This window comes from Sinohyriopsis cumingii, chromosome 18, assembly GCF_028554795.1.
Source record: "Sinohyriopsis cumingii isolate HCF-2022 chromosome 18, ASM2855479v2, whole genome shotgun sequence".
Taxonomy (NCBI): Eukaryota; Metazoa; Mollusca; class Bivalvia; order Unionida; family Unionidae; genus Sinohyriopsis; species Sinohyriopsis cumingii.
Window position 1 is genome coordinate 40,419,628 of NC_142978.1, and position 104,433 is coordinate 40,524,060.

General features: G+C 34.9%; 1 protein-coding gene across 1 annotated transcript; it reads left to right on the forward strand.

Moving 5' to 3' along the window:
- The first annotated feature begins 2,110 nt into the window (after positions 1-2,110).
- On the forward strand, positions 2,111-102,696 carry LOC149776464 (uncharacterized). Its single transcript, XM_089940886.1, has 8 exons — positions 2,111-2,189; positions 19,794-19,988; positions 63,272-63,484; positions 70,287-70,425; positions 75,497-75,623; positions 78,888-78,936; positions 81,474-81,653; positions 85,723-102,696. Exons 2-8 carry the CDS (start codon positions 19,861-19,863, stop codon positions 87,326-87,328), a joined length of 2,442 nt encoding a protein of 813 aa, XP_089797012.1. The 5' UTR covers positions 2,111-2,189; positions 19,794-19,860; the 3' UTR covers positions 87,329-102,696.
- The last annotated feature ends 1,737 nt before the right edge of the window (positions 102,697-104,433 follow it).

Sequence of the window (104,433 nt, forward strand, 5' to 3'; positions counted from 1 at the left end):
TCAAGAATGGATTACTTCTTTTAGAGTTCATGTTGCCATAGCAAGTGGCGGCATATATTGCTGTATATGTTCGTCCAACTGCACCGCCGTCCGTTCGTTTATTCCTCAAGACAACTTTACCGATGCATTTCTGTGCGATTATAAATAGTACAAGTACATTAAACGATTGGAGGTGTATAAGAAATATCTAAATGGAATATACTTTTATCAGAGGTTATCATTTCTTTGTGTGTGTGTGTGTGTGTGTGTGTGATTTGGGTTTATAACGTAGTTTCGAAAATGTTTCAGCAATATCGCTACGATATATGCAGTGTGTCAGTTTGTAGCGATGTCTAGCACTGGCGCAGACACGTAGCACGATGTCCCATCCAGTCATATTATTCTGACACCAGGCCGACCAGTCCTAACACTAAGCCATTGATGCCAAGCGCCCAGCGAAGCAGCTGTCAGTACCATTTTTATTAGTCTTTGGTATGACTCGTCCTGGGTTCGAACCCTCGACCTTCTGAGGCGGACGCTCTAACCACTAGGCCAACGGACCGGTAATTTAGGCAAAATTATACCTCTTAAAAGGTAAACAAAATTAACAAATGCCAGATAGAAAAACACAAGCAATATTATTTCGTATGTTAGTTCTTTATATAGGAAAGGCCTACTTATAGATTTTCTCACTTTGTAAGCATTTTGTTAAAAGCTAAACTCACTCAAGATGGGCCTCAGTGATAACTCTTGACTTCTGTTATACTTCTGTTATGCTAGTTTTAATCTGTTGTCACAATGTTATGTTTTAGTAAAACGGTATTTATACCTTTGACGCACGGTATTTTCGTTTCTTTCTTCGTACTTTCTTCGTATTTTCTCGTGAAATCATAAATAAACGAAGCATGCACACAAATTGAACGTTCGGTATACACATTTTTAGATGTATATGTCTGTATTTCATTTACATACCATATCCCAGATTTTGTCATGGTGGGAGTGCGGGTGAGGTAAACCTTCACGCATGAGCGCAAGATGTGATGTAGTGGGTGGGTATTTTTTGTTGTTGTTGATCAACACTAGTAAATTATGATAAATCTAAATGAGCTTTTAAAAACATGTTATTGGCATTGACTTACTTATATAATATTAAGACACGTCATAAAGTGAAACTTGCGCCTGACTTGGTCGCCTTTCTCCGGGTGTGGGGGGCATTTCGCGGAGCTGCGATATGTTTTCCGATAAAGGGGCGCCGAAAGCGACGCTCGCTTGTTTTGTCCAACGCAAATTTGTGCCTGTACTGCTCTGATATATAAAACATAATTTCTGATCCAAACCGATCAAAAAAGTTCAAATTTCCGAACGTTTACAACAACAAAACTTTCTCGTTCAAATGTTACACAGATTGAACCAGTTTACACAAAGACTTTTATTATGACAGATTGAAAATCTGTTTTGATCTTAATTTTTGTTTGTTTGTTTTCCCCATGAAAAATGTGAATGGTTTTAAACTGGGCTACAGTACAAACAACACAATATTATGCACACCAATAGGCAATCCCTTGCTGATCCAGTGCACTTGAAACGATTGTTATTCGCCATGATTTGTATTTTATATAAGTATCCCATCCCATTCAAGAGTGCTCTTAAAACTCACTTATTTTGCCTGCAAGAACAAAGTTAAAGACCTAATAATGTTCCCTAGCTTAACTATTTTCTGCATGTTTTTTATGTTTTCTAATTTCATATTTTTTGTAATAATATCATTATTTGTTTTTTTATGTTATAGGTGTTGTCTAATGTTGTAAAGCGCTTAGATCATCTTACGATTAGGTGCTATACAAAGTCCTCATTGTTATTATTATTATTATTGTGTGAGTGTATATATATATATATATATATATATATATATATATATATATATATATATATATATATATATATATAATGTCAACTAGGTTGTATAAATCTTATTACGCAATTCGATGTCCTAAATTCGCTTTAAACGAACATTTACGGTCCCTGGTCAAAATTCGGAAACATGCTTTACATTCCATAGTTCATTGATTAGACTGGATCACATTAGCCTTAACTCTCGAGGTTGTGGAAATAAATGTTTAGTGATCCAGTCCACAGTTTTTGTAATGGGTCTCGTTCTGGAAAACACAGTTTGACAGGGAAGTCAGCATGCTACAAAAGGACACACCTAGGTAACCTCTGAAAATTTAGTGGGTATAATTTGTTAGATTTTCATTTGTATATTGTTTTGAAGAATTGTACCAATTTTCAATGTTTTCTTTTTCGTGTTTCTAGCGCTTTAAACCAACGCTCAATGTTGCAGTGCAATGCAGGGGGGGGGGGAGGCATCATTCAGGAGTGATCACTCAACATGGCCTTAGGGCATTCTGATAACTAGGAGACAGTGTTCTCCCCAAAGAATTTTCGCAAGTATTATGGTTAGCACGCGTTAGTGTCAAAAATGATTCCATAAATATATGCTTTAATCATAAGTGTGTGAAAAACAACCTCGATGAAATACAAATGAAAGTACATAATATTGACAGAGTCGTATATATTTGTAAGTTATATTATGTTTTCATGCAAGAACTAATTAGTCTTTTAATTTCAATTACTGTTTTGTTTTCTTCACTTCCTCATATCTCTTTACCGCCACATTTAAGTTAAATTCCCTATAGCCAAGCCTTGTGCTGTTGATAATAAGATACTCAAGTACCCCTGTGACAGTCTGTACCTTGACACACTCTTGATCTAGTTCATGATTGAAAAAGACCAGTGTTTCCCTTTACTCTCATTTGTGCTTCAGAGACCCCCAAATTATTATTTTGATCCCCAGTTATGATACCAAAGTTTGTTTTTTAGTCAGTCTGACCCCAATTTTGGCACCAAGGAGAGTTTTGACTCTAAGTCTTGCACCCCTAGGGGATACACTGGATATAAGACCCTTTCACAATCTTCAAATATGGCACAAAAAGTTTATTAATTAATGTAAAAAAAGATACGAAACTACTTTTAAAAAAACTCATTAGAGCTTATATTTTGTTTTAAATTATTCAGACTACTAATATTTCTTTCTTATCATATTGGTATGAATTCTTCAGGAAACAGGACAGTCATTATGGAGCAACTAATATAGCACATATTCCATTCTATTAAGAATAATATCTGTTATGGTTTATTCTGTCATTGTTAGAGAGCTAAATGGTTCAAAGATTTTGTATTTATTACCTTAGCACATATTGTTGAAAAATGTCAGTATAAAAGAATGAATAATCACATACTTTTCTTAATATGTTTTTAAAAACAGTAAAATCTAAATATGAAAATTGTTTCTCATCTTACTTGGCTATCTTGGAGTGATTGATAGATTAGAGAAATTCCTATTGAGGCTTTATTTTTTATTATTAATATTTTATTCAGATTATATTATGTAATACAATATATATAGAGAGAGACAGAGAGAGGTCGATTTCATAAACGCTTAATTACGCATATTTGGACACCACTTTTTGATCTGGGATGCAGAAAATCACTGAGGCGGGAGTTCTCCGCATGCATGTAATAGGTGTGCGGCAAAAATCAAAGACTTGCCCATCTTGCTTCAGTCACCTGCTTTATGGGAAAATGTGTTGATCAATTAATTAGCTGTACTGATATTTACAATGACAGAATTCAGTGACTGAAAGACCCCCTGATGTACATGTTGCCATTTTATAAGAGTGCATAAAAAAGAACATGGTGCAATAGCTGGGCGCAAGTTCAAAGGCTTTGACTGGCTGCGGGTGGGAAAATGTACTGATATTTACAGAGATTGATATCGGAGGCAGAAAGACCCAGATATGTACACGTGGTCATTTATAAAAGTACATCAAATAAACAACTTGAGCTTTCATTGTTGTATTCATTTCCGATGTAGCGGAATAAGCAGTGCATGTGACCTCAGAATCAAGACATGTTGAGACTTAGACAAAATGCCATTAGCAAGTGGGTGACAAGTCGCCTAAAAATGTAAACTTCGCCTTCTTCTATTAGGAAAGAGAAAACGACTTCTCCCTGTGATTATTTAAGAGGTACAGTGACTGACCATACCATATTTTTTTTTAAATGACCCTTGCTGTAGCGAAATGTATTCATCAAGGCATCAGTAGATAGACCTAGTTTTTATATCAGTTACATTGACAAACTCTTGCCCGTTCACAAGCATTATGTTTTGATAGCTGATTGACCATTAACCCTTTTCTAAGTAAGGTAGCAACTATTAATTTCTTGCATGTTATCCTTTGATGATAAAGCATATAAACATGTGTTTTAAGATCAGAATCGGTGATCTGGATATATATTAACTGCCTCTTATATACTATTTCGTCATAAAATAAGTTTGAAACTGTAAGTGAACTAGTTGGTCTAACGGGAAATAATGGTGGACTTCGCTAAGTCTGGGATGTGCCAGTTTATTGGATTGTCTGTTTTCTTAAATCATCGGGCAGATATATTCAGAAAAAATAAACAAATCATTGAAACCAAAGTCTGAGTATTATTTTATTAAAGATTTAACTTTAAAATGCAAATTATGTAGGTCAGAAACATATGGGACAGTGCTTGTTGTGGAATTTGTGAGATGCTCTTTAAGGTCTGACTTGACATGTATTTGCAACAAAATACAGGAAAAAACAGCAAATATGATACTATTTATTTGCCTAAAATTACTACAAATACGTATACAAATAAATAAACCAAAATTTTTTGATCCTGTCAATGGACTGTTTGTAATGAAGCTATATTATACGAGTGATTACATTACGAAAACCTCCATCTAAAAATAGACGCACTCACGTTTGTGTTGATTTTATAGGAAAGAAAGGACTGCAACTTTTGATGGTGGGACTCCTATTTATACCAAAATGGGAGTCCTGGACTCCTAGTTTTAAAATCCTAGCGAGATCTCTGTATATGTATGTGTGTGTGTGTATATATATATAGAGAGAGAGAGAGAGAGAGAGCATATATATTGAGACAAAATAAATTATTTTTTTCCTGTCCCATAATGTAGATTATATGTCCCAAAACCTTCAGGCACAGAACCAGTTGTGTTGAATTTGCCTACCCCTGCATATTACATTAAAGTAGGTATCTATAATGCTTAATAATACACTGAAAGACACTGACATGGTACTGTTCTTATTTATTTATTTTTGTTCTTCACAAGTAATTTATGTGCAAATGAAATTTACATATCCTTATGGAACTGTGATGTATCATACACATCAGCATGTATTGCTTTTGTTGAGTAAAATCATTGACATTGTATCTGTGAATTCTGTTTGGTTGCCCTCCACGGTTTCAGCATGTTATTACAATGAAGATTAGACCCAAGAAAATCACAAACAGGAGAGAGAGATAGAGAGAGAAATAATAATTGATTGCCTCAAGTTACCAGCAATTTACGCATGACTGTATGGTATAAAATGTTCTAGAGTATTATATATATCCAGGTTTATAAAATAAAAATATTTTGCAAATTAAAATCATTGTTAAATACATTCACTCAGTGTAGTTGATCACATTTTTGCTAGCATAGATTATAAAAGTAGTATTGAAGACAATTAGTGCTCTGTATACTATTGTACAACGCCTGTCTGCATTAATTAAGATAAGTTCTAATGATCGGTTACCTGGTGTACCCGATTAAAGTGAAATTGTATTAAATGTGAGTTATAATGTTTTGTTATAAGTTCATACATACCAACCCCATGAGAGATGTAAGTGTAATGATTGCTAATATGAGTGGCAAAAAAATGCAATCTGAGCATACAAAGAGTAATCTGTATACAGTGTATTAGATGCCATAATTACAGAAAACCATATGAAATATGTACATTTATTTTTGTTACTTACCTGTATCTGGAGTTTGTTAAAATTCTTGTCACAAATCAGTTTAATCCTTGTGGATTAGTATGAGGATGCAGACACTAAAGAAATTGATACAATTATTTATACACAGTATTCACTTTAATTAGTCTACATGTTTAACTGTCACTAAAAGGAGGACATAAAGTCAAGTCCACAAATTCTGGATGCTGTATTACATCATTGTTGAATTCTTCCTTCAAAATGTATAAAGAGCTGTTGATTTGTCCTTTTTCTGAAGCAACAGGTGCTTCAGTTTAACATCCCTCTCCCCGAACAAGTCTTTTTGATAAAAATCGTTTCACTTAATATTTGGTGCCATGATTTTAATATAGATTGGTCTGCTACTTTAGTGTGCATCAAGTTATAATGTATATGTAACACATAGTTTCAAATTCAAGGAACCTGTCTGCTTTCTTTGAAATGTGTCACACACATTGAAAATGTAAGATAAGTAGATTGAGGTCTACGAGGAATGAAATGCGCAGCAGCCAATATTCACACAAAATGACCCTCAAACTGTAAATAACTAAAGAAATGTTTCTTGAGAATTAGGCATGGCTTCTGAAAAGCAAATATAAATCAGATGAGAATTTTGATTGTATCAAACACAATGTACTACAAAATACAAAATATAATACAAATACAACTTGTTTCGACTTGCACAAAAATGGAAGCAATATACTTAATAGTAAACACCTGAGGGTAAATAACATTTATGGACATTTCAATCTGCGGCATGTATTATGTAATTTATTATTTTAAATGCTCAAAATCCAAACGTGTATACTAGTAATGTGTAGTGAATGCTGTAATTGTAACAAGATTGTAACCGAATGGGTATGGATGAAGTGAAAATGGATGAATACAAATGTGAATGAAATGTTTATGATAATAAATTATGAGCGTCTCTACAAACTCTCACAATAAATATTAATGCAACATTGAAATGGCATAAAAATAGAAATGTGATAGTAAAATAAAAAGAAACAAACACAAGTACAGACAGGTTCCTTTGCACAGGTTTATGATGATTATAATGATAAAATTTGCCTCTGCACTGGAGAAAGATTAGGTTGGTTGTTTTCATGTACTGACAAGCTTTAAAACCATGTTTTAGGTCTTAAAGTTCACTGTCTCGAGATCAAAGTCTGTAAGAAGCCAACTTATCCTTGCCAACTTCAGTCAGGGTTTGTCTGCAACAACACAGCACCAGGAGAAGAGTCAGCTTATCTCTTTGATTGATTGCTAAGTTTTCATGTTTGAAGATGAAAGAATAGTAATTAAAGCATTCTTCTTGCTGTTTCATAGACGTTAATCAAAGCAGTCACTTTCTTCTTCATTCCATTTGCACTGAAGAATCTGTAATCATGGCATAGCTATCAATAAGTTCTTGTTTTAAAAGAAAAATTCTGGTCATTATGGAGTTTATATCTTTGATATACCATTGGTGCTTTTATGTACTTTAGTTCAGAAAAAATTAATAACCATTTGTTTGTTGCTGGGGGACTGACTTGGTTTGGATTTTGCATTTCTATTTATAGATGACTGTAAGTCATGTGATCTATCCATGCTGAAGTTGAAGGCTTTCACTTGAATGAAGCCACTAAAACTAAACATTTTATGAGGTGCATGGAAACACTTTAATGTTAACTTTATAAGTGCACTCTGAACCAAAGTTGTTAATTGTGAGTTGATTAATTTGGTGACTGACATTGATGATATTGGAATGGGACTGGAGTATTGGAATGGTATTACACTATACTGTAGTTTGTTTCACACAGCATTGCAATTTTAATCACGTCTGTAGTTCTGTAAATTTTCAGGTCAGCATCATTAAATGTAGCTAAAAGTACCCAATTCATTTTAAATAATGCATTTGAAATGAATTAGGTTCTTTTAGGCTACATTTAATGATGTTGACCTGATAATTTACTGAGATAGGATAAAATTCGCAATGCTTTGTAGAATGAACTAGTGTTGTGTTGATTTGTGATGCTACCTGTTATGAATGCAGCTCCTATAAAAACAGAAACATTAATTTCATTTTTGTACTCTAAGGTATTGTTTGCAAAATAACTCTCTTCACTCTGTGCATTGATGAGATCAGTTGATCGAAATTTGTATTGGTAAAAGTTTATCTTGGACTGACATTTTCTGTCCTTGATAGTACGAGGTATCGTTAGCAATGCACTGTTATTCTAATAAGACTTAACTAGGACATGTTATGCATTGCCTTACATGCCATGACATTAGCACAAATGATGAATCTAGACCTTCCATGAATATATGCAAAAGTTCACCAAATGATATGATATTGATTGATTTAACGAGCTTTGTATTCATCTTACAGTGAACATGTTTTAAATTAAGGATTTGTCTGGTTCATGTAACCATATGCATTGTCCATATTCCAGTATTCACAGTTCGTGATTCAAAATTCACATCCTTTAAATGAAATTTCTTTTGAATCCTCCACCCTCTTTCCAGTAATGCCACTATGTTGCTCTATTTCCAATTATGTTGCTTTGATGCTGAATTTGTTGCCAACTAGGATGGTATGCTGCCACTCATGTTGGCCTTTTCCTACTCCGTAGCCATACTGCCAGCTACAAATAAACCAAACTGGTTAGTGTACTATTGAAAATAAACATCATTACTAAAAATAATACAAATATATGCCTGATCAATCACACCCAGTCATTCCCAAAATATAAAAGAAATACAGGGTTATAATTTTTGCAAACAAAGCCATTTAAATACACACTACATTAAACTTCCTATTTCAAGATAAATGTTAAACAGTAAACAGACTATTCTTCACATCCCAAACTTGGAATAATTTACAGAATATCTAAATATCATAAAATAAAAGCTGAAATAGTACATCAAGATGAGACTTTCAAAGTATGAATTATAAAAAGAACCTAACAATACTATATTGTAAACTAGTAGTCACCCCTATTGTTGTAGTTAGCATCATGCAAAGAATTCACTTCCTGATAAGATCTTGGAATCACTGTGTCCACATAGCATTTGTGTCCTATAAATACTAAAGAACAAGTGCAAGACCCAGTGGTAGAGTTCCAGGTCATGTCATGTAATATAGATTTGCTTTAAATGATCTACAGTGAGATGCATCACTCAGTTACTTTAAGTCAAGGTTAAAAAAATTTAAACTGCTCTTGATATCACTGTACATGTCAACAAAATCCATTACATGTAATCATACTAATGCATCACCAAGTTATTTTCTTGCCCTATTCTGTGACAATAATGAACAGATAAATGCATTGCATACTATAGTCTATGTGCATTTCTTGATGGGAATAGTGGCATGAAAATTTAACAATGTTTGAATTTAAAGTACATTTTTGTATGCAGTTATCCAAAGTTTTCACTTGTACCTTGATTTATAAAATTTTGTTTGTCAGAAGCTAACAGTTGGCATGACATTTTGTAATTTTTTAAAATTATTTTTAATAAAATTGAAATTAGAGTGCATTATTGGACCTGCAAGTTTTGAATGATTTAATTTTTAAGCCTAAAGTTGATACCCTTATTAATGATTTTACCATCTAAGCTTCAGTATTATGATTGATTTGTTGTTGTTCTTGTTGTAGGGTTTAACACCATTTTTCAGCACAAGATATGCTATACATGGCAGCCAGTATAAATGATGGAGGAAGAACCCGGGAAAACCCGGGAAAGTACCACCGACCCATGAGAAATAGTATGATTGAAATGGTTTCCCAAAACTTACATCTCATAAACAAAGATGTGTCCTAAAACACAGTGCACAAAAAAATTACTTTAGAATTAATTTATAGCGTCCAGCATATATAGTAACTACTGTAACTCATAAATTACATCAAATTTTGATTCATGCTATTTACATGTCACACATATTCTAACAAAAAGAATCATCAGCTATTACAATAATAGGAACTATTGCTACTACTACAATCGCTAAAGAAACAAAAATACCAGATTGTTATAGTGGAAAGAGTTATTAATCCCATCCCCATCCTGCTCATTGCTAAGTAGAACTAAACCAAATGATAGCAGGAAGAGTTGTTATCTAATCCAACGATTTAAATCCAGGTTTAGGAAATCTTGAATTCAATCCTGATCATTCAGTAACTTTTATTTCTTATGTTCTTTTTCTCTTCCTTCATAGCAGAAAACATTTTAAATCAGAATCCACAACAATTTTGCAGCTCACTTGTTTCTCCACATGTTGCACTGGGACATTTAGTCTTCTATGCACTTGCTCATAGACGAAGTTCCATGGTAAGGGTATATATCACCACCATGATTCAGCAGGCATCTTGTGTGCTTCTTAAATACAGAGGGAGCTGGTTAACGTTGGTTAGTTAGTTCTCTTTGTCATGTCGGGGACATATGGCTGCAGCTATCTTTTGCCACCTAGGTTGATCTTGAGCAACGGCTTGTGTCTCACCCCAGGAAAGCCCCAGCTCAGTAATCATTGTCCTTCGGCCTGTTATATCTTTGGCCATCTGCACATGGGCTTTCCAGCTGGTGTTCACCTGAGGGCTACCTTATGTATCCATTCTTGTGGAATCCTTGTTGTTTCATTACATTAGAATAGTCAGTGCACGATGACCACTCGTGGAAAGACTGAGTTGTGAGAGTGGTTTATTTGCAAGTATTGCTGATACCAGAAATTTAAATGCATTCCCAGTTTAATTGAAAAAATATAGCCTAAGAAGTTTACATCATGATCCATTGAAAAAGATCACGGACACATCTAGAAATTTTAAGTTGATACTATTCAAAGAAATCAGAACAAACTTGTGCACTAACTTGACAAGAGGCACAACCGCCTGCTTCCCTTGAACAATAAATTGATCCTACTGTTGCAAAGGAATCATACTCCTCCAAGATATTGACAGTTAAATTCCAAATGACAATCTCTGCTATTAAAATAAAGAGAACAGAAAACACAGAATTTATGCTGAAATGCAACCATGTGCTTAGCCCGTAAGCAGTAATGGTGATAACACGCCATCTTGACAGCAGCATGTGTTCATGAGGTTGAATATGTACACGTTGAACCAGGTAGAGTCTACTTTTTGTGTATGGTAAGGGACTGAACATAAAATTATTAATAGATGTTTTTTTTTCTGATAATTGGATTTTGTTTCTGGCAGGAATATTTTTTATTCTTTCATCACAAGATAATTTATCTCTCATTGAGGAAGTATAGAATAAGCTTATTTTCCACACAGATCAGAGAAAGACAGTTGTTTTCAGTCGTTTAGAAAGTGAGACTCGATTTGAGCTTATGTTCTAGATTAAAGCAATAGCCATCGGCAAAGAGTATTGACAAAAATTAGCATCACATGAATTTGTCAATTTTGGCTTGGGACAGTGACATTTATATTATACAGAGCCATCTGACTTGTAGCATCGTATTTTAACCAGCACTTTAACAGAGGAAGTGTGCTAATTGCTGAAATGAAAAATTGTGATTAAGAGACTAATCCTTCTCTGTGATAGTTAATTTCCAGTCTGAGTTCACATTTCATTGAAGGAATTCTTTGTGCCATTAATTATAATTAGCTTGCTTGCAGTTTCTTGTTTTGGCATAAATTTTATATGATGTTAAGGCTGCAGATCTTAGTATGCAAAATCTCTCATTTTTAATTCAGTAAATCTGGTTTATTTAGTTTACTTCTGTATAGCTCTACTTTGGATTATTGTTGATATTAGGATTTGATTTGTTCATGTTTGGACCGCTATGCTGGATGTCGTGGGTTCGATCCCTGGCTGAGTAATACCAAAGACTTACAAAAATGGTACTAACAGCTGCCTCGCTTGGCGCTCAGCATTAGAGGTTAGTGTTAGGACTGGTTAGCTTGGTGTCAGGATAATGTGACTGGGTGGGACATCATGCTACATGTCTGTGGCATGATGCCCCAGTCCTAGACATCACTATAAACTGCCACATTGCAAACATCATAGTGATATGACTGAAAAATTGTTAAAGCTACGTTAAAAATCCAAATCACAACAACAACTGTTCATGTTGTGCAAAACATATGTGAAGTGCCATAGAAATCTAACCATCTCTGCATTGACATCTGAAATTGTCAGTAATTTTGGGGTGAAGGCTGTACCTCCAGTCCAAACCTGCCTTGAAGTTATGTGCTGTTATAAGTAGCAACCCCATACCAAATCAGTTGTACATCCAATCATGTATACTTCTGTGTCACTTTATATTATTTTTATCCTTGTGAAAATAAATGCAGTCAGTCTTTTGGAAAGTCTGCATACAGCTCTCTTTCTCTTTCACAGAAATATGAGGATTCAGTAAATGGTATTTTCAGTGGATGTTTTAGCTAATAATGAAATTGAGTTTCTCATACTAGTATTCTATTTTCATGATGTTGAGACAACATACATCCAATCCTTTCACGCTTCTCTTATTTTCAGAGCTTAATTTTAAATCTTTACCCAGTCATGGTTGACTTAAAAATAATGACATTCTCTTTTAAAATTAAATTGTTGTCCAAGTTATTGTGCTATCCCCACAGAGCCAGTTTTTGTTTTTAATAAAAGATCTCCATATAAGTATGTTAATTTATATGTAGTTAATAACATCTTCACCAATAATTGGACCGAAATGTGTCAGCTTCTGATAGATATGGTGGCTGTAAATAGAACAATGTTTTATTATCTTGATCCACTATCCAGTTACCAAACTTTATAGATATCTTTCATATGGGGTAAGAAAACCCCAATCAATTTCATTCTTTAAAGGTCAAGGTCACCATGACTGAAAGAAGAGACAATGCACACAATGAATAGTTCTTCACTATGTACAGTTGGTAAACATTTTCAATGGATTTCACATGGGGATAAGAAAAAAAACTCAGTTTTGGAGGTCGTGGTGTCGGAACAAAAGACGAATTATTATTTCCACAATGTAGCTTGAGTCTTTCATTATTAAACTTGGTGCATGGGTTGCACTTGAGGTTAAAAAAAAAAGAACCATATTGATTTTGAGGTCAAAAGGTCAAATGCCAATGTCTCTGAGTGATGGAGCAAAATAGTTTCCATACAATAAAATTAGTTATTCATCATATATATGGACCAAATGATGTGGGTGACTCGCAGATCTGCATAGAGCACTCTACCATTTACAGAACTCTTACTGCATCGTTGATTTGTAATTTTTATGGGAATGAATGCCCCCAGGCTCTCTTTCAGGCATGCTGACTTCAGTGTGTACCTGTAAAGCTGCCAGTTTTTCATGACAGAAATGAAGGAAAGCACTGAGTACATCTAGTGTACACAGGTTCTGCTATGACTTCACACTGTTAAATACTGCATATATCATGTATGAAAACCTCACCAATTAAGCAAAAAGTATGTCAGCTTCCTAAGGTTCTGATTCCCATTGTTGAGAAAGTGACAGAGTTACAGAGACTGATGAAATTGAACCGACCTTTTAAAGTCATCCGGAAACAAGTATAAATCTTCATAATAATTAATGATATATGTAACAACATTATTAAAGGCCAGATTAATAAGGAACTTTATTTGCTATCTTGTTTATAGTTTTGAATTGGCTCAATTGTATAAAGCAAGTCTTTATGAAGTACATTGTCTCCATTTATATTCAGTCATTGTTTATCAGTAAGTTGCTGTTCTAAATAGTCCTACATCAAAAGCAAAAAGATGCAGTTTTAAATGCTATACATTTAAGTTATTGATTTGGTGTTCTGCTAAGAATAAGATTTTTGTTTAAAACGGGGATTCCACTAATAGACATGCTGTCATACTATATAGGCTTAAATTACTCATTGGGATACCCAAGCCTAAATTTATGAGAGACTACAGGATCACAAAGATTTAAAATAGGGAGATGGTAATTGTCGTACACAGATTGCACATTGAATAGCAAAATATTCACATAAAATGTGTATCTTAGAATTAAAAGGATGCCATTTTGCATCCTAAATTACTGTTATTTTTCTTTGGAAATCAGGAAATTATGGGAGGTGTTGACTTGTAAAGTTCTGAAATAAAATCCCATGTTTCATACGTATTCAACCCCAAATCCTTTTCCACCTTATATTTTTTTCCTTCAAATAGCAAAAGATAAAAATGTGTCATTAATACTTTTGAAAGAAAAAATTACCATAATGCATGGATATTTAATTTACATGCACACATTCAAAATTATGCAAATATTAATGAACGATTACAGTGAATATAGGTGATTTGTAATAATATTCCCCATTTTACCAGGATTTATATTCTTTTTTTTTCTTTCTTTCTCCATGTGTCCTTTAAATTCTGTTTATTAACTTTGATTTAATTTCCTGAGGGGCAGAATTTGTGTGTTTATTTAAGCATTTGATTACCTTCTATAAAGAATGTTACAACCAGTCAGCAGCTTTTATTGTACCCATTGATTTTGCCTTTTCGAGGATGGAATAATATTGCCTAAATGTTTGAGATTTCCTGTTTGATTTTCAGCTTTAAGTTGATGTACTAAAAGTACATGAATGTTATTAAGTTAGCTGTCAAACCCTGTCAAAAGCTATTTCAAAACAGTCTTGCTGATAGGCTCTGATTCATTGCTATCCCATGCTAATTATTGTAAGGTATCGGACAAGTAGAGAATGATCAGCACATCATTTAGTAAAAACTAAAATTGTCCATTATTGGATATTGGCTGAAAAGACAGCTTATGTTGTTGGAACATATTCTGATCCATGCAACAGAGAAATCTAGCTGACTTTGCTAACCTTAATTTTGTTCTCTCAGTCCGGTTCTTTCAGTATATTTTTTATCAGCACAGTTGTCTCAGTCATAGTGTCCACTCACTAGCCCTAGCATTTGTAGAAACTACTTTCTGAAAATTTTTGATTATTTGTTGTTTATTTTATATGACATTCATTGATTAAATGTGATAATATTCTATTACCATTAAATGCTTTAGTTATTTTCTCATGTGTAAAACTTGCGTACTTTGGATCAACCAGTCACACCTCCTTGGTCATCAACATATTTGTATTATTGTGCTGCAAAACAAAACAGTGTAGCACATGATTGCAACACTCTTGGTGCAGTGCAGATAGCATGTAAAAATGATACTGTTATTCTGTAAATTTTTTGGCAAGAGTTGCAGATTCTTTATGATCCTATTGTTATATAATTATTTAAAGTTGCACACAAAATTGTTTTAGAACTGAATGACCTATAGAAAATGTTGCAGATTTTACCTGATCACTGTTTATGTTGAATGTGATAAACTGTGTTGCAAAATTGAAGGTTTATTTAATATGAAAAGAAGAAATTGGGGAAAAATAACCTGTCTCATGTGAGACAAATAATGTAACCTTGGGATTTCCTTTTCTCTGTGCAGTTTATTACATAGGTTTGATTAATTCTGTTGATAATATTGACTTAATTACGTTTTGTAACATTGTCCAATGAATGCTCATACTGCCTCAATGTCAGAGTTCAGAGGCCAATTTTTTGCAATACTGTGTTGTGGTAGTCAGCAGTAACCTGCTACACTGTAAACAGCCATACTTAGCTTTGGGAGCAGGTGTGTTGTGAGAAACGAAAAGGGGCATTTTGCAAGTGAAAAAGTTGATAGGAAGAAGAGTGACACTGTAAAAATGACCTACAGTAAACACTAATCATACTTGTGACTTGAATAAATTCACCTGTATGCCCAAATGAACATTGGACATCCTTTAACTATGTAACTAGTGTAAAAGTTTTCCTCCAGTTAGTAAGGTTTAATAAAAGGATAAATCACTCATCATTAGCTTGTAACAGTTAATTACTATGAAACAGTCCTTGATCACTAGCATGTATATACCATTAAGGCCATGTGCAAGTATGATTACTTGAGTGCAGCTACTAATGTTGTCAGAGTTTTGTTGATTGTTAAATGCATCAAGTTTAAACATTAACTGCGGTAATCATCTTTTAAGTTTCAAACTTGAGCTGATAGTTCCAGCCTGGCTTGTGAGTATGTATCGTGTTCTGTCAGTCAGTCTCCTCAGTCATAGGGCTTAATATCATTATCAACCACTTCAGTGGCCTAGTTGTTAGAGCGTCCGTCTTGGATGCGGGATGTCGTGGGTTCAAACCTCGGCCGTGTCATACAAAATGGTACTAACAGCTGCCTCGTTTGGCGCTCAGCATTAAGAGGTTAGTGTTAGGACTGGTTGGCCTGGTGTCAGGATAATGTGACTGGGTGGGACATCATGCTACATGTCTGCAGCATGATGCCTGAGTGCTAGACATCACTGTAAACTGCCACATTGCAGACATCATAGCAGTATGACTGAAAAGTTGTTAAAAGTTACGTTAAAAGTCCAAATCACAACAACACATAATATCATTATCAGCAGCATGGCAAATTTCCTGCCCCCCTCCCCCCCAGCTCAAACAGCGGCTAAAACAGACTGCAAATTTCAAACACAATCTCTTAATCATCTTAGAAGAGTTTTCAGATTTGAAGATTTTCTTGTCTGGCATTGGAGGAAGCAAAATGTCAACAAAACTTTCCTGTTTTGAAATATAGTAATTTTGCTGTTTATGTTTTGGCTGGTGCATGCCTGAGGTGATTATATGGCACACTTGAAAATTGCTTAGGCCCACCCATTCCACCTTTCTCCTATGCAAGCACTGTCATTCAGTGGAGAAAAGAGAAAGCAATATGCCAGCAAATCTGTATCAGCAAAGTACATACAGAATAAGAACGGGTTGTTGCACTGCGCCAGCCTTGCAGTAAAAAAAAATTGCTCCTTGAAGATGTATGGCTACTTGATAATTACTTGCCAGTTATTAGAAATTTTGCTTCTGCATTTGGCATAAAGGATATATAATGTAATGTACATGACGTTCTTTTTAAAGTTAACTAAAAAACTCTCTTTAACCCCACAGCCAACCCCCACCACACACATGATCATCCCAAGATAAGTTTCTGGACTTGCTTCAATCTTTACTTATCCTCTTTCACTTTACAAAACAGAAAATCTAAGATCTTTACTTGTCCATGGCTAGCCTTCACAACAAAAACAACAAAAATGGTCATTATACTAATATGTGTGCACTAAAGAAGTTTAAAATGATACTACCGCCAAACATTTTGGTACTTCCTATATTTCATGCAGTGCCTTAAGCAAATGATGCCACTGTATGAAATTAGTGGAATCCCTATTGAAAGCTTTATAAATATTGTTAAAATATCAAATATAATAAAATTTATAATGTAATTTTTGATATTTTTAAAGTATTTTTTGTTTGTTGTGGTAGCAGTATATTTCTGAGTTCTGGTAATTACAGCAACGAGACTTCATACTTGATGTATGAGATTTAAAATTTCTTACAAATCAAGTTCAGGACTAATATAGAATTTAAAATATATGGAACGCCTTTTAGTATAGTGACTTGGATTTTATTTGCTACATCGAACTCAGCAATCCTGACACCTTGTAATAGAGATAATAAACAAGTGCTAATATTAATTATGTCTTGAAAAACTTGAATGTAGATTTTGTTCAAAAACAGTTAGTTTAAGAACTTAAAAGGCGGTACCTTAGCACAAATGAGACTGTTAGAACCTCAGTAAGAAAGGGGTCACATGCATGCTTTGCACATCTGCAGTCCTAGGTTTGATCTCTTATTTTTGTATGTGATGTAGATAACCATCTTTGTACTCTGTTGACTAGCCTCTGTCACAGAAACAATTGAGATTCCCTTCCTTGAACCATGGGCTTGCGCAGCTGGGCCAAGTGGAGAAACACTTTACTTTGGACCATCTGACTTTGCCTTGTTTTTCCTGGGGCGATATACATATTCTAATTTCTCTGCCAATCAGGGGAGTGAATTCTTCATGTATCAGCAGTGCTATGATGTGTGACTCATTCCACCACCTGTTTCAGAGACTATATGTTGGCACAACTTACCATTAAGCATTGCTTATACAACAAAAAGTGAATGTGAATACTGATACCAATGTTAACATTGGTTAACCATGCCTTGTTTCTGGAAGTTGGGTTCAAGTTACAATACACTGTAGGCCCTATCATGTTGGAACTGAAATTGTGTATTGCACAACCACATCATACTGTTGACAGTATGTACCACCATTACAGCTAATGAACTAAATATTGGTTCACATTTTAGAGTACATTTTTGTGTATTTCAAAAAGCATTTTGGTTGTCACTTGGAATTAGATTGTGTATATTGGATTATTTTTTCTTTGTAACAGTGGGATAAGTTTATGCCACCCCTAGAGATGCTGAAAGTTGTCATTCATGTCATGTCATTGTACAAGTGGAGATTTTTTAAATTGAAAGGCACTGTTCTTTAAATTGAATGAGAAAAGCATACAATTTTTTGCATTGCTGTAAAGGCAAACAGAAGTTGTCTGATTGAAGCAGACCAACCTTTCCTAAAGACATACTGGGTACATGTGTGTGTGTGTTGTTTCAATTTTTAACGTAGCTTTAACAGTGAGTTATATTATTATGATGTCTGCAGTATGGCAGTTTATTGTAATGTCTAGCACTGGAGCATAATGACTCAGACATTTGGCATCATGTCCTACCCAGTTAGATTATCCTGACACCAAGCTGACCAATCCTAACACAACCTTGTAGTGCTGAGCACGAAGTGAGGCAGCTGCTAGTACCATTTTAAAAAGTCTTTGGTATGACTCGGCTACGGTTCAGACTCATAACCTCCCTCATCTGAGTCAGATGCTCTAACCATTTAAGTTACAGGAGCGTGCATGTGGTGAACTGTGCTAACTTGCTAGTTACTTGACCCTCCACAAGGTCTCTTCAATATGGAGCGAATGTGGAGTGTATTAACTGCTTCACTGCAATTGGTGGATAAATGGTTGTTGTTGTGGGGTTTAATGCCATTTTTTAGCACGCGATAGGCTATACATAGCGGCCAGTATTAATGGTGGAGGAAGAACCCGGGAAAACCCCAGAAAGAACCACCGACTCACAAGAAGCTACTGGCAAGCTTTCTCACATACCAGCGTTGGCCGAATCCAAGACTGGAACTCACAGTCTGAGGTGAGATGGCAGTGATCCGTAACAGAGAGCGCTTTAGACCACTCGGCCAAGGTGGATAAATGAAATATTACACGAACTGTGTGTGTGTGTGTTATTTAGCAGCACATTACCACAGACCTGGTTATATAGTGCTAAGCAAAATGTAATTAGCAAAGGTGTTAAAAGTTTTAAAAATTTGCCAAAATTCAAAGGAAGTCTCTCAAGACCAAAAGTAGTCATATACCATAAGACAGTAGACAAATGACAAAATGTTAAGAAACTCACAGTAATGGCAGAAATAGGTAAAGTAATTTAAATACAAGGTAAACAGTTTGCTATGTAAACCACACTCTTGTTAAAAAAATATCCAATACTTTCTCAGTTGAAACCTTATCATAGGTTGCATCCTTTGACAAATTGGGTTGTCTTCATTAGTTGCCTCTAGTAAGTTGCAGGAGGGCTCATAGGGACTTTCTACATTCATGGGCCCAAGTGGTTTTTGGTTTGTGTAAAATGTTAAAAAGCATTCTAGTGTACATTTTGTTTTACATACATCTTTCCTTTTTATAATGTCCATTCCTCATGTCTCAAGTAGCCCATTATGTGACCCTCTTTACAAGGCCAATTACTGTTACTTCCTAGAACCAAGGTTGATCACAATACACAGGTTTGACTATATATTTAAGTCTTAGGTATTTGTAGTAGTGAGCCATGGGAGTTGGTCTGTTTCTGTATGACCTTTAAACAGGGTGGAGTTCTCTATTTGTGATCAATATTTCATGATGTAGCTTTTTATTATATGTGTTACATTTCGATTTTAGACCTTATTTCTGCTGTAATGAGAGATGAGCTGCAGAGAAACTACATGTTTGCAACATTGTACACAGCATGATGAATGGGATTCACTATCACAACAGTCCACAAGTGGCCAAGGATGGACAGCAGTATGTGCCTAGTACTGACATCAAGTTTGAGCCTTTAGATGTGAAGTACAGAATAGAGGAGGATATTGGAAGGTGAGCATTTCTGTAGCAGCTTGCATTAATTGAATATGTATTAATTGAGTCATCAAGGCTGGGAAATTATTTTGTTTTCCCTTTTGTTGTGGGTAGAAGATGTGCAAGTTTTCTTGTTGTTTCCAATCGTATCCAGGTACATCTTATGTTTGATTCAGGAAGACTTCTGTATTTATTTGCAGTTTCTTAGTTATGTAGAAGTTGTTTTAAATTGTTTATTTCACCTGTATTTGAGCCAAACAGGCATAATTTTGACTTTTTGTTTTTTGTTTTGCATATTAAACCCATGGTTTTTTTTGCCTACTTGTCCCCATTTCCCCAATAAAAAGGTTGCCCACAGCTTTGTAAAGGTTTGTTTGTCCAAGTGAAGTTTGATCATGTCTGCTTTAGATCTAATGAGAGGAAGTTTACAATCCACATAAAAACTGATTTTTGAATGTTGATTATTTGCCTGAAGAAAATCTGGCCAAAAAAAGTTGGATTTTTTAAAGATATGTCTTCTAATGTGTATAGAATGTATATATATCATTTGGCATTAGTGTAAAGTTGTATAACATCCCTGTTATTTTCTCTTAATACCACCCCCTTGAGTCTATCATGACTTGTGATGATGTCACAGTTTAAAGTTATATCCTTGTTCTGTTCTCTAATATCATCCCCTTAGGTCTATTATGAGCTGTGATGATGTCACAGAACCAGGAAGGAGAATACTTCCTTGTGATGCAAAATTACATCTTTCAGACTTTGTGAGTTATGGAATGTAAGAAGCATGGTTTACTCAGTGTTCAGTTGGCAGTGGTTGGATTTGAGTGAACTGACAAGTGCCAATATGCATTCTTGGTTCTAAATCCAGATCAGATTAATTCCTTTGTTTCAAGTAGATTGCAGTCAATATTTAATTTTTATTTGAAAGACTCAAGTACCACAGAGAACATAAGGCGTGGTGCTGACTTTTAAAAAGTTGTCACCAAAATGCTAACCTCAATATTTTTGTCACCAATTTTCAAAAAATGTCGCCAGAACAAGTAGTGAATATTTTTCCGAGTCTGTTGATGTAATAGGCTATGAAAACTGAAAATGATGAGATACTTATTGCTTTATTGACAACAAGCAATACAGCCATAATATTACAAAATAAATCATTACATGACTATTTTGCACTACTTCCATTGTCTTTGCATCCTGCATCACCGTTAGTGCATTAGTATGACTTGTCACCTGAAATAAATGCATTATCAAATGTAAAATATCTACTTTCATGACATCTACTGTCTCTGTCTCTTTTTTTAATAGAAACATCAGGTATTCGGCAAATCTATATTATGTACATGTAAATTATTTTCCAAATTAATCGCTTTGTAAGGAATATTTTCATGCATTCAGGAATTAAATGCCCCTCCCCCCATGGCTAGCTTCACAAAGTACATCATCATCAACCAGGAGTTCAGAAGTTTATTTTTGCCCCACTTTACATGCTCTGCTTGTAGTGAATTGCTCCTAAATCCCAAGAGTGATCGCCATTCCCACCAATGAAAGTTACATGAGTCAACACCTAGCATTAATATACCATGTATATAAGTATTAATTACCATCATTAAACTAAAAGAAGGCATGAATAAACAACAAATCACAGAACATATGTCCCCCCCCCAAAAAAAAAAAATAGAAAAAAGAAATATCAGATAAAATATGTTATTTAGTAAGCAGTGTTATATGCATATATGAGTTAACAATAAGGAAATAAGGTGGGATATAAAATGTGGGAAATGGTTATTGCATGTAAGGTAGCTTGAGACCACTTTTTAATTGTTAACATAAATTCACACCCATTTTACGCATTGTTAGTTATAACAATAAAGGGCACTGTTTATTTGTCAATCAATTGCTAGTGTGTCGAAGAGGCTTGAGTCTAAGCTTTTGCTATTGTGCAGTTTGGGCACGGCTGACCAGAATATGAAATGGGGTCACGTTGGGGGATGGGGAATAATGCACTCCACAGGGAGAAACGATGTGTCTCTTGAGATTTTCATGTGTATTAGACCAAAACAAAAAGTGAATATTTAGTGAAAACAATGCTTAAATATGCCGCAAAAACTTCCCAATGGTAGGTCCCAATCTGCATTTTTTTTTGGATTCAATCTCCCAACTTGGTTTTTGGAAAGAATTTTTTCATGACATGCTAGAATAACTGATCAGTATTGAATTCTTTGGAGATCTTTCTGTACATTTGAAATTTCAACAAAGAAGGGTTTTTTTTTTGTTGAAACATATTCAAATTTCTTGGAATTATTGGAAGTGAAAGGACTTTTGAAAATATGAATTCATTTTGTACCTATGTTCATTGTAACTAAAAGGCATAAATTGTGAATACCAGTCAGATGCAGATCTGGCACAGAATTTGCATGTCAAAGTCAGTTCCATTTTGGAATCATGAGTGTAGGACAAAATTGCCCCCAGAAAAGTGCAGATGGGAAATAATCCCCTCCCCTAGTCTAAATTTAGACCCTGTTTAAACTTTTTAAACCATCACAAATCCTTATCTTTTTGTGACAGCATGGGCCCTTTAAAATAGTTTGTAGGCTTTATTTTAGTAGATAAAATAAGACGTTTAGTGTTCATGTTAGATCTTAGTAGACAAGGAGATTAAGATTTCTAATGATCCTTTAGATCAAAAGATTAATTGCCTGTGTATATGCTTTGTTACCTCACTTTCATAAGAAATGAGTTTACTTTATTTTTACCATTATTGTTTTATTTTTGGGAGTGCTTACAAGTTAAGCCATAATTTTACTGGATAAACATGAAAGTCACATAATTCAATTAAATATGTGGTATATTGATGACTTGTTACATTTCTTCTTTTTTTTCCCTTAAAAGTTAAGCCATAATTTTACAGGATAAACATGAAATTCCATAATTGAATTAAATCTAAGGTATATTGATGATATGCATGTTTCTTCTCTTTGTTTTCTCTGTCCCATTTCAAATTGGCCAGTATATTTGTGACGGATTGAAAACTTGATGGGAGGGGGGATTATGTGCTATCTTTCATTTTGTTGGGGAGTTTTTATCTGTACCCCAGGAAGCATAGACAAGAAAAGAAATCTTATTTCTATGTGAGGGTCATGATTATAAGAAGGTAAATGAATATTCTTTTATGACTCTATTACACAAGGTAGTTTACATCAAAATTTCAAATAGTAAAACCTATCTCAAGTCATCTCTGATATGAGTGACCACCTGTCATATACAACCACAACTGTAATGCATGGATCAATTGTATTATATAAATGAACTGTCACAAGCAACCAGCTGCTTAATGCAACCAGGGACCACAGTGTCCAGACAAAATATTCATTATGACACTGCTGTGAACGAGCACTTTGCAAAAACAAACTCCACTGACCTTTATTAATACTTTGTAACTACGACTGCTTTGGCTGTTAGAAAGTGAAAAGAAATAGTCTGGCTACCAATTTCTGAAATTTTGTAGGTCATGCATGTAGTGTCATATATTTTACTATTTTCAGCGTGTTTTTATGTGAGTGTATATATATATAGAGAGAGAGAGAGAGAGAGAGAATTTAAATCAGTCTTCAGTTTATCGTCTGTGTGAATGATGACGATCGTTGTTATTAATAATCTTATTTCTTATTATCAGACAAAAGTATTGGCATATTTCCTATACCTCCATGCCAGAGACATATTTGCTGGACATATCCTGCTGATTAAAGAATTTGACCAGTATATACTCTGAGCAACTGGACAGTGCCATATGAGTTCTCAAATATCATATCAGCTTGCTTTTGGTTTGTTTATCAATTAACACATTAACTCCTGGTGATGAATTTACGTGGCAGGAGGTAGTAGCCTACTGCCAAGCTCTGTAGCATCAAGGTCATGTATGATACACTAAAGTGGGTGGTATTATAGAAAGGTAGACAGATGTAGCTCTACAGTGATACCAAATAATCTGGAATTTCTAGTTGCACTACAAAATACAGATGGAAAAACCTGATTTTTTTTCCACCCAAAATTCGCATGTGGTCGGAAACCGATTTTGGTAAGGATTTTAGACTTTTTGGTCTCAGATCTAAGGCAGACCGGTATGAAAAACAATGTTTCTAACACAACTAGGCATTGTGTTATTGGAAAATCAACTTGAAGTTGCTTTCTTAGGATTATTTCAGAAGTGGCTTTCAAATGTGTTTTCTACTCGAATTTCAGGCGAAAACTACAAAAACCTCCAGGGTTAATGTGTTAACTGCAGAGATAAACACCTTAACAAAGTACAATTCACTGTTGACTACATTGTTTCTTGGACAATCAATAAGTACATGGGGGATTAAGCTAAAGTGTTTGGTCTTGATCATTATTTTTTTCCAATTACATTGTATAACCTATAAACACAATACCAATGAGGTGTGAAAGCTTATCTCCCAAGACTTATCAAAAAGCACTAGAGTTGAATGCTTTACCTTGGGTCTGATCTACAGACGTTACATCAGTGTCTTGGACCTCTGAGTTTTGTTGTAGTGCTCACACATGACATGTGTTGAAGAAAAAAATGTGAAGCTTGTGCCTGAATTAAGAAAAGGAGATAATAGCAACAAGAACTTTTATCTTCCTTAAAGACATGTTTTGGAACCTGATCAAAACAACTAACCATTAGGCTACCAGAAATGCCCATCAATTACTTGTTATGTATATTTGAGGTATATACCCACATCAGCTTGTTGTCAATTACACATTTGTTACAAACTCTAGAGTGGAATATAATACTGTTGTTGTGTGAAATTATATAGCATCAATTTCTGCAAAAGAAACAAAAATAGTTTGTGTATAATTAGTTGAAAGGAAATCAGTTAACCATGGAAGGATACTAATAATACTAAAGCAGCAGCAAATCTGGAAGCAAAAAAAATGATATTTTATGGTGCATTTAGTTATATCAAAATTGAATTTTTTGTAACAACTTGCTATATCTCTTTTGAATTCTTTTTGTCTTAAATTTCACATTTATATGAAGTTAATTTTTGGGGAAAATGGCTGTCAAAAGCCATTGAAATTTCAGGATTACGTCTACGTACATAGCTTTACTAGGATATAAATGTTTGAGTACATTTGGTAGATGTTGGTTTTAATTGTGCATGGTTTTCATCATTTGTCCTCAGCCTGGAATTAGAACATTATGGTTCTTAATGTGGTTGACATGATCAGCTTATCTTTGGTTTTTGTTATGCAGCTATGTGGGTCTGAATTGGCAGTGCAGAATATACATGTAGTTTGCCTGTTTTGAGACCATTTTTCATTTTTTTAATAGTTTTTTTAATATTATTTAACTCTGTAGATTCCTCCTGTCATTTTGACCTGTAGGAGTACAGATTTTCTCTCTGCTTTTATGTTTGGTATTTGTTTGTGGATGTATGTTTCTTGCCTTAATAAAGAGTTTTTGCTCAAAACAATGAGAAACTGTTCTCTGTCTGCACTGAGGCACTGAAATATGAGCACAAGGAAAGCTGACTGTTGCACAATATTTTCCAGCATCATATGTTGAGATGTTATAATTTTGACAGATTTTAATTTTTCGTCACCCACTGCATGCCAGGTCATTTACATTTGTTTTACTGTTGTGTTTTGTTTACATTGTGATCTTTACACCTTGGACACCTTTGATGGGAAATCAAACATCATTATTTCACTTAGTCTTGTCTTTGTTTGGTGACCAGGCTTTGAACTGAATCCTACTAAAATATTGAAAGTGAAATGAAGAGGGATTCTATCAGTATTCATATTGCACAAAGTATTCTGTTTCAATGACCTCTTTTTTTTCTTCATTGGACATTATATTTTAATCGGTAGTAATGATTTTGGGACTTGTACAGAAATTATTGCAATAATTGTTTTTAGCATACCTGGCAACAAATCCCAGTGGGCTTATAGTATTTTCTGTCAAGTATTTCCATCTGTCAACAGTTGCTATTTTTGGCTATTTCTCTTGCAACAGATCATCAGGGCTTAACAACCTCTCAGTTTTTAAAACAATTCAAATACACCATTAAAATTTAGCGAAATTAATAAATATGGAAAACAAAATTTGATTGCCTCATTTCAAACAGGCCTCACATAAGCTTTTCTGGTCTATATTTCAGTAGGGCTAAAAATTACAAGAATTTTCAGAGTAAACATGATCCAAAAACTTCTGAATATTTTTTATCAGAATTTATTCCCATGGATTGCTTAAACATTTTGCAACAAATGTCAGTCTTTTTGGCGACATTAATAGGGCCAGCCTGAACATCATTAGGTGGCTATTTTTTCCACTACAACTCACTACATTGCTGGTTCTGAATGTAAATGGTGCTCATCTCACTCAACTTGGTACCATAGTGCCATCTCAAAAATCATATCACTACTTTTCTTCTAAGATGAATGGTGGCATTTACATGGGGCTTTTAATAAAATAATTCTTGCAGTATTTAAATGGTTAGGAATGAAAATGGTGCAGATCTGACCAATAATATTCTGTCCATTTGTGAAGGAGTTGTGGAGATCAGGTCTAATTGACATTGGTTTGAAGTCCAAGATCATGTTTGCATTTTTATTTGTCAGTGAGTTTTGTGTTGTGCCTATATACAAATGAAATTTTGAGTAGACTTTGTATTTAGTTGCATTCAGATAAGCATGTCAGTATTCTGACATTGATTGTATTGTCAAATGTCTTAGGTTCTTTACCAGTACATGTACTTGTTTGTGTGTAGGATAACACAAAACAAGTATGAATGGATATTTTATCAAATAATATTGACAAGTTTTAACCAAACTTAGCATGTGGGTATGTCTTGATAATGTCTGAGACAGATATGTTGATTTTTTTCACATGTCATGGTTCAAGGTCAAAGACTATGACAAAGAATTTTGTATTTCGCTGTATTCTGTAAAACTCAAGACATGTAAGAATATATTTGTGTTACCATTATTGGCCATCTTATGTCTAGAGAATGGCAACAGAGGAAATGGTGAATGCATTATTCATTCTTTGCTGTTATGGAAATGCTGAATGCATTATTGGCAATCATGTTGAGGGAATGGTGAATGCACTATCCCTTTACCTCATAGAGCATAGTTACAAAGTACAGCGCACTATAAATAGAACACCTGTTACCTAGTCGACTCCATATGCATACGGTTGCCTGTGGACTGTTAAGCAATGTAGTGCATGTTATGTTTAACAGCCATTTTAACCATTTTACATTTTTGGTACACATCTATTATATATGGAAAAATGTAAGTGTAAAGTCTGATTGTTATAGCTGTGTAATTATTTATCACGGAAGAATTTTTTATGTGCTTTAAAATCTTGAGAGAACTTATTCACCGTCATGTCAGTGAGGCCGTGTGACCAACTGTAGCTGCCATGTCTCATACTCAAAATGTACAAGTTTTTAATCTGCATCTACACCACTAAGTCATCTGAATTTGGTAATTTATAAAAACTAATCGCTGCCTACATCAATATCAGAGCCTTTACCTAGGTTATTGAATCTTTCATAGTTGTGATTCTAATTGTGAAAACTTCGTAAGTACTGAATGAAATCCACGACCGCCATTTTGGAGAGTGGAGATTATGACCCAGTTACTTTAAATAGCAGATATCGACCATTGCATAAACAGTGACCACGTGATCTGACATAATTGTCATTCGCAGAAATGAATATAGTATCTAATAGGGGTTTTTCCCCGAAGGTGATGCTACAAAAACCAGCTTAAAATGACTGATGTTTACAGCCGATGTCAAAAGGCGCTTCCATGTGACTTGAGTAGAGGCATAAAAAGGTGCTTCTATGTGAATGGTGTAGAGGCGTCCAAAGACGCTTGCATGAGTAAAGGGCTATTGGCCATAATGTCAAGGGAATGGTGAATGCATTATTGGCTATTTTGTGTTGAGGAATCAGGAGTTGCATGGTTTATCAGGTGATTAGTCAAAGATTAGTTGGAGAAATGATGTAACTAACTACAGTTTTACTGAAAATAAATAATTGAAGGCAGCAAAGATTATAATTAGTGGAGATTGATAAAGTAAAAAATTTTGCAAGATAAAAATCTAATTTTTCTGAAACCATGCACCTCAGTGTGTTTTTTCTTTTGTTTTCAAGTTCACGTTTATTTCTTTCAGCCATAGCAACATTTTTTGGGGATGAATGATTTATTCATTTGATTGTTCATTTGTTCACTCTCGGATGTGATGTGAAAATGTCACTTTGAAACCATGCATTATTGCAGAAGGGGTGAGTTAGAGTAGTGGACAATAGAGGTGTGAAAGGAGAATATACTGCATCCATTCAGAGCATCCTCTTCCTTTTCTGTCAAAATCTACAGGATGTGTCACAGATGCAGTGAATTTTAATTTCATTCATGAAAACAACCTATCATGTGACTGGGTCATGTGATAAAATGTTAGATTCATGTGTACATGAAAACTACAGTTTTGACTCATTTTAAAACAATGTTCAGAAGCTGGTTTCATTACATTTCTTTGCTTGAATTGTTTAATTTACCTGTTACTTAAAACACATGCCCCCCCCCATCCATATATATATATATATATATATATATATATATATATATATATATATATATATATATATATATATATATATATATTCAGGAAACATATTGTATGCAGCCTACTCCTTTGTTGTGCAAGTTTTTTTGCCCCAGATTGTGTACCAGTAATTACATTCTCAGAAAAGGTAGAGATTGTTTCAGTTGATTTTGTATCAGCACCAACCATTACTTAATGAATAATTGAACAGCTTGGGTTAAAGAATTTCCCAATATAGTGGACTGATTATTGTCTTTTAACATGCAAAGAGATTTGTAGCAATTTGGCAGTTTCAGTTTGAACTAGTATTTGTTTATCTTTCTAGCATAGAATTTTTTTTATGAATTTCTTTTTCTTCCCGCTGTCCTTTCTTTTTTTCTTTCTTCTGTCTCTTTACTTTGTCTTTCTCTTTGTTAACCAGCTGTTTTTGTTTCTCTTAGCGGGTCAGTTATGTGTCAGAGAAAGAGCACCAGTTCTGAAAAAGAAGTTTGTGATATTGAATCATTGTTGTTGTTGTTGTTGTTGTGGGGTTTAACGCCATTTTTCAGCACGATATTGAATCATTATTAGCTCTGCAGGTAATAGACCAACAGAGCTTATGTCCAACATCTGTCTGTCCATCCATTAGCACAAGTACATGTATGCTATTTCTATATCCCCCCCCACTACTTAGAATTGAATGCAACTGTACACACATTCATCTTAGTGTCTAATTGTCCTCAGTAAAAATGGTATTGCTTAGACATCCAATATAACTGTCACTGCAGTCGTCTTGAAAATCTTGCTGTTGCTACCACCATGAATTAATAGTTATATTATTTGTTTTGTTTTTTTTCAAAAAACTTTTTGTGATGAATTCTCCGAAGAGTTCTTACAAAACTTTATTTCTTCTCCTCTTGAATGGAAAGTCATTTTGACATGGGATATCCATAAGAAGAGTTCATATAATGTCTAGTTGGTCCTAAATGAAAATGATGCAAACTGATCCTCAATGTGGCCACCATGGTAGCCATCTTGAAACTTATGTTTTCTCCACTCCTCCCAAATGTGTGACTATATAAACATAGATTTTTCCACCAACTGACTACTTATAATGCCTAGTTAGTCCTAAATCTAATGGTACCAATCTTAAATATGACTGCCACGACAGCTGTCTGGAAAGCTTGCTGTCACTACACCCACACCCACACCCCCCGAATGGATGGTCATGTTGACATGGGGTTTTCACTAAAAGACTTCTTAAACTGTCCACTTTGTCCAGAATGAAAATGGTGCCATTCTGATATGCACGGTGTCCACCACCGCAGCTAATTTGAAAATGTTATTGCTGAAGAATATCAGAAATGGCTTCAACACTAAGCAGTTAAAAGGAAGAAATATGTTATCTTGAATTCATGGAAACTCTTTTTGTTCCTTAGAGTTTCAGTCCCTTTGAGGGACTTTTGTCCAAACCATGTGTTCCTGCCTATAATAGAGCTGAAACAAATAACTGAACATTCAAATTGAAATAACCAAAAAATTCAAACATTAAAATGGAAATCTTTTTATATGTGTGTCTGTGTTTGATTTGGATTTTAAACACAGCTTTAACAATTTTGGTCACATCGCAACAGTGTTTGCAGTGTGGCAGTTTATATTGATGTTTAGCATGGGGTATCATGCTGCAGACATGTAGCATCATGTCCCACCCAGTCACATTTTCCAGACACCAGGCCAACCGGCCCTAACAACAACCTCTTAATGTTGAGTGGGGCAGCTGCAGTACCATTTTTATAACTATTTGGTGGAGACTCTAATCACGCAGACCACTGGATTGGTGTTGAACATATGTAATCATATATTCGTATATTTAGCTAACAGTTGGACACCATTTAAAAAAAACAACAAAGAAACAAGGCAAAATGTAAACTATGCAACATTGAAGTGGTTTTCAAGGAAACAACTTCGAACCTGCTAAAAACCTGAAACTTGAATACTGACTCGTATTGTAATCATAATGTCAAACTTCTAAGTAGTCACATTGCTCATGATATTTTTCTTTACTGTGATTCGGGCCCTCTTTAAAAGATTAATGTAATAAGGCAGGTTGATGAAGAGCATGGCGACGGAATAGAAGTCATATCAAAGAGAGAAAAGTCTTTATGCATCAGTCAACCAGAGCTTTTACAAAGTTGTGAACTTTTGTCGGTTATCACTCATTGAGGACCAATTATAGTCAATCCCACATGACCACCGCCTCACATCCTTAGTCATCTTACTTCTGAAAATTTACTCAGTATATTTCCACTTTTAATTCAAGTTTTGAAATTATTATACAGCAGCTACAGGTGACACTCGCTATATACTAGTTTGATTTATGCTCAGTGCTGTCGTGGTTGTCATTGTGCTAACATCGTTCTTGTCATTGTAGTGGTTTTAAAAACTTAAGATTTATGCCATAACATCGAGACTGCATCTGTGGCATAAATCAAGCATCAGCTGTATTGAATTGCACATATGCATAAAAATCTCTTGAAATTTTCTTAAAAGTAAGTAATGCAGATGTCATCTTCATGTCACAAAAATACATATGGGCCAGTTGTTATGACTTTGGAAGAAAACCGTTTAAGTTTGTTGTTACAATAAAACTTGCTGCTCTCTGGCTTAACTGTGCATTAGTACAATGCCTTAGTTTGTGGCATATGTTTTAATATTTGCAGGGATTATTTTTTTCTTTCCTATTTCTTGGAGAATCTCCATTATTAATGAAACTACAATGTCTATTCCCAAACTTGATTTAGACAGGAAACTAGTTTCCTGGCATGCTCAGAAGTTCAAGTGTTTTCCAAAAAAAACAAGTCTCTTCAATTTAGGCATAATTGGATCGCATACTACTTGTAAGAAAAGTACTTTACTCTGATGAGTTTGACAATTTAGAAGAACTGAAACTGAAGAGTTCAGCAATTATGAGAAGTACCCCAATGAGTATGGGCAGCATTGTATGTTCTGCAAAAACACAATTTTACAAAGAATTTTACATACAAAGTTGTTTACATTACAAACACATAACATTAGATTGACTTTAGACAGTCATGTGGTCATGTGCTTGGAACTATTTTGTTTGGCTTCTAAAATACATGTGTCTGTTGAGCTGGCCATTACAGGGATAATATACATTATTGTGATCTGAATCACCAGATAGCAAAGGCACTTGTTCTAAGTGGCATTGGTACCTTGTCCTGGTAATTGTTGTTGTAGGGTTTTTCAGCACACGATAGGCTATACATGGCGGCCAGTATTAATGGTGGAAGAAGAACCTGGGAAATCCCCGGAAAGAACCACCGACCCTCAAGAAGCTACTGGCCAGCTTTCTCACATACCTACATAGGTCGAATCCTAGACTCGAACCCACACAGACATAGGTGAGATGGCAGTGATCCATAACGGAGAGTGCGTTAGATCACTTGGCCACTCGGGGCCCCTGTCCTGGTAATGGTTACATTATAGCATTTACAGAAGCCATGAGGCCATTTCACACTTATTAGAGTCAGTATCAAATGTATAAGATGAGGTCAGTACTTGTATATAGGTTTTATTTACAGCAGAGTATTTAGCAATTTTTATGGTTTAGCAGAAACTCTAAATGTCCAATTTGGGCATTTTATAAAAAGTGCAAAAAAATCAGTCCAGCTAAATGACAAATTCCAGAGACCTGCAGTTAGTTTATTGAAATTTGATTAAATTTGCCACATTTATGATTTTGACTGAACAAAATGCTTTCCCAGAGAATTTTATTTAGATAATCCTTGCATTTAATTGAATAGGTAATCGAGTCTCTACCCATCTTTACCTCTAGTCTATCTTCAGTGCTAAAGGAGAATTTATGGTCATACTGAGTAACATGTGTCAATCCTCAAAAAATATAATCACTACCCCAAAAACTTCATTTAATATGGTTTAGAAGACTGAGTTCACTATGTATTCAGTGTAGATTAGTTGAGTGACTGTCAGTAAATACATGTAGCAAACTTGAAAGTGTACAAAAAAGACAGATTTTATACCATTATTAACATCAGTGATGATTGTATACCATTATTAACATCTGAATATTTAGATCTGTTCAAAACAGAAAATTTGGTGCTTGTTTTTCAGTTTATTATCAGTTCATTTATTTCTCAGTTGTTGGGCATCATGGAATCAATAGCAGCTATCTGTTATAGTGATGTTCAAGTACGTTAGAGTTACTTAGGACAGTCATTGAAATTTATGTATGTACAGAAAGTATTCTTTTGATCTCTCACACTATCATAAAGTAAACCTCATTGTCCCCAGAAGTACCTTCATGTACCTTAGAGCTTGGAGATCTTTGATGTGAAGTGGAGTCCCCGTTTTTAATAACACACTGTACCTGGATGTATAATCTAATGAGATATGGATTAACAACAGCACCAGAATATAAATGTATTAGGAGATAGGTTCATAGCCAAACCAGTGCTCCAGTTAGAGATTGTTGGGGGGAGGGGTGAGATAATGGGCACTTTGCTAGTATGGGGACATTAGTGACAGGTATGAAGTGCCTTCATCATGATATACTTCTTTATTTTTTTGTTTCTCGTGTATATAAGGGATAAAGATACACAAAACAGTAACACACTGTGAAATAGATAAGAACAGTGTAGGAAAATACATATGTAACTGAGATGTCTATTTTAATGATGTACAGTAGTTCACCCACTATAATGCCACCTTTTTTCTGCTGAAAGGTTGTATCATCAGAAAGGTGGCTTTTTGTGCTGGTGGTTAGATGTGTGTGTTTTGGATATTAATGTAGCTTTATAAATGTTAAATCATATTGCTATGATGTCTGCAGTGTGACAGTTTATGGTGATGTCTAGCACTGGGTCATCTTGCAATAGATATGTAGCATCATGTCCCACCCAGTTACATTATCCAGACACCAGGCCAACGAGTCCTAACATTAACCTCTTAATGCTAAGCTGCAGTTGAGGCAGCTGTTTGTACCATTTTTATAAGTCTTCTGTATCACTTGGCCACGGTTTGAACTCACAACTACCTGCATTCAAGGTGGATGCTCTAACCACTTGGCCACTGGAGCGGGGGTGGGGTGGGGTGGGGCAAAAGGAGCAACTTTCAGGGGTACATTGTCAGAGTGGATTACCATCTCTCACAATTTTGAAGTTTTGGAGAGAGAAAAAACATGATTTGATATTTTATTTACCTCACCTTCACCGATGTGCTGCCCTTATTATTAATAAAGCTCTGTCCTCATTGAGGTAAATATATGACAATTTTTTTCCCTCCAAAATACTTTGTTTCTGAATTATCCATCAACAGATGTAGGTCTTTATTAATGGACCTGTCTAATAAAATAATGTTGTACATGGTAACAACATGGATATTTGCCAGATGACTAACCTGAACAGGAACTGGAACAATACATAACCATGTCATTGCTAACTGATGTAAAATGCACTACTCAGCACTGCCTCTTGCCAAGTCCCCATTGTATTGGTGATGAATATACACAGCAGAACAATATCTGGATGTGTGTGGTCAATCTCAGAAAAGTTATGCTTCATAGATGTATCATAAGATCAAATGAATATAGACACTTGGAGGTGTGTTAAATTTTAACTGAATGAGAATGGATTATACAGGAGTCTATTGCTCCTGCTGATGGTAACAATCCACTGTTTGCATATCACCATTCCAATAGGAGCGAAGGCTGTATGGTGAATGGAGTTTGACCATATCTGATGGCATTGAGGTGTACAATACTTTCTGATGTATACAAATAAGTCCAATCTAGCATCCAATATAGCATCTTTGGCCTTTGTATTATTTGTAACTGTCCATCCACCCTGACTTGTCAGCAGTGTGTAAGTTTAATGTGACCCAGATTAGACAAGACATGGTTATGATTATATTTGTGTAGTTTATACATCAATGTTTTTATTGAACTTGCGTGTTAAACTCAGTTCTTCACATTCTTTAAAACCATATAATAGTGTAACAGTAGCATTTATCTGCCACTGTAAATGACTATCATCACACTATTAAGACAAGACTTTGTGGCTGTGACCTTTATTTCAAGTCCATTAATAGAGGAAGTGTTCTACCACATTATGCTACCACCAATGTCACTTTACTTTATGCACAGTATTATTAGGTACCAGGTAATGTTGACCTACAGTTGTTCTAGCTAAAAATAGATGCACAACCATGTGGTTATCACTTAGTCTTTGGGGTTATCGAGCATATCTTGGTTATCGAGCATATCTTGGTTAACGGAATCTGTGCTTTCAGTAATCATAGGTAGAATGTTTTCAAACATGCACTAACTCTATTTATTTGTATTGTTTGTAGTACTGCTGTTTTCTGCACTCTGACACATAGTAGAGAGGCTGATGTGCCAGATATGTTAGTTGGCAAAGGAGTACAGTGCTGCCATAAGCCATAAGGGTTATTGGAAGGAGTGGCACTCTTCCTCTTGTTACCGACTTCTGTTAACACTCAGCTCACATTATTTTGGGGGACAGTATTCATCTGTAAATTGATGTATAATTTAACCATTTTGACAGACTGCCTTTCAGTCTGACATACCTCTGTTGGCCACTTGACATTGAGAATTAAATTTACCCATCATTTTTTGGGGATCTTTTAATTCCATGTTTAGAATGCTACAGAGAGCTCTGATGTCTTGTATTTTTGAGACTTTATTTGCATTTTGGAAGCATTTGTGTAACCAGGATATTGTGATTCCAGTTAGCCCACTTTTTGCTCAGTAATCCTTGTGGTAGTTCGGCTGGTAGAGTGGCAGACTCATAATCCATAGGTCACAGGTTCAGTACCCATCCAGGCCAGCACCAACACCAGTCAGTTACCTTGTTGTCTTGGGGAAAGTCAGTTTTGTTCCAATTTCCTTATCATAGTATAGCCAATAATGTTATATGTGACATTAAAACCAACAAAAACAAAACTGCAGTAACTATTGAGTTTGATAAGCTAGAATTGGCCATTGCTTTCCCCATGTACTGTTTGGTGCAAGTTGAATCCAGGTCTTATCATACCTGCTGATCAATCTAGTATTTACATGTGAGAAAGTGACAGGTGATTGCTGTGTGAATTAGCCTGTATATGTTTGACAAGGAGAAATTTTTTATACCAACAGTCCCGTGCAAGAAACAGGCTTAGGTTTAATTTAGCTGAGCTACCTAAATGAAATTGAGTATAGCATTACAGTACAGTACTGGCTCCATATGTTGTATTCTGTTTTACCAACAGATTAAAGGAAGGCAATGAGTTTTGTTTTTACTACAGTTTTGATAGACTTTTCTTGCCCCACTATGGTATCAAAAGGAGCATAATATAATGTTAACTTTGGTCATCTATCCATTACACCTTGGATAATTTATCCATTTAGGTCCATTTCTCAGACCGTATGCCCCCATTGTAATGTAGCCTTGCTTATAGATATTCTCACTGGGAGGGGAACATAATCCATCAACATTAGGTCACTGTAACCTCAATTTCATGGATTAAAGGACTTCAGTAATGTGCTTTTAGGATAGTGTCTCAGACACTGGACAAATGTCAAACAACTTTGTATGTAGATTTGTCTTGGTGAGTACAACACTATTTTATCAGATATTGGTCACTGTGACCAAAATTTCATGTTTGAATGACTATGGTTATGCTTTGCAATTAAGTCATTTTCTCAAATACTATGAGGCCCAGTGATACAGCTTTGCGTGCAGAAGCTTCTAATGAGTACAATACAATATTGTACAAAAAATATGTCTGATTTACCTAAATTTCATGTTTTAGCAAGAATTTGTGTACTGTTTTTCCAATACACTGAGTCCATGAATCATTCAATCTTTTATGTAGATGCTTCTTGGTGAGTCCGATACAAGCCTTCCAAAAGATTGTGTCCAAATTGTGCTTCAGCAGCACAGTATAGTTGGCTACAGAGGAATGCCATCCTTCCAGAATAAGGTCACTGTGCCCTTTATTTCACACTCCAGTGACTACTGTTAAACTTTCTAAGTCATTTGCTGAGGCATTGTACGTTAGCCACAAAGTCAACTTTGTTTGAGTCTATATCTTGGCGAGTACAGCACCATACTTGCAATGTTCACTTCTACTCAGTAACTTTTGAAGGATTTCATGAATTCAAATTAAATTCGGTATGAGGTTTTATTTCGAGATGATCTTGATCAGGCCAGTTTACATCATTTTCCAGCAAAATTTTAGACTAATTGCCCGTGTTTGACTTAGAACTCGCATCAGAGATAGTTTCCACTTAGTGACTTTTGAGTAACATTGATTCAAACCAAGTTTAAGATGTTTTGCACTGAGGTTCATGTCAAGTTCTGTTGTCACCATTTTCTAACAAAATTATGCAGAATTAGAGCCCCTATTGTCTTCGAACAGGCTTCAAAAAGTAGTTTCTTTTCAGTAATTTTTGAATAACTTCATAGCATCAAACTTAGTTTTTTATGAGGTTTTACACTGTAGATCTGTTTCAAGTTTGGTTTTGATTACTGTCCACAAAATATGAAAATGTTATCTCTTGTTTAGTCTTGAACTTGCATCAGAATTGTATTTTCACCCAGTAACCTTTGATGGACTCTATGGATTCAAACTAAATTTGGTAAGAGGAGAAGATCTAGGTCTTGTTTGGCTTTCACCCTTTTCCAACAAAATGGGATGGATTAATGGTTCTAGCTTGACTTTGGAACTATGCTCTTCATTTTCAGTTTATTATCAGTATGACAGTTAGTTATAAACACTTTGTATATTGTACCAACATAGGAAATAAATAAATATAATTACCATCTGTGTGGTGTTGGTACAATAGCTTGCTTAAATGGAGCGCTGGAGGATACATGCAAGTATTAGTTAAGCACTTATCTTAGCCTGCATTTGTGTACAAGTAAGTTATTACAATGACCATTCAGTCATTTTTGTAACTGTGCCTATTAGGTCATGGAATTAGGTATCCCTCAATACATTTACTTGGTATGTTAGTGGGCTGTTTATGAACCATGGAATTTGGTCTCCTCAATACACATAATAATAATAATAATGATAATAATAATAATAATAATAATAATGAGGACTTTGTATAGCACATAATCTTTAGAAGCTCTAAGCGCTTTACATCATTAGACAACACCTATAAGATAAAGAACATATAATGATATGATTACAAAAACAAACACCATGAAATTAGAAAACATTAAAAAAACATGCTGAGAATATTTAAGGTAGGAAACATTATTAGGTCTTTAAGTTTGTTCTTGCAGTTGAAATAAGTGAGTTTTGAGAGCACTCTTGAATGTGATCACTGTGTCTTTGTGTCTGAGTTCAGTGGGCAATTCATTCCACATTGCTGGGCCCTGGTATGAAAAAGAACGCTGTCCATATGACTTTGTTTTCATAGTGGGAATAATGAGTATACGATTGTCAGAAGAGGAGCGTAAGTATCTTGCTGGTGTGTACACATGGATGAGGTCGGATCGGTATGTTGGACTAGAGTCCGACAGTGAAACGTAGTACAGAGAACAAATTTTGTGTTGATTTTGGATTGAATGGATAGCCAGTGTAGGGTACAGAGCAGAGGGGAGGTGTGCTCTGATCATGGTACTCTAAATCAGAGCAGCTGTGTTTTAAACTTTTTGAAGTTTCTGGAGCAGATATTGAGATGAACCAGACAGAATTGAGTTACAATAGTCCAGTCTTGAAAGTACTAATGAACACACAAGTGTTTAACTTTTAGTTGCATCAACTGAAAGATATTTGCGAATGGAGCTGATGCGTCTCAGCTCAAGATATGCAGCCATGCATATGTTCATGACATGTTGGCGCAGTGTGAGAGTACTGTCCAGAGTAACACTTAGGTTTCGTACTGATTGTGTGAATTTAATGTTGGTGTTGCCGATATTTATTGTTTGAGGTAAATGATGTGAATGAGAAAGTCTTTGTGTTGTGATCAGAATGGCCTCAGTTTTATCATCATTCATCTGCAGCTTGTTACATGTCATCCATATACTGGGTATGTTAGTGGGCTGTTTACTGACCATGGAATTCAGTCTCCCTGTATATACAAATATACTATGGGTGAAACGATACACCTGTGCCATATATCGATACGATTCACGATTCACAGCCTGTGAAACAATGCATTTCGTTACGCATAATGAACTTGATGGTAGTACCCCTTTGTATATGTTGATATACTAGTTGTAGTTAAAGTAGGTAGATTACAGATACAAATATTTTGTGTTTTCTAGGTAACTCATATTTGTAAAACTCCATCATGGAAGGTTCAAACTACACCATAATGCTTATTCCAGGGGAAAATATGCCGGTCAAATTTAGTTCAACATCCATTCATGTCATGTTTGAAGAACCCAGATGTATACCTACCCGAAAAACGGGTGTTGCAACAAGAAGGATTAAATAAAAAATGTATACTTCACCAACCACATTTTCATATGTGGAACTTTCAATTATTTTGTGGGAGTTCAGGCGCATCACTGTTCTCCAAGTTTGCGAATTCATACAAGTTTTGCATGATTCTTGTAATTGCACACCCAGACAGCATTTCATTTTAAGTACTTTACATATCAGTGACTTTTGTGTGAAGTTTCTCTGTTGCTTTTCTTTAACTTCCTGTTTGTTACATGGAATAAGCTACACTGATTCCTGATCGGTACTTATTATTTATCCTCAACTGGAACAAGCAATAACCATCAGTGAGATTACAATGTAGCATATTTCAGTGGTTATTAAATGATGAGCAAAGTACTTCATTATACACCTGAAACGTGTTTGGAGTGAATTCTATATGTTGAACATGCTGCTGGGTTAAGATAGCGTGGAATGGGGGGGTCAGATTACGAATCATGTCAGTTTGTTTTGATTTGCAGATGGCGAACGAGTATTCTCAATTGACTTTCATTTTTACTAATAAAAATGAGTGCTTAGGAATGCAGATGCTGTTTGAGATGAATTCTAAATTTAAAGAATAACAAGACAAACTAATAATAATTATTCATAACTGCTGAAGACTAAAATAACTTGCATAGGGTAAGTTGTTTTGTATCGATTCGCCATCTCTTGTATTGATATGTGTATCATTACAGCAAAAATATTGATGCATCATTATATCCATGAATCGTTTTTTGTAACCCCAATATATACCTGGGATGTTAATGGATCATGGAGTGCTACCTCAATATATAGTACATATATACTGGATATGTTAATGCACTGTGAAGTTAGGTCTTCCTCTGTACACACATACTGGGTATGTTGTTTAGCCATGGAGTTAGGTCAACCTATGTACACATATATACACAGGTTATGTTAATGGGTCATGGAGGTAGGTCACCCTTTGTACACCTATACTGGATATGTTAATGGGCTATGGAGTTAGGTCAATTTGTACACTTATATACCAGATACATTAATGGGCCATGGAGTTTGTTCCCTCAATATACATATAATACTGTGTATGTTAAATGCCATGGAGTTAGGAGTCCCAGTATACACAGTGTATACAGAGTTTCTAATATGACATGAAACAAGGACTTCCTTTGTGTGTATATGTATGTATGTTAGTGTTTGTGTGTGTGTGTGTATGTGTGTATATATATATATATATATATATATATATATATATATATATATATATATATATATATATAGACACACTAGATATATTAATAAGTGTCTTAAAACCCTTCAAACCAGGAAAAGGAAATATTTAGGTTACATGCTGTGATAACATCCATTATTGAAAATTCAGTTCCATGTTTAGATATTCAGTAGGGCAGCTAATATCTACAGTCTAATACACAGAATGGCCCAGTTTGCTAAGGTTAGGAAATTAAATTGTTGTATTATACCTACATGCTTTTTTGGGGCCATATTGTCTTTCAGTCATGGATTTTAATATCCTGACCATACCAGTGTGCTGGTGTGTAATGTCAGTGTTTCTTCCACAATACTTTGGAGAAACAGACTTGTAATAGATTTACATTACAATGTAAAGGGGCCTGATTGAGGACCCTTCCCTAACCCCCAAAATACACTGGCTCAGTCCTTAGCATGTCAGACTCGGACTCAATAGAGTGAAGGTTCAGTCCCTTCACAGACCATCCCATGTTGAATGCTATTATGTATTTCTGGGCAGAACACTCTAAGGCCTTGGTACTAAATATTGTTGCATGTGGTAATGTGTTGTTAAATATAAGTGATCATTATTCAGTCAACCAAATTTCTATCTTTAAAAGGACTTAATTACCATTTTATTTCTAATTGATTATATTTCCCTGCTGAAAATGATGAGTCATTTATATGATTTTGTTCATGTACACAATTTCTGGTGAAAAAAATTAATGTTACCAGTATACACATTATTATCACATGTTCATACAGAAAGTTTAACCATGGTATGTTTGTTACAAAACATGGATGAACTGCATTTTATTTCGGAATCAAGAGGTGTGTGTGTGTGTGATTTAGATTTTTAACGTAGCTTTAACAACTTTGCAATCATATCGATATGATGTCTTACACTATGGCAGTTGATAATGAAGTCTAACATTGGGGCATCATGCCACAGATGTGTAGTGTGATGTCCCACCCAGTCACATTATTCTGACACCAGGTCGACTAGTCCTAACATTAACCTCTTAATGCAGAGGGCCTAGCAAGGCAGCTGTTAGTACCATTTTTATAAGTTTTTGGTATGACTCATCCGGGGTTTGAACCCATGACATCCAGCATCCGAGGTGGACACTCTAATCACTAGGTCACCAGAGTGGTCAAATCAAAAGGTTAAATCCCCCTTATAACATGATTTATATAGACGTGTATTCAGCTAACACTATTCAGCCAATGTGGGTATGTGAGAAAGCTTGCCAGCAGCTTCTCGTGGGTCGGTGGTTCTTTCCGGGGTTTTCCTGGGTTCTTCCTCCACCATTAATACTGGCCGCCATGTATAGCCTATTGTGTGCTGAAAAATGGCGTTAAACCCCAAAACAACAACAACAAAAAATCAGCTAACACTATGTTAAATAGGTTTTGAAAGATAACTGGTGGGTCTGATTTGATAAGCATACCTGCATCAGTAGATTTATATAAAAAAATTATTGAAGACACAATGGACTGGTAGTTATCAAAGCATGTGGTATATTTACCAACCACCTGAAGATTTATAATTTAATATGAAAACTCAATGATGACTCATCATGTTGAAGTGTCACAACTGGTGATATGGATAGCTATATAGAATCTTGTACAGACTTGATGTGTCAGCCAAGTTGCCAACTGAGAGGTACTCAAACCCACCGAAAGAGAACAATTGAAAGAATTTAGTAAGCATTTATTGAATCTAACCGGATTTAAGTACACAGTAAAATTGTCATTCAGAAATTATGCAACCAAGTGTAGGGTATCTATTCTCCTGTATTGTTAAAAATGCATTTCTTTGTGAATACACTGGTGGTCCTTAGCATAATTTTATAGTTGTGGGTTCTTTTTACCACTTTATTTTCCATCAGTGCTAGTGTTATTAGTTTTATTCACTGTTTTGCATTTGTAAATGATGTTATATACAGTTTTGTACAAAAGGAACAGGAGAAAAATTTTTATTGTTTGGTTTGGTGTTTAACTTGTAGGTCATTTAGTGTCATGACAGTAGGGGTCAAATGCTGTGCCAAAGGAAACACCATCTTAGCTGATCTGGGCTGGTCCAGTGGTAAAATTAGAACATTCCAAGCCGACAGGGTTTTCCTGGGTTCTTTTTCCACTTTATTTATACACTGGCCGCCACATGCTGAAATACACATACAGAATGGAAAGTCAAATCAGCATGGAGTTTTCACCAGAAGACTTTTTATGGTGTCAGAATTGTTGCTCATTAAATAAACATTGTGCTGATCTAATATCCTGTATGGTCTTTATAGTGGTCAGCTTGAAATCTTGTCACAACTTCTACATGCAAAGGCATATTTCAACTGAAGACTTGTTATTATATCTAGTTGGCACTAGATGAAAATGGTGTCCATCTGAATTCCAGCTATCTTAGAAATCTCGATTTTGCTATCCCTTGTCAAAAGAAAGCCATTTTGACATGGGGGTTTTTCACTGTAAGACTATGATGTCTAGCTTTGATTGAAAAAGGTACAAATTTCACCTCAAATAAAGCTGCCATAGTGAACATATTGAAAAGCTTGTTACTGATTCACCTAAATGGATGTTTGTATCAATAGGTTTTTGCCAAATCTTATAAATAGTGACCAATTTGTCCTAAATGAAAATGATGCTGATCTTACATCCATTAGAGCTGCCACAATGAATAATTTGAAAGTCTTACATTGCTCAAGAATATAAGAAGTGATTTTAACATGCAACATTTAAAAAGAAGATATGGTCTTGTCATGAATTCGATCTAAACATTCCTTTCAACAGTAGATTGTCTGAGTCCCTTCATGAACTCCTGTTTTTCTGAAGCTTTAGAGGGAAAGATAGTTTTTGCATATGTAGCTCTAGAGCAAGGGCTCCAATTTGAAGTATTTTTTGTTTAGTCAGCAAATCATGGTGGAGATGAAGGATCAGATTTCCAATGACATTGTTAACATTGTCATTGTTATTTTTTGGTATGCCAATGCATCCATTGTGCTTTGTCCATTGTTTATGTGTCAGCAAAAGCCATTTCAAACTTTCTTCTTAAATATACAGTATACTGGTACCAGGGAACTATTTCTGTTACTAATTTTGGCCTTGACATGATGAGCTTTCAAAATGATGCAAGTCTACCTTCAAGTATTAGCTAAAAATAGAAGGAAATAAAAACCCACTTGTATTAATAATAATAATGATAATAATAATGATAATAATAATAATAATGCTTTATTTATAGAGGGTGACTCGTTGGTCAAAGACTATTATCCCTTGATGCCCCTCTTTAGGAGATTATAACAATGCACATTATGTAAAGATAGCAATAATTACTGTTTATTTTCACATGTTTTTTAGTATTAAAATATGCAATTCCATTATCTGTAGAAACATACATGCTCATGATATCTCTTCTAAATTATCTATGGACACATCTACAAGCTTTTCATGCTTGACATTTTCTAAGGGATGATTATTTATTGCAAGAGATAGTTATTGCAGGGCTAAATTTAGTTATTTCAGGTCAATGCATGGTGTCAAGTTACAGTGCTGAGAAATTGAAACAAAGTAGTCAGTATAACAGCTGGATTATGTGTTTGTAAAGCTAATTAAAATCAATTATAGCAACTTTGCTTTAATACTTAAACATTGAAATTAGTGACCAGTTGAAGGGAAATTTGAATCTCTTTTAGTCGGTATAAAGTGCTTAAAAAAGAGTTGGGTAGTTACAGTTTAGTTTTGAATTAATTTGCTCATAAGGATAAAGTTTACAAGTAATTTCCTATTCAATATTTAAAAAAATTTAAATTCTAACATACAATATCAGTGGGGAAAAGAGTTTATGAAGAGTAGATATAGGGCTTTATTTTGGATTACATAGTTTAGATTGTGGGCATTTTGATATGTAGATCAGAGTTAGGTAAAGGGTCTGCACCTAACACAATCAGACCAGAAGTTTAGTTCTGGAAAAGGTCTTCAGGAAATGAGCTCTGTGTGACTGAAGTCTCCTAGGATTGTTTATAAGCCAGGTCAAACCTAATGCAGGAGTCTGCATGAAGAACTAGAGGTATCAGCTTCCATTAAATGTAGAAAAGAAATACCCTCTTGCTTGTGACTAATTCTCCATACTGCAGTTACATCAATTAGGCGCTACTACATAGTTTTGGGTTCCCTGATTTGTGTAGCTTTTGTGATGTCCCCAAAATCATACATTTTGTTTTACCTTCATTAATTACCATCCTATTTTGTTGTGCCCAGTTTTGGACTCTAATAAAGTCTGCTACAAACAACTGCTTTAAACATGTTTTTGCCAACTGCAGACTCAATTGGGCCTCTTGCTTTTAACAACCTCACAACTTTAATTAGTATTTATTGATGTTAATCAGAAGATGGGTTGTGAAGTTGTTAATAAGCATTTGAAACAGAAAGGTCCCTAGTTTTATTTGGATGTTCCCCTTCGTTGTAAGCTGTAGCATTATATGCTCTGTATTTTTGTTGGGGTTTTTTAAATACAAAAAGCAGGAAAGCCAGCAGAATTTTTATCTTTGGTTGGTTTGGGGGGACACTTTTGCCTTTATAATTTTAAATGCTGCAATGGTACTGTACATCGTTTATGTTTAGGGGTTTTCTGATACAGTAACTTGCAGTCATACAACTTTGTATATGATTAATTCTTAAAGCATACTAGATGTCAGTACTCTCTGAAATGGTTCCCATGACCTATTTTTCAGGCTTCAGTAATTGAGATATTTGAAAACTGTTATTTGTACATTCGTGAGACTTGATATGCACATGCATTCATGGGAATACTGCACAAAGATAAACACAGTTGGTCACTGTAACTTCTTTTTTATATAAAAGTTCATGATTATATGTTTTTTCACCCTTTATGATTAGGGTAATTTCTTGGACCTTGTTGCAAGTAGAATTGACAAACTGATGCAAGCAGCTTTTCAGATAATACTAAAGAAGAAAAGCATCATCACATCATACAAATATTTGGTGTGTAAACAAATATATATTAATTGATTGATTGTTCTTTTTATGGCACACCAGCACTATTAGGCTATTTAGTGCCATACAAAAGGTCATATGTATGATCATTTACAAATGATAAAAGGTTTTCCATCGACCAGCAATATCAAAACCAAACAGTTGAAAGTGAAATGATAAGCTGGTTAAGGATAATATATAAAGCTTCCCGATCAACAGATAAGACAGATGAAAAGTTGTTGAAAAATAGAGACAGTATATACATTACATAAAAATGCTCAAGCTGATGGCATATATGTTATAGCTTAGAGTAAATATTTGCTTCTTTCAGGAATTCTATAGTGCAAGTCATATCCACTGTATCAAAAAGTTCCTTCATATCATGTACATTGTAAGACTAATCGCGCGTTAGTTGCAGGTCGGAACACTCTATCATAAAGTGCTTAACAGTGAATGGTTGATTGCAAGAAACGCACTCTGGTGGGTCTTCGCCTTTTAGTATGTGGGAGTGGGTTATATATGTATGACCAATTCAAATTCTTGCAATGGCTACCTCCTCCTGATAGATGGTCTGTGGGGAGGAGTCCATTCTCCTGTGGTTGGCTTGATGGCGTGAAGTTTATTATTCACCACATCATTCCATGATGCCTGCCACTTCTGACATAAAGACTCTTTGATATTAGGTTTAAAATCAGTATATGGTGTTTTAAAATCAGATGGTTCTTGGGAAAGGGCCATTTTAGCAGCACAGTCAGCTTTTTTCATTAACTTTAATACCAATATGGCTAGGTAACCAACAGTATACTATTTTGTGGGAGTCACTCAGTTCAGAATTTTTGACGAGAATATTTAAAGTTAATAATGGGTTCTACGGTTTTCTATTTTGTAGTGACCTAAGTACTGATAGTGAGTCAGAGAAGATAATGCAGTTTAAAATGTGCTTGTTTTCGATATATTTCATAGCAAAGGCTATTGCCCTGATTTTGGCAGAAAAAATTGATGTACCATTTGGTAAGCAAACTTGTGTGTTTTCCACTAACAAAAGCTGTGCAGCCTTTTCGTCATCCTTTGATCCATTGGTATAAATCCTTTTGTATAGTTTTTTAATTTGGTGAGGAGTTTATGATAAGAGTTGTGAAGGATGAAAGGGTTTGTCTCAGATTTTTTTCGATCGTGAAGTGTAGAAGCTACTTTTGGTTGTTTTAGTAGCCAGGGAGGTGTTTCAGAGACAAACGTTTTCTGAATATTAGAAAGATCAATTTTGTTACTGTTAAGGCTTGATGATATTCTAATGCCAAAGGAAGGCATGGCATTTGGTTTATTTTTGTATATGGTTTGTATTTGGGTTGAGAAACAGTTGAAAAAGCATGGTTCAGAGGGTTTGATTTTAATTTGAAAGCATACTGTGCGGAAAGCAATTCTCTATGATGTGATAAAGGTTGTTCATTCGCTTCAGCGAGAAGGCTTTCACACAAGGATGTCTTAAATGCTCCTAGAGCTAGTCTTAGTCCTTGATGATGAATTGGGTCAAGCATCTTCACGTAGGACTTCCTAGCAGAACTATAAACAACACAATCATAGTCCAGTTTGGAGCAGATAAACGTTCTACATAAACTGAGAATGACTTTTCTATCAGCACCCCAATCAGTGTGTGCTACTATTTTCAGTAGATCTAGAGATTTCAAGCATTTAGCTTTCAAGTTCTTTAGGTGTGGAATAAAAAGTCAGTTTTCCGTCGAAATAATACCTAAAAACTTTGTTTCATCAACAACTGGTATAGGTGTTCCAATTTAGGTTCATCATGATGTCTTCGTAACTGACAGAAATGCATACATACCATTTTAGATTTTGAGAATTTGAAACCGTTAGTACTGGCCCAAATTTGAATCTTTTTGATATTTCGTTGTAGTTGTCTCTCAGTTGTATGCATGTGCTTTGATCAATAACGTATTAGAAAATCATCAATGTATAAGAAGCAATCCACACCATGAGCTAAACACTTGGTGATGCTATTCATTTTATGTTGAAAAGCATCACAGAAAAAATACTGCCCTGGGGAACATCCATCTCTTGCTCATGCATATTGGAGACTGGGTGGAGCCCATTCGTACCTTAAATTCTCTGTCTGAGAGAAAGTTTGATATCAAAGAGAGCAGATGGTCTTTTAGACCCAGATCGTGCAGGTCATTTAGTATCCAGTACTTCCATAGGCCTTTTCTAAATCAAAGAAAACTGCTACTAAATGTTCCTTCTTGATAAATGTGTCGTGAATAAATGTTTCCAGTCTAACCAGATGATCACTGGTGCTCTGGCCATATCGAACGCCACTTTGGAAAGGAGATATTAAATCGTTAGTTTCCATGTACCATACTAGCCGAGAATTGATCATTCATTCCATTGTTTTGCACACACAGCTTGTCAGAGCAATGGGTGATAGCTGTTAGGATCTGTGCTATCTTTACTTGGTTTGGGAACTGGTATTACTGTTGATTCTTTCCATTGGCAAATGTTTGGTATATTACCAGTAATCCATAAATCAGTGAAGATTTCCAGAAGAACTGTTAATGATGGTTCTGGGAGGTGTTTCAAAATCAGGTAATATATTTTGTCAGGCCCAGCAGATGTATCATGGGCCTTATTCATAGATTCTGTCAGCTCAAACAGTGAAATAAGTTGAGTATAACTTACTGAGTTATCTGATGTGAATTTCAACTGTGTCTTTTCTTTTTGAGTTTTTAATCTTCAGAAGGCTTCTTTAAATTTCATTGTGGAATTGCTTCGTCATTTGTAACATTGGTGTTCTTAAGAGAGATTGGAAAGTGGTCACCTCTGTGAAGGTCATGAGTGACCTTCCAATTATAATCCAAAAGTAGCGAAGGAAAACAAATTGTCAAATTGATACATGTTTATGTACCCGTTCGTGGGTGTAAATATGTTGGTGATTTGGTGTTATTTAGACAAAAGTCCTGTCTAGAAATTAAATCTTCAACCTTTTTGCCCCTGTCGCTTATGTAGTTTGATCCCCATAAAATGTTATGGGCATTAAATTCCCCAGGTGGAACAAATATATATAAAGGCATTGGCTGGCATGATTTATCAGATAATTGACTTAAATCAGTCAATAAATGAATAAAATTGGTTATCAATACTGATGTTGGCACATGTAATTATGTTTTATGCAGTCATATTACTGCCGTTAGTATTTGTTTAATGTCGGTGGTTCCCAACCATTTTTGGCGGTCCATAAAGAATATTTTTTCCTAAGTCTCATTACCATGTTTCCACATTTGTATCAGTTTTGCCACCATGGAAAATAAATCCTGGCAGCCTTAAATTTAGCGATGTTTCATAATGTCCAGATAACCCTGATTTGGATCTCGACCCGTAGATCAGGAACACTGTTTTTTGTGGTAATTTTCCTGCCATTGACATGACTTTTTTATGTTGAATTTATATACTTGAGTTCTACATGAGATAGTCAGCAGTTTTTTATATAGACTAAAATTGTCACATTAGCCAGACATGTCTGATAAATAACTTAAAACTGTCAAGTAAGGTCCATTTACTAATTTTGACATGTCAGACATTGGACACAAGGTGCCCATAATTTTCGCATGCATTTGATAAGTGATCATGTTTTACTAACTATTTGAACACTCCATAGCTACAAAACACAAGACAAAAGAGGTGTAAAAGCTTATGTCCTGGACTTGTAAAATTAAATCTGTAATTGAACAATAAATCCATGTTGTGTACAATAGACCTTGCATTAGTTCTCACATATTTTTTCCATCTGTATTGTGTGGTGGTGTGTCGGTACATCAGACCTTTAGAACAAAGCATGAAACGTACCCAAGAATTTAAAAAAAAAAGAATAATAGCAACAACAGATAGCTGTTAGTATCATCCTTCAGGACTTGTTTGAGGACCTGATCAAATAAAACTTAACCAACAAACCTTACTGGAATACTACGATACAGTTAAGTAATATGTATTATAGAGGTGGCAAGTCTGCTTCTTGTCATTTAATAGCTAAATGTTTAAAACAGTCATCCACAATTGGAATAAATTACTGGTGTAGCATGAAATTTGACTGTATAGTTGCTTTGAAGACAAGAAAAAAATCTTTATAAATAATTAATTTGAGAGGAAACCAGTCAAGCATGGAAGGATTTTATGGGTTCTAAAGCAGTAGCAAATAGGGGAACCAGAATTGACACATTCACAAATTAATGTGACTACATTCATTTTGTGGAAAACTTTCAGCAAAAGCGATTACAATTTAAGGATACCTGACCCAATACAGTAGTAATTTATTACTGGGTGCATTACCCATCAGGAAGAAAAGAGGGAAGTACATCATAATGATTAGATGTGATCAATATTAGCAGTAATAATGGTTTACCTCAATAATATTTTCCAGTGTTACTTACCATGGTACTTTTCTCTGTACCAGTATGTCAGTAGTTTCCATCAGTAAGGTATTAAAGAAATTCCAGAGTAATCTTGGTACAAATTTAATGATATTAACAGCATGGTCTTCATTTTTTTCGTGATAAAATAATTGAAAAACATATTTTCATTTACAAAACAGTTGTATTCCTCACAAATTAATTTTAAATGTTAGAAATATAATTGTATTTATGTTCTTTTAATCACATGTTTGATGTGTGTCATATATGGCAATGTGGAGGCCACATTATCCAAGATAATTGGGGTCAAGTTATCGTTTAGAAAAATTTCGAGATTAGAAAAAATGTCATTTTTTAGTTATTTACTAGCATGTTAATATGTTAGGTACATGCATTCCTTTGTAGGATTGCAGATCATCACAAGATATTCAAAAGAGAACTTCTTTTCTGTTTGAATTTTATGCAATTACTGATGTCCACCAGATATTTTCTCATTTGTTGAGTGTTTTTATGTCTACTGAATGTTTACTGGCTCTCTGAGAAATACCTAGTCCAGGTGTTGGCATCTGAAAGTTTTCTGTCTATTATATCAATAGTGTCGCTTGTAAATTGTTGGTTTCAGTGTCAATCTGTTTTTATGAACAAGCTCTCTAATATCAGCACAATGCATTTCACAGAGTGACAGCTGTTATTGTTGTTTTGGGTTTAATGCCATTTTAAGCACATGATAGGCTGCTATACGTTGTGGCAGTGCCAGCTGTAGTGTATCTCACTTAACATTACAGTTTTAAGATCAGAACTTATATCACTGTTAATAAACACATAGCAGATTCATTTGCTATTATAGTTTGTTCTGTACAGCCTTGCAAATGATATCCGCATCAGTAGCTCAGTGAATTTTCAGGTTATCATCATTAAATGTAGCTAAAAGTAACTGATTTGTTTCCTCACACAAAGTATTTAAATGCTGTTTGAATCAACGTAGAGCATGATGCATCTCATTAATTACATGCTAAAAACAGGGGTGGTCTGTTTGCTTCAGATTTTTCATTGTTGTCATTAAATGTGGAAAAGTCGATTTGTTCATTAAGGATTGATCAGCTTTCCTGTTTGGCTCTAATTAGCCATACTGTATTTGCCTCACTTTTGATTTATTTGCAGCATCAGAACTTAAAATGAACATAACAGATTACATGTACACTGTGACTTAGACCAGTCTTTTTCAGCATGTATCAGATGAATGGTATTCTGCTCTTTATAGGAATTATGTTTAAATCATTTGCGCATGAAAAAGTAATTCAGTAATTTTAGCTACATTTCAAGACAATGGCATGAAAATTGAATGAGAAACAGATGCAGATACCATTCACAATGCTGTGCAGAACAAACTATTTGTAATAGGGAATGAGCTATTTTCTTTTATCTCAAGATATAAAAAATCTTCAAATGAATGGATATAATATGGTATAAAGTAGCACAATAGTTTTGTTCCAGCTATCAACACACATAATTTTTTTATTTAAAAATGTTTTAAGTTCCTACCCTGTTTCATGCAGTGTGTTCTGAGCGATACCGCAGTATACTGTGCTACAAATTTTTTAATGGAACCCAGCACTAATATTGATGAACAAACTGAATTGGCAACAAGTAATTGTGCATTTGAGAAGAGTGAATTCTTTTAAGTTCTGAATTGACATGTACCACTGTAATTTTCTGTTCCACTGTACTCGCTCCAATAGCAGACTTGTCACGTTCATGATGACATCCTAAAATTAATAGTTGGATTCCATTCAGAATAATATGAGGGAAACTTTTGTGTAGTTAAGATTTTTTAGTTTGATTCAACCATGGAGCAGTACAAATGTGGACTCGTTTTAGTCTTTCATGGCAGAATAACAAATCACCAAAAATATTTAATATTAAAATAATGTTAACACTATCAGAATCCAAACTTTTATGGTGTAATTACATCAATTGTGGTATGCAGGTTAGTATGGTTTGATGTACATGTACTTTTGTAAGCTCATAATTATAAATTAAAGTCACCATTCCACCTCAGAACAGTTCTTTTTTTATAGTAATATCCTGTAAAACAATTAAATATCAGTTACAGGTATGTATTGACTAGGATAGACATAATTGATTTCTTTGCTAGACCTGATTAGAAAGCCCTAGTGCAGGTAAACTTTATTGCCTTGCGACAATTTATCTTGTAAACCTTCATCATATAAATGTTAATGGAACATTGAGTGCTTTGCTTATGGAATCCAAGTTCAAGTGTATATCTATGTATGTGCTAGATAAGAGGAGTCCTGGTTACCTTGGATACTCTGTCTTTTCCATCAATAAGCAGACTGTGCTGATTTATTTAACTTTTATGGCAGTTCTGGTTACCTTGGATACTCTGTCTTTTCCATCAATAAGCAGACTGTGCAGATTTATTTTACTTTTATGGCAGTTTTGGGTCTTTAGACTTAACATAGACAAGATATTTCATTTTGACCATCAGGAAGACATTTGACATGCAGAATAATCATCAAGGAAAATCTATATACTGCAATAGGTGGAGCATACAGCATCATTGCTATACATGTGGGGGACCAGGGAGCCAAATTATTGCAGCAGATCTGGAGATAACACAGCAGTCACACTTCATGTTCAGTGGAGCTGAAGGAGGATAACGTTTGTTTTTTGTACCTGTGAAGATAAACTTCATGCCATATGCACCCATTCATTGGTGAACCTTGCCTTATGCATCCATCACTACTATGCATGGTGTATGCTGCAGTTTCTTGGTGGATATTTTGATTTCATCAAGATTGCAGGCTCACAGTATTGAACCTTGCGTGCCTTCATCATTTTTTCGCAGTAATCTGTGCACCTACTGGTAATCTGTATGACTCAGATTTTGTCTAGTTTTCTACACTGGGTGCCTTATTTCGCTTGTTGGCATTCATTTTGTTTGTCATTTATGTCATTTCTTTTCCTACAGATTGTTATTAACACTGGTTAAAAAAAGGTCGAATCTTCTGGATGTAGGAAAATCCAGGCATGCAAGTTTGAAAGAGGATATATTGAAATTTATATTCATGATTGTATGCATTAGTAATCAGGTCCAATATCAATTATATCTTTTTATATTATGAATTTATTGGATACCCCATATACAATTACATCTTTTTATATTAAGAATTTATAGGATACCCCATATACAATTATATCTTTTTATATTAAGAATTTGTAGGATAACCCATATACAATTATATCTTTTATATTAAGAATTTATAGGATACCCCATATACAATTATATCTTTTTATATTAAGAATTTATAAGATACCCTATATACAATTTCTCCAAGGGGTAGGATTTTGATGTAATGGCTCAGAATTTGGATTTTTTTCACTGATCCTGCCAAAATCAAACAGAAGCCACTTCAGTTTCTAATTCAGAATGTATTATTTATGGATTCAAAACAGTAGCGATATTTTGCCAAGATGACTTGTGAATGCAGTACCCAGTTCACTTTTGTATATCTCCAAATACTCTGTGCAGAAAGTGCACAACATCGATGCCACTCCTGCCTCGCTTGATGCTTAGCCGTAAGAGGTTAGTGTTAGGACTGCTTGGCCTTGTGTCAGGATAATGTGACTGTGTGGGACCTGATTCTACATGTCTCTGGCATGATGCCCCAGTGCCAGACATCACTAAAAAAAACTGCCACACTGCAGACACTGTAGCAGTATGACAGAAAAATTGTTAAAGCTACATTAAAAATCCAAATCACGCACATACTCTTCTGTTGCCATTATCTAATTCTGCCATTTTGGTGATGGCTGTGTACCTTGAAGATACTTAAGTATGTTTAGCTATATCATTGCACAATGCATTGAATGTTTATTAAGAATGCCCCTATGAAATGATCATGAATAATGCATGAACTGGCATGAACTGTTCTTGAAAGGTTCATGAACCTGTTTCATGAACAATTCATGAAAGTTCATCAAAAGGTTCATGAACTATTTATGAATGTGCATGATCTGAAAATGCTCAGTTCATGAAATTATGAATTCATAACAAACTGTTCAGTTCATGAAATATTCATGAACTGTATTCATGAAAAAGTTCATAAAGTTCACAAATTAGGTCATCATCATTCATGAACAAGTGCATGAATATATTCATGAACTATGATGAACAAGGTTTCTCATGAATGATTCATGACTTCATAAACAGTTCCCGTAAAAAAATTGATTATCTGACAAACTCACAAATACCTATTTCATCTTGAATCATAAAATAACCTTAGATGTAGGTTTTTTAAACAGTATAATACTATAAAATGCAACATATTATCATAAAAATGGTATCTAATTTCAGATAAATTTCTAATATGCAACAAAGAACATGTAAACTAACAAGCAATATTCTTTTTTTTTTACTCTAGCAACACTTTTTGTATGTTTTGTAATTTTTCTTTGAATTTTTTTCAAGAGATATTGGGGAAGTTGTGTTCAGTCAACTGTTGGAAGCATATTTCATCATCAAGGGGCTGTCTAAATTCCGCTGGGGTGTCTCCTGACTTGACCAATATTTTTCCCGTGACCTGTCAGATACTCTTTTGTGAAGATGTTCAGGGCCTATAATTTAATAAAATCCCGCCCATTGTCACTACTGAATGTCTCCATCTGCAACTTAAGCTGTTCCATCTGATTACTGTTTGGATCTTTAACATTGCTGCAGCAGTCACTATTTAATGTCTGTTCTGTCTTGGCCATAGGATCCGCCAGTTTTCAAATTTTCCACCTTAATCTACAAATTTCATCCTCTAATAATTTTACTTTTCTGCTGTCTGATCTGAAAGAAAGATAAAGTTAGTTAATGACAGATAACCTCTGATCAACAGTGTCTTCAGCTTTTAGCACATTATTATTGTACCCTACTTTATTTACTGGAATAATTAGGATCCAACTTGCTATGTGAAAGTCACGTTCTAATCCTTTAATTCCGTTTCAGTGTAAACATTATCACCACAACATATTCTGTTCAATGAAAACATGAAAAGAGTTTAATCGACCGTCACATCAAAACCCGTGAGCAGTTCTGTGAGAACCTAATTACATGCCGGCTTTGTTTTGATCAACAACTTGGGGAAGTGTTTGTTGCATTAAAAAATCAGTTAACCCTTTAGCTACGACTGTCGCATCTAAGCCTCTACTGTAAATAGCTCCTGAACCCCACTGACGCATATATGCAGTGCCAATAAGCCTAGTTTACTACCCTAGTGTCGCTTATGTGTGTAAAATTCAGCAGTATTCAAAACCCCAGTGTCGCATCTGTGCGGACATGACCTCTATGTTAACTAAACGTTGATTGGTTGAAAGTACAGAAGTTTACATATTTTTGATAATCATAACCAATGAGAGGACTGGTTACTCAACATTTTGATACAAGTTTGAAAGCTGAGAGGTTAAATTTAGACACACTGTAAGCGGTTTTCTGCACTTTACGAAACATGTGTAGTTGATATAAACAAAAATGGGTTCCGATTCAGATATGAGCGACTTTGAAGGGTTCAGTGTGAGTTGTATTGAAGAATTTAATGGAGCATTCGTAGAAAATGGATCTGATATTGATATTTAACTTCAAACAGTTCAAAACACAGCTGTTCGGATCATACTTAGAGTACCACGATCAGAGCACACCTCCCCGCTGCTCTGTACCCTACACTGGCTATCCATTCGATCCAGAATCAAACACAAAATTTGTTCTCTGTGCTACATTTCACTGTCGGACTCTAGTCCAACATACCTATCTGACGTCAACCATGTGTACACACCAGCAAGATACTTACACTCCTCTTCTGACAATCGTATACTCATTATTCCCACTATGAAAACAAAGTCATATGGACAACGTTCTTTTGCATACCAGGGCCCAGCAACGTGGAATGAATTGCCCACTGAACTTAGATACAAAGACACAGGTGATCACATTCAAGAGTGCTCTCAAAACTCACTTATTTCGACTGCAAGAACAAACTTAAAGACCTAATAATGTTTCCTACCTGAAATATTTTCAGGATGTTTTTTATTTTTTAATGTTTATCTAATTTCATGTTTTTGTTTTTGTAATAATATTATTATGTTTCTTATCTTATAGGTGTTGTCTAATGTTGTAAAGCGCTTGGAGCTTCTAAAGATTAGGTGCTATACAAAGTCCTCATTATTATTATTATTATTATATTAGTCTGGTTTCAGCACCCGATGTAAGTGATTTTGAATCGAATGACGAGGAAGACATAGTCCCACTTGCACAATGGAGTGATGACCTCGCCATGTTCAAGATCAATGATTTCGATTCTCGTGTTGGTCCAACAATCGAGCTTGGACCACTAAGCAGTGTGAAAGATTTTTTCCTCAGGTTTTTCCCTGAAAGTCTGGTGGAGAAACTTATGAAAGAAACAAACAATTATGCCAAGAAAATGTTGGGCCAAAAACAAGACCGGAAGTGGTATGAAACCAGCATCACGGAGATGAGGGCATATCTTGGAATATACATTGTCGTGAGTATTATGCAAATACCTAAATATTCCATTGCCTGTATGACATCTGTGTATTTTGGGATCCCAGGAATACCCAAAATCATGACAAGAGAAAGGTTTAAAAAAATAGGGAAATATTTCCATGCCAATGACACAAGCATCAACCCACCCAGAGGTCAACCAGCACATGACAAGATTTTCCATATAAGACCTTTCTATGACACAGTTTTGCATAAATGCCTGGAAAGTTATGACTCTCCCAAAAACCAGTCAATTGATGAAGGCATGATTGCTTATAAAGGAAGACTATCATTTAAACAATATCTGCCAGCCAAACCCACAAAATTTGGCATTAAAGTCTGTGAAAGAGCCCATCCTCAAACCGGCTACGTCCATGAATTTCAAGTATATGTTGGAAAGCCTGATGGACAGAGAGGGAGAGTGAGAGAAGAAGGGTTAGGATCTAGAGTGGTGAAAGACCTTACCAGAAAAATAATAAACAAAAACCACCACATCTATATGGACAGTTTCTTTTCAAATACACAATTATTTGAAGATTTATGTTGAAATGGACTCTTCTGTTTTGGTACTGTCCGAGGAAATAGGAAAGGAATGCCAGAACCTTTTAAAAAAAAGTGTGGTTTAAAAAGCCAGGGGGATATGAAAATTATGCAAAAAGAGACTCTGGTCTGTGTTGCCTAGAAAGACAAGAAAATTGTCCATATTTTATATAACAACATGGATCCCACACAGCTGTCCAGTGTAACTCGAAGAGAAAAAACCGGCAGACAAATAGAAGTAACTTGCCCAAAAGTTGCAGATGAGTATTCCAAAAACAAAGGGGGAGTGGATATTGCAGACAAAAACAGAATGCAATACAGTTCTTGTCGTAAAGCAAAGAAATGGTGGAAATATCTTTTTTGGTTTCTCATTGATACAGCGATATGTAATGCCCTGATATGTATGAAAGAGTCACCAAACCACCAGATCAAAACCATGTCAGGAAAAGAAAAGAAAAGAACACAGCTTGAATTTAGAATGAACTTGGCCAAATGTATGGTTGCTGGCTTTCAGGGAAGTAGGAAAAGAAAAGCTCTGTCCAGTGTTGATGCTGAAGGTTTAAGGCACTGGCCAGGGCTGTTCCCAAAATGTGGGAGATGCAAGATGTGTTAGGGAAGGGAGGAGACATGAAGTTTTCATGGGATGCAAACAATGCCAAGTACATTTATGTGTGGATAATGACTGTTTTGAGAGGTACCACTCTCATCTTTTTAATTAGAGTGTGGATATCATTCATGTTTTTATATGTACATATGTAAATACTGGATTTATTTTGTGTGATTCAGTACAGTTTATATGACTGGGATTTCTTGTATGATGGGATGTAGGAGTATATATAGTGAAAATATATGAGTAACAGACACTATACAACGTAAGCTGTTTTTTATTTCACTGAAATCCTCCAAAAAATACAATCAACTCCACTTAACTGCACATCGGTTAGCTGCACACTCTGGATAACTGCACGAAGTCACGCCGGTCCCGTTTTTTCCCAATGCTTTTCAGTGGGAACAAACTTAGGATAACTGCACTTCGCTTAAATGCACACTCCGGATAATAGCACGATAAATGTTCTGCCCATGGCACATTATTCGTTACAATTTTACTCCGGTTAACTGCACAATGTATAGTCAGGATTAGTTATTGCCAGTCCACTGCTGTAGCGCTTCAAATAAGCCAACAATTAAGCCTGTAAATGCGACTTTGTAAATGATTGACATGTAAAGGACGCCATAGGTGGTAGATACATGTATATTCCCGCCCACCAGGGAGCAATAGCGTGGGAACAATCATATGTTGCAACAGATGACTGTCTTCAGACAGAAGGTGAAATCGACGACTCAGCCATCGTTTCAGCTCTTACAGAGACAAAACAAGAAGAAAACGACGAAAGAAGTGATGACGACGACGCAGTAGATGACCAGGTTTCATCTAAAGTCGCTATTCAGTCACTCCAGAATTTACACAGATTCATGGAGCAGAGAGAATGTGAGCTGTTTGAACCGTTTTACAAAATAGAGTCAGCAATTCACCAACTTATTAGTAAAACTTGTGTGCAGACATCAATTGCCGATTTCTTTTGGAAATCGTCAATTTCATTGTGTTTGATTTAACAATATGACGTTAGTGCTGTTCATTGTAGACTCTTGTTTCATTTAAGTAAACGTTGAAAGAGTGGATTCTAATCATCTTTATACGTTATTCTTCACCTATATTCGTGCCGTGCTGATTTAAAGCTCTACTGTACCGTACTTCGGTTAACTGCACACTCCGTTTAACTGCACAGTCTCGTGACGGGCCCGAGGCTGTGCAGTTAACCGGAGTCGACTGTAATGAAATAATGAATATAAATGTAAACATGTTTTTATTGTCAGTTTCTGTAGTCAGCCATGATGATGCTCTAGTATTCAGCCTAGCAACCAGCATCAGTAGTCTCAGTAACTGATATGATAGCACTCAGCAGTAGTGAGACTGCACAACAGCTGTAGTAGCTAAAGGGTTAAAAGAAACTGTGTTGTTTTATCACTTTGAATATGTCTTTTGTATCAAATCAAGCAAGGGGTACAAAGAAAAAATTCAAAGGCATGCAAATCTGAGCATAAGTTCTTGTGGTCACTACCGTTATCAAAATTCATTTTATTTGACCAATCAAAAATGGTTTCACATTTTTATACGGTGGCTGGAGGCACAAATAGTTGACTATGTAAAGATCATACAGTTGAGATATCTGCAGAATTTTTCTCGACGGCAGAGAAATCAAGTAGTAACACACAAAAAAATTAACTGATTTTTTAAAAAATGTGAAGTTAACATCATGTCGGCTAATTCTGTGCGTCAGGTAATTCTGTGCAATGATACATCAGTTCTGTAAACATTGAATCACGTGTTATTTTTGTTCAAAAATACATTTTGTATACAAATAAATACATTATATACAAGAGGAAAATGTATACCTTAAAACAATACTGCATTTTAATGCAAGTTTCCAATTTTGCAAGAAGTTGTCCGCCACATACAAAATCGTCTGCTACGATCGTCAACTTACCGCTAGAACATAAATTCTTAAGAAATTCCCCAGCATATAGTTGGTTTCTAAATTCTTTAGTAATTTTTTCACCACCAATAAGACGTAAACACATTACATCCTATTCATTGTTGTTTCTCTTCCACATAATAGCTTCTTTGTTTTATAAAACGTTGAACTTTACTAACTTCTTAACAAGATCTGTTTAGTTTGCTTAATATCTCTTGCCATTTATTGGCATTTTTACCTTTAATTTTGTTTAAAAAAATTTTAGCTGTAAACCTGACCTAATTACTAGACTGAACTGCAGACAGAAACAGTTTCTGTCAGCAGTTCAGTCTAGTAATTAGGTCAGGTTCCAAATTAACACTAATCTGCTATTCCAGTTTGTGATTTTGTTGTTGTTGTTGTAGGGTTTAACACCATTTTTCAGCACATGATAGGCTATACATGACAGCCAGTATAAATGGTGGAGAAAAACCCCAGGAAAACCCAGGAAAGGTCAGGCATTTCTAAACACTTAAGGTTTCCGTCTCCTATACTGAAGCAAAACGCATACCGAATTCGACCGATTGATAAAAATAAAATACAGCAATGCTTACCATTTGAAAAGAGGCAATTGTCACCAGAATATTCTGTTCAAAATAATATTAATTTTGGACACAGGGGATACCACCCCCGCGTTTTCCTGACTAGCAATATGGTGGCCTAGTCTGCGCACAGAATTGAAAAGATGTAAAGTTTATCCATCAGGCTATAGAAATGAAATATATTACATTGTATTTCATTTCTGTAGCCTGATGGATAAACTTTACTTCTTTTCAATGCTGTGCGCAGACTAGGCCACCGTATTGCTAGTCAGGAAAACATGGGGGTGGTATTCCCTGTGTCCAAAATTAATATTATTTTGAACAGAATATTCTGGTGACAATTGCCTCTTTTCAAATGGTAAGCATTGCTGTATTTTATTTTTATCAATCGGTCGAATTCGGTATGCGTTTTGCTTCAGTATAGGAGACGGAAACCTTAAGTGTTTAGAAATGCCTGACCTTTCCTGGGTTTTCCTGGGGTTTTTCTCCACCATTTATACTGGCCGTCATGTATAGCCTATCATGTGCTGAAAAATGGTGTTAAACCCTACAACAACAACAACAAAATCACAAACTGGAATAGCAGATTAGTGTTAATTTGGAAGCCCTGGATATACAATGGACTTGATAGATAATGAATGCAGGTGTAGGGAGATATTGTTTAGTACACTCTGAGCATGTTATTCCTCTGGAAAGTAAAACTTTTTTCACATATTTAGATAAAACTGAACCAGCCCTGCTGTTATCCATTTCTAAGGGGAAAATCCTTTGTAGGAACTTCATTTATCGTATTAATATGTTTTGTATACATGGAGTATGTAGAATAAAACTCCAGAACGGAGCATTGAAATATCCAAACCACCACTGGTGAATTTCATCATTGAAATAGAACAGATCCCATAGATGAGGTGGCATTCTATCATTCACATAAAGGACAGCATACCTATCCCATGCATACCTCCTGAGGGGTGAACCTTGACCAGAGTGTGTACTATGACAGTATCCACTCATAGTGGAGCACATTCTTGTCCAGTGTATTTATTGACTTCCAAACTGTGAGACAGAAATTTTAAGATTTCAGCTCAGTGAAGCGGCTTTTCTAGCATGTTCCTCCAGCAAAAATCTTTGACTTTTCAATTGAAGGCAGTTGAATTAACAAATTTTGATGCTATATTTTATCCTACATACCTTTTAAAAGACTTTAGCATCTTTAACCTTTTATCTTTCAACTTTGTAAGAAAACATATTTTTTTGTTTGAATAGGTTTGTCTTTCTGAAAATCACAGAAATGTTTAACCTTTATGTTTATGTAGCAATTTCATATATTTGCTTTTTATATTGAACGACCATATATTTGCTAGAATTTGCCTTCCTAATGTTGTTCTCAGTTTATCCCATGAAAATTTATTAATTAATCATTTAATCAACACTGTCTAGCCAGGATTGTGCTGGACAGTTGAAACCTATATATGCATATTCACATTGCTTACATTTATCTAACAAGATCATTATATAATGAGCTAGTTGTTCTTCTTCCCTGGAATTCATTATATATAAAGTCTGCTGTGTTTCTACCCAAAATAAAGATTAATAAAGTAAAGTTAATGATGTTGTGTTGGGGTTTAACAATATTTCTCAGCTTATGATAGATAGGCTATACATGGTGGCTAGCGTATCTAGTGGAGGAAGACCCTGGAAAAATCCAGGAAGAACCACCAATGCATAGAAAGCTAGTGTCAAGCTTTCTCACATACCCATGCTTGTTGAACCAGAGACTCGAATACACATGAACAGAGATGAGATGTCATTGGTCAATAAAATCAAGTGGCTTAGACAGCTCAACCACCAGGGACCCCATAAATCCAGCATCACATTGCAAGGGAGACAATATGTTGCTTTGTTTCATCAGCTATGGCTGCCCATGTTGTGATTGCCATGTTTCACCTGTTTAACCAATCACTGCATGTAAAATCTCACCATTGTGTCCCAATATGACCTTTTGCACTGATTGAATTAGCCAATCCAAGCTTCTCTTTCAGAAACAGTAATTAAACTGGTACTTCAGTATATGTGTTCGAGACAGTTGCATTGTTTTGTTGATCTATTTTTGTTTATGGGAACTCGTGAAAAAAAGAGAAAATCCCTGCATGGGCTGCCAGGGGTGATAAAGGAGAATAGCAGATTATCTCCCATGGCTTGTGACAATTAGATTCCATCATTATAAATATTCACCCTCTCAGAGCCTTATTTAGGTAAAATGAATGTAAACTATCTGTTGGTTAACCAGGACTATTAAAAATTTAAAATGAATTGCAAATGTTTGCTAACACACAGTATAGTGTACTACTTTGTCCAAAGATTCTTCTTAGATAAGTTTTACATTGACACCCTTTGAATGGTGATTGTAAGTAACGATCAGTATAACTGATTATAAACCTATTCATTGATTTTACCAGATACATTGATTATCGCTGCATGTAAACTGATCAGATAATTATCCAAGATAGCTCACTGAGTTATGATTATAATAATTATGTTGTTAGAATGAGTGTAATCTAAGTAGTTCATGAGAAACTTGAAGACCTTGCATGTGACCTCTTGTTGGTATTTGAGAATTCCTTCTGTTGATTTACGCATACCTTTAGATAAAAGACGTGGGAGTAGTGGTAATTTAATACTCAAAGGAAATTTGAATTCCTCATGATTTTTGTACTTTACACCAAATTTAGCAAATAGAAATTACAAAGGGATATAATTGAGTGAAGAAAGAGTATAGTTGTACTTTACTGCATGTACATGATATGTCACTTGATCATCTGAGTTACAAGAGATTTATTTTACTTTCATCATGAAATAGCAAATAATACAGTCTTATGATTACTTAAAATAATTCCTTTGTTATGGTCATTACATCAGCTTTTACTATTTTGAAATTAAAAAACAGTGGATGCAGAGATCAGAGTTATTAATATCCTTGCTAACATAGGGATCATCGTTTTGCAAGCTGGGTAGAAAAAATATGCATTTAATACAATACTTATAATTTTGTCAGCCATTTGTTATCTCTGGCACAGTCCTATCACCCAAATGACAGAGGTAATAAACAAAGATCTCATCACTTAAATGAGATAGGGGTCATAAACAAAGATCTCATCACTTAAATGAGATAGGGGTCATAAACAAAGATTTCATCACCCAAATGAAATAGGGGTCATAAACAAAGATCTTGTACATATATATTGCCTTATTTTTGGACTGCACCTTTAAAGTATTATTTATTTTTAAGTTCAAAATTGAAGTCTTTTATGACATTATGGCAGTTAAATTGGTGTGTTCTGAGTTTCTTTCTTCATTTTTTAGGGGGAAATTTGCAGTTGTCAAAAGATGTGTCAACAAAGAGACTGGAGAGGAGGTTGCTGCCAAAATTATACGCAAGAGAAGGCGGGGCAAAACATGCCGAGAGGAAATTTTACGAGAAGTTGTCATGCTTGAAATGGCCCTGGATCATCCACGCCTGGTGCAGCTTAAGGAAGTTTATGAGACACAAAATGAACTTACGCTTATTACAGAATAGTAAGGTTACAATTTTATCTTGTCTCTAATGGGAAGGCAAAGGTATCGCTTTTCTAATGTTTGTCGCAATATAAAAATTAAGACTCTATGTTTGGGTTTACTCTTAAACATTTTTAAAGATACTGTAAGAACACATTTTAGCACATGTATGGTGTTCAGGTGAGATAATGCATTCTGTAGTAACACATTATAGTGATATTCAGGTGAAACAATACATTCTGTAATAATATATAGTAAGATGTGCAGGTGAGACACTACATTCTACAGTACCACATAGTATGATGTAGAGCGTCGGCCTCAGATTCAGGAGGTCATGGGTTCGAACCCTGGCAGAGTCATACCAAAGACTTACAACAATGGTACTAACAGCTGCCTCGCTAGGTGTTTAACATTAAGAAGTTAGTGTTAGGATTTTTAACATAGCTTTAACAATTTTTCAGCCATGTTGCTACAATGTCTGCAGTGTGACAGTTTTTAATGATGTCTAGCACTGAGGCTTCATGTCCCACCCAGTTAAATTATCCTGACACCAGGCCAACCAATCCTAACACTAAGCTTAATGCTGAGCACCAAGCAAGGCAGCTGTTAGTACCATTTGTATAATTTTTTGGTATGACATGGCGGGGGTTTGAACCTGTGACCTCCATCATTCAAGCTGTATGCTCAAACAACATAATTATAGATAGGGGATATTGTACTCTCTACATTTTTAGATTACAATGAAATCTGCGTACAACAGACTCCAGTTGCATAAATGTCTGGATTAAATGAAGTACTTCTTCAGCTAAAGTAAATATATTTTGCAAACTTGAAAATCTTGTTATTGCTATTCTTCCTAAATGCAAAGTCACATTAGCATGGGGATTTTACCAGCAGATTTCGTATAGTGTCTAGTTTGTGTTGAATTTAACTGAAGCTGATTTCACCCAACACGGCCACCGTAGCATCCATCATGAAATTCTTTTTATTTGAATTGATGTTCATATGGACATTTAGTTTTCACCAAAAGACCCCTTGTGATATCTGGTTGTTCGTAATGAAAATGGTGCTGATCTTACTTAGAGCAGAGTATCAGTCTCTCTGAGGGACTCTCCTTTAAAGAAAATAACTTTTAATTGACAATTTTCAGTGATCCATTCATTTTTATTATAAGCTCAGTATAGTGTGGAGCATACTATGTTATGATAATGTCCAACTGTCTGTCCACCTGTTACCAATTTTATTTCTGCACAGTGACTCAAATTCTGCATTATCTACAGTTAAGGAAGTATGTGAATGGCTTGCACTTCAGGTAATGGAGGAGGTTTTTGATTTTCGGGTCAAAAGGTTCAAGGTCAAAATCACTGGAATTGAAAGAAGAAAAATGTTTTCCATATATTAACGTTAGTTAAAATGGTACACCCAGAACAGAGTTTGTAGAAATATGTGCATTTGGAGTAAGTAAAAACCTTCAAATTTTGCAGTCAGAAGTCACAGACCTAGCTCACCTACTCATTATATTTGTATCGAAAGCTGCAGAATTTGTGTTCAAAGCGAAGTGATGATGATGATGATGTTCGTTCATTGGTGTCGATGAGGACCATTTATTTAATGTCATCGATTCACGGGGGGTGGGTCCAGAGATGGCTGATCAGTCCGATCTGGGCTCGGAAGAGTCTGTTGCAGTGGGGACATGGATGTACAGGTTGCTGACAGGGAGTTGCAGAACTGCTATTCCTGGATTTGCACAGATCACTTTTTTCAGCTGAGTCCACCAGTCTTTTCTGCTCAAAGGCTGCTGCACCAGCGTTGACTTGACTGCGCCAAGCAGATCAGTTAGCAGCGACACTCTCCCAGCTTTCAGGATCAATGCCTAGGTTCTTCAGCAAAGCCTTGAGGGTGTCCGTGTACCTCTTTTTTTGACCACTGCGATTTTTTGCCTTGGTGTAGCTCTCCATAGAAGACCTTCTTAGGTAGGCGTTCTACTGGCATGCGGACAACATGGCCAGCCCATCGGAGTTGTGGTGTGGATGCTTGTCATGCTGGCCTCAGTGAGCACCTCTGTGTTTGGTACCTTGTCCTGCCATCTGATTTTCAGTAGTTTCCTCAGGGAGCTCATATGGAAGTGGTTCAGTTTTTTAACCTGTCTACATTTTTGAGCTTTTGGCCATTGACAGTGATGAATGGTTCCAGGTAATCTTCTCCAGGAGCTGGCTGATGCAGAACCTCGGTATTGCTGGTAGAGATGGTGAGTCTGAAGTTGGAGCACGCTGTGGAAAAAAGGTCCATGGTCTGTTGCATACCTGCCTCTGTGCTGGAGTTGAGGGTACAATCATTTGCAAACAGCAGGTTTCGAATGTTCTCAACTTCGACTTTGGTTTTGGCTTGAAGCCTCCTCAGGTTGAACAACTTCTCATCCAGACTTTATTGGAGACCTACTCCAGCATCGCTGTCCTTGAAAGCATCCATCAACATTGTGGAGAACATGATGCTGAAGAGAGTGGGGGCTAAGATGCATCCTTGTTTTACACCATTCGTAACTGCAAAGGGTTTGGAGTAGTTACCCTGGTCCTGGACTTTGGCAAGCATACCATCATGAAACTGTCTCACCATTTCAATGAAGACTTCTGGACATCCAAATTTGGTCATGATCTTCCAAAGGCCTTCCTGGCTGACAGTGTTGAATGCCTTAGTCAGCTCCATGAAGGTGGTGTATAGCTGGACATTTTTTCAATACATTTTTCTTGCAACTGCCTGGCAGCAAAGATCATGTCGATGGTGTGTCTATCCTTTCTGAAGCCACACTGGCTTTCAGGCAGTAGGCCATGATCAAGGTGTTCTGTGAGTCTGTTCAGCAGTAACCTGGCGAGGACCTTGCCAGAGATGCAGAGTAGAGAGATTCCTCTATGGTTGTCACAGGATTGGTGATTGCCTTTGCTTTTGTAAAGGTGGATGATGGATGCATCTTTCAATTCCTGGGGTATGCATTTCATCTTCCACATCTCAAAGAACATCTCTGTTAGTCTTCCCACTAACTTAGGCCCATTAGACTTGTAGATCTCAGCTGAGATGGAGTCTGCTTCTGGAGCTTTCCCACTAGACAGGAGCTTAATGGTCTTATGAGTTTCCAGCACTGTTGGAGGGTCAACCATCCTATCGTTGATCCCCACCTGGGGTAGACAGTTGATCGCTTCATCATTGATGGAAGAGGGTCTGTTGAGGATACCATCAAAGTGTTCCGCTCAGCGATCTAGTATCTTCTCCTTCTTGGTTATGAGAGTGCTGCCATCAGAACTCAAGAGTGGGGCTGTGCCTGATGTTACTGGGCCATAAACATCACAAAGAGCACTATAGAAATAATAACACATTTAATTAGAACAAATTAAAGATGGCAATTCCACTTCAAGTTAGATTATGTCAATAGAATTTAACAGATGTGTCTAATTTGGATTTACTTTATCATCATAACGAGAGGTGAAAAGAGTGCAATGTCCACAGTTGATGTGCATCACCTTTCTTTCTTTTGACTGTATATCAACGTCTCCTAGTTCATCCTTCCTAAGCTCTATGTTTTGCCCCCTTCATTGACTTCCCGGTCCTTTTATTCTGACCTCGTCCTTCTTTTCTCAATTATGTCTTCAGACTGTCCTGTCTCTTTCTCTCTCAGAAAGCTGTTCCTTAAAGGACAAAATTACCCCATAATTCTGTATACCCCACCCTCTAGAGGTATATAAAATTCACTTACATTATTCAGAGCATGTTGACAATCCACACACTGCATAAATTCTGACTTAGTGTGGTACAACAATCACCTCGCTTTCAGCGGCAGGTCTTAAATTATGATGTGAGCATCTATTGAATATTACCATATTCTTTTACATGTTACTACATGTTCGATTAATATTGCATGAAATTCACAAACTGCAACTCACAGCAATCCTTAACCTACAAGATTATTCAATCAGTACAAAATCAGATATAATTAGGTAAGTATCGTTAACTCACAATGATCTGTATTGTCCTAACAAACAAAGGAAGTTATTTCATATAACCCTATGAAATCCTACACATATGAACATTTGGGTCACATGCAATCAATTCTATCAATGAACTAATAACTGTAAAATTAAAAAGGTATATTGCATAACAATTCTAGCATCAATACTTTCCATGAAATTGAATAAAATAAATTGCATAATAACTCTAGCATCAACACTTCCATGAAATTGAATAAAATAAATTGCATAATAACTCTAGCATCAACACTTTCCATGAAAATGAATTAAATAAATTGCATAACAACTCTAGCATCAACACATTTCCATGAAATTGAATAAACGGTACATAATATGGAAACTTAGCCATAGCAAATACATTTGCATAGAACAAACAATCAAATAATAAAATATTACGTGAAACTAAAATTGTGTACCTTATTGCTGTTCTCTTTCAGAACTTGTGTATCCTGGCACTGAACCCTGTCTTTCTTTTTACAAGACGGCCACCTGGTCCCTTTCTTGTTTAACGAGGAAAGCACTAATCTCTTCAGGCTTTCCATGAAGTCAAGACTCTTTCCTCTTTCAGGAGATTTTCAGAATTAAGAATTTTGACTAAGGTTGTCACTTTAAAGTCTGATTGCTCTAAAGTGTATGCCTTAATTTATTCTGCCCAATCATAGGCAGCAGTCCTTAATTTTTCCCAAAGAAATAATTCTTTTCATCAGGTTTAGACAGCTCAGAATCTGTTAACGACTGTGCGTAAAAATTTCATTTTGAAAAAATGATAAGTGGACATAGTTTCCTACCAAGCGGTTAGGGTTGGTAGCTCAAACGTTAACTTTCGAAGGACCGTGTTAAGATCGCCTGGTCAATTTCACTGAGTCAGAATGCTGCCTCTTTGAAATTTACACTGACATGGGGGGAGATAAACGAAGAAAGGTCGAAGTGACCCTTCACAAAGACTTTTCTGGCTCAAATGCATAAAATTTTAATGCTCAGTGCATTCAACTTTAAAGTTCACTGCAATTCAAAATTCGACACTTCACAGATTGTTTGTCCCTGTTTTATTATTTTACCAAGAAAGATAGCAGTAAGAAATCTTCTGGTGTAAACAGTAGATGGATAGTTAGAAATGATAAAATAGGAATGATACAATGGGCAGTTCATAAAGATGGGAATGTGGTTGCAAAATACCTTATCATTGTCATATTTATTATGTTAAAGTAGGAAAACCTGCTTACAGCTGATAGAACTCAGGTTCCTTTGTATATGTCACAGACTATTGATCCCAATGGGGACAGTCATTTTGAAATTAAGGAGACAAAGGAGGAAGTACTCAAATTATTGAAGTAGCTCCAGTCCCATTAATTTTCTCAATTTATCTTGGATTGCAGATACATTCACTTCCTTACTGGAACTCATCTTTGTGTATAAACACTAATAAAATTTCCTTCTTCCTCTTAATTGAAGTGTTTGCCTTATTACAGTTCAACATTTGTTGAAGAAAAGTTACAGTTATAAATTGATCGGTTGAATTTTTGGCAATGCAGAGTTATTGCTATACCAGTATTTGTTTTGTTTTTCTTTGGAATGTAGGAATGCAAAATAATATTTTATAAAGTTTACTAGTTTGCAGTTAGTTTTATGATTTTATCTCCTACCTTTAGAATTTCTGAACTGGATGCTCTGCAAGTTCTTTTCCATAAATGCTTTGAGTGACTTCCAGACATGTTTGTGGATTTATTTTTTTAATGAAAAATACACTGATTGTTCCTTATAAATTACTCCAGTATAGTATGGATTTCAGTGTAACATTGGCTTGGTGATGGATTTCTTTGTTGGGATGAATCTACTTCAGTATAAGGAGACCTCTTGCATAAGGCATTACACTTGAGGGACCACTGAAGAATCTTATGTATTCCTGTCTATATATTATTATCTTTTCTTTAAGGTCACATGTCTATTGGTTCTTTAAAAAGATAGCGATGCTAGGATATTCAACATGGCCACCACAGTGACCATCTTGAAAATCTTGTTATACCTGCCGGTACTCCTTCTGAATGGATGGTTATATTAACATGGGGTTTTTATTAAAAAAACGTATGTCAAGTTGGTTCTGAATGAAAATGGTGCCAGTCTGACAGTGTGTGCTTTGTCATCAATGAAAAATGGCACCCATTTTTTATCTGCTAAGGCTGAAACAGTTCCTAATTTCAAAATCTTAACATTTAAGAATATCAGATGGATTCAACACTAAGCGGTTAAAATAAGAAATCATTTTATCTTGACTTCCTGGAAATAGTACAGCATCAGTATCGTCAAGGGACTCTTGTTTTTTTATATATTTTTCAATTTTTAATTATTTTTTTTGATTAAGTAAACACCACTTGATATAGACAAAGAAAATTTCATAAGTATGCATGAATGCATATTTAGGTGATATGATTAAATTTTCATGGCTTTACAACAAGTTTTCCAATTTTAAACGTTTCTTGAACTTCTTGGACTGTGGCTCCTTTTGGTTTGTAAGGGGGGAGTATGTATTCTGCAAACACAGATTAATCTAGTATAAAATAACTGATATGGTTCATCATTTTATAAATAAAAACTTCTTTGATGTTAGGGATGCCAGCCTAAGGGAAATTGGTTACCCTTAGAAGAACAAGATTTCTGGATAAAACTGAGTTTATTTAAGTGAAAGGAAGAACAAATTTTGATCATGACATTTTTTTTATATCTGATTTTTCTTCATAATATTGCATTGCATATCTCTTTGTTTTCATCTCTCTTTTACTGTATTAAAAATTGACATATTTTCTTTTTAGCTGCTCAGGGGGAGAGTTGTTCACAGAGTGTGTGATAGAGGAATCATTCCAAGAAGATGATGTAAGACGCTTGATGATCCAGATTTTAGAGGGACTTAACTACCTCCATGAGAAAAACATAGTACACCTGGATCTCAAGGTAATTAATATATCCTTGTTATTTGCATGTTAAGGATCCTCGATGACTGGAAGAGGCACAGTCTGCTTTATTGATTTTGTCCACCTGACAGGAGTCCAGTTAAGCAAGTCCTCTTTTGTAAACTCCACATTTAATGTGTTGTTCAAAATGACATGATCACAACATTTTCATTTTCTGTGTATTTATGGTTTGGACTATGCCATACATTATATGTAAAATAACATGTTCACAACCTCTGTCTGTTATTAAATAATGAAATTTTATAAAAATCTGGTGTAGATTTTTAATAATTGCAATAACAGTTCTGTTAAAAGTCAGCAAAAGGTATACAGGACTTCCAGAAATCTGTCATGATTTCTTACCTGCCATACATCATCAGCCTAGTCATTTTTGACATACAAAACGAAATTAACTTGTCAACATACATTTTTCTTTGTGCATTTGATAAGTGGAGTCTGTGATCTTCAATCTTTATTTTATGAATTTCCCAGTACAACTTCAGCTCTTACTTTGTGGCCACTTTGTGACCAGGTACTTTTTCCTGTTCATTTCTATGTGATTACCCACACTTGGAGATAGATTTTCAACCAAGATTAGTTCAGTGTACACCAAGCTATACATCTGTCAGTGAAGTGGGATTTAATGGACCTTAGCAACATAAAATTAAAGTTTTTTTTAAAAGTTGAATTATGCGACATATTTAGAAGTGATCATCCGAATGTTTGGGTTTAGGTCAGTGTGAAGTATGGACCACATTTTTTTGTCATGACATGCATTTGATAACAATATTTCCTTGACCTGAAAACACCCCACCCCTGATTGCTGTCAATAAACTTAAAAGATGGGTTTACCGAATGACTCCTTTTCACATTTGTTAAGAGGCACATGTGGACACCATTGTACCAGCATCAGTGTTGATGTCATTTTCTTTTGGTTCAGGATGCCAGTCAGGTCAATCTGATTTACCCTGGGGCAGAAGACCCTTTTCCCCCACTTACTTTATTAGAATATTCATTTTTATATTTGTTAATAATTTGAAGTATGATATTGCTTTGAACATTGAGTTGAACTGTTTCATTTTATGCAATTCAGGTCTTAATTTTTGTTACTGATGTTCAAATTTAGCATATAATTTTGAAATCCAATAATTTGCCCAAGTGTTTGAGGTGTGTGCAGTTAATTGGCTCTTATCAGCAATCACCAATGACATGTGATTGGTCAGATCTTTATTGTGACAGACAGGTAGTTTGAGTGACAGTTGTGTTAATTACTGTTTCTTTTAATTTTCATTGGAGGGTGGTAATTTCTACACAATTTAAATTTATTTATTTCATCTTTGTTTAGCAACCTTATTGGGAAGGTCTGTTAAAGTAAAACTTATTTGGGACCAAGTGAAGGCACTGTCAGTGTGGAAAACTTCACCTATAGATGCCATTAATATTATTTTCATATAAACTCTTCTAGTAATCAGAGTAGCCTGATATTTATATTTTTAAATTCCTGAATACCATGTATGTTTAAATGGAATATCCCTAATTCTGTTAAGTAAAGACTTTTAAGTCAAACATACTGTTATGGCATTTAAAAATTCCATCATGATGAACTTCTTTTGGTAAGTTATTATGAGATTATATTGATCAAACATTTCAAATTTCTGTTCATAGCAGTCATAGTTTGTGGACAGTGGGATTGCTTTACAAAAATTACCCTATGATCTGCCCCTAAATTATGTCACTTTCAGCTAATTTAAATAAAATTATGATCTGAATTTAAACTTGTTTCACACTTTACTTACTGGTGAAGCCAGCATTATAGTTTTTGATCATTGTAGAGTAGTAAAAGTTTTACAGACATGAAGTGTAATAACTAATTTTGATTTAGAAAGTCACTTGTACATGTTTTTAATATCTTGCTCATTTTTCATTTGATATTAAAGTCATGAAATTCTGTTAAAGAATGTGTTTAGTACTCTAGATAGGATTATAATAATTGTTGAATTCCCAGGCTTCAAACCAGTTTGGTTTTTGTAAATTTCTATCTTGTTTTTATGAGCACTGAATATTGCAACATATGAAACTAGACCGAGTCTTATTGGTCATGATGCATATCTTGACTTTAAGAGTCTGTCAGATGGCTCATTGACAAAGATTAATTCAGAGTGCACTGGATTATAAGGCTCTGTAATAGGAGAGTGTTCTCACTCTTTGATCAAATACTGTTATTTCTTATGTCCATGGAACATTAGGAATTGGATCCAGTTTTGTAGTGTATGGTGATCAAATGTACCGTAATAAAGTATAAATTGTGCTCACAGCAGGAGAAATATGTTGACATCTTTAGAGTAACAGCATAAGATGAAACATCTGCAAACTTATTTCTTGGGTATGTAATACATTTATAGTGTAATATATCTGAATACAGTTCTTATGCATCGCTGTGAGTACTGTTCCTTATACCAGTGATTTGCATCTCGTTTTATTGTTCAACCTGGATTGCTGAAGCTTGACATGATGATCACGTTGGGGTCGGCATGCATGTCCATTCATATATCTGTCCACATCCTAAATGAAGCTCAGTTTTAAAGTTTCTCCTTTGAAAACATTTCACAATCATATTACCTAATATTAGGGATATAAGCCTGCTACCTACCATTTGAATACAGTCTACTAAGAGACAGAAATTTAACTGCTGTGTCTATATCATTGGCAAATGGCAATAACTCTTGCTTGATACATTCCCTTGCCACCACATGGTCTAACTTGATTTTAAACTTTACTTACATAAGCAACATCTTATGAGACACCTCCTCTCAGTCCAATCAAAATTTGTGTTAAATTACAACTGCCTATTTAGGATTTTACATTGATTTATGTTAATATTTATTTCTAAAAAAGTTGTACTCAAGTTCTGTACAACAACAGCATTGTATCTGGATGATCTCCTCCATAAACATTGGTAAATTCTATTCTCCTCAAGGGCAGAAACAATCTCCTATCCCTTCTGAATCATGTCAGATTTCTTGTGAATTGGTAAAATTCTGACCTTCACCACCATAGTGTTAAGTTGATATGAACATGAAGTTCATAACCAATCTCAGGCTTGTATGACTCTCACATATCTACATCATACAACTTTTCGAGTTATTCATTGCAACAGTGGATTTGATCTCACTGGGCTGCCTTTACATGCATCAATTAAATATGACTTTCTGGCTCAATGGCACCCTTACAGTCCACTCGCATAAAAAGTCAATATCATGGAGTAGCCCCAACCAGAAGTGACAGTATGTACAGATACCAGTACAGGTGATTGGGGAGCCTGCTCACTGCCAGACTTTGATATGGTTAGTAGCAAACAGGGACCAGCAGAATTGTCTTTTCACATCAGTCTCAGAATGAAAGCTGGCATAAATGATTTTCAATTCTAGAAAATTCAGTCCTGATTCTTTCGAACTAATCTTTAGTGATGACTTGCCTCCTTATTGGAGGGGGATGCACCAGATTGCCTGAGCTAAGTGTACAAGTTTGACAATTTTTTCATTGGTGCTGCAAATTCAGATCAACATACAAATCAGATACATTTCAGGCAGGTTTAATGTCCTGGCTAATGATTTCCCCAGAAAATGTCATGTTAACCTTATGGAATGTTCCCATCACCCAATGGTGCTTCATTGGATTTGTGTGCTTTGGTGGTATCTGATGATTGACCTTTTTACAAGGCGGAACCACACATGGCCTCACTTTTGACTCACCAGTTCCGTACCCAGAAGCTGGAACCATGGATGAACTGTCGTCAATCATTTGGAAGTAGTTACGGACATTTGCCACCCACCCTCATACCCCAACAGACTTAGTACCGAAAATAATCCAGTAAATTAGGGGTCAAAATTGCAAGATAATTCTGATAGTCCTTCTATGGAGTAACAAGTCCTGGGTCAGTGATCCACTCAGTCTAGCAATAGACCAACCCAAGAAGATTAGGGCCAAACCAATTCTCACCAGACAACCATGGTTGCAGATGTGTCGTTCTAATACCTGTTCTACTAATGTTAATGCGATCAGGAAATGTATTCAAAGAAAATTAGTTTTTCTAGTAAATTAAGTTTCTCAGATAATGATTAGCCAATCACATTTCTTAACAACAGTCCAATCCATCCCGCTATGTAAGCATCCACTTTAATAGTTCGCTCAGGGGGCAGGGGCCAGTTTTTATGTACAAATTTAATGCCACGATCAGGGACCTAATATACAAAAAGTCATAAAAAATCAAATCTACAAGTGAGGTCAAAAAGGTTCATATTTTTGGATACATATCTTAAAACAAAGCATAAGAATAGTATCCACTTCACAGTTTATAGCAAAGAAGTTTATGCACCCCAACCCCAAATTTATACTTGCAATTTTCATGTCTGAATGTCTTTTTGGACACCATGTGATGCTCACAGTGCAGACACAAGCCCTTTTCCTTGATGACAGTTCTGCAACACAGTGTGTACTAAACTGGCTGATGCAATTGAAAATAGTTGTCACCCAAGCCTTATTTTGACATATTCTACTTGCCCCAAACCCATGCTATCTGAGGCTGGCTCTAGCTTCCTAGCCGACTTATGGTAATTCACTACCGACATACTGCAAAGTAAATATGGAAGGTGTACATGCCTGACATCAATTTCAAGAACAACACAAGCCCAAAACACTCAGTTCACAAATATATTCATATCTTTAAATAGTAAAAAAACAATAATAGCTAAAAATGTCACACCATCGCCTTAAGTTAAGAAATTTGACAGGGGCCAATTTACGAAACTGGACCCTGCCACCTCAGATGAAATTAATGCAACTACAATGTATAATGCTGATATGGGGAGGTAGTGGGCTTGAGTTATTGCCGGCTTGTATCCCGAATGTGGTCAAGTAAGAATTCATGGAGAAACATAATTTACTGGAAAAAAAATTGCATTTTATATTATGCTTAATATATTCAGGCTTGTTCATCCTAGCTAAACAAAAGTTGGCCTTAAGACAGTGGTCTCTTATAAGTACCAGAACTTTGTTTTCTTTGATACTTTTAGCCCCAGAACATTCTCCTGACCAGACCCTTTCCACATGGAGATATCAAGCTATGTGATCTTGGTTTTGCTTGTCTTGTCAATACAGGGGAGGACATCAGAGATATCATAGGAACACCAGATTATGTGGGTAAGTTGCACTGCTAAAATAAGAAATTTGCTCTCGGAATGCGAACAGATTCCATGGTAACTAAATTTCTTAACATTTCTACTTTTTTTTAAAAAGGCTTGCTGTATGCTTTGCTTCAGTAGATAAGACCACGTGTTATGTGTTTTTTCCGCTATGTTCAATTAGTTTTTTTTTGGTGTTGTTTTTGTTCTGGGTTAAACACCATTTCTCAGCTCAAGATAGGCTATACATGGCAGCCAGTATAATTGGTGGAGGAAGAACTTGGGAAAACTCCATTGAGAACCACCATCCCACTGGAAGCTTCTGGCAAGCTTTCTCATGTATCCATATTATCCAAGTCCGAGCCTTGAGCACATGCAAACTATTTTGTTGTTGTACAATGTTTAATATAAGTATACTATATTAGACTCTGCGTTAAACTGGAAAGATTTTATGTTTAAAAAATAAATTGGTTAAAATTTTATAAATGTTAGCCAAGAAATGGTGATAAACTCTGGAGATTTTAGCACAACAAATTGATACATGTAGAGAAGCTGTTACTATGGAAGATTCATACTGTACAGTTCTGCTGTTGCTGTAGTAGTAAAGTGCCTTATATGAGGGATGGTCTTTTTACAGGATGATTACAGAGGTTTGAATAATAAATTTAATATGAAGTAAGAAACTAACGTTTTAGTGTTTAATATTTTCATTTTAAAAATCACATGAATATTATGGAATTAATATAAAAAAAGCATAATTAAATGATATTTAAAGTAATGATGATCAATCATCAATCACACTGAAAAATTATTTGAAACCCTTCTCAGTAAAATCATCTGGCTGTTATTACCATTTAGTATTCATTCCATTTCCCCAATTCATGTGGAATTAATCACGATCTTTATTTGAATCTTTCTGACATTGATTTCTCAGCAATGATTATGGGACTTCCTTTGTTTATTAATGAAGTTACTTTCACTTTTCCTTCTGAACTGATGATGTCTGACGACATTTTGTACTTTTTTGCAGTAACCTAATCCATCGTTGGCTATGATACCACTGTCAAGCTAATTTGTAGTTTGTTTTTTACACAAAATGCTCTGTGTTTACAAAGGCAGTGAGTTAGACTGGTACCATTTCCAGACTCATTTCGTAAGCTGAGGCAGAGAAGCCACAATGGTTAACATGCCATTATGCTTTATGGCAAACCAATGTCACACTAACTTGTGCTGAACAATATTGTTCTTCTTAGCTTTTGTCATCTCGCTTAATATTGGTGGTAATAATAGCCAGAGACTGTCAGAGTGTCTGATTCTGACATCGAAATGAAACATGGCCATAAGGATAATAGAATCACTTAAGGACCAACTTTAATTGGGGTGAGGGGAAATGAATGGAGAGGGCCAGGGAGTTACTTTCCAGCAAGGGTATTTAGTTGTGTTTCAAACTATGTTTTTTTAAAAACTAATACAGGTAAAAACCTAGTATAACGCAGTGCTCGGGGTCCAAAAGAATAACATCATAATATAGGTGGGATTGTGTTAACAAATTTTTCGAAAAACTTCCTCATAGAAAATGTGCATTGAAATTTCAGTGTCATCAGTTTTAACTAGCCTCTTCAACATATATCATTTGTTTTTTTTTCACCAGGTTTCATCATACATCAATTATACTTCAGTTTTGCATTGTATACATGCCAATATGGCAGAAATGGTGCACATTGAAGTTAAGGCAACTTTAAATGCAGTGCTGGGATTTAAAATCTGCTAGGGGTACGAATAATTAGCTTTTCTGAGAGTATGTATTGAGGATATTAAAAAGAGAGGTCAACTTAAATTGGAGCCATGCTGCTTGCGTTTTAAGCAGAATCGTGTTATAACCAGTCATGTTCATGCAGCTTTTACCTGTGTAATGGATAGAATTAGTTCTTTTCACTAAAATCCAGAGCAAGACTTTTTCAAGCTGTTCGTAGGTGGGAAATTTATTTTCTTCGAAACTATCGAAAGTCACCATCCCCTCCAAAATTAAACAGTTGACCGCAGTCAGAAAATCTGAAGCCTCTTCTGTCAAGTTGAGAAAGAAACCTTCAACATAGTTGTGCAACAGTAAAAACAATAATCAGAACTACTTTGTTTACATGGCATGGAAGGATGCAAAGTTTCAATCAGAACGTTGTGGTGCACTTGGTCACATTATCACCAAACCCATCAGACTGATGTATATTTCTACAGCTACTTCCAAGATTATATTTTCAACTTGAAGGAAATGGCTGAACAGTGTTCTGATCATGGTTGGTCCTTTTCCTCTTTGTATGGATTAAACTTAGGTGCTTTATTGGCATGCTGGAACAGATGTCACTACTTAAAAAATAGAAATCAACAAATATTTGTGAGATTTCCAACTGTAAATCTCCATTCATGAGGTAAATTTACAATTTTTGCACTTATATACTGTTTGCATTTGAGTGGTGGTCTTTCTTGATGGGGTACTTTTGAACAAAAACTCATTGGGACCAAGGAATTCTTAACCGATTTGGCCCCGATCCTGTCTGTAGGCGTGATGAGGCTGTACCCTACTTCCAAGCTCTGCAGCATCGAGGTCATTTAAGATACACCAATGTGGATGGTATTAATAAAAGCAGACAGATATAGCTCTAAAATGATATCAAATAATCTGGAAGTTCTAGTTGCACTACAAAGTACAGAGAGAAAAACCTCATTTATTGGACCGTTTTTTTTTTCTCACCCAAAATTCGCTCAAGATCGGAATGCGATTTTGTGTCCGGATTTTAGACCTTTTGGCCTTGGATCTAAGGCATACTGGTCTTAACTGCACACAGACAGGTGAACCTTTGCAAAAACTAGGATAAGGTGGGCATTTGGAATAAACTGCAGTCTCCATGTGAAAATGATGGGTCCATTAAGCAAAAAAAAAATCCAACTTTTACCCTTTTGCTCATGCGCAAGCAAAATAACCAATGGAAAATGAGGTTTCTAATACAACTAGGCATTAGTCTCATGGAAAATGTGTTGAAAGCCGATGTATTACGATGTATTCAGAAATAGCCCCCCAAATGTCTTTCCAACGCACATTTCATGCAAAAACTACAAAAACTTCTGGGGCCGAATGAGTTAAGCTAGTGTCCACTGGTGAGGTGATCACTGTAAATGGGCTCTTATAGAATGCTTAATTGATATATGGGCTCTTATAGAATGCTTATTTGATATTGTGGCAGTATTATCTAGTGTTAGCAAAATTTTTATTTTCGTTATTTCATTTCAGCGCCAGAGGTGTTGAATTATGAACCACTAGGATTATATACAGATATGTGGTAAGGGAAATAGAGATTTATTCCTTATATGTAATTGAATATCCTTTCTCATTGTAAACAAAGGAACACCATGAATAAGTTTATGTACACTTCAACAAACAGATGTCTTTATGCTGCTTTTGAAAAACTAGTGGACCTTGATGCATTAGTGCTATTGATATGACATTTTGAATGCAATTAGTTACAAGTGACATTTTTCCAGAACATCGATCATAAAGCATATAATTCTGTTATTAAATCATCCAACAATGATTGCCATAATTGCTGAAATTTATTCATCTTTTTGCTGCTCTACTAAGTCCTCCACACCATATAGAAAATGAACTGAATACATTACGTTTCAGGTTTATTTGGGGTGACAAAAAGCGAGAGGGTTAAAAAAATGAGATACCCTTATAGCCCTCAGTAAGGAAGAGAAATTAAAATGATTCACTTGCACTCGTTTATGTATTATATAATATGTTCCTGGATTAAACACCTTATACTGAACGAAGATGGTTTATGGCAAAAACTTGTTTCTGAACAAGTATTTGGAAAATTTGGAGGTAAACTGTTCAGATTAGGAATAACTAAATAGAAAGAAATCTAAAAATCAATTAAAAATATCTTTTATGGCATGATGTTATTAATGCTTTATCTCAATGGAAAAATGAACCATGACTGTTCAGGAGTACTTGTCTCAAGATATTCTTAATTTAATAACTATAGACAATTTTAAATCGTACACGAGGTGGAGAACAAACAGTTTTGCACTTATTAAACACCTTTTTTATGCACAAAGATCTCTATTAAGTTTTGATGAAATAAAACAAACAACACGAAAAAATAATTTTACACAGGACAATGCTCTTATCAGTAATGTGAAATGAAAAAGTTTTTTTGAAAGTGGAAATATTTCCATGTAATACTCGACAAAACTTTGCTCTTTAGGGTAAGAGCAGAGAATAAATTTATTTATAAAGGTCTAATAAAAACAAGACAAATGATAAATATGAAACATGGTCCAGGCAGCTAGGGTGTGCAATTGGTGTAAGTAAATGGTCTTTTGTTTTTGCTAAACTTTTTACAAAAGACAACTTTTTAGTTTTAATTTTAGATTTCTTCATAGAACTATTGCCACAAACCAGTTTTTCAAAGAGATTCAGTAAATAAATAAGGAGGGAACAGAACAGATTAAGCACATATTCTATTATTGTTTAGTTAGTGAACATTTTTGGAAATTATTTATAGAATGGATTCAAACTTTGAAATTACATGAAAAGATATCTTTATAGGAAATAATAAATTTGATGAGCTTGTCAACTTTCTAATCTTACTTGCAAAATATGCTATATGCAGGATCATGTTGTGCATAAAAAATCCCAAATCTTGCCTATTATAAAAATTATTTTATCACACAGAAGTTTGGAAAAATGTTGCCAAAGTGAATAAAAGAACTAATAAGTTTAAGAAAAAGTGGACCTTTTTGTCAACTTTGAGTTTCTCTTCTTTGTTTTTCTTTACTTTCACATCAAAGAAAAAAACAGGGAATGTAAAAAACATTGGGGTTTGTAAATGAGTGGTTCTTTTATACAATATTTGAGAGTGTACGTGTCTGTGTGTGTGCGTGTGTTTTGTGTCTAAGTAAAGGAACATGAGTAAAGCTCAAGATGGAAAATAATCTTATGGTAATGCTCCATTGTTATTTTAGATTTAAAGTCACCATGTAAAAGGGTTCATATTTAGCATTGTACAAATCCTCCATACTGTTACAGTGTCTGTAATTGACATTTTCTGTTCTCATTTTGGGAAATAGTCTGCTGGTTCAGATGTTTGACATTCCGTAGTTGGTGACAGACCTGAACCAGATATCCAAATAGAATATTGGTATTTGAATATGTTTTGTTTACCCAGCAATTTTGGCATCATTTTGTAAAAGAAATAAATGATGAAATGCGAACTATGTAACACTGACTTAGTAAACCCTCTAAGCCTGCTCAGTCACCTGGTAATCATGATGACAGAATTCTTGATAGTACATTCCTTACTTCAGTATGTGCATTTGTTATACTTTTGAACAGAATAGCATATAACATGGCAAAACTTTGCACACAAAGGAAATAATGGATGATAAAATGATATGTTTTTATTGAAATTTCCATAACAAAGAGATCTAAAGAATAAAGAATGTGTGGAATGTCTTCTTTTTTTTCATTATGTGGCTAGAAATGGTTTTGCAGATACATGAAAGGGCGAATAAATTAACTGTATATTAAACATGCAAGGAGCATTGCTATTTTGCAACATAAATTGAGCAGTGGAAGGATATTTACTTGTCTTTACAAAATGAATATCAAAGTTGGAATTTGCAATCCATATGATGTTAATTGATGACTGTTTCTAGATTTTAGTCTAATATGTTTGACCCAAGAAAGAAAAAATGCATTTATTTCATTTTCGGCAGCATATAATTTTTTTAAGCATTTGCAGTACAACCATTTTTTTTGAATTTTAAAATTTTACATTAGATATTGGTATTTTTAATTCTTTCTTTGCAGGAGCTTAGGGGTGCTCACATATGTCATGCTAACTGCATGCTCTCCTTTTGCCGGGAATGACCAGCAGGAGACATTTCTCAACATATCCCAGGTCAACTTGGATTTTCCTGAAGATTTATTTGGTGATCTCAGTCAAGAATGTCAGGATTTCATATCAAAACTCCTTGCCAAAAATTCCAAGTAAGGTTTCAGCTGTATAAAGCAAGGAATGCCATTACTGCCTCATTTTGTATCAGATACATGTCTGTATAGAATCATCTGTATAAAGCAAGACATGCCATTACTAACTCATGTTATATCAGATACATGTCTGTATAGAATCATCTGTATAAAGCAAGACATGCCATTACTGACTCTTGTTATATCAGATACATGTCTATATAGAATCATCTGTATAAAGCAAGACATGCCATTACTGACTCTTGTTATATCAGACATATATCTGCACCTCTCCCTTGAAAACTTGTGCACAACGGGGACCAAAAACATAGACCACTATAAGCAAGGGCATGAGTTTCCTAGGGACCTCCCAAAAAAATAAATGTTACAGACATTGAGAAAACTGCAGGTTTGGGTGGGTGGGAAATTGGCTGTTTAATGACTGAATCCACATAACCCTGTCAAGAATAATTGCAATTAAGTTCTTTTTCTAATTAAGTTATTCATTATTCTGTACAAATTACAATTATTTTCAAAATGTTCAACTTCTGTCAGATCGTTAATATTATTCCTACTGGTTTCAACAACCATCATGTGTACATGAAAACGTATATTACGTCACTGCTTTTTTTGTTGTTCATTAGTTTGGTTCCCAGATTGATATGTAATAGTTTAGCGTGAAGTGAGGAATCTTTAAAGCAGAGAACCAGGCTAAATGTTGATGCACCACCAAACAAGATAACTTTTTTTTTCAAGAACTAGTGACATTTATTTCGTGAGACAATTGCCTTTGTCAAAACTCAATTTTGTTCTTGTTTAGTTAGTACAATATTGATGCCATGTTTTCATTGCATGTAATAGTGAAACTTCTTACCATCCTTGAGGATATTGTTAAGTGCCAATTCAGGAATTCTCTGAAACTCGTTTCCCCATAATGGTATGTATCTGTTAAACTAAGCTTTTTATTTTACAAAGTATTCATTTCACTTGGCTTTCTTTGGTAACAGTTATGATTGAGTCAGTTAATTTATGGTAGTTTAATTATATTAACAGGGTTCATACGGTCTTTGAAGGTCTTTGAGAGTTTAGAAAAAATGAGGTAGCATTTTCAAGGCCTTGAAAGTTTGGGAAAATTGAGCAAATTACCCTGAGGTCTTTAAAAGTCTTTGAAAATTGAAATAAACCCAGATTTTTTAATTTCTTTCCATAATCACAAATAAAATTGTCAAAGGTTTATTCAGATATATATAGCCTGACTATACCAACCTGTTTGTTTGTACCCTCCCTTCCCGACTGACTTAAATACTGGAAACATTTAATGTGATAAAAAGTGCAAAGAACTTGGTCAATTCATTCATTGATTTATAATTTCTAACCTGACTGAGTAGAGTGGCCCTAACACCGTCATCATCTGCGCGTTTCATGCGTAACGGAAGTTTTCAATATAATAGATGACATGCTCAAGATCCATTTTCAGTTCCTGGACAATTCCATTTTCAGTAAAGGGGTGTGTGAACAACTAAGATGTACATACTTATGTCGTCTGCTTCTGATATTTACAGTGTCGAATCAAGCAAAGGAAAAGAATGACAACAACTAATTTGCCTTTCAGTGGATTTAACAAGCAGTTTAATTTCTATGTTCATGTGTGCAAAGGGATATAATTCCAAACTCTCAACGTTATGGTAATTTATGGAATTATCTAGCAGTTACCGAATAGGATGAACTACATTATTATGTTGTCTGATGGAAATAATGTAGCCCATAGTGTACGCAATATGGCGCCATGTTAGTATGGAAAGTCTGTTAAACATGAAAGGTACAGGAGATGCCAGTATTAATGCCATTCTGGTCACAGTCAGGTTATAAATTATAAATCAGTGATTCAGTTGACTTAGTTCTGTGCACTTTTTATCACATTAAACATTTTCGTTTTTGAAATTGGTGGCGGGGGTACAAACAAACGGGAATGTATAGTCAGACTATAGTAGAGTTTTCCTGGTTTCTTTCTTTTGATGAGCATTTTTTTGTCCATCCAGAGTTGTTGGCAGTGACTTCAATAACACATACAACAACTTTCTTTAAAACTGCCTCACTATATCAGACCAGGTGTGATTGGTGGAGTCCTAGCATGAACATCTTTCATATTCATACAGTATATGCCAGTGCACTATCTTGTTGAACTGAAGTTAATGAAATAGAAATGTTGTTAAACAACAAGTCAGATATCAAAAAAGCTGGAAATTATCTTGGCATAGTTATCTTGGAGCCCAAGGCATTTTCCTTTTAAACTCTACTGGTCAAAGATCAAAAAGTTTATAGGAAGGTCTGTTGTCTATCATCTGTCCTTCCATTAGCACAAGTTTATTTTTGCTACCTCAAACCTACTTGGAGAATTGCCAGAAAACATGACAAACACATTCATCCCATGATCTAGTTGGTCCTAAGTGAAAATGGTGTCATTTGGTTATTCAGTATGGCTGCCACAGTGGCCATCTTGAAAAAGTTGCAGTTGCTGCTCCTTCTGAAAATGGATGGTTGTATCAGCAGGTCTTCATTGAGAAGCTTCTTATTATGTCCAGTTGGTCCTCAGTGAATATAGGGCCAGTCTTGAAAATCTTATTATTGGTACTCCTGAAGAACAAAATGCAATACCGCCACTTAGTTTTCACCATAAGTTGTTTGATGAGGTCTAGTTGGTATTAAATGAAATTGGTGTTGATCTAATATCCAGTATAGCCACCATAGTGACCTTCTTAAAAATCTAATTATTGTGAACCACTTGGATGAAAAGTAATATTGTCATTGGGGTTTCACCAGAAGACGTTTTGTGATATATAGTTGCTCCAAAATGAAAATGGTATAGTCTGATGTTCAATATGGCCACCACAGCAGCCATCTACTACTTTTGAATGGATAGCTGTATCAACATAGGATTTTACCAAACAGCTTCTCAAGATATCTAGTTGGTTCTGATAGCACTATTCACACATTATCTATGCCTGAAAATCATGTTATCACTATTTCTTCTAAATGAATGGTCATATCAGCATGGGCATTTCACAGAAAGACTTCTTATGATGTCTAATTGGTTCTAAATTAAAATCCAACTTCTGATTCAACTGCCACAATAACCATCTTAAAAATCTTAGCACTGTTCATCATAGATGGCTGTTCATATTAACATTGTGCTTTCACCAAAAACTTGAGGCAATGTCAGGTTGTTAGAAATAGTGCCAATCAGATATTGAATTGTGGTTACCATGGCAGCCATTGTGAAAATTTTATGGTTGCTTATCCAAAACAGAAAGTCGTATTAACATGGAGTTTCCACCAAAAGATGATGCCTGGTTGGTCCTAAATAAAAGTTGTGTAAAGCTGACTTGAGCTATGTCCACCACAGGAGCTAATTTAAAAATCATTTTATTGCTGTAGAATACCAAAGATGGTTTTAACATTCAACAGTTAAAAGGATGGAATGGTCTTACCTTAAATTGCTGGAAATTCTTTTAATCCAGTATAGGGTCAGACCCTTTGAATGATTCTTGTTATATGTTTATATTTTCGTAGGTTTTAATCTCTGTCAATTATTTCATCATTAATAAAGCACAAATGTAAGGTTCCAATGAAAACGATTAGATTGATAAAGAAAATAAGGCCCTTTCACATTTCCAAAGTTTCATATACCCCACCAAGAATATAATTTATTGCGTAAATCACAAATATGATATGCTGAAAATAGTTGAATTCACTGTCCGATTTCCAGGATCCATGTAGGTTAAATAAAGTAGTCATTATTAGTTTGATAATAATTATAATAAAATATGATTTTCCAGTAAATTCATAGATTTTATGTGCACATGATATCAGATTTTATTATAGTTATCCAGTTCAACAAAGAGTACTTAAGCTTGAACTTCAAGAGTCGATGTCACAATTATGCATCCTAGAATGTTAGAATGTATGGTTTCTTATGGATTTACCACTGCTTTCCCTATTAACTTAATTGCATACTGTATGAAATGGCTTACTTCATGTATTTACTGTATGTTCTAAAGAGTGTTTTATTTAAAATTATTTTCTTTTCTAGAAATAGAATGACAGCAAAACAGTGTTTGGATCACCCATGGTTGGCAGCAATGGTCCAGTCTTCAAAACTACCACCATCCTTGTGCTTTTCCAGCATGGACTCTTCCAAAGATGAAGAAACTGACAATCAACCAGGGTCTTTCACAACTGCTTCCAGGATGGATAGTTTCAGTTCTTCCAGCTCTGCAATGGATACTACCAGTGTGGAATTGTTAGTGGGGGTGTCAGGAAGAGCATCACTGATTTCCTTTTCTCTTCCAGGTGAAATAGAACTGCTGCCACCTCATTCTTCTCATCCTAGGGAAATGAATGTTCCAAAACATGAAGAAATTTGTGAAGAAGAGATGCCATCTAGTATTGAAATTCAAAAGTCAACCCTTCACATGGATCTCAATCCAAGTAAGAGCATGTCTAGAGCCAATAGAGTATTGGCTCCACATACAGAGATGAAATTGAGCGATTTGTTAGAAGTGAAAGTAAAAGTGCAGCCTGAACCAGAGATTATATTTCATCAAGACCTAGGTCAAAGTGCTTCCAACAGTACAAGTTTTGTGACAGCTACTGATAGCTTTTCAACTGTTGATAGTTTTTCAACTGCTGACTATGACAGTGAAGTGAATGGTGAGAAGTATTTTGTACCTAATCCAAGTACTTCCATTAGTGATTTTAGTAATACTGTTTTCGTAAGGTCATCTGTTTCTGCTCCTAATCAGTATTGTCCTGAGAGGGAAGATTTTTCTTTGGATGGTATGAGAATTGCAGTCTTAGACCCAAAAATAACATGTGACAATATAGGGTCAACTGGTGCCAGTGAATCCACCATTGATGTAATGGTTAGTGAGTCAACAGTTGAGGTACAGAAGGAAACAGTCCTAGAAAAGATTGATACATTTGAGGCACCAATGACAGATGAGACCCCTAAAAGAGTCTATGTAGCTGCCATGAGAGAGGTGTTTAATAAGAACCCCCTTGAAAAAGCAGATAAACCTTCTACAAGAATCATCTCACCTTGTAAAATGACATCTGTAGTGGAAAGTCAGTCAGCAGTAGACACCACCCCAAAATCTCCTAAAGTTCTGAATAGGTCTCCAGCTAACAGAAGGAAATGGACTCCTGACATCCAAGGAGCAGAAAGAACAGAAAAAAACCAGACACCTATAGTTCTAATCAAGTCTCCAGCTAACCGAAGAAAGTGGACTCCTGAAATTCGAGAAATGGCAGAGGAAAAGAACGAATACTCTTCTGGTGGCAATGAAATAGCTGCCAACATGGCTGACTTAGAAGGAGAATCAGAAAGTCGTGGTATTGGTAGGTCAAAGCTTGGTAATCTTATCAGTATGTACAATCACTTGGGCAATAATGTAACAGATGGCAGTTCCAAGGGAGGTAGTCCAAGGGGAAGCAACTCAGTACAGTTGAGTGGGACAGGAGATGACCCAATTCAGGCAAATGATATTCCAAGTAAAAGACCAAAGTGCTATCAGGGTTCCCCATTTATATCTGCCTCAGAAGAAGGCCAGGAAGATCACAGAAAACCAACAGCTCTTCGGCCAGTCAGTATAGAAAGGAAAAGTCCTAGCAATACTTCTGACTATTCTGATTTCTGAAATTTTTCAGTTTTTTTCTTCTTCTAATTTTACTTTCACTTCAGTCCTGCATGCATTGGTATCAATTTTCCATCAGTAACGTTGTCATCAGTATTTTCATTTTTGTTAGTTTTTCCAATTCATTACACAGATGCAGATGAAACATTTTTCATTTTTACTTTGTTGAATTTGGTAATTATTCATGCAGTGCAGAAGGTTATTTACCATCATGTGTTTTTAATCAAGCACACTTTCTAGGGTACATTTATATTTTTCTCACAGGCTATAACTTCATTAAGCTGTCATTTAGATTTCACCATAGAGCAGGGGTGTCAAACTCAATCGCTCAGCGGGCCAAAACTCAAATCACACATAAGGTTGCGGGCCGAACAGGATAAACATTCAATAAGCGGAAAATTAAACCTTTTTTAAACATTAATATAAATTAAAACAGAAAAAAGTTTTAATAATAAAAAATCATTGGCATACCCATTTTCGCTCTTATGCCAATTTGTCAGAGCTGGATGTTTGGAATCTTTTCTTGGCTACAAGTTCGTTTATGTTGGGAGTAATGTTCTGTGTCATTGAGATTCTCATGATGGACTGCAAGTGTTCATCAGTGAGACGACTCCTGTGTGATGTTTTGTTAATCTTCATCACAGAAAACAGCTGCTGACACAGATATGTGCTACCAAACATGCTCAAGGTTCAAGCCGCATGTAGACGAAGCTGGGGCATCTCTTCAAGAATGAAACGAGTGAACTGTACAGGTCCCACAGTGTCGTACTTTGCCTTTAGTGTCCCATTACACTGCAGCTCTATTAGCTCCATCTGCAAATTTACAGGTGCAGTTTCCACGTCTATGGCAAATGGGTTACGAAACAGCTCGAAATTACTTTTCTGTGCTTCAAAGTCACTAAAGCGCCGTGCGAACTCGGCGCGAAGTAAGCTAAGTTTTTCAGCAAAGTGTGCATTGGGAAACACCATAGCGTTGACTTGGTTCAACATTGCTTGGCAACAAGAAAAGTGAGACAAGTTGCATTGGTGCATTTGTGTCTCCCATAGCTAGTTTTGATTTAAAAAAAAAAGATTGTGCATCTACCGACAGACGCTTGATTGATATCACGTTAGCCGTAGCGGGAAAAGGTGATGTAATATCCAGGCACTACACTACTTTCATTTCTTATGCGCCAATCCAAAACGAGCAACTGAACGTTGCTAGGTTACTGTAACGACGAACATCCACTCACTACACAACTTTTATTTTCGCTTATTCTGATCGAAGCGAGAATGCTCTCAGGTAGCCTATCGTTCGGCAAGGCTGCTAATTAGGGAATTTGATTTGCACTTTATATCGCAGGGCCATTAAAAAATATTTTTGCCTAAAATTCTCTCTCGGGCCGGATATAATTGTACGCCGGTCAAGACCTCTCGGGCCGGATATAATTGTACGCCGGGCCTGATGTGGCCTGCGGGCCTTGAGTTTGACACATATGCCATAAGGAGTGGATTAATGGGTTGATTTTCTGCTGGAAATGGTATTCTGAATAGAGGAAGCTACAAAAATGTTATACCCCTGCTTTATAGAGGCAGAGGTATAATACAGGGATCCTCATGTTTGTCTATCTTTCATCCTGTGCTCAGTATTGCTAGTGGAACTAGTCTAACTGGTTTTGATTGATTACCATGAAACTTGGTAAATATTGCGGTAATTACCAGAAGATGTATCATAAATCACTATGCTCATTTAGTTCTTTTAATAAGAGTTATCGCCCTTTGTGAGTTGACTCTAGTTGTGGTGCAGGACTGAATCTTGTTAATGCAGACAGTTTTAAATCTAAGTGGATTAATGTGAAACGTGGGGAAAAAAAGCAATCATGCTTCTACAAGTCACTATGCTTCCATGAATTTTGTTTGAGTTATTACTGTTTTTATTTAAACCTCGATGCATTGTGTGAATGCAGCTGTTCTCACAATTTCTAGTAAATTGCTGTGAAACTTAGTACATATTGTGGTCTTCATCAGAAGATAAAGCTTTTGACCAAGTTTATACTTGATACTCATTACAGAAATGTCGTGCACTTTTTTTCACTCTCGACAAATCTCCACCAACCTGGCAGAAATGGGCTGCTGGAGAGGTGGTAGTATATTTACATGTGCAGATTGCTTGCCATTTCTTGTTGTTTACTTTAAAGGGAGAAGAGAAGAGAAAAAAAAATTAAAGTGTCTTCTCCAGATGAAAAATCATCTGGACACTTTCTATGCAATATGAACCATTTTGTAAAAAAATTAAATTTACTTTAAAGAATTGGAAATGCATACTTACTAGTTCATACTTTAGTATCTTTGAAATTTAGCAGTGAGGTAAAATGCAAACTTAATAAATCATACTTAAGGATCACTAAAATTTGGCAGCGAGGTAAGCCCAAACTTTCATGAAGATAGAATTATTACAAGCAAAGTTGTGGAAGGTTAAAAATGTTAACACTTTTTGCACAAGTGCAAATTTTGTGGCTAAAGGACTTGGATTCAGTCCTCATTATAACAGTAACAGATGCAATATCTAAAGGACCTAGGTTTAATATGCATTATAACAGAAAATTCAGTATCTATACTGACTACTTAGCTCCATCAGTGTCACACATTGTGCATCAGTAGTATAATATTTTCGTTCATTGTGTTCGCTTTAACATAGCAGTTAATTTAGCCATCACCATTGTGTTGTTCCATTCCTTTTTCCAAACCCTATCCATAAATTTACACTTTTTGTGGTTTCCTGTGGCACTGCAGGTTTTCCTTGAATTAGATTATGTCAGAAGAATAGGAAAATGTGTTGACTTGTGTTTAAAATATGAATATTCAGGGCTTATAAGTATGTCAGACACACTATATTTTTTATGTTCGATTTATAATGTAGAACTCTCATACCTAATATAATTATAATCTGGTTCTGCTGTGCATTTCTCTGCTAACCTTTATCTTATTTAAAACTTGCAACTGCCAATTGCAGGTGTAATCATACTATGATAGGCATTATGTAAGAATGGAAGAATGAGAATTTGGTTGGGTTTTTTTCAAAATGTGATCATAGACATGTAATAATGTACCATATTCTCAAAACATTTTGAGTTTCGAGAGTCTATGAATAAAGTTAAAGTTAAAATCTGAAAACTTTAAGGATTTTCTTAAAAATATGAGGCCAATAGTTGACTGCTAAATTTATGACTTAGCTATAGCTTATTTAATGTGTGGCCCTATACTTGACTGTTAAATATACCATTTGATTCTTGTTTATTTAATGTGTGGCCCTATACTTGACCGTTAAATATACGATTTGACTGTAGCTTATTTAATATGTGGCCCTATACTTGACTGTTAAATATACGATTTGACTAGCTTATTTAATATGTGGCCCTATACTTGACTGTTAAATATATGATTTGACTGTAGCTTATTTAATGTGTGGCCCTTTACTTGATTTTTAAATATATGACTTAACTTTAGCTTATTGTGTCTCCAATACTTGACTGCTAAATGTATGACTTGACTTTAGCTTATTGTATGGCCCAATACACTGTACTTGACTGCTAAATTTATAACTTGACTTTAGCTTATTGTGTGGCCCAGTACTTGACTGCTAAAATTTATGAATTGACTTTAGCTTATTGTGTGGCCCAGTACTTGGCTGCTATATTTATGACTTGACTTTAGCTTATTGTGTGACCCAATACTTGACTGCTAAATTTATGACTTGACTTTAGCTTATTTATTTTGTGGCCCAATACTTGACTGCTAAATTTATGACTTGGCTAGCTTATTTAATGTGTGGGCCTATTCTTGACTGATAAATTTATGATCTAACTGTAGCTTATTTAATGTGTGGCTCTATACTTGACTGCTAATGTATGACTTGAATGTAGCTGATTTAAAAGGTTTTAATCTTGAGTTCATATTTCATGCAGACATGGTTTTGAGAATATGGAACCTGATCTAAAGGTTTTAAATTTGTTAATTTAAAAATCATAGAAAGGTATTGAATTGTATCTCAGTCTATGCAGTAGGTTTTTTTATACCATGGTAATATAAATATATTTTCTGAAATTTGTACACATAAGCGTGTATCAGTGCAATGTCTATATCAAAACAAGTGTTTTTACAAGCTTGTTGACTTATGGATATAAAAAATACAATATATTATGCAATTTTCTTAAATTTAAAATAAAATGAGCAAACACTGTATACTGATTAAATGAGAGGACAGTTGACTTTGCTCAATAAGTGGAGGCTTTTCCAGTCACACACACACACATGTATATATACACACACACACACATACATACATACATGCATACATACATATATATATATATATATATATATATATATATATAAACACACCCCTCTCCCTTGATAACTCGTGCACAACGGGGTCCAAAAACAGACCGCACTATAAATGAGGGTGAGAGTTACCGACAAAAAATTAGAGATCCAGACTGGACATTGAGAAATCTGCCTGACTGAGGTAGGTGGGTTAATGTACTGTTTAATGGCTGGTAACTTGGTTTATAATTGTGTTGAGAATACTTGTCAATAAAGCGCTTTTTCTAATGAAGCTGTTTGTTATTGTGCATAAATTACATTTATTTTCAAGATGCCCAACATCTGAAAGACCGTTAACATTATTCCAACTAGTTTCAAACAACATTCACATGTACACAAGAACATTTGTGTATTACTTCACTGCTTTTTTGTTGTTATTGATTAGTCTGGTTTCTTGCTTCATATGTAGGTACAAATTAAAAAGCCAGGAGTCTATGAAATGGGGACCAGACTAAAGGTTGATACACCACAAAACAAAATTTCATTTTCCAAAACTAAAAACAATTATTTTGTGACACAATCATCCATGTGGAAACAAAAATTTTGTGTTGCTCAAATAGTAAAATATTGATGCAATGATTTCATTCCAAATATTAGTGATACTTCTGCGCATCCTTGAGGATATCTCAGAGTGCCATTTCAGGAAATCTCTGCAAGTCACTTGGCTATGATGATACTATCTGTGACACAAAGCTCTTTATTTAGCAAGTATTCATTTCACATGGTTGCCTTGCTATCTTTGATCACATTTATGAATGAGCAGGTCGCTTAATTATATTAAGTACACAATTATATTTATAACTGTTTGATAAGTTGGAACGAGTTCAACCGATTTATGAATGGGGTCGCTAGATCTTATGAATGTAGGATTAGCATGCCTTTTAGCTTTTCTTTTATTTAACTTCCCTTATTTCATACAAAAGATGCAATTAACATGACAATACAAAGGAGGTCAGCTTTTAATTTAGTGCAACCATACAGCAGATACTTCTCAAAGTCAGATATCAGAACAGGGTTGGCACTTAAGTTCTCAACAAAACGCTCGCAGACAAATGTTATGGTCGATTAATGCATTTTGTAATTGGATACAAGTGGACACGCTGGAAATGAAACACAAATTTTGCTTGATAACAAAATTATTTAATTGATTCTTTATTTATTGAAGTAATGCCTCCATCATGCATAAGTGACATTTTCATTGATCAAAATTTTGTTGAATATCGTTATTTATAGTGCACTAAGAAGGTTGTTTGGCAAGAACATGTAACAAGATATTAAAAGTTGATAATTTCATAATGTTGATTAAAATTTACAGGTCCTCTGTACATGATAAAACGAGCACATCACTGTTTTATTTGCCAATTTTGGTCACGATTTTCTTCAAGTTCAACAAGTTTTCTAGTTTAAAAATGGTGTCCATACCTGACCCTGTGTTATAAGCTGTTGCACGAGTTATCGAGGCAAGAGTCATTGAGGGATTGGTGTGTGTGTGTGGTGTGTGCATATATATATATATATATATATATATATATATATATATATATATATATATATATATATATATATATAATTCCTGTATTTATTATTCTTATATTTGCCTCCTGTAACTTGTCAATTACTGGTAATATCCTATAATTCTGTGGGAGAAGCATAAGTCGGTTTTTCTAACACATTCAGGGGGGAAAGGAAAACAAGGACATGTATGCATTGTGATGCAAAATACCAAGTAGGATGAGGCAAGATGACAAGTTGCATTCAAGTTTGCCACAATATTTCTTTTGGTAATTCTTTTATCATTTTCAAATTTTTGTAACCTAAGGGTCACCAGAGCCAAAATTTTTAGTGCATTCATCATAGGATGTATAAACAAAAATAAAAATGAATAAAAGGTTGATCAAATTATTTTAGGTCTTGTTTTACCAGTTTAAGGCTTTCATGGACGGCCATGTGTATAGAGAGGATTATATTATGACTGTTTATTAGATATTAAATTTTCCAATGTATTGAAAAATTTCCTATTCAGTTTTTGATGTAGCATTGCTAAATATTATATCACAGTATAACATAACATATGAAAATTAGCAGTGACATTGCTGTGTGACATACCTAGATATCGTTTCACAATATAACATGTACTTATTAAGATCAACATTTTGAGACCTATTACATTTGATGTTATATGATAAGTTGTTAATATATTTGTTTGCAATGTTCTGTTGAACATTTTTTTTAAATGTATCCAGACATTGTGCTTGTTGCCTACATAATTTAACTACATGTTTAAAGTTTATTCAGTTCTATTTGTTAGACATATAGACAATATTCCTTTATCAGTTTCTTTATATTTGTGAGATGTTTTCAAAACTTTAAAGACAAATATTTAGATTAGGGGTTAATAAGGTATTAATATATATTTTCTTGTATATTAAAACTTAACCAAATTCTGTATATTAACGAATAATACAAAATCTAATGAAAAAGTTAGCTCCCATAAGTATCATTTTCAAAGTGACACAACACTGAACATATTTCTTTATATGTTATCTGTGGTTAGCTTCTTTCTCCAAGTCCAGTGCCTGTAATATTTTCATGTATGCACAGTAAAGTTAGTTCTGATTTTTAACTTTGCAATTAAAGCACCTACTAATTGCAGTTTTGACGATATTCTCCTATGGTTATTTTTAAGTTCTGTCAGATTTACTGCTCAAGGAAAGGGTGTCTGCCATCTCAAAATGTTTTGCTGGGTTAATTTCTGAATTACTTTTCTGGTAGGAAGATGGACTGTAAAATTTTGGATTTTGATTTTAGGGACAGTAATGATGAATAATAATAATTATTCTTCTCTAACACATTTAAAGGAAACCAGCTTGTATTCTTGTTTTGTGTGAAAAGGAAAATGTTCAAGGCAAATCTTTTTTTCTGGATACTAATACTTCCATTGATATCAAGTATGTTGTGCTGGAGTAGCCATTATAAACCTGTTCAGGGCTATTGCATTTTAATATATGTGGAAGAAGGGGAACAAACTTTTTATTCTGCAGAGGGAGTGGATCAGAACCTTTATTGTGTCTGATTTAAATTTGGTTCTTTTGGAGGTACTGCAAATAAAAAGGGGTGTTTGTCTCACCCCAACTTTTTCAGATATAGGTAAATTCAAATGGAATAGCCCTAAACATTTTGATCTTTACCAAACAAACTTACTTTTTATTAGTCGCTGGTGTATTATTTCTTAGCATTTTCTAATAAAGACTTTACTCGGGTAGAATCTTTTGGAATGGCAGAGCAGTTGAAAATAAAATTGTTTCTAATCCAAAAATTTCTGGTAACCCCCCCCCCAGTATCTTTTATAGCAGTCATGGAATATGTAAACTTATTTATGGCTGTATACTGCATGTGAATATCAATTTATAACATGAAAATTAAGCTGTCTGATGTGATATGAACAATAATTTTAAAATGTAAATATACTAGGTACTCAAATAATTTAAAAAAATACCAAAGATGTCAGGTTGCTATGATCACAGGTTTGTGTGTGTGTGTGTGTGCATGCATATATATATATATATATATATATATATATATATATATATATATATATAAAACACATTGTCAATAATTTTGTCTGCCTATAAAGTAGGCAGGCCATGTGTAGCATGTGATTCATCTGTTTTGCTGTATATTTCTAGTATGAACAAAAAATATTGCTTGTTTGTTTTTGTAATTACGATAAGAAACTTGAATGAAATATGCAGATAACTTATATGCCTTGCATATTTATTAGTCAAGATTTGTAGACACATGATCATCATTATGTTTACATATCCTTTACATGTTTAGCTCATTTGGGTAGAGTTTGCTGTATAGTTTGCAGATTTTTGTCGAAATTTTGTGTAATGAAATACCCAGAACTATTTATTTCAAATCCCAAGCAATCATTTTGAATCAAGGTTCATTCCCAGTTCATGCATTGATCAATCATTTCAATCAAATGGTGGCTCTACTGACAAAGACCAGAAGAGCTTATGCAATGGACCTGTATCCATCATCTGTCAGTCATCTCTTGGCAAGGGTTTGTTGTAGCTCCTCTTCCTAAACTACTTTGATCAGAATCATAGAACGTGGAATACAGTTTCATCCTGAGGTCTTCTTGGTCATAATGGAAAATTGTGCACTTTGTACATCTAATGTAGCTGCCATGATGGCCATTTTGACAACCTTATTATCACTGCACTGTCCGAATGGATGTATTTATCAACATGTGGTTTTCGCTAAATGACTTCTTCTGAACATGTAAATGGTTCCAAATGAAGATGGTGCCATTCTGACATGTAGCATGATGTTGGCATTCATCTTCATAATCTTATTATTAAAACTCCTCCTGAATGGATGGTTATAATGACAGTGAAAGATCTGTAGTTTGTCTGAAATGAAAATGATGCTGATCTTACATTCAGCATGGTCACTCTGGTGGCCATGATGAAAATTGCTACTCCAGATACATAGTCATATTGATACAAAACTCTAACTTAAAAAGTTCATATGACATGTAGAAGATTCTAAATAAAAATGGGGTTGATCAGACATCAAGTACCTCCACCATAATGGCCATCTTCGAAAGATCTGTTTTTGCTACATGTCCTGAATGGATTGTCCTATTAACATAGGGCTTTCACTTGAAAACTTATTATGATAGTTTGTCCAGAATGAAAATAGTGCAGATATGACTTCCAGTTATGGATGCCTTAACTACCATCATGAAAATTTTATTTTGGCTACTCCTCCAACATGGATGGTTGTATTGACGTGGAGAGCACTTCTTGAAATGTGTAGGTGATCCCATTTTAAAATAATGCTGTGTGCATCTTGACAGTATCTGAGATAAATGGAATGAGCTATCCATTTATCAAGTTCAGGGTCAAAGGTTATGGCACAGATTCTTCTACTGTACTTGTAAACATTTTAATTCAAACATATAGAACAATGTTCTGTTATAAATTTTAGTATTTTGGGGTTTCTCAAGAATACATGAAATGATCTCAGTCCTCAAAAAGTGAGAGAAAGGAATAATAAAAAAATTTTGTTGATTTCCTAGAATATTGTTTTTTGGCCAGTAGAGCATCAGAACCTTCCATGGACTCTTGTTCTGGCTTCAAGGATTTTACAGATCATTTCAGTATCTTTTCCAGTCCATTGTTGCCAAGATTTATTATATCTCATGCTTTGACCAATCATTTCAATTCAGTGTCTTCAAGGTAATGAGTATTGACCAATCATTTAAATCCAGAATTTTTAACACCTCAGGCATTGACCAATCATTTCAGTTCAGGTTTTCCAAGATCCCAGTTGTTTCAATCCAGGTGTTTTTTGTTTACAAACATTCCTTCCCTCTTTAAAACCCCTTATTTTGACTAGCCAAGATTTATTTATTACCCAGGGAAATAATCAACATTTTATGTTCTGGTTTCAGATAGGGATTGTTAATACCTCAGTATGATCTTCATTTGTCATTGTACAACATACATACACTTGATAAAATTGGTGACAATTTGTTCCATTATTTGACTACTGAATCTTCATTATCTATTCCATGAATAGATCAGTTGGGGGATGGGAGGCAGGGGGCTTGTAAATTTATTTGAAAAGGAGGGTTATCCTGTTGTGTTGATATTGTATTTTTCTTTAAATCTCAGTGAAAGTGGGCATGTACCATCATGAGACAGTCATGATAATCATTTATATCTAACCATTGACTATAGTATTTGTTCTGTGATATGAGACACCATGCGTTCCACCTTATAAAATGTACATATTTTTAAAAGTAGGGTCTTGTGTGCTCAGTAGTAAAATGATTTCTTAAATCAAAATATGAATGGGATGGGCTTATCTTCAAACTTGGTCTTGTCCTAGAAGAATTAGTTATTTAGTTTGCTTGCCAGAGGCAGTGCTACCAGGTTATTGTTCTTTTGTTGGGTCACAAGTATGTCACTTCCACCATCTTAGAAGGACATGCATTGTGATTTGTACACATCATTTGAGATGTCTTTGACCAGATACTGAGTAACCCTTGATCCAGTAACATTCTGCAGTGGTAATGTTTTAGACTGGTTGCTTCTTAAGTGCTATCATTAGATAGCTAGGATTAAAACATGATTGATACACAGCCTGTATTGGACAAAGATACATATCTTCTACTTTCGTTATTGTTTTTTGAGTCTCTTGTCTAAACATAATTAGGTAGCAAAGGACTTTATTTCTGTTGCAAGGCTTATACATTTATTTTCAGCTATACCATAAAAAGAATAAAATATTAAAATAGTAAGTTGAGTCACAGTGAGATTATCATAGTTTGTGTTGAAGTTCTTTTGGTTTGATTTAGTTTTCATATCTTAGGTTTTACATATTTTAGTTCTTTCTGTAAATTTACATTTTGAAAAGTTGCCAGCAATTCAAAAAAAAAATAATTTATCCTTGGAGAAGTGTGACGTGAGTGGTAAATTGTTTTGTATAAATTTGCAGTTTGTATTTGTTGAAAAGATTTCAAAATAGTTCTTGAATAGTTGAGTGAATGAATCCTTTTTAAAAATATTGAATCTTAAGATTTGTGAAGGTCCATTTCGCACCATTGATGAAGAGAATCTAGCATTGATTCAAAGGTAGGAAATGGATGAATTTTCGTGTAATTTGTAGTTTATATGTGGATGGAAATTTGATGCCCTCAGTGCTATGTACAAATGAATTAGTGCAAATATTTTCCTATGTATTTATAAATAGTTTGTAAATAAGCATGTTTGTGTATTAAAAAAAATAAATCTTAATTTTTTTCATTCTCCTATGCCAAAATAAGGAAACTGGTTTCTGTTAAGAAATACATGTCTTGTCTTTCATTGATTATAAAATGCTTAGAACAAATGTACTTAATCCTTACTGGACTAGCGGCACGTTGATTAGTGTGTAGTTATGTTACAGTCCTACACAGATCTGATTGCAGAATTGTCAGTAACATGGAAGAGTCCAAGTATTTATCAACAAAGGACTCTTGTTGGACTATGCAGAACTAGTATAGTACAGTTATGCGTCAGTCCTAAACAGATTAGATTACGCACTATTTAATAATATGGTCTAGTGTTAGTTTTTATAGAGAAAATGTAAGCTAATAATCTTAGTCATGAACACCACATTTGCATCACGAGTTGTTAATGTATTCCGGAGTAGCTTAAACTAAGTGCTGTATTCTTGTATGTCTTAATGTTCTGCATAAGGCAAGGTTCGAATATTTACCAGTTTCTGGGCCTGTCCACGTTTTGTGTGCAAATATATTTTTATTTATGAGTAACCCAGATGTACAAATCAGATCTGTGTATATCTGTAGTCAATTAGAATTGGGTAACAGGGTTCAATACATACTTACATATTAACTTATGTATATTACACTGAACTACTGCTGTCACACAATGTCCTTTCAGATCTAAGTAACAAGATTTAACCTAAACAGTGTAAACCACTATCTACAGGTGCTTTACACCAAAAACAGCTCTGGTTCCAGTTTTACTTAATATAATGATCACATCAGAAATGTTGCACCGTTTAACATTTTTAAATTGATATACTAAAAATTTGAGTGATCTAAAATTCAAGAACTAAGTATATTCATAATACTTTAAATATTCCCGAAAAGTCTGGATTTATCTGTGAGGAAATCGGAGAAGTTTCTTCAAATTTTATTAATTTCTTAACGGTTTATTTTCAAGAATTCAAAGGTTTCCATGTGCTTGTTTTTAAAAATAAAAAAAATAAAAAAACATGATATTGAATTCCTTCCTATATCTGCGCCTGTAACAGAAATATTTACACGGTCTGACATAAGCGAGATAATATAAAATCTCAGTTTGAGGGAAAATATTGAGAAATTTGGTATAACTTGATCCAGAGTCTAAGTCAGTTACAGTTGAATATGAACTTTACATAGGATTGTATGGTATATGTTATTTTCACTAGTGGTCTCACTTACTATACAGTATTTCTTCTAACAATATTATTATATTTAAGAATCCTTAATTGTGTAATAATGCTTAATTACAGTGTATATGTAATACTCATAAATTACATTTAATATATACTGTATATACTTACTTACAAGTTGGGTCTAACTGCAGACTGTATAGACCCAGATCTGCCATCTCATAATGTTCTGGCAGATAGGGGGAGGGGCTTTTAGTTTGTTCTACTAATTACTCATAAAAGACTGCATAGACCCAGATCTGCCAGCTTGTTATGGATAAAATTTATGTGAATATGCACATGTCGAGTTACCGCTTCCAAATATACTATAGCCTTTTATAGTACCGTATGTGCTCACTTATAAGTCGAGTCCAGCTGCAAACTGCACAGACCCATATCTGCCATCACATAATGCAGATGCAGATCTGGGTCTGTGCAGTTTGTTTGGAGTAATCAATAGAACAAGTGACAAAGACCCGGTATGCAGGAACATTATACTATGGCAGATCAGGATCTTTGTTGTTTGCAGTATGGCTCGACTTATAAGTGAGTATAGATGATATGCGATTTTATTTTCTTCAAAAAGCTGTGGAAATCGGTTGACTGACTTCGTGGTGTGAATTTACAATGAGATTGTCTTTTTATGTTCCTTGTTTTGAATAGGTTCTGCTCCAGTGAAATATGAAGTTGTTTTGGAATAACAAGATTTGTAATATTGGTAATTAATTGTACAAAGTCATATGGATGGCCTTTGGGGTTTATCTGTTCCAATTTTTAAGGCCAGAATTCAGTCCTTTCAAGGACTCTTGATTTTAGTTCAAATGACTATAAGGTGAGTGAGCTTATGATACTGGTCAGTTGTCCATTATGCATTCATTCACAGTTGTTATTTAAAACATCTTGTCAAAAACCATGCAACCAGTTTGCACATGATTTTTACATAATGCATTCTGTCACCAAGACCTTTCTTTTTTGTTCATTTGATGCTGATCCATGGGCCAATATGGCAGCCATTGCCAGAAATTGAAAATAATTCATTTTGTCATAAATAATGTTCTAAGGAATCAAATTTTATATAAAGTATGCTGCATTAATTGGCTCAGATGATTTTTGTAGATGATGCATATCCACATTCAGATTAGAATATAGTCACCTTGCCAACATATAAAATAATTGGGAGTAATCTTAACACGAAAAATCGCCCATCAGAATTTGGTTGTGACAGAAGCCATCCATGCATAATTGACTTTCAGATTTATAAAAATGATACCAATCTACCTTTTAATATGGCTGCTATTACTAATTGTACGAACACGTTATTTAAATATACTACCTTTTTGATCCCAGGTTTTGGTTGGTTTGGAAAATTGTCATAGATGTTTTACATATGTCTTTGTTATGAATCAACAGGTGAATGCAACTAGCATAAAAATGCAATATCTCCATTACTAGTAATGAACTTCGTATAGTCGATGCAAGAAAACTAATTTTATGTATGTATGTGTTTGTATACACACACACATACATACATACATACATACATACATACATATATATATATATATATATATATATATATATATATATATATATATATATATATATATATATATATATATATATATATATATATATATGTTTTTAGTTTTTGTTTTGTGTTACAAAATGCCACTAGCAGATCTTCAGTTATTATTTATCTGTAAAAAAAATAAATTTTATTACTGTGTGCAGAAAAGTTGGCTAAATTTTTTTCTGTAACTTCTTAAAGTTCTTTAAAAAGTTTGAATATTAAGTGAAAATAAAGTAACTCACAATATCAGCTATGTTTTTCGCGTTACTTCAGTCCATAAATGAGTTAGAATTTCTGCACAACTAATGATTTTTTTAGCAGTCACTTGTGTGGGACAGGTAGATCAGAAAATTCTCTCAGCCCAGTTTTTAATGCTGGTCAAATGATTTGATGTGCTGTGAAAGATAAATGAAGGTAGAAAATAGCAAAACTTTGAAACTCTTGTTTTCATGACAATGCTGTTGACGGCATTACAGGAAATTTGTACAGAAAATATAATACTCAGAGATTTCATGGACAAATGTTCTTGAATTTGGCAATTAGACTCGTGTAAGCGAGATGAAGATCACAGCCCATTTTGGTCTCTTGTTTATTGTACTTGCCATGAATTGTTTTGACTAGCATGGAAAACAGTTGACAGTAGTTACCTTTCTGTGATAATAATTTTGACTTGGCAATTTTACAGATAAAGTGAAAATGGTTCAAGATTTCAAAATTCGGGGTTTTTTAATATTAAAAAATATTTATTATTCTTTAAATATTTGAAATATTTGTCTGGCCCTGGTATGAAGTTTGCTCTTTCCCACTACAGTTAGGGTGTGTAAAGTATCTTGCACAATATAAATATAGCCAACAAGAAAACTTGACATTTCACATCATTATATGTTTAGGACTATAATAAATGATTGAACTGTTGCACCTGCTCTGTATTATGATATCTGCATATATAATATTGTGTAGAGTTTTGATTTCAGAGTTTAAATATGTTGACATTTTTATGCGCACCTGTTTAGTATTAATAAATCTACTCTCAGTTGTTTTTAAATATGAAAATATGTACCTTTCGTTAGCTTAAATTTATGTTACTAATTTTTTTCAGTGCATTCGTCAACTTTTTAGTGAAGTTGTGATGTGCATGTATAACTGTAATTGTATGCATTGGCAAACCAGCTGTATACGCTTTAGGCTTGGTCTATGTATATTATTATCGGGTACACTAATTTTACAGTATTTTCAATTTTACCTTTTATCTTAGAAAACCAACTTATCCGTATTCATAATATTCACTGGTTATTTTTGTTAACGTTTATACTAGGAGACTAATTACATATCAGTGTACATTGGTATTTCTTATACTTTTACTGTGTAGTTAGTTAAGCGTCCTCTTTGGGAAGTGCTTGATCCTGACCAAAAGAATAATAAAAGTTGGTATGTTACAAAATTATTGTTTTCTTCTTTAGTCCCATCACGACAAATCATAATAACGTGCATATGACCTATAGTTGGATTCGTGGTCCAGGGGTCGCTTTTTCTTTCTTAAACAATTGAAGAGCTTGATTTCCCAATTGACTTTCACGGGAAGAATTTAGTATCGAACATTCCTCACCATTTCTACCCGGGGATGATGGCATTTGCTGTGGGCAATGGCTTTAGAAGGTCAAACGCTTTAACGGTATTGAAGTTCTCTGTTTTAACAAATACTTCATTTCAAATTCTGAAGACTTTATATGGTCCCAAAATTCCCATTGTCCTTATGCTGTTGTTGTTTCACTGTATTAAGTCCATGGAATCAAAAAGTTTATATGACACTTTTGATTGATATTTCTCTGTTATTTTAATAAGCTCACACCTACTTCACTCTGCATATTTTTTGTGTGATCCAGTGTTTTCTTGCTCCATAAACCAATGTTGTTTCGTTGGTGGGATCCGACAATTTTACTTTTGTTTTTCTTCTTCAGTAAAAGTATTGTATTCAATGCATATTTATAATACATTATTACATACATACTTTTTGCAGTGTACCATCACAGTTCACTACTTTCTTGGACGGAGCTATTGAATCCATCAATTATAATTAAAGTTCATTATCCAGTGTACAGTATTATTGGAATATAAAAACGTATGCTTCCAACAGCATCTCACCGCTCAGGTGGCCTAGTGGTTAAAGCGTTCGCATCGGATGCGGGAGGTCGCGGGTTCGAACCCCAGACGTGTCATACCAAGAATTTAAAAAAGGTACTAACAGCTGCCTCGTTTGGCGTTCAGCATTAAGAGGTTATTGTTTGGACTGTTCTCCCTGGTGTCGGGATAATGTTACTGGGTTGGACATCATGCTACATATCTGCAGCATGATGCCCCAGTGCTAGACATCACTATAAACTGTCACACTGCCTGAAAATTGTTAAAGCTACTTTAAAAATCCAAACCTTGCACACACGCACAATCACACACTAGCATCCCTTCCTCCTTGGATAATTCCAGGATGGGAACCCATGTGCTATGCCCATTTATATGCCTATAACTCGTCTCAGGGGCAATTTTGGTTTCTTTCTTTTTCTCTTTTCTCCTGTTGACACGTCTTAATTGTACACTAACGTAATATATTTTTTTGCTCATTAGCAGCGGAAGCTTGATCGGAAGGGAAGTTGCTACTTTTAGGAATCGAACTGCCACGTCGTCAAAGTGGTGTCATTACCCTTAATCATGTCTTTGTTGAGAAGACGCACATGAGTGCACGTACACTCAAACGCACTCGTGCATAGTTTACTGTGTTAGAGAAGCATAACTAAATATTAAAGTTTGATTCTGTGTGGTGTTTAACGGCACATTAAGACATGATAGGTCATATCGGTAAGAAGTAGTGGGTGATAGCGCGGCAGACCCGTCATGGTGATTGCAGAATTTGAAACCGAACCATTCTGATATCGAGTCTCACTCAAGAGTCTGCCATGCTAACAAATGAACCATCTACTAGTATTCTATCAGAAATCGAAGACGTGCTAACCTTGATTTCCTGATAGTTTTGTTTCCTTCTCATTCTTAAGTCTTCTTTTGATGCAGACTTTGACCTCACACCGTGTGCGTCAATTTAATCGACCCCTTCCACGTTTGTTTCACGTCAAACTTGAATATGACGTCTTTGTTGATGTAACGCATATATTACTCGGCAGCTTTAAAA

Coding starts and splice junctions, on each gene's coding strand:
- LOC149776464 (XM_089940886.1), top strand. CDS start 19,861: ATGATGAATGGGATTCACTATCACAACAGTCCACAAGTGGCCAAGGAT. Junction 70,426..75,496: donor TAGTACACCTGGATCTCAAG/GTAATTAATATA, acceptor TGATACTTTTAG/CCCCAGAACATTCTCCTGAC. Junction 75,624..78,887: donor AGGAACACCAGATTATGTGG/GTAAGTTGCACT, acceptor ATTTCATTTCAG/CGCCAGAGGTGTTGAATTAT.